The following is a 144,179-nucleotide window of genomic DNA, read 5'->3' as shown; positions in this document are numbered from 1 at the left end:
CTGGGGCTTTACAGGGCTTTCTGGGAGAACAGTAGCAGCAGGTGCTACTGGACGTTTAGTAAGATAACCCAGAACTTTCTAGGGCAAAAACTGACACAGAACAAGCAAATGGCAGAGTATTAACCATAAGCAATGTGTAGGGGGTGCACATGGGTGTACATGCACCCCCCGAGATTGGTGGAGCACCCCCTGAGAGAAGCACTGCAGACACTGCTGGTGGTGCCTGCGGGCAGTCGCAGCTCACCACCCTTCTCTGGCCCTGACTGCAGACCCTGCCAGGAGCAGCGGTGGGTGATCACCAACTGCTGGTCAGCACTCGCCATCCCCACCCCCTGCCACTGCCATAACCACCTGCAGGAGCTCCCCGCTCACCATCGCCATGCCCCTGCTGCCACCAGTGCCACTGCCACCTGTGGGTGATCACCATGCCCCATCCCCCAGCCTCTGGGGGCACGTGTCACTCATGGTATTAATTATAGCCAAACTTGCAGTTTCTCACAGCAGTTTCCTTCATTTCATTGCCTGGTTCTGCTGCTCCCAGGTGGTACTCCTTTCCCTTCTCATACATAGACTTCTACCTTAGCTTTGGCTACCACCAGTTCTTTGAATCGTCTTCTCAGGTTTCTCTAATATCAAAGTATCGTTCCCTAGGCCCAAGATTCCCGACTGTGGATCTTTCGTATCACTTCAGGGCATATTGTATACGGGGCTGGCCAACCAGTGGCTTGCAGGTGGCATGCAGCCCATGAGAAATTAAGTTGCAGCCCCAGACTCCTACCCATCCACCTCTGCCCCCATTGCTCTAGCTGCAACAGCAGCTGGAGTCTGCTCTGGCTTCTACTTTCTGCATCCACTTAGCCTGTGGCTCAACATGCAGTCCCCACTAGCATGGTCTATGGGGCATGCGGCCCCCAGCCGCTTGGAAGTTGAACAGCCTTGGTATAATGCATTGCTTCAGTAAATATTCCATCTCTTATGTACATTAGCCAGCTGTTCATGGATTGTTATACAAGAATGCAGACATGTATTTCATGTATCTGATTTGGAATGAAGCAGAGATGTAGCCCTCACAGTATATAGGTGGAAGGATGATGTCAGTAAACTTAGAAATGCAAAAGAGTTATAAAGAAAGACTAGCTTTGTCCCAGGAAGGGGAGGAAGATCATGTATTACTGCTGAAATTCACATGACCTACTTGATAAAGCCATAGCAGCCACATTCCTATAAGAGCAGCTCACACACACAAAAATGCACCAAAGAGAACTGTCAGCAGGCACACACTCCAGCTGTTGCCTGCACTCACGATTTCCCTGAAGAGTCTCAGTTTCATTCCCTCACCAAATTTCTGTCAGCTTTTGGAAAGCAAAACACGTTTTTCAAAAAAGCCCTGAAAATACCTGTTCTCCCATAGCACAGGCCTCCCTAACTTCAGGCAGCAGGTAAGGTACAGTAGCACCTAGGAGACAAATTAGCCAAACTAAGATGCCACCCTGCCCCACCTTCTGTCTGACTTCAGGCTAACGTGACTAACCATCTCTCCGCCTAACTTCCGAAAATGTGACCCTCAGTTCAGTGCCACTTCCCCTTCTATAAGACTAGCCCCATTCATGCTTTTGTGTAGTATATTTAATTCCTTTAAAAATAAAAAAAATATGATGCATGTGTTCTGTGTATACAAACAGGCATACATACACTATCCACTTGACTCTCTCAGACAATGGCCTCTTCATACCTATACTCTTTTTCTCTTTGGGAAACAACCTGCGCTTCTACGGTTTGTCCAATCCCTCTGCTGTTGTCCAAGTTTAAGAAGGTAGAAAGTCTATTCCTCAGTTAAGGGTCATTGGTTGACCCCCTGCCATCCAGGACACCAGGGCCCCTTTATCTAACCCCTTGCCCAATTATCCAAATTTCCCACACTTCCCACATCAAGCAATCAATTCAACATGCAGCTCAGTTAGCCTCCAAAAATGCTGATATCAGTGGGGCTGCAGAGGTTATAATTTATAGTCCTTCTCATGATGCTGGCGGTGCAGGAAACAAAGGGGGACTACATGCCCTCACAGTCCTGGTTCCATAGCAATGAAGAGCACAATGACATTGGTTGTCCCCTTTTCTCATGTGTAAAAAGTACCAAGTTGGAAATATTAACAATGAGTGAATCTGCTGTATGGGTAGAGGGGCACAATAATGGGTACTCTGAGATGCTGTAGTTACATATTTATTTCCAGCCAGGAAGCTAAGTAATAATTTTACTTATCTACATGATTTACACAACTTCATTGGCATTCACATCTCATATTTCCAAAACACTTTCCTGTTTACCACTTAGAGAATGGATTCCCTCTGCCCCCCCCCTCCCCCCCACTTTCTTACAGCTTGGGTTAATAGAGAATAGGTATAAAGATGAGGAAAGCATCCAGGTAGTGCTCTTTGCATTCAGAAAATAAGTTCATCATTATCAACAAAAACGTCTTTCTTAGGATTTGACTTCAGTGTGAAAGTGGCAGGGGAACAGATGTTGGGACTGAAATGCTAGCTGAAAGAATTTAATTTTGAGGAGGAATTCAGAGGGAAAATCAGATGAGTGCAAACAGTGAGATTGTTCCAGGTAAAGGGAACCCTCCATGAAAATCCAAAGGATCATTTTAAAATCCAATGTTCATATGACTAAATCTATCATTTACTAATCTATCAACCAAAAAGGCAAAAACTTGCTGTTATCTAGAGATGGGCCTGATCTGCAATGGTGTAAAATGGATCCAACTGAACTTTTCCACTGTTTAGGTGATACTTAGATCCACAGTTTTGATTTGGCCAATATAATTGTAAATGAGTCAGCTATAAAATCTGGTCCAGATCCCAATTTCCCCAAAGTTTGGGCGTCCTCAAATGCAGATGCTTGATTCAAACCCATTCTATAAACATGTATTATAATAAAATACAGTCAATAAACTTTACCGAGCATTACCACGAGAGTTCAAGTGCCTCAGCTCCCATTAATTTAATAAAAAATTAATGTCTTTTATAGACACCCAGCACCTTGCAGAATTTCACCCTGTTTGAACAAACATTACCAAGAAAATAAAGAGCCAGATCTGTAATTTCTATCAAACTATAATTAGCTGCATTTCCTTTTGTAATCTCAAAAACCTAAGAAGCGTACAACCCTATCATTGCAGCAATAGGATAATTATTATAGCACAAAACTGTTAAAAGTAAAAATGTCCTTTGATGTTGAAAGAGGAATAATTAATTCAAAGACATGCAAAAATTAGTGGAATTTAAAATACAAAACAAATGTAGTCTAGTCTTGTCAAGATACAGTGTGCTTTTCATAGACATTTCCTAGCATGCTCAACCACAATGGAGCCCCCACAGCTTTTCAAATCTACTATACAGAGTAGTTAGATTAACCTAGAGTACAGCAGCATAATTAAGCCGCGCCAATTAAAATGGGCTCTTTTCTGAAGCGCTGCTCTCAGTGAACTCGGTCACTTTCAGCAAGGCAGAATACAAGAGTTGCATTGCTCCTCAAAAAATTGTTGCCTTCATGAGCAATGGCAGTAGGCCTGTATCTTAAAATCTCAGTCCTTGTTCTAAATATGGCACATTATGTGCTTTTCCTTTGAAAGTAAGTCCAGATATAGACAGCTATGGAATTAATATTCCATTATTAACAGAGATCTCCAGCAATCTGTTCCTTACTCTCAGGTTACATCTACAGGAACCAGATGAACTGGTGCAACTTGAACAATAATGCAGCATTAGCCACATGCATCCGCAGGTAGATAGCTTTCCCTGCAGGAACCACATATACCCATCCCATATGAGCCAATACAATAACTGCAGCAAATACATAATCAGCAGATAATGAATATGTTTAATAAAGTATTATCTAGGTGTCAAGTATACCCCATGCTTGATCGTTAAAACTACAACTAAAATTATTATTATATTTGTATTATAACAATTACTTATGCAGTTTGGTTTCTAATTCAGATGTTTGACCATTAATTTCTATTCAGATGGAAATCCTGGCTGATGATCTCTGCAAGTTTCCCAGACCGCTATATCCTATACATGGCTTTATACATGGCTTTCCCTAGTATTCAGCTGATTGCATAAAATCATGGATATGTCTCCACTAAAGTCATTACAGTCCTTGCAGCTCATGTAAATGTACTCAAGCTCTTTTTAAAATAGCTAGCCCAGGTACCACTACTTCTCTCCCCACAGCAGCACAGAACTCAGGCTGGGTTACAAAACCTGCAGGAAAAGTGATATGAACTCTCAAGCAATTAGCTTGTGCTCTGTTCCATGATCCCATTCCTACACTGAAAGCAGTAACTGACCAGGCAAATTTACAGCTAACTCAAGAATATTTATCCGCACAATCCATAATGATTGTGATGTAAAAACACCTTCCCTATATGGACATTGCCACTGTAGTACCTGAGTGATTGTTAGCATGATGTGTTAGCTCAGGAATATATTCTGGAAGTGTTCATATTTTCTTACCAATTATAGTTTCATCTTTACTACTTTCCCTGTATATCAAATGGGTGTATAAAATCATGACTATATTTAAGACCTCAATACAAAAAAGCCCTATATTTTGTTGTAAGTGGCTTCCTTTAGATTTTAATTATTGTTCTACGTCAGACAATTTTTTCCATTTATTTGTGCTTTGTTCATGTAACATAGGATCCATAATTGTGGTCTTGGGGTACATGATAATCCAAACCCTCATATATAGTCCCAGATGCAAACAACCAAAGTTCAGTATGATGCTGAAATTCAATTCCAGGGGTACTATTAATATATCTCACACTCATACTCATATACCATGAGTATTATCATGGTCTTCATTACTGAGTATGTTTAAGACATAAGTATATAATCAGCTCACTTAACATTATTAAATTTCTATTCACAATACCACTGTGTGACAGAGTAGTGGATCTGCATTTTTTCCAGAGGTCCAAAATATGCCTCTAAATAATTTATCTTATAATTTATGGTATAATTTATATCCTAGGAGCCTAATAGCTTCTTCCAACTTATTTATTTATTCCTCATATTCATATTTGCTGAACTACAGACCTGGCGTGGGCTTCACTGGCGACACAGGCAGCAGTAGTGGCAGTGGACAGTGCCACTGTGCGGACAATGGAGTTCCCTCTCCTTAAACCTGCTCCAAGGGGACTGGGGTACCACCCCCTCACCACCACTGCTGTCACTGTCTGTAGATGAACCCAGCCCCCAGAAGTGGCTCTGGAGCTCACCCTCCTCCTATGATAGCAGGGAAAACAGCAGTGGCAGATGGAGCAGGGAAGGAAAAGGGAGGGCAGTGGTGATGCGTAGGGGGTGCACGTGCTCCCCTTGACTGGCCACACTTCCTGCTTAGGAGATGAACGGAGGGGCAGGTGGCAGTGCTGGTGTCCCCATTGCAAGTGCCGGCTAGGGAGTGGGAGAAGTGGATGTAATGCCATGGCCACTTCTGTGAGACTTGTGGGAAGGGAGTTTTGCCACGGGGGGGTGGGGGGGCCTCCTGGTCTGTGAGTTTTGCTGTGGGGGACCCCTTCCCCTGGTCGGTGAAATTGGCAATGGGGGGACCCCCTGCTCTGGTTCCTGACAGGTTGCTGGGGGAACACATGTCCCCCCTGACTAAGGTGGCACCAGTCACCCATGAGGGACATGCCTTTGAGCACAGAGAAGAGATGGATTCTTAGCTGATTTGTGGACTTAATAAAGTCCCCAGAAGCTCCTATGGTACAATCCAGTCTGAAAGAGGGGAGCAGCCACACCACTGCACCCTGGCACCCCACCTTGGATCCACCCCCGCCTATCATACTGTCAATTTCAATTAAAAGAAACTTTATAGAATCATAGAAAATTAGGTTTGGAAGGGACCACAGGAGGTCATCCAGTCCAACCCCCCTGCTCAAAGCAGAACCATCCCCACCTAGATCATCCTAGCCAAAGCTTTGTCTATCTGAGGCTTAAAAACCTCCAGCAATGGAGATTCCACAACCTCTCTGAGTAACCTGTTCCAGTGTTTTACTACCCTTCTAGTAAGAAAATTCTTCCTAATATCTAACCTAAACTTCCCTTGCTGCAACTTGAGAACATTGCTTCTTGTTCTGTCATCTGCCACAACTCGGAACAGTCTAGCTCCATCCATTTTTGACCCCCGCACCCTCTCCCCCGGTAGTTGAAGGCTGCTAATAAATTCCCTCTCAGTCTTCTCTTCTCTAAACTAAATAAGCCCAATTCTCTCAGTCTGTCCTCACAAGTCATGTGCCCCCTCACCATTTTCATTGCCCTCCACTGGACTGTCTCCAATTTCTCTCCAACCCTTCTCTAGTGGGGCCCCAAAACTGAACACAGTACTCCAGATGTGGCCTCACCAGTGCTGAATAGAAGGGAATAGTCACTTCCCTTGACCTACTGGCAACATACCTACCAATGCAGCCCAGTATGACATTAGCCTTGTTGGCAACAGGGGCACACCATTGGCTCATATTCAGCTTATTGTCCACTGTAACCCCCCAGGTCCTTTTGTGCAGGGCTGATGCCCAGCCAGTCATCCCCCAACCTGTACCAGTGCATGGAATTGTTTCATCCTAAGTGCAGGACTTGTTGAACCTCATGAGATTTATTTTGGCCCAATTTTCCAATTTGTCTAGGTCACACTGAATCCTAGGCCTGCCCTCCAACATATGTGCTACTCCCCCCAGCTTGGTGTCATCTGCAAACTTGCTGAGGGTGCACTATATGCCATCTTCCAGATTGATGAAAACATTGGACAAAACTGGCCCCAGGACTGACCCCTGGGGCACTCCACTTGATACTGACTATCAACTAGACATCAAGCCATTGATTATCTGACAGTCTGTCAGAGGCTCCACAATTGAGAACAGCAGAACACACATTGCTGGGCTGAGCCATGTTTCCTGCTATGTGGGCTGGGTGAGTGGGGTCAGAGCCTGGGCAGCTTGTCTGGGAGGCAGGGGCGTAGGGCGGGGGCAGGGCAAAGTAGGGCAGCGCAGGGGGTGGTAGATCCCAGGGTGCCCTTTACTTACAAAAAGTGATCTTCACCATAAAAATGTTGGAGACCACTGCTCTCCAACCTAATGCTCCAGCCAGTTTTCCATCCACCTTACAGTCCATACATCCAGCCTGTACTTCCTTAGCTTGCCTGAGAGAATGTTGTGGAAGACCATATCAAAAGCCTTGCTAAAATCAAGGTATTTGATCATCCACTGGTCTCCCCAAATCCACAGAGCCAGTTAATCTCATCACAGAAAGCAATCAGGTTGGTTAGGCATGACTTGCCCTTGGTGAATCCATGTTGGCTGTTCCTAACCACCTTCTAAGTGCTTAGAAATGGATTCCTTGAAGATCTGCTCTATGATTTTTCCAGGGTCTGAGTTGAGGCTGACTGGTCTGTAATTCTTTGGATCCTCCTTTTTCCCTCCCTTAGATATGGATACCATGTTTGCTCTTTTCCAATCATCTGGACCCTGTCCTGATCACCATGAGTTTTCAAGGATGATGGCCAGTGGCTCTGCAATCTCATCAGCCAACTCCCTCAGCACCCTTGGGTACATCCCATCTGGCCACATGTCTAACTTTTCTAAATAGTTCTTAACCTGAGCACTTTGGCTATTTCTGCATCCTGTCACAAGGTTGCCTATATATTTACATTTAACTTGAATTTTGTACATGGTGTTTTCCATGCAGAAAACTTCCATATTCCTACACTGAGTAAGGTAGATGTAATTTCTTTTTCAAAAACAAATAAATAAACGGAAGCACAACTGTGTTCCAAAGTGTTATTCCGAGTAATGAAAGATATAACTGTTACACTCTCAGTAAGGTACAGGGACCACACGTTTACTGTACAGTAGTTGTCTCTATTGGCTCTATCTTGATCTGTACCACATTACCGTTTTAAATCCCCTCCGCAGTATGCAGTGGATATGTGTGGCTGTTGTCATGCTTGTTAAGGACCTATATGTTCTGGATTACTAAAATATGGAATCTTCAGACAGAGTGGCAATGGAGATGGGGGAGGGTTATACCCCCGATGGCTTACTGATTAATATTCCCAAATATTAATGTTATTAATTCTTTGTGAAGTGGTGGTGTGCTTCACTAAGACCTACATACCAGGTAAAGATGCCCCCTGCTCAAAAACTTGTATCTTAGGGGCAAAATCTTTTTTAGTACTCATTTACCCAATTAGTCTCAATTAACTCAATCTGATTACCCTATGCCATTTATTTCTATTAGAATTCATTCATCATTTCCAAGGTCATGTCTTATATCAGTTGTAAATGCACTCTTCTCATAATGCAAATACACTTTCTGCATATCTAGTGAATGACTGTCAGGCAAACCGTATTTCAGGATTTACTATAATGTTTTATTCCACCTGGAGCAAATCAGGTAAGTTCTCCACACACCTGTGAAATAAGGATAGTGGCTACTTTCAGCTCAGGGAGATGCAAGGCATAATTTACTTACAGACAATGAAGGGTACAAAGTATTAATTAAAAGCAATGGCAAAATGGTGGTTTTACTGTAAACCTGTAACAGATCTGAATTTTGCCAAGGATACACCCAAAAATGGTGGGGGAGGGAGTGTGGGGGAATAAACAAAATTAAAAAAATCACAAAAACTAAAAACTGTCCATTTCTCTTTTGCTCATTTAGCCAGGGCATGTCCTAGTCTGATGGGAGTCACCACAGGTCCATTAACTTCAGCAGAGCCAGTTTACACCAGTTGGTGAAACAGCATGTTGAACATCTCTGATTCCAAGTGTATGGGTTACTGCACTTAGGGAAGCTCTGGAATGTACTCTCCTTGGTTTTGCTCTGCATTATTTTGCAATTAAATTCTGCAGGCCTCCATAAACAGAACAACATGGCTAGAATAGAAGGACATATGATGTATATTATGAGCATATACAGTATAGCAGATTTCTCTTTGACAGATATCATTGAATAAAAAACACATTAATAATTTTAAACATTAATTTGCCTTAATAGCATTTTTGTTTGAGGGACTTTTACATTAAAGTCTCATTGCTTAACAAGCATCAGGCATCTTAATGCAGCTGACATTCATTATACTAGACTTTATTTTTATTATGTTAATGGTCATTCAGGGACTGATCCTGATAATCCTTAGTCATGCAGTTGGTCCTACCTATATAAATGGTCCCCCTGAAGAAAACAGAACCCTCATACATAAATAAAAGACTACCTGCAGTCCTTGTAGAAATATCTATTTCACTTGCATCACATTAAGGCCTGATAGTAAAAAGTATTAAAGTGTCCCCCAAACTTAGATATCCTGGGGGTGAATATAGCATAAATAGATGTTAAGTCAGTCAGAGCTGGGAGCCAATTTAGGATCCATTCAGAGAATCCATTCAGGATCAAGTCCATGGCTGCCATCTAGTGAAACAGTCTCACCGGAGAGATCTGGGCTTGATTTCTCTATTAAAGGTTTGAATGCACAAACAAATTCTTGAAAAATAAAAAGGATGGGACTGCACCACAGTAACTGCCCATTTGCATGCCATTATTCCATGGTAAGTGTAAATTAGACCACAGTAACTTATCCCACTTTCACTGAAGAATACATTAGTAACAGGTCAGCTTCCACTTACTACAGGATAAGAGTGTACACAATGGCTGGAAACAGACGTTCTCTTTGGAGCATGATCAGCTGTGTCTCAGTATATCATGGCATAGCTGGCCTACTTCATGGACATCTAAGAGATGTTGCTGGAGCTGCCATTCCCCCAGAGTCAGTCCCTTGCACCTCTCAGGGCTTCAGGAGTCTAATCCTAACAAAAAAGAGCCCTGGGTGCCCTGCCCTGAGTTGGGGAGTGTGTTTGCAAGGAGGGAAACCCCTCTTGGAGCCATGCCCCTGTGTTGGGCCATAGGTGAAACCCTAGCAGGGGATTGCCCCCGCTCCTCCACCCTGCACGTGGCAGTAAAACACAGATGAGGAAACTTGCCTAGGTGTTCCTCCTTCTGATCACCCCCTCTGACCCAGGAGCAGCAGCATGATAGGCAAGCTGGCATCTATCATGCTGGCACTTTTGTCACTGCTGCCCCTGGTTTAGGGTCCATGTGCAAGTGAAGGAGGAACCCCTACGGGAGTTCACCTACTGCGCCTTGCAGGCACATGCTGAGGAGAATCCCCTGTTGGGAGATTTCCCTGTGCCCCAACACAGAGATGCATCTGTAAGAGGGGGTTTCCTCACTTGCAGACACATGTTCCAAGTCAGGGCATGGCACTCTAGCCCCACCACCCACAAGATTAGACCCCTGAGACCAGGGGAGTTTCAGCCTTGGGCAAGGGAAGAGTGTGGGCTGCTTGCTGGGGGCAGTCTCCCACTACAAGTAAACAGATGTCAGCCACAAAATGGTGGCACAAATTGCTAGTACATTTGGGTGTGTGTAGACCTCATGTTGTACATACACTCAAACTTACCTGCCTCTCCAGCAGCGGGGAGGAGAGGGTGAGCTGCTGGAGGGCGGAGCACGCCCTGGGCTGTGGTGGGGGGTATGGTGCTCCCTGCCGTGGCAGCAACGGGGCCCCCCCAGGCAGCACCTGCCTGCAGGCACCCAGCTCGTTCAGTCCCGGGGGGCACCACAGCCACAGAAGGAAGTGCCAGGCCCCCACACAGCTCAGGCAGGGATGCAGGCTCCAGGGGGGAAAAAAAAGATCTTGGGCAGAGCTTGCCTTCCCAGGCTGCTGCCAGGCTGCCTGCACAGGCTTCCTGCAAAGCTCCTGAGCTGCACGGAGCCCGGTGCTTTGCTCCACATCTATAGGGCAGTTTTAGTTGGCTGTGCCCCGAGTCATTTAAGGCACATTAAACTGTCAAATTTGCTACAGCAGCTGGAATTACTGCGCAATACACCGCTGATGCATGCAAACACTAGCACCGTTAAAACGGTGCAAAAGCATTTAACCCGCTTTAAAGTATCCTGCACACATGCCCCTCATTTCATCTGCACATGGGCATGGTTGGCACCCCAAAATGTAAGCACTTCTGGCACAGCAAAGGGCTATGATGTGTATTGACTCGGCTTGTGCGCGGCCATAAAAAATGTTATGGTGGCACAAAGTTGACATCTATTTGCTGCTATAGATAGTTACTCTGGAGCAGCTGATGTGTGGTCAAGCTCTACATTCTTTTACCATGCAGTACATTATTTGCATGCCCATATCCTAACTTAACTTTCACAGGGGCCTAATATTAATGGCTCCAGTGGAATTTCTCCTGATTCACATCACTGTAAATGATTAAGGAATCAGTCCCACGGTTATCAAATTCAATCATCACCCAAATGGCAATGTCTACACTTGGCTGATTATAACTTGCGTCTGTGTTCCATTTTATTTCAGAAGTTCAGTGAAGCTGGCAAATGGTGATATATAGATTAATAAATAAAAGATCCATCCTCCTGTTAACTTTAGTACATGCAAGATTGGTCACTAACATTATGTGCCAAGTACGAGGTTTAGTACACGACAGTACTAAATGTAATGCATAATCATGATTTCTTTGCAAAATTTCAGTTATTTCTGTCACTTCCATTTGCCTGGTGTAACATGGAAGGATGTGTTTTTATTTTGTGAGTTCATTTAAACTTAGACTCACTTTCAGCATTTTCTAGCATCCATACCACATATTTTCAGACTTCTTGGGTGTGATTCAACCTGTCCACTGAGAGTCAAAGAACTACACAGGTATAAGATGGGAGGAACATAGTGCTGAATCTGGCCCTTCTGTTTACTCTCAAGGCTTATTATCTGGCCTAGTGCTTATTTACCAGTTATTGAACTCTTGACAGTAAGTACTGTGCTCCACAGCTAGCATTTGGAGGATCGTGCTGTTAGTATAGGTTGCATAAAGAGGCCTTTTGTTCAAAAAAAGGAAAATGTGCAGCATTTAGAAGCCACATTCTAAATCTAGTATTGATAATGGACAGTTAAATCAACTATTGCTCAAACAGGCATTCACAGATTTTGTCTGAATTAAGCATGCCTGAATCTTTGTGCCACAATGTGTGCACTCATTTCTTTCACAGACAGGCAGTTCATGAAGTAATAGTATAGGCTGGGATTGAGTCTAGGGCAAAGCATGAGGACTTGAGGCTCCAAACGGGGAAGAAAAAAATTAGAAAAACCCAAAATAAAAAATAAACCATATGGAATCCACACTCAGATGCCTTTTAAAACAACCACAAACATTCTTGCTGCCTCAAGCTGCAAATGTCGTGAAACAATTACTGGGCTGGGGGACTTCAAAGGTTCACTGAGAGCAGCAGTTTTATTTTTCAATCAAACACAGGAATAGGGCTTTTTTTTCTGAATGAAACTGCACCCAGGCTTCCTGATTTCAAAAACCCTGTTCCGCTTCGCTTGACCACTCCATAACCTTAGGAGAAGCTCAAAAACTTCAAAATGAAACTGTGAGTCATATGGAAAGAAAAAGACATTCTTACATTTCATTAAGGTTCAAAACTGCTGCATTCCTTGTTTGTGAAATTCACATGAATGGGCTGTCAAGCTTGCTCCTGACTACTGCTGCTTAGAGGAACTTTTCCTAAGCTTGAACTTTCTCAAACTCCTGTGTAATTATGTATTTGTTTATTTATTAGAGCATATGTTTGGCAACCACTGGTAGGGTTTTGAAGATTTACTAGGCATAAAAAGGTTGTACTCATTGTTATTAACTGTTATCGATTAGTTTGTGTTTACACCTGACTCTCTGGGGTTTTTAAAAATTTTTTGGCCTATCTCTCTTAACTTATTCTTTTGCTTGCATGTGCAAAAGACTTTGGAGAAGTAACTCAGAAGTTAGAAGTTCATGTCTGACTTCTGATGGCCTCTCCCATAATGCTAGCTCTTTGGGGAAAAGAACTGTCCTATACAGCAGTTTTTCTGATGGCTGAAAACAGAGGGCATGTTTAGCAAAACTAATGCACATGCAGCACATTCAGAACGCAGCAATTTCTAAAGAAGACGGATTCCAACTGCCAGACGGATCAAGGTTTTTCCTCTGGCTGGATCCCAAGGGGTTAATGTTAGCCTTGACCCCTTTGTACCGAGTCATGCACACAAGAATCATGCAGAAATAACATGCTGCCCCCTTTGAAGAGAACTGAGTCAGACTGTTAAAAATGAAACTGACTCACTGTAGAAATAGTGGTCACTGGAATGGCATCTCCACAACTGCTGTGGTAAGAGAGGAAGCAGCCTGACCACAACTGCCTTTGTACTGTTTAAGTTCTAAAAACCACAAAACCCCATTTGAAATTCCACTGTGTAGCAAGGCTTGTGTAATGAGGTTACGATTCATAATAGGATCATTGAAAACTGAAACAAGCAGCATTAATATGTGGACTGCCTGCAAGGAGCTAGGAACGGTGTGATGATGTCATTTTTAATTAAAAGTCTACCCCTGCTTGATGCATTAAAAAAAGGAAAGAAATCAAGGAATGTGGAATGTGCATGGACCCCATCCTTAGGGAAAAGCTGTCAGCCAGAATATTGATACTACACCACATTGAGCCCTATACGGCATATGGCATGGCTTTAATGGAACTAATTCCAAAGTATTCTGCTCATCTCACGCGTATCAGAATTCTGTTCCTATGCTGAAAAGAAATTAGTCAGAAATGGGTAGAGCTCAAAGAGTACTCAGAAACGCCTCCCTGATCATGTTTAGTACTGTAAAGGCAATTGCAGAATGAGACCAAGCCCAAATAGCTTGCATTTCAGGATAATAGGTCAGATCACCTGTTTATGCAAATTGGCACAGTTCCATCACTTTGAACAAGTTACACCAAGTGAGGATCTGGTGTCTTCACTGTAGGGATCTAGCCAGTCTTGTGAAACGTAAATGAAAATGACTATTATATGTAAAACTATAGAGCACAACCATTCTAAACAGCATTACGTGAAACATGCAAAAGATAAGGCTCCTGTCCACCGAGGGCGTTTTTATACATTTTTAAATGTGGATTGGGGGGAACGGGGCACTTTAATTAGAGCAGCTCTGACAGCCACTCTAATTAAAGCGCCCACAGCATCTCACCTATCAGCATCTCTATACTTCAAAATGGCAGCAGGTGTGCTTTAACTAACACTTATTGAATGAGCTTTAGTTAAAATGCCCCCACCACCATTTTGAAGTACAGGGATGCTGATGCACAAGATGTAAAAGCTGGCTGGAATGTGTTAATTAGCATGCTCCAGCAGACTTGATTAATCGACTTGATTAATTGAGTCTGCTCTGACATGATATACTTACAGTGCATCGGAGTAGCTTCCCGGCATGTCTACAGGCACCAAAAGCTTATGCAATTAGGAGCATATCCTGCAAAATCCTGAGCACTTTCAATTCCTTTCCAAACTAGTTATGCTCTCAGTGGGCATGTCTACATAAGACACTTATTACACAGTAGCCTACTGCGCATTAATGAACATGTAGACGCACTCACTGAGGCCAATTAAAAGCCACCCATTGACTTGAATAGGAATGGGATAAGTCTCTTAGAATTTCAATAGCATTCTACCCTTCACTGATATCAGGCACTAATGGTGCTTATACAGAAGCTGGGTGGCTGTTTCATCACTCTGTAATTACAGCACCATGGAGCAGACTTGATTAATTGATTCTGGTGAAGCGTGGTACTTACCACTCTCCAACCAACCTTCATGCCATATGTATCAGCATCCCTGTGCTTTAAAATAGATAAACAGATAACACGCCCCTGCCACCATTTTCAAGTGAGGGAGCGCTGATACACAAGACACTCTGAGTGCTTTAATTAAAGCACCCCTCCCCCTCAACCACTACTGGAGCAAATGTAAAAACACCCTATGGGTCCCTTTGGGCAATGCTTACTCCTTTCACTCACCCCGTTGTTCTGTAAGTGCTGGACTTTGCTTACATACTAAAGAGGGACTTTTCCGAAGTAAATCAAGTGCAAATGTAAGTATAGAAGAATATGGGTGCAGAATGACCATCAACCCATCCTGCTATGAAGAAAATTAAAGACAACTCAATTATCTATTGTCAGCCTTACTTTTGAAGATTCATCACATAGTTGCTATTTTGGGCCTAAGACATGCAAACCATTATGTAAATAGGCTATTTAGCAAGTATAATAGCTACTTATATGTATAAGGGTTTACCTGATTAGGCCTCAACTTTGATATTACATTATGCAAAAACCATTGGTATCAACTAGGTTTCACACATGTAACCAAGGACAGAATTCGGACCTATAATTTTCTTATATAGTTAAGTACCCTCAGTAGTTCACTGACATAAATAAAATCACAAGTCTCTGTCCCAAGTACCTTACAGATAGTGTACTTCCTCATTTCCTGTTCCAAACTATTGGACAGAATTTCTGTATGTTACTAGGTAGGATTTACAAAAGGCCTCAGAATTGGCCTAATTATGCCTCCTGCCTGAAGTTGGTGGGAGTTTCATTGCTGAACACTTTTGAACAATCTCACTCCTAGTACGCAATCCTACAGAGCTCTGAGTACTTAATTCTCATTGAAGTCCCTCACCCTGGTAAAATTAACATCCATATTGAATGTCCATTGAAGAGCATTTCTTTATCAACTGTGTTGTTACCTCTGTAAGATTGGACCCCCCACGCATACCTTCTAGTTTTCTTTAAAAATTGAGACTAAGATGTGCTATAACAAACCTAAGATATTAATCTTCACATTCCTATCAACCTCAGTAATTTTAAGCATAGTATATTTTTTATTATATTCAATATGATTTCCTTCTTGCACAAGTTCAGACATTTTTAGACATAATGAGAAAATCCCAAGTCAAATAAATCACATCTGGTAAAATAGGCTGTAGAAATTGGGCTTATAAATTCATGCAAACTATTACACATACTGTCATCAGGGAAATGGCAAGAACTACATCCTCCGATGGTGCGAACTGGGATAACTCTACTGGAATCAATGGAGCTACACCAAAATGTACCGGCTGAAAATGAAGTCCAAGATATATTATAAAAAAAGAACTGCAAAAGGAATGTAACCTAACCCATAAACTTTTATCCAACGAATGCAGTTAGACACACAGTAAACAATTCTTTAAGTTGTTTTTGTTTCATTCTGTTTTGAAAATGATAGCTATGACTACACAACAAAATCCACTCAAAAAATGCTCAAGTTCCATAAAAGTTACTTCGGGCCCACACTCAGACACACATTTTCCCACCCCTGTTCGATCTTGCCTTACCTTGAGGCATATTAAGAAATGCAACTGCCAGAATGTTGCTTCACGATATACTTTTTGTCTGTTTCACAGCTAGAAAGTGAATGGCTCAGCAGGATAAATACCAGCAGAGTAAAGTATTTTATTCAGCTATCAGTTGCAAGGATCAGAGGGGAAAAATGCAGTGAGGCCTTTCAGCCTACAGTGCCATGGGAGAAGAAAAATGAGACAGCAGAAGTGTGTGGTAACACAAAAAGAATGTTATCTCAGAGGAGGGGAAAATACTTTCAAATGCATAATTGCAAACACATACCCTCATAGCTAACCCAGAGCCCTCTCAGACTGCACTGCTAAGATTTTGGAAATTGTCCAAAGTATCAGCTTTATATGAGAGATCAAAGTGATGAAAGAGAGAGAAGAGCATCAAATATGATTGATAAAAAGTACTGCTTTCTTTGATTGGTTTCTGCTGCTCCTCAGTCTTCATTCTCCTTCCAAGTTACTATGAATAATGGCAGATCTATGGTGCATCTAGTAATACACGTTTGCATGAGAGCAGTGCCTATAGGAAAACACCTGTTTACTATGCATACCTGCTTTGAATCACTACAGCAGCAAGATTCCTATTCAATGCAAGTAATTGCTGTTAGCAATGACCATACAATTTTTTAATACATTACAGTTTGCATAAATATGCATTACTTTATATTATGCTATTTTGCCAGCTTTCTGCCACCCCTTTCTAACGTGGGTCAGATCTTATTTAGATACTCCTGCCAATTTAAGTGAGATTACTACTCATAAATTAGGGTTCTCACCAATATGATTCAGGTCCATACTATTTTTATACTGAATTCAGGTTCATTATGCACATTATCCCTACTTATACCTTTATGTATATGCAGATAAATATGATTGATGAGAATAATGTAAACTGAGTTTATGGCTTCATTGCGCTAAGTACTGTATGTACATAGAGTCAAAGACATGTTCCTACCAGAAAAGATTACAATCTAAGAAATTTACATAGTACTTAACTTCAAACCATTACTAGTTGGCTAATTGCTCACAGACATTACAGTGGATGAGGCTTTCAAAGGGGTAGAATTATATCGGTTATAGTTGCATACATATATTTAGAGAAATTATGAGATCCAAGGCCTAAAAATAATATGAGCTGCTTACAGACATTAAAAACAAACAAAAAAATGGTGCTTTACATAAACTCATAATGCTCCATACCAAGCCCAGCACATGCCCAAAAGAGGCATCGTGTTAGTTGGACCCAGCTCATCTAACATCTGTATAGATCAGTCACTTTAGTGAGACTTTTTTGGTGCTTTTATCTACTAGCTGATTGAATCCAATCAGCTCATCTTTAGGATCCACTCTGCACTCCCCACATGGGGAAGGGGCTAGAAAAGGTGTCCTAAATATAGTCTGTCTACCTTTTTCCTGAAGAGATAACCACATGCAGTAGGATCACCTTTACTGCAGTCAAAATCAATGTAGACACACAACCAACTTTGGGACCTGCAGTATCAGGACCCTCATGGACAATCCTAATAGTGAATGCCCAGAGCACTGCTCTGTAATCGTGGTTCCAGAGCTCAGGCAAAGCAACAGTGATATCGTTGTACTGAGTGAGATGTGGAGAGCAGGAGGTGGGCAGCTCAAAGAACAAGGAGGTGATTTTACCCTCTTCTGGAAGGGTCAACAGGAAGGAGAACACTGACTTCATGAAGTTGGCTTTGTCATTAAGAATGAACTCATAAACCAACTCAGTGAGTTCCCTAGCAGAATTAATGAGCACCTCCTGACTCTCCATCTCAAAGTGACAGGGAGCCAACAGACCGCTGTCATCTGTATGTACTCCCTGACTCTTGTCACCACCAGTGAAACCAAGGAAGAATTATATGCCAACCTTTACCAAGTCCTCTCTGATGTTCCAGAGGGACGCAGGCTTATTTGGCTGAGTGATTTCAACACCAGAGTCAGACAGGACTCTGGAATGGAACCATCAGCAAGGAAGCAGAGGGAAGGGTGAACTCCAACGGCATCCTCTCCCTGAACAAATGTGCAGAACATGGACTCAGTGGGCGCATCTACACATGATGCTTCGTCACCATAGCAATGCGGTACAGTGACAAAGCTCATCATTGTTGCTGTAGCATTTGCAGGCACAAACCATGACGCAGGCGCTATGTCATTGTAGTGATGAGCTACCTCACTATATATAGCACATTGCTACAATGACATACCTGCTAATAAATAACCATGTGACACTGGGATGACTCAGTCATGGCTATTACTGCGCCATCATTTAGTACTTTTTTAAAGCAGGTACTAAATGATGGTGCAGTAACAACTGCACTTAGGGGGGCATGTGTAGAAACACCTACCATCACCAACACCTTGTTCTGTCAGAAAAACAAGTACAAGACGTCATAACAACACCCTCGATCTAAACATTGGTACTTGATTATCTACGTCGTTGTTCATGCCTGGGATCACAAAGATGCCTGCATCACTTGAATTATTCTAGGAGCTTGATAATTGCTGGAGCAATCACCAACTCATCCACTTGGTTGTCACTCAAACTAGCTCCCAAATGACAGCTGAAGCAATAGCAATGTTGACAGAAGGTCAAAGGACTCAAGGACCCAATCAAGCAAGACCTGTCCCAACAACGCCACAATAAAAAAACAGGTGAATGCTAATCAACAACAATGGGAGAATGTCAGCAGCATTTGGGGTGCCTTCAAGTCTACTGTCATCAGTGCCTATGAAGTGATACTTGGATTCTGTACCAGGAAACATCAATACTAGTTTGATGAGAATGACAGGGAGATCCAGGAGTTGATCGATCTCAAGCACAAGTCCTATTGTGCTTGGCAAAACAACACCAACTCCAAGCAAAATAAATTGAATCTTTAACAAGCCAAGGCAGAGATACAAAGAAGGACCCACAACATGAAGAAGAGATGGTAGGAAGACAAGGTAAAGGAGATTCAACATCTTCCTGACATCAACAATATTCATGGGGGGTTTTCAGTGCTACCAAAGCCATCTGTAGTCTGAGCACTGAGGGGCCAAACCCCCTGAGACCTAAGTATGGAGACCTGATAAAGGAAAGAGGAGCTATTTACACCCAGTAGATGGGGCATTTTGAAGACCTTCTCAACTGAGACTCTACTGTTGATGAGATTCTTCTCAATTCCATTCCACAACACCCAGTCAGAGATAATCTTGGAATCCCCCCAACCCTTAAAGAGCTGAGGACAGTCATTAAGCTGATGAAGAATGACAAGGCAGAGGGAATCCCTGCCAAAATCTTCAAGCAGGGGGCAGAGGATCTTATATCACAGCTCCATGCCCTCATCTGAAGGATCTGGAAAGAAATCCCAGATGACCTCAGGGATGCCATGATGATGACAGTCTTCAAGAAAGACAACAGGTCCAACTATGGAAATTACACAGGGATCACCTTGACCACCACAGGAAACATCATTGCAAAAACCTTCCTGAACCATCTCCTTTTACTTGCTGAAAAGTTCCTCCCAGAATATCAGTGTGGCCTTAAGGCATCAGGAGGCACAGCTTCAGGAAAAATACCAGGAACAAGATAAATCTCTCTATATGGCCTTCTTTGTCCTCATAAAAGCCTCTGACTCTGTCAACTAAGAAGCACTGTGGAAGATCCTTCTGAAGTGCAGATGCCCACCAAAAGTCATCACCATTCTTTGCCTGCTCCATGATGGTATGCAAGTGGTGATTCTCAGTAATGGATCTATCACAGATCCCTTGAGGTTAAGACTGGAATTAGGCAAGGCTGTGTCATCACTCAAGCACTCTTTTCAATATTCCTTACCGCAATGCTATATCTGACCACCAAAAGCTTACATTGGAGTGGAGCTAAACTACTAAGTGGATGGTAAACTGTTTAATCTCAGCCAACTCCAAACCAAAACCAAGACTACCCCAATCCCAATCATCAAGCTCTAATACATTGATGCTGCTGTAGTGTGTGCTCGCTCAGAAGCAGATCTTAAGGCAATTGTTGATGTCTTCACCAAGGTATATAAGAAAATGAGACTTACATTTAAAATTCAGAAGACTAAGGTCCTTCATCAACAAGCTCTTAATGAGTAGTCCCCAGCTCCACTAATTCAGGTTTACTATGAGACTTTTGGAGTGCATTATTTCCCATATCTTGGAAGTTATTTCTTACTAACTTCAACAAAGAAATTCAACATCACTTCAAATGTGCAAGTGCAGCCTTTGGGTGCCTGAGGAAATGGGTGATTGAAGACTGCAACATCAGATTAAAAAACAAGATCGTGGTTTATCAAGTAGTTGTGATCCATACCTTACTGTACAAAGCTGAGCCATAGACAATGTATAGGAGACATGTCAAGTCACTGGAGAAGTACCACAAACACTGCCTGTGGAAGATCCTTCAAATCCAGTAGGAAGACAGATGCACCAATGTTACGGTCCTCTCACAAGCAAACACCATAAGCATCAAGGCAATGATCATCCAACATCAATTTTGCTGGACCAGCCGCATCATCTGGATGTCCCACTCCAGACTCCTGAAGCAACTTTTATTCTTCCAACTCAGTCAAGGCTCAAGAGGAAGGCAGAGAAAGGACTTCAAGGACATCTTCAAGGCCAACTTGAAAAAAATGTAGAATCAATATCAACTCATGGAAAACTATTGCCCAAGATCATCCCAAGTGGAGGAAGAGTCTTCTGCAAAGATCTCAGTACTTTGAAACCTCACAATGACAACACGAGACAGAAAACCAGGGATAACAGAAACAGTAGGAGCTACAAAAACAGTGCGTTTTGGACCAAATCAAGAATCTGGAACCACCCACCACACTGGAAACACATGCCTGAGTTTCAATAGAATCTATTGATCTTGGATTGGGCTTGTTATCCATCTTCGGACCTGCAGATAAGGCAATCATGGTGTCGGGGTAAACCGAACAGAATGAATCGGGCCCCAAGGTCATGGTGGGCCGGGGTGGCAATCAGATACGGATAGGTGGGATTATTGGCATAGAGTCAGGAGATATGGACCCGGAGTGGGTTGAAATGAAGATGAATTTATTTAACTTACGCTTTAGGTGTAGGCAGCGATGTCTTCAGTTACAGTTACAACAATGAACAACGAAGGGGTCTGTTGGCCCATAAGGTTCAGTCCGAAGACCTAGTCCCAGGGCTGGTCAACAGCTCATTAAATGGGTAATATGAACAACGAGACGAAAACTGTAACATGTTGTACACGGTAAGTCGCGTGATGCCAGTCCCATAGGACAATGGTGAGAAGCGGTGATGTCGGAAGCCGAAGTCAAAACCAGGTGAGTCGAGCTGAGATTGCAAACAAAGTCCGAAAGGGTGATCCAAAAATCGTAGCCGAAAGTACGAAGTGCCAAGGTACGTTGGAAGCCAGGTGAGTCGATGCAAAGCCGTAATACAGCACAAGCAATACAAAATGCCAAGCGAAGGAGGCGAAGGAGGAGATCGATAGGCCCTAAAGCCTGAGTGAGAGACAGTCCCTGCAGCAGCAGCCTCTGTCCTCAGCTAACGCGATCTCCCACCGAGGGAGGGGTTCACTGAACTTTTATACAAATTTGGTAGCCAATCAGAACCCTCTCCGCAGAGAAATTTCTAGTCAGATTACCTCATGTCAGGTTCTGACTGAGCATGCTCTCAGTCAGAAGCTGACACAATCTGAGCATGTGTCTGCGGGGAAAGTAGGTCAACAATGATTGACAGGTCCGCAGGTCACCCGGGGGCAAGGGCTGGGTAAGCCTTGGAACTTTCCACTCACAGAGTCCAATATGCATGTCAGTCTCAATCTTCTGTGTTGGCAGCATTTAATCAAAACTTTGCTCTGATACATGGAAGACAATCATCCCTGACTGCAAGGAACTGCCAATGAGTAGACTTGGATGCCAGTCCCCACTCCAATGATTATTTAAAGATTTTTTTTTTAAAAAATTAAAAAGTGGTCATCTTCAACAGGGAAGATTAGGAGCTCTCCCAGCTTTAAGTATCCAACATCCTGGTGGTAAAGCCATGCTTGTAGCACATGCTTCCAGTGGATGACAGACTTCAGTCCCTGCCCTGAATCAGGAAGAGAGGGGTTTTGAATTCCAGCCTCCAACAGTCTGTGGGAGTGGCCTTAGAAATAGCGAGTATAAGGGAGGATTATGCTACTTCTCAATGGTTTTGTGAAAGCCTCATTGTGAATCTAGATTCTTGCTTCATTAAAAGTGCCTGAAAGTAAAATTGGATCATGAAAAAGAAAATCTGAAAAAAAATACTGGTTTCTGGTCTTTTTTTTCCCTTAAACACCAACCTGAAAAATCAATTATTCACACATCCCCTAGCTGGGAAAAAAGAAAGGGGAAGAGGGGGAGTGGGAGAAAGTGTTAGTGCTATGCAAACATATATAATAAGCTCTAACGGGAAATATTGTTTAGCAAGGAAGGCTGATGTTGTGGTTATGCAATTGTCTAGTATGCAGACCTGAATTCAATTCCTAGGTCTTCCACAGACCTTTTGTGACACCTTAGGCAAGTTATTTAACCTCTCTGTGCCTCAATTTTTCATCTGTAAAATAAGAATGATAATACTTATGTGCTTGCCTTATCTATTTAGATTGTAAGGACAGGTTTGTTTCTCACTATCTGTTTGTATAGCACCTATCACTGTGGGACCCTGTTCTGTATTATACAAAATAAACAATAACTGCTGTAGATTTTCTTGTGTCATTTTTACAGCTGGTTATTTCTGTACTCTGTCTAGGTCCATAGGTGTGCATGGAGCTTTACAGAAATATAAGAAGACAAGTTACATGCCTCACAGAATGGAAAAAAGGAAGAATCCATGTGCCAGCAAATGTGATCCAGCAGTTATGGTTGGGATGAATCCAGTGAGGTTCAGCGTTCCTTCCCTCACCCCTTCAAGTGGACTATTTATTTAAACAACACTTGGCCCTTTTCATCTTCAGATCATTTTTCGTTTACAATAACTAATTAATCCTTACAACACTCCATGGGGTACTAGGATCTTCATGTTACAGACAGGGGAACTGAAAATGAGTGGTTGAACAACCTGCCCAGACCACAAAAGGAATCAGTTGCAGAGCTGAGATTAGAAAAGATGGGCTCTTAACAGTCATAATTCATAGAACTACTAATAGCATTACATGCTCACCTGAGCATCTCAAAGCCCAAAGTAAATAGCATTCACAACATCTTTTTGATGAAAATGTTAATTAATTCATTCCATACAGATATAAAAGAAAGCCAGCTTAATGCTCTTCATCACTGGGTATGTCTACACATGCATTAATTTGCCTTTTCTAATGCACATTAAATTTAGTACTTCCAATGTGAAGGTGCCTATACATGAACATGGGGGCTGCTCCAACGCGCTGTAATTACAATGAATTGAGTCTGCTGGAGCTTGGTAATTACCACACTCCAGCAGTCTCCCACATCTTGTGTATCAGCGTCCCTGCACTTAAAAATGATGGCAGGGGCACTTGAACTAAAGTTTGTTGAATGAGCTTTAATTCAAATGCCCTGCCACCATTTCTAAGTGCAAGGCTGATACAAGAGATGCTGCAGTACTTTAATTAGAGTGGCTCTCAAAGCTGCTTTAATTAAAGTGCCTCCCTCCCACTCCCAGAGCATGTGTAAAAGTTCCCTTAGATACTAAGTTAATGTACATTGGGCTGTGCTAATGCACCGTAGTGCAAGGGCACAATTTTTTAGTGATGCTTAATGCACAGTAAACTATTTTACTGCACATTAATGTAATGTCATAGTTTTTATGTGACACTTTAATCCACAGTAAAATAGTCTACTGAGCACTAAGGCACATGTGAAGATGTACCTACTGAGACATCAGTGATGCATCTAGAGCAGAACCCAAAAAACTTATTTCTCAACCCCTGGCTTTAGTCACAAAACCTTATTGTGTCTCTAAGAAGCAGGCCAAATTTGTTCAAGCTATCAAATTAATTCTAAACTAGTGAAATATATTTAGTGACACAAACGGCACAGAATGAACTATATCAAGTGGGAGAAGGTAAGCAATGAGTGTATGGGATCTGGAGGAAGAGTTCAACTTATTCCAGAGACTGATATAAAAAGTTCAAGAAAGGAAATATAGGGAACTGGTGTGAGAGAAATCATATGATGAAAGAGCAAGTCAGAAGCTAAGAGTTGCAGGAAAAACAGATGTAGAGTGTATAGGGTGACCACACACATCCCAGGTTGGCTGGGAGAATCCCAGATTTCATAGGCCATCCCAGCCTCCCAACCAGTTGACTAAAATTGAAGCAAAAGTCCTGGATTGGTGGTGCCACCCCTCCTGCATAGCCTGGCTCCTCCTGAGCAGTAGCTAGAGGTGGGGGGCAGGCTGGGCTGAGCACCTGTGTGGACACCTGTGCGAGGTGAGCCAGGATGGCCACCTCCAACTGGCATCCTCATGATTTGCTGCTGCAGCCCCTGGTCAGGCCCGGGCTGTGCATGGCAGCCTTGGGTGGCGGTAGGGAGGGAGGTGCCATGAGGCTGCACAGCAGCCAAGGAAGCACAGGAGCCAAGGATGCACCGCAAAGGGGTCAGTCCCAGCCAGGTCCAGTCTTGGCAACCAGGGGATGAATCCTGGCTATGGGCCTCTGTGTTGCCTCACCCCACCCTGCTCCACCATCAGGGCTCCTGAGAGCTGCAGGGTCAGCAGGGGTGTGCGCGCGAGTGAACTCAAGGTCAGGGGTGAGATGTGTGTGCGTGAGTGTGTCAGACAAAACCCTTGTGCTACAGGCAGTATCTTTTACACATACATGTGTATGTGGCACGTCTTGCCCCAGATTTTCTTGCTCCATCCTGGATTTCTTTCACAATAATATGGTAACCCTAAGAATGTAGTACATGTGCACATGAGAACACTAAGGTGACAAGATAGGTGACAAGTTGAACTAAAGTGACAACAGTAAGGTGACAAGACACCTGTTAGGGTAAGGTTTCCTAGGGAAGTTAGTTAACCTACACCAGTGACAGGATTTACAGTATTTACCCACTGAAGTTACCAGGAGATAATGCAGTAGTGCCTGCAAAGCCAGTTCTAGGGTAGTTATGCTGTAGTCACTTCCACATAGTTTCATGTAAAGAGCAAGTGGTACACACTAGCAGCTATTTGGAAGTCAGACCAGTACTGTGCATGCAGTCAATTAGCACTGGATTATAACCACCTGCTACTTTATGTCATAGAACAGGATTTAGTTAAAAGGTGATCGCTTTCATAATCCATAATAAAAATTCCTAGCATTTCTATCACACTTTTCAAACATGCACTGCATTTCATGACACCTTTGCAATATAGGTGTGTAAAAATTATTATGGACATGCTAGATGTGGGGGAAATGAGGCAGAGAGGGGAAGTGGTCTGCTCAAAGAATTTTGTAGTTTTTATTCCTCATGCTCTGCCCTCTAGTCCCTTCAAAATCAGTGGGAGAAGTTGGACCCCTTATTCATGTCACTCATACAAATAGCCCCAACAGATACTGCCAAAGCTGAATGCATAAGTAAACAGTCTTTGAGCCAGGAAGGTTTTGAATTGTGTTGTTTTTCCTAGATGCTAAACCAGTGGTGCCCAACTCATTTGGCCTCAGACCAAAGAGTGGTGTGGGGATGGTCTGTGGACCTGCTCCAGCTCACAGAACCATGTCATCTGACCAAGAGGGGTTCCTCATAAACCTCCCTCCACCAATTTTCAGTACCCCTGGGGAACCCTTGTACTAGACATATAAGAGCGATAAGGTGCTGCTATACTAACTCTCCGCTCTTCTGTCCTAAAGAGTGGTTTTAGTAAAGAGGGGGAAATGGCATAGATGGAAGCATTAGATAACCCACTTGGAGATGGCACTTAGAAGTCTCAAATACATTTTTAAATATGCCTTTTATAAATATGATTCAATTGTCATGGTACTGTATTTCCTCAGACACAAGATGACCCTGAATGTAAGATGACCCCCCGCAATAATCAGACTCTACATACAGAAAATTTAAAATTGATTATAATTTTCCAAGTATGTAATCTAATTATTGGAGGATCATCTTAAATTAATCTCCCCCACTACTGCTGGTGATAGAGAAAGATTGGTGTCGAGGGGAGCAGTAATGGGAAAGGCAGTGTTGGGTATTGAGGGCGCAGGTGGTAGGGGGCAGGCAGTGTGGGGGCAGACAGTGAGACAGGCACTTCCCATTGTGCCTGCCCCCCCCACCCCCAGCCTCAGATTTCTCCAGTACCCCCTTCCCCTATTTCCCCCTCCTTCCCTCTCCATACCGCTTCTGCCACCTGCAGCCTTAGGTCCCTGTCCCCATTCCACCCATTTCTACCCTCTCCCAAAGTCTCTCCCCCACCGCCTGCCACTCAACCCCTCAACCTTTACTCCACACTAACAGGCTGCATCCTTGCTGCAGCCAAGGGCATAAAGCATGGCTCCTGTGTGCCCTGTAGCAGTGGTGCAGAGCTGGAACTGGTCTTCCAGCTCATCCCTGTATCAGCAGCAGCAGCAGCGAGACAGCACTGCTGCTATGGGATTGGACTGGAAGAGCAGTGCTGGCTCCACACCACTGCTATGGGGCCAGGCTGGAGTCATTTTTCATGCCCCAGGCTGCAGCACATAACAAAGGTAAGGAGGAGTGCAGCAGAGGGGGGGAGAGGAAGAGAAACAACATTAATGGACTGGCCAACACCAACATCCTAAGGGATAGCCAGCACGGGTTTGTTGCAGGTAGGTCTTGCTTGACCAATCTCATTTCCTTCTACGACCAGGTGACCTATAACCTGGACAAGGGAGAAGAGATTGATGTCATATATCTTGACTTCAAAAAAGCCTTCGATCTGGTATCCTATGATCACCTCTTGGCAAAACTGGCCAGTTGTGGCCTTGGGTCCACCACGATCCGCTGGCTAGGGAATTGGCTCCGTGGTCAGACCCAGAGAGTAGTACTTGATGGAAGTCAATCATTATGGTGTCCTGTGACCAGTGGGATCCCCCAAGGCTCTGTCCTTGAACCCATATTGTTCAACATCTGCATTAATGATGTGGACATTGGAGTCAGAAGCCGACTGGCCAAGTTCATGATGACACCAAACTTTGGGGCAAAGCATCCACACCAGAAGACAGGCAGGTGATCCAGGCTGACATGGGCGGACAAGAACCTGATGGTGTTTAACACCGAAAAATGCAAGGTTCTCCACCTTGGGAGGAAAAACCTGCAACATCCTTATAGGCTTAGCAGTGCTACGCTGGTTAGCGCTACAGAAGAAAGAGACTTGGGGGTCATCATTGACCACAAGATGAACATGAGCCTGCAATGTGATGCTGTGGCTAGTAAAGCAACCAAAACGCTGGCTTGCATCCATAGATGCTTCTCAAGCAAATCCCAGGACGTCATTCTCCCCTTGTACTTGGCCTTGTGGTAAGGCTGCAGCTGCAGTACTGCATCTAGTTTTGGGCTCCACAATTCAAAAAGGATGTGAAGAAGCTTGAGAGAGATCAGAGAAGAGCCACACACATAATCAGAGGTCAGAAAAACAGACCTTACGACAAAAGGCTGAGAGCCACGGGGTTCTTTAGCCTGGAAAAGCGTAGGCTCAGGGGTGATCTGATGGCCACCTATAAGTTTATCAGGGTGACCACCAGTATCTGGGGGAACGTTTGTTCACCAGAGCGCCCCAAGGGATGGCAAGGTCAAATGGTTATAAACTACTGCAAGACCATTTCAGGCTGGACATAAGGAAGAATTTCTTTACTGTCCGAGTCCCCAAGGTCTGGAACAGCCTGCCAGCGGAGGTGGTTCAAGCACCTACACTGAACACCTTCAAGAGCAAATTGGATGCTTATCTTGCTGGGATCCTATGACCCCAGCTGACTTCCTGCTCTTCGGGTGGGGAGCTGGACTCGATGATCTTCTGAGGTCCCTTCCACCCCTAATGTCTATGAAATCTATGAACATGCAAGGGAGGGCTGGAGGCTACAGGGGAGGAGTGGCAGGGTGTGCAGAGGCAGTGGTGGGGGAAGGCAGGGGGCAAGTGGCAGCTGTGGCTCCAGGTACAGCTCCAGAGTCTCAGCTGCTGCCTTCCTCCAGGGTAAATGGGGGAAAAACCTCATCTTATAATCAAGCAAATACGGTAGGCAATTCCTTTTAATGGCAAGCCATCCTATCTTATAATACCTGGAGAAATGGGGATGGCAAAGTATCTGAATTATTCAGAAATAGCTGATAATCTGGGTTATTGGTTCCTGTGGGATATTTCCTTGGATAAAACAAAAACAATTATAACAGGGGAGAAAGTAGTACTCAAGTTGTTTCTGGGAGGTTTCTCTGTCTCTTTCATTAAGTACATATGCACATGATCACAGGGTAGTAATTGCCCATAAAAAAGTGCTAGAGGGCCTTAAGACTTTTCATGTTCTTTGGTAAAATAAAGTTACCCACTTGCTTTATAAACATAATCAGGAAGTTGCTTTGTGCACTTAAAAAAAAAGAGTCTATATGAGTCTCAGACATTATTTTTGGACAGGACTTTGGATACATAAGATCCCATAAAGTTAATCCCAAACCAAAATTCTTGATCTATGCGCCTTGTGAACAATGGGGAGGAATGGTGAAACAAAAAGTCAAGTCCAGATTTTAACTGGCCTTGTTTTCTGTAAGGGGTCGAACCAAACCACTAGATCACAGCAATTCCAGCATTTGGGGTACTTCATCTCTGGGTTCTTTTCAAGCTTGGACCCTGATTTGTCTGATAGGCATATATTTGGTAGAGCTGACTTTAAGTACTTATGGCACTTATTTCATGAAGCCTGTTCTTACCCTTTTCTGGACACTGTTAATTAACTTTAGCACCATCTAAGTTGTGTTGAAAGTCAGCAGTTGTGGAAAGTAAATTTCAGACCATTTGCAGAAATTAATTTATTCAACAAATTAAATTTGTTTGGGCCAAAGTGGAAGTATTTTATAAAGAAGAAGTAACCTCATCAGGGAACAGAGAGATTACCATGTAGTTTATCTAATCATGCCATATTAGAGGCAGTGGAAATGCTGTTGTGGGCTACACTAATTATACTGTTAAGCCCACTGTGAATTAATTCTATATAAATAGATACATTATCCACACACCTTGTAGCAGAAGGACTCTAAAGCTCAGGTATATTTGCAAAAATGATTTCTTAAACAATTTCACATAAATTAACACATACTATGACCTCTACGTGAATAAAATCACAGACAGAAGAAAAGCTTTAGTACAGCAAAACTTTAGCATGGATAGAGTTCCATCAGTGGTGCAATAATCTAGATAATTTAGCAATGAGATCCATGCAATCGCCCAAGCTGATAGCTCTGTATTTCCTGAATATGCTGAAAAGAAAGGTATTTTTGTGTCTAAATTGTTTATTTAAGGCACATTTTTCAAAAGCCTGTGATTAAGGATTTTAAAAATAGTGATTATTTTAGTGATTATTTCAAAAATAATGTAGGCACTCAGAGCCAGTTGTTTTATGGCACTAAGATGCCTGGCAGAAATTTCGTAGGTGCCTTGGCTTTGCAGGAACTCCAGCCTTTCAGGATGTACTTGAATTTCATGCTAATTAATTTTAATATACCATGTAGAAAATTAGAGGGTCTAAACAGGAATGACTGTTAGTGGCACTGAATGCCACTGTTTGATCCTCGAATGCAGCCATTGAGTGTGTCCAGATGAGTGAGCACATACTGTGGTGTGCATTCGCTGTGGCAAAAATAGCAGTGCCACAAATTTGTGCCACTGCTTTTTGCTGCTGTGCATGCCCCTGAACATGGGGTTTGGTGTACGACAAAAGATCCCACTTTGGGGAAACAGACATTTCCCCACTCCTCCCAGCTACTGCCATGCTGGAGGAGCCAAGGAGACAACAAGAGGAGGGGAGACACTTTGGCCAGCAGCCACAGCATCTCCCTGGAGGACCCAGCCTCCATGTCTGCCAGCACATGCTCCTGGATCATGCGCCGCACCACCTTTTTGTTGTTGCTGCCTTTTTTTCTTTTTTCTTTTTTTGGGGGGGGAGGGGGGGGGGGGGTTATACCAGGAGTTCCCAGTATCAAATTTTGGCACCATGCTACAAATTTGCAGTGCAATGAATGATTGCACATGCACCACATGCAATTTCTGATGCCTCAAACAACTTTGAGGTGCCACAAACTGCACATGCATGCTCGTCTTGATGTGCCCATTGTTTTCAACTAAAATATTTAACTCCTTGTCACTTAGACTACACAAAATCCGAGAAAACTCCAGACTCGGAGGTTTCCTGGCAGCGTGCTTTGGAAACAGCAGCAAGGAGTCCCAGACATCATCCCTAACAAGAAAGGAGCTCCTAGGAATAAGCAAGCTGTGAATGGGAATGAACAAGTGTCTTGGACAGAGAGAGAACAACATTGGCTGAGTTAGAACTAATGTCTTATGTGAAACAGAAAAAAAAGAGAGATGGGGGAAGGGCAGACAGACAACTTCAAATTGCTCACTCTTTCCAGGCTTTGTATTTATTTCTGTCATGGATCTGAAAAGGCAGGCAGCAGGCTCTGTAGAAACGCCTTATGAAATAGGGTAAATAATGGACCCCAGATGCCCTGTTTGTTTCCTTCATTATTCAGTCTAGGCCTTCAAAGCTGTTTGTCAGTGTGAGGTATTGGAGGGAGGTAGCGTGTTTTGTTAACGATATTTTCAACGAGCTCTGGAAGTAGGTCAATGGAAGCTGTTTGAAATGTTTCAGAGACACAGTTCCATGTGTTTTTTATACCTGTGCACTGTGGCAAAAAGTAAGATGTTGGACTCCTTGATTTTTACAGGGGGAAAAAATCTCTTAACAACATTTAAATGCCATCAATAATTTGAATATATGTGGTACCTTTAATCCAGTTTCTTCAAAATACATTGTCTGCTAATACTCATGAAGGATAAGCTAGGACACAAATGGGTTAAATTACTTGCCAAAGGTCATATAGTAAGCTAATAACCAATCCAGGAAATGAACCCAGGAGTCCTGAGCCTTCAACTTTTTTGCCTTACCAGTAGACAACACTGCCTACCTAGAAATGAGACTGTCCTAAGTCTGTCGAGCATTGGAAGTTGTTTATTTTATGTTTGCTTTGAAGATAGCCTAGAAAAATTCTCCAGCCAAATTTCTGAGCTGGGTCTGATTCAAACCTTTATATTTGCATATAGTCAAACTTTTGCTTTTTACATGAATTCAGAACTGGATCTGGATTCACACTTTCAGTCCTGTCAATAATAACAACAACATTATTTTCTTTTCCTGCTCACTCATATGAACTTTTCTGAACTCAAAATCTGACCTTTAAAAAGGTTTCATATGGTTATCCCTGGATGGTTGCAGATGAGATTTGATCTACTATTCTTTGCTTTGCTTTGGCTTTCTTGATTTGTTTAACACTGGCTGTTCTATATTTACCTCTAGAAACATTGCTAGAGGAAGGCTGCTGTACAAGTTCATTACATCCTGTACAGTGAGGTGCCTCTCCACACTCAGATGTTTCCGAGTCATTTGGGGTACAAGGAAATATTGTGTATTGCATCCTTTTTGTTACTGTATCCTTGCACCTTCTTGTATGATTCTACAGCCTTATCTCAGAAGACACAATGGCACCACCTAAAGGATATATTATGTACATGAAAGTAGCACTAACGTATGTGAAGCAGACTTGTGTAGTCTTTTATGTGGATGCACATGCAATGCTGACAGAATGAATCACACTGAATAGTTCTCTTGATTTTCTCAGAACTGATACAGCATTAAACAATCAGCAGGTAAAATATGCATACAGAAAAAAATATCAATAACTGAGACTTAGCAGGGAGAACGATTGTAAAAACCCCTTTTCACTCAACTTGAATGAAGTGTGTGCATCTAAGATAACAGTTTTAAAGAAGATAAGATATTCCAAGAAATAATCTCTCTCACAAAATTGTGAGGAGTAGAAACAAATCTCCCTATACACAGTTTGGTGGTAGTGTGTGAGAGGCACATGTTGAAAATGGAGGAAGGGAGAGTGATGAAATTTCATCACTCAATTATACCTGTGCATTACAGTAGTATGGCTATATCCTCAGTGCTGAACAATAAGTTACATCAAAAGTTGGAGTACAACCCAAAATTCCTCATTTCTACACCTATATTTTAACTATAAATAGCATTGTAGCAGCACTAGAAGTAGTAGACATTTTTACATCATGGTAATTTCTGCAGGCCTCACCCAAGATCACGGCCCTTCCGACACTGGCTCATATACCAGCTAAAAGGCTATCTCTTTCCTCGCAAGAGTCTGAAACTCCACCGTCATTCCACAGTGAGACTTTGGGTCACAGGAAATTCTTCTGTAAACAGTCTCCTCCATACTTCGTTTTAAGCCAGGGTTCAACTGCAGGCACATTTTCTCAGCCACGCTCAACTTCCCCACACCCCAACAAATAAAAAGAGATCTTAAATAAAGCTGATGCACTCTTATTGATAGACCCACTATCTGACAAAACTATAATGCAGGTAGAAAAAGAGAAAGAGCTGTGTGTTATGAAGTACTGGACAACGGCAAAATACACAGTATTGTTATTCAAAGAAATGTTTCAACCTTTTGTTTTGAAGCTGGTTCAGTGGTACAGCCCATAAAAAAGGAACTTTGCTACATCACACTCTTAGAGTTCCCCAAAACACTGTTTTCATAAAGGTAAAAGGTGGCCAGTCATTTTACAGGAAGTCTTAAAAAGGAATGATAGAACTGCTCTTTTCACTTCAATTAGAAATGAGGCAAAAAGGTACATAAAAAACTGGATTCCTCAAGATGTAGGCACAGCTGCCAACCTATGTCTGAAATGGACATTTTAGTACCAGTGCACTACTCACTGGATGCCTATAAAGAACCATTGGTTCAAATTGCCTTGTGATGAATTTATTTCATTGTAGGTTAAGAGTTCCTTGTGAGTCAGTCATTGCGTACCTTTAACTCTTTCAGATGGCAGGGTAGAGATGCTTACACTTTCATGAGCAAAAGCTCACCCACTACCTCTTACTTATTTCTGTAACTGTTAATTCAGCACCCGTTAATATCCCTTTTCGAAATCAACATTTCTTCAAAGCTCATAGGCTTCTGTTCTAAGCAAGGACTTCAGGGTTTGGGTCCTAATGCATGTCTGGAGTACAATATGTGCAATACTGACTTTGCACTCTAGACTAGCAAAGCAAATTCAAAAAAACTATAAATGGAGCCTTCTAAAATACAGAAAGCTTTGCCAAAATTTATTCTAAGAGATCTTGACTTCGAAATGAAGTTTAAATGGCATTGGGAGGGAAACAAGGAGGAGTTTGCTCTTATTCTCTCTTTCTATTTCCAGCCTTGTTCTAAAGGTTCCAACTGGCTATGCTGCAGCATAGAGAGAAGTCTTGCCACTGTCTTTTGCTTCTTTTTGTTCATATGTGACAACCAGTGACAGGCATGGGTCTTATACCTAGCATACACAGGCCAGAGGGTAAATTCTGAAATATGTTGCAGCCCACATTCTGGATTCCGTACAAACCAGACCTTTTTTTTCAAATAGGTCTTTGTGAACTAAATTATATTGTTTTGTCATTCAAAAATCTGTTCTCAAACATGCATAATAAATTGAGGGTCGAATTTTGTATTTAATACACTACATGTCCCATTGCTAAGTTTTAAGTAATGTATTTGCAAGATACGATTTTTTACCGTTGTTAAAAGATATTGGTGGGATAGGTAGCTGAAAGAATTAGTCATGGTTTATGGAGTCTTTACATCTAGATTAACAATTCAAATAATTGCAAATTTTGATTGCATAACAATTGCAGAGTGGATTTTATAGCTTAAACTTTCAAAAGCCTGGCCTCCCCTTTTGTGAGTACAATTTGCATCCCTATCTTTTTGGACCATTAAATAAACAACAGGCACACATTTCAGGACTTAGTTTGCTAACAACTAGATGTGTGAAAACTTACCCTTGCAGTTAATTTGTGGCTATAAAAAGTACAAAAGGAAGGTCAGGATAAGCCACAGTTGAAAATTTAGTCCTAGCTCTCCCTTACATCACCAACTGTTGTGTGCAGATCATATCACACAGCTTGGAGGGTGTACCTTAAGCTCAATAGGTGCTCCCATTCATCATTCACGATTTCATTTAGCCAGGAAAATGGCTATATACCTTTACTACAAACCATACTTTCTTTGTCCTGAAGGAAGATCTAGGCACTGAAAAATGGATTTTTCTTTGTTTTGTTTCTGTTTTATTGATCCAGCATCATCACCTACAGTAACTCCAATAGCTTAAACAGCAAGAAGCACCTAAGTAGAAATTATTTAATCATCTTTCATTTTTGAGTTAAAGGTGAGGTAAAATAGCTAGGTCTTCAGCAGTGATTCCATCTTTTACTATCTTTTTGTTAGCTGCATCCATTAATGTTTTGGTAACTATTTTCATGCCATCACTTACACATGGAAGGGACTTTCTGAATTCATTCACAAATATTCTAGTCTCCCCACATGCAAGTTCCTCTTAGAGACAATCTGAATCATGGTGTTTACCATATAAGAACCTCACTAACTGCAACTGGAGTAACTTGGTATAATTTTCATGATCTACTTACACATATTCATTAGTACATCCATATGGAGATTTTGCTTTAGTACACTTAAATACATGGATGCTTTGATTCTTGACAACACATTGCTTGGATCAGGGAACATATCTTCTCCATTTAGAAAGCCCCTAGCCCACTGTGGGAACTAACATAATACATAAGAAAATACAAGGATTACAAACACATCAATACATCTAAGGTTTCCATTTCATGAGTAGAATAATAGAATCATAGGAAATGAAGGTTGGAAGGGACCTCAGGAGGTGATCTAGGCCATCTGCTCCTCCACAAAGCAGGACCAATCTAATTATATCATGCCAATCAGGGCTTTGTAGAGCCAGCTCTTAAAAACCTCCAAGGATGGAGATTCTACCACCTCTCTACATAACCTGTTCCAGTGCTTCACCACCATCCTAATGAGAATATTTTTCCTAATATCCAAGGTAAACTTCCCTTGCTGCAACTTGAGACCATTGCCCCTTGTCCTGTCATCTGCCCCCACTGAGAAAAAGTCTAGCCCCAACTTCTCTGAAACCCCTCTTCAGGTAGTTGAAGGCTGCTATCAAATCCCCTCTCAGTCTTCTCTGCAGAATATATAAATCCAGTTCCCTCAGCCTATTCTCATAAGTCATGTACCCTAGCCCACGAACCATTCCCGTTGCCCTCCTCTGGACTGTCTACAGTGGGAGACCCAAAACTGGACACCTTGCATAGGAATATATATATTAGGGAGGGGGTAAAAGTGTGTTTCCAGAAGCACGGGAAAATGTGCACATATAGACAGGATGCATGGAGGAGGTGTGAAGAAAAAAACTAGTGAGGTGAAAAAAGCTGTGAGGAAGATGAAGGAGAGATTACTTAAAGGTATTATTTTAAGCAGTGGTGTCAAACATACAGCCTGTGAAGCCATATGATCCAGTCCACAGGCTGCTGGATCAGTGTCATGAGCTGGCCTTGGCCCTGTGCACTGCATGGGATGTGCACTGCATGGGCTGTGCTCACTGCATGCTCATTGAAGGCGGCACGAAGGTTTGGTCTGGGACATCACATGCTGCCTGCATGCCAGAGTCTGGAAACTTAAACTGAACATGTGTCAGGATAGCGACAAACAAGCCAGTTGCAGACTCTTGTACAATCCCAAGCCTGGAACCAACAATGAGCTGACTGGTGTTCCCAGTCCAATGATCACACCGGCTCAATTTGTCACTGCCTTGCCACATGTTCAATTTAAGGTGCAATGGAAACCAGCCATAAAAATATTACAAGTCTTTTGTGGAATATTTTTGTGGCTGGTTCCCATTTTGTCACACCATTAATTCCTTGAACATGTGGCAGTGTGACTATTTACAGCACAATTAACAGTTTAATCATGTTTTAAATGTGACATCTGCCAGGGGCCTCAGAATACATGGTTAGAATAGTTCTAAGAAATATGTGTATTGCCTGGACATTGGACATAGATTTCACCTCCCTACATTTCACAAGCCACTTCTGACAACCAAGATAAGAAACATCAACAGTTTTGCCAGAAGCATTTTTTTACTCTTTTAGCACATCACATACATTTTATATCCTTCCAACAAAAATGTATCTTTCCAACCTTCTACTAACATAGATGCTACCAGTCCATTCTTTTTAATAAAGTCAATCTGAAATGATATCATATACAATGAAAGAAAAAAAAGAAAAAAATATGAGGGCTAGCATCAAGCTAGAGAGATCCATTTGCTTTCTGTGGTACATATAGATTATTCCAATTCATGAACCAAACCAAAGTAGAACAGGAGTGTGTTGTTTTCCTGGCTAGCATCACTTGGTTACTGTCCATCCAAAGAACAGTTCCTGCAAAGCATCATAGTGTCAGAGCTAAGTGGTAGCTTGAGAAAACCAGTCACACATACTACAATACTGTATAATATCAACAGTATCTCCTCTTATCTATCCTCTCCTTTCCTGTACCACTGAACAAACCATTAAGGCACTCAAAGCAATAAGAGGGATAATAGCTTCAGGGTACCTACCTCATATACTCTTTGTCAGATGCTGCCCAGAAGACATTGACTAGAGTGGATGTAAGAAGTAAAGAGTTCCCTATCCATTGCCTGGACTCAATATGTGTATGTCCTGCGCATTTCTACAATTTGTACATGCCTGCAGGCATTTCTGTACAACATTAAGGAGTACTAGGGAGGGCCACTGAAAACACTTCCATTCCCATTCTGCATGCAGAAAAAAGGTCATGCATAAAAGCTTTTTTAGGAACTCTTGAAAGTAAAGGTCAAGTTTCATGGCAACATCAGACATTTGTGAACAGGTGGGATTAGAATTATTTTACAGTAACTTTTCCCTTAACATGTGACAAATACATGATAATTTTTCTTCCCTTGTAATGAGTTTCTCACATTGGTTGCTATATTTCCAGAAATTAATAAAATAAGCTATTCACATCCAGGAACCCTCCAGACTAAAACTATCAAACTTTATTCACAGTATTGACAAGCCATATCTGAGTTAAGCTGGAAAATCCATATTGTTTTCTTATGGCTATTGTAATTAGCTACAGCTCACTTCTGATATCAAATTCTAAGTGCAAATCACTTTAAGAACAAACGGCGCATCTACATGTGGCAGTACATCACCATAGCAACACGCTATGGCAACATAGCTTTGATGGGCACAAACCGTGACACCACAGCTACACCGCTGTAGCAGCGAGCACATTGCCATGGTGACATAATAGCTAAAAATAACCGTGCACCACTAGTGTGGCTCAGTATAAGGTTTTACTGCCCCAATAGGAAGTACTAAATGATGGTCCAGCCACAAAGGCGCCATAGAGGTACATGTAGATGTGCCCACTGAAAACTACAAATATTCTATATTTAGCATACAAATGCCCTGCTTTTCTATATATATTTGCATTATAAAATTTGGAGCACCTATATACACACATTTGTCTAACAGGAACTTGGCTGTGTCTGCAGAGTGGGTGAGAGTTTGTATTCACATGTAAGTTTCTTGAATCTATATTTGTGTTTCATCATGCATTTGGCATCAGTATAGGACTGAACTAATTTTGGGAATCAAAGGCAAGAAGAACTGTGAACAGGAATATAGGTAAAGTTTTAAAAGATGCAGTACATTAAGGATGAAATTCACTACTGCAGAAAGGGCAGAACAAAGATTATCAGCCAATTAAGACTTACTCCACCTCATATTCGTGCATGAAGTTTTATAAACCAAGACTTAAAACAAGGAGTTTTCAATTTAACTTAGAGGCAATACAATGGTATAAGGTATGGAGATCAGAAATCCTGAATCATAGTGATGGAGAAATAAGAGAAAGAGTATTGTGTAATTCGTTTCAAACAGTGGTGACATCCCAAACAAAATGTCAGCTTCACAGGGGCTAGGTTTTAGTGTTCAAATAACAAATATTTGAAATGTCATCTTCTAGTTTATTATATAATGATGATGAATAAAAGTTGAAAGAGGTATGAAAGAAAATAGTTTAGAATAGCAGAATGAGGATCTGAAATTCACAGTCCAGATGTTATATGGGTAACAGTAAAATCTGGAGTCATGTCAACAGAGATGGTGCAAGCTGAGGAAACTCAAATTCAAACAGAAATGTGATAAAGGCATACTCAAGACACATTCTTATTTTTTTTCTTGAGCAAATAGTTATCAAAAAGTGAATCTAGCATACTTAAATATTTGCCACAAAATGAATTTGCAATTATTCGTATCATTCCACTATCAGAAAATGAAAATCCATGTTTTGGTCACCTGAGTCACCCACTATGGAAACAATGCCACACCAGTGCTGAAGTCTTATTATTGATGCATTATTTCTGAATTTGTTACACAGGCAAAAATAATGCAAAGAGATCAATAAATTAGTTGGAAGGACACACTGAGGTATTTTGACATCAAACATTTTTCAAACAATTTTTTTCAAAGATAAATTCATTTCAAAGGCATGTTGAGGAATGAGCAATACAACTTGTATAAGAAAAACACTGTGGGCATGTCCAGACGAGCACACATGGGAGGTCTGCAATGCCACAAACTGCATGCGCTGTACATGGAGGCATTTGCTGTACTGCTAATAGAGAGAAGATAACACAATGCCAAAACACCTGTGCCAAAAAAAGTTGGGCAGCATATGTTGTAGCAGTATGAGTTGCCCAAAACCAGAGCCTGGCCAGACAGAGCCACACTCCAGCTACCTGCCAGGCTCCACATGCCCAGATTGCTGCCACTGGAGCCCCAGAAATTTGCCAGGACTCCCAGTAGGCTGCTGGGGCCAGCCCAAATGCTGGTCCCAGCCGCCCCTACCCCACGCAGGGAAACTTGCTGCAGGTATTCCCTGGGGACAAGTAGACTACAAGTAGACTATTTGTCCCCAGAGAAACATCTGTGTGCACTTGTATGGATGCACCCTGTGTGTGCTTCTTTAATGACCATGGGCAACATTTTCATCACCATTGGTTGTCTTTGGTATATTTGCTACAAGATTGATGATTGTTCAAAATGAAATGGTTTGAAACGTTTTCAGATTTTCAGTCTAGAACTATGCACTTAAAACCTTATTTTAGAGAACTGAGGGCAAGTGTGCACGTTACACTACATCACCACAGTGAAGCAATATGGCAACATAGCATCCACAGGGGTCTACACATGACCAACAGCTAGTTTGCCGTAGTGGAGAACTCCCCTGTTACAGTGCACTGGTACAGCAAAGTAGCTGCTAAAAATAACTGTGCACTGCATATATAGGAAGTATTAAAGCATGGCACTGTAACAGTGTTGCCATAGGGCAACATGTAGACGTACCCTGAGTTCACTAAATAAATATCTAAGGGTCCAATTGTCTTAATAAGTAATAGAGATCTGAATAAAGATATAGACACCTAGTGAGATTTTGCATAAAGTCAAAGGGACCTAGGCACCTATACACCACTGACAATATTATTAAGCACAAATCTGCATCTTAAATGGCCTATATACCTTCAAAATCAAGGAAATTGAGTGCCCATCATTCCAACTCCCTTGAAGAGGAGACACCAAGAGGATTGATTCATCCTTGGAATCTTTCAATCTGAAAAACATTATATATCTTTCAGTTATCACCTTTAATCATGCTGCATTCTTAATAGTAAAAGAACTCACCTTGACATAAAAGCTTCATATGTATCATGCATGCTAAATATTCTGGTTTTAATTAAGGATCTCAAAGTGTTTTACAAATGTTAATGAATTTAGCATTACCAAGTTAGGCACATTAAATGAGTAATAAAACAAGGTACTTTTAATTTCATCTGAAGAGGTAATACTATGGCACCATGGTGCGGAGGTTGGAAACAAACACAGAATAATTGAACACCGGGAAAACATAATAGCTAGAGACCCGACTAAACCTCTGTTTCATGGATTTCATGGAAACCATGAAAAACAGCATAGTCTACAATCACCATGATCTCTGGGAAATCCAGCATCAACCAAAGAAAAAGCGGTAGTGAGGCAGACCAAGTGAAGACACCCTCTCCATCAGCAGCAAGGGGCGAAACCCCCACAAAATGTCTACAAAATGTCCAGTTCTGCACACCATGACCAGGCCATGCAAGACCCGTTGTCTCACCACAACTTAGGTAGGTCCCTGGTAATAACATATAATGACAGCCAAATTCTGGTTATGTTGCAGTCAAAACATTGCACTGATTTCACTAGGTGTAGAATATGACCTTTAAAATAGCGACTACTTGAACTGTCTTGTTACAGCAACTTTTGGATTAGCATATACCAGCATATAACAACCAAGAGAGGAGAGAAATATAATTGTGTCACGAGCAGGGATCCTGGTTTCCTCTGATAAAAAACAAATCCCCTATTTTCAGATTTAAAAAAGTAACCAAAAATCCACATTTTTCCGTGATTAAAATGAAACACCGCTAATATATATGGTGATGTTTCATCATAATCACAGAAAAATGTGGATTTGGGGTTACTTTTTTAAATCCGAAAATTGGGGATTTGTTTTTATCAAAGAAAACCAGGATCCCTGGTCATGAGGAGCAAGCAAACCCCTGAAACCCATAGTGTGGATTTGAAGGGGGAAAAATTGCCCTGCATGTGTGATACATAACATCTCTGTGGCATAAGCACAACCTTGGCAATACTTCACTGTATTAATTTTGCTTCTGTTTTCCTGAAGGAGTGAAACACACAGGAAGAAGGAAGAAAGTCAGTATGTTTTGTGTGTGAAGTCAGGTAATTATACTTCTGAGTGGTTGTAGAAACACAGTCAAATAATAGTACCTGTGGTAAATAACAGGTACAACCTTGAATCTACAGTTTTGGAGACTGCCTTAAAACAGAGTCCATATTTTGTGCAAGTTTTCTCTTCTGACAGAAACCCATCTGCCAGCTCGTATCTTAAGTTACAAGGTACAAGAATTAAGACACTTCCATTTGAAAATTAGGCCCTTACATTCATCCAGCTCTAAAACTTTGAACTTCCACTGCTTGCAAAAGGAAAGGGTCAGAGCCCTTCTCTCCCTCAGGAAGGGCAAGTATGAGACACTGTGTGTGCCTAGAGTTGATTTCCCAGAAATTCTTGGTATTGAAGCTGTTTATTTTCTTTTATTATACTACTTGATAAGGTCGTTGTGCAATCAACCTTCATTTCCTGGGCCTGGAAACTCTTTATCCCTGTCTCCAGTTGCTGCTCTATTGTGTCCACATGGATTTCCAAATTATGAAATTGTGCTGCCAGTAATTCAAACCACCCAACTAATACCTTTTCTGTTTCTTTAAAGCTGAGAAATAATGCTGTCTTACTTATTAAGCAATTCTATATAGAAGTTTACACTCTATTCCAAGCAAAGAAGGATTCTGTTCGAGAAGCCAAATCATCTAAACGGCTCCTTTCTTAAAACTTTTTTATATATTAAACTATTTTTATTCAGTGCCATTGTGAGGAATAAGATGCGAGAAACAAATCAGCAAAGAAGTCAGAACCAAACTGAAAAGTTTGGTAGATTGCAAATGTAGTGTAAACAAGTACATACTCTCTTGTATGGCTCCCAGTTGTATGCTCAAGATTTGTGTCCAGTCATTTCATAGATTTCATAGACATTAGGGCTGGAAGGAACCTCGCAAGATCTTCGGGTCCAGCCCCCTGCCCAAAGGGCAGGCAGTCAGCACGGGTCAGATGATCCCAGCAAGATAGGCATCCAAGTGTTTCTTAAAGGAATCCACAGTAAGCACCTGCACTGCCTCTGGGGAGAATTTATTCCAGGCCCTGGGAACTCAGACAGTAAAGAAGTTTTTCCTTACGTCCAGCTTAAAATGGTCTTCCAAAAGTTTGTTACCATTAGACCTAGTATTCCCATGGGGTGCTCTGGTGAACAGTAGTTCTCCCAGTTCCTGCTACACACCTTTTACATACTTATAGGCTGCCACCAAGTCACTCCTGAGCCTATGTTTTTCCAAGCTGAAGAGTCCCATGTCGCACAGTCTCTCCTCATAAGGCCTGCCCTCTTGTCCTCTAATCATTTGTGTGGCTCTTCTTGGGACTTCCTCGAGCTTCTCCACATCCTTTCTGAATTGCAGAGCCCAGAACCGGACACAGTACTCAAACTGTGGTCTCACCAAAGCCAAGTCAAGTGGGAGGACGACTTCCCGGGTCTTATTTGAGATGCACTGGAAGATGCAGGAAAGAGTTTTGTTTGCTTTGCCAGCTGGGTTGTTGCATTGGTGGCTCATGTTCATCTTGGGGTGGCTCTGACAAATTAAGAGTTTGGAAGTTAGGGCTCGTAGACTTTCTTTCTGAATGCCATGATCTTCTGACCATGGACAAATAACTTAACATTCTTATACCTGAAAGCTGTAATAATCTTATTCATTAGCAAATTGTGAGGGTAAGTCAATTAGAATGAAGGATTTAAGGTCCTGCAGTGAAAGGTAATTAGATAAGTCAAAAATCTGTATAACAAACACAGTATGCTTGGCATAACTGTTGGGGTTTTTCCGTTTTAGAAGTAAATTGTTTTTATCACTCTTTTTCTTGTATAAATATATGTAGATATTAAAGGAAAGGTTTAAAAGTATAATTAAGAAATGCATGACATGGTTTGTTGAAACAAGCCAGCTATGCAGTATTTTAAGCTCTATGGAGCTATACAGAGATGCATATAGACAGACAGAAGTACTACTGATGAAAGAAGTGTAAAGATGGTTTTGAATTTATATCTCTGTTCTGATGACCAGTTTCCTATGGCCCCAGCCAAGAATCAATAGTACACAGGAACACACAGTCAGATCCCTGTTCTGAAACCACTACCCTTGCATGGGCAGGTAATAGGATCTACTATAGTGTCTCCACCCCTACATAGAGGGAATTATCCAATAGTTGAAAATGCTTTGGTCTGATTCTGTGGTGCAGAGCAACTGAAATGCTTCACAGAATCAGAACATATAGTATTTTACTGTTTAGCTAATTGCATACGCTTTCAGACACTTTATACAAACTATTAGGTACTTTTAGGACAAAGAAAAAATAGTAAACACTTTAGAAAAATTAGCAGGAATTGTTTAATGGAACAAAATTTTTAAGTTCTGCATTTTTTGCGATATCAAAGTCATTCATTTTCCCACTTTTGCCTTGCCAAATCACTTTAATGGTAATTCACTGTAAATCAAGGAACAAGGTCATATAATGCTTTTGAATATTTATCTGTCAGGCTTAGTTATCTGTGCACCAACTCCACTGTTTTACCTGTGCTCTGCATGCAGCACAGATTTCACTATTTGAGTTCAAGGGTTTCAGAAGCAGAATTTTTAGTTTCTGGAAATTATATCACGTGATCAAAAGTACCACTGCAACGTATTCACTGCTTTAGTAAATAGATTATAATACAGGCTGTGAATAAGTTATTGTAGGAATCAAAGTTCATGGTTAAAATGTTCCAGTAAGTACAAGTCTAAACTGTAAACTGATCAAGTAAGAGGGGTTAATAAACCTTTTCAGTTCGCTGTAAAGTGGAGACAAGTAGTTATTGGCTAGGTGCTCCACACAGCTGTAAAGTATGAAGGACTTGGAGGCCATTGTGACTTAGACACTAAGGAATTGAATGTGACTGCATAGTACTGAATAACTTGTTTGTCGTTCATGTGAATAAAATGTGGAAGTAGATCGATGCTTTTCTCCATAATATGGGTTCTCTACTAAGCACAGTAAATCTCCGTCTTACTACAATAGTGTGAGATCATTCATGCCATTAGTTTCAATGAGACTGAATCTATACTGCATGCAGTTTGCTGTTCTCTTTCCTCAATATAACAAAGCCCAAGAGTGCCAGCTGCCTCTTGAGTCTTAAAAAGAGAGAAAGAGAGAGAGACTTTTATTTACCATGATTTTGATTGGTTAATTTCACTCTATTATTTTGTTGCTTCCTCCCATATGAAAAAATGCATTGTCGTTTGAACTAATACATACTAGAAAGGCAGTTCAGTTAGCATGCAAAACATAAATTACCAGTTTGTAATGACAGTTAGAACATTTACCATAATATTACCATCATTTTTACTCAAAATACCTCAAATTTAGTTCTTTTGAGTCTGAGTGATAAATATATTTCCATCTGCTGAGCTCTAGCATGTACTTGCAGCAATTTGATTTTATGAGCTTACTATTATATTTATTGTAGTATGTGGCTGGCACATGAAAGAAATTCATAGTTTCATCATCCATAGATAGGGTTTAGTTATCTTTATAACTCTGCAATGCAAGACTTTTCAAACCAATTTAATGACATATTCAGCTTAATGCTATATAATTTAATATAACCATCCCGTTGGCACTGCTCTGAAGAAAGCTGTATCAGCATATCTATCATGGATCCTTTTTTTCCCTAGATGTTGTAATGTGTCCATAAATTTTTTGCTGCAGAATGAAACTTAATGAGCAAGTCAAGATAGGATTTATGTTTTGTTAGAAAATTAGAGGCATAGCAGATACTATTCAATTTAGGGCTGTGAAACAGCACCGTTTTGTTTTGACTTCCATTTCACCATTTCAAAGGGACAGTGTTTCATTTTGATGTTTCATTTCATTTTGAAGCACTGTTCCATTTCATTTTGTCAAAACTGTTTCACTGTTTCAACGTTTTGACATTTTCGCCCATAGGCTATAATGGGGAATCATGAAACTGCCTATAACTTTGTCATTTCTTGCCTGATTCAAATGACAAACAGCAGGGATGGTAGCCCCTTCTGAGGCCATGAAAGCCTGCCAAGTTTCAAGGAGATAGGTGCAGGGGTTTCTGGGAAACTGCACCTCAAGTCTTGAAAGCAAAACTCATGTCACTTGTAAGTGTGAAGGCACAGGGGGGTGAAAACAGCAGGGATGAGCCCCTGCTGAGGCCATGAAGCCTGACAAGTTTCAAGGAGATAGGTGCAGGGGTTTCTGGAACTGCACCTCAAGCTGCTGACAAGCAGAACTCGGGACATGTGTATGTGTTAAGGCATGCACCCTCACTGGCACCGGGGCCTCTACATGACACAGTAGTGTGCCCCAATGAGGTCTCCTCCTCCCCTACAGCCTCATTCCATCCACCACTTTAAATAACAACAGGTAAGTAAGCAGCACAGTAGCACTAGCAGCATCTCAGGCAGCCAAACTGTCACAGAGCCTTTCTTTCCTTTCCTGCAGGAGCTTCTTCTCAGCAGCTGCCAGAGAACTCTCCCTGCCAGCCCCAGCCCTGGGGCTTAGATGTGCCCAGGGCCCTGCCTCCTTCCAGTCAGCTGACTGGGAGGTGCTAGGGGTGTTGGTCTAAGGACATGGCACTGGCAGACAAGGTTCTTTGGGTCAATCTGGTATCTTTTAGTAGACCAACTGAATAGTTAGAAGAAATATATCTTAGCAAGCTTTCAGGTTGAAAAACCCTTCATCAGGCTGAGGAAGCACCTGCAGTTGGTGTGTGTGCTGTTCCTGGATGGAAGGAATAGTAAAGAAGCCAGAGGCTGGCATGCAATGCAGGCAAGAAAGCCAGTCAGTGAAAATGGAAATGGAGGTGTCAGGGGGTGAGGGACAGGCTGGGGTGGGAGGGGGAAGGGGGATGTAGCAGCACAGGTAAAAGTGGAGAGGTACCTGGGGAGTCAGATGTCCGGCAGGTTGTAGTGTGTCAGAATTCCAATGTCTATATTGAGTCCATGAGTTTCTGTACCTAGGAGGTTGATGAAGTGCAGTTCATAGGCTTGTCTGTGAAAAGTGGTTTGTAAATTCAAACAAGCACTGAACCTCGCTAACCTCATCACCAGAAGCCAACTTCCTACAGCCCAAAACACACCAAATGGATCCAGGCCATGCCATGACAAGACATGCAAAACCTGCCAACAATATCTCCAGTATGGAGATATCTTCACAATACAATACATATCTCCATCAGGGCACCAAGTGCCTGATGGAAAATACATAGGAGACACCAAGCAACAACTGCACACCAGAATGAGCGCACACTGAAAATCTATCAAAGACAACAACAGAACACCACCTGTCTCCAATCTCTCAGGCCTGATCCTCAAAGGGAATTTACAAACCACTTTTCACAGACAAGCCTATGAACTGCACTTCATCAACCTCCTAGGTACAGAAACTCATGGACTCAATATAGACAGTGGAATTCTGACACACTACAACCTGCCAGACATCTGACTCCCCAGGTACCTCTCCACTTTTACCTGTGCTGCTACATCCCCCTTCCCCCCACCCCAGCCTGTCCCTCACCCCCTGACACCTCCATTTCCATTTTCACTGACTGGCTTTCTTGCCTGCATTGCATGCCAGCCTCTGGCTTCTTTACTATTCCTTCCATCCAGGAACAGCACACACACCAACTGCAGGTGCTTCCTCAGCCTGACAAAGGGTTTTTCAACCCAAAAGCTGGCATCCCAGGCAGCTAAGCTGAGCTCACCTGGAGCCTCACAACTCCACTGCAACCAGCAAGCCTCAGGCCTGTCAAAGACATGACAGGTCTGGGCTTTCCCCAGCCAGGACTGTGTGCATGCATGTGGTGCTGGAGGTTATGGTGCCTCCTACCCACCTTTCACCAGGGAGATCCTTGGTCCTGGCATTTCCTGGGGCTGCTGCACTGCCAGCAGTCCCACCAGGCCTCCCAACCCTGGCAGAGTGCAGTTTTAGTGGTCATGCCCAGGACCTGGGGCCTCCTCCTTCCCCATAGCCCCAGCCCATACCTCCAAGTTCATCCTGGCATGGGAGCTCAGCAGGGACATGTTCTTCCCCTGCTGGCTGGTGATGCAGTGAGTGCCCCCTCCAGCTCTGAGAGTGGGGCATTAAATGGTTTTTAAAAATGAAAAAAGGAAATAGGTGTGGATGGAGTGAGGAGGGTGGCATTCACTCCATCTGCACCTGGAGCTTGGGGAACCCCAGCAGCGGAGGTTCACCTTGAGGAACACCAGCTGCTCCACCAAACCAGGATCCAAGGAGGTGCAGTGGGGTGTCACTACATCCCCAGCAATGCTGAACACCCTCTCACTTGGAACACTGGTCAGTGGACAGGACAGGTGTTCCTGGGCAACTGTGGCCAGATCTGGCCACATCTGGCTGCAGCTTGCCCAGTAGGCCAAGGGGTCACACAGCAGTGGCTCCACATCCTCAGTGAGATAGGCAGCCACCAAGGCCTGAGCACTACCTGCCTGATGGTGGGGTCTGGTGCCTCTGGACCCCACCATGGAAGCCATGCCCTTGGCCCACATTGGCAGCACCTGTGGTGGAGGAGGAGACTGGCTGGTGGATGGCATGCTGGCATGGGACAGTGGATCCCCCTCTTCCATGTCCCCCCACCTCTGCCACCATTCTGCCTCCCTGACTCTCTTCACCAGCACCTCCATCCACTGATTCAGGCTTTGGCTGCTGCATACACTGCCCTTCACCCTTGGGTCACATGGCAGCCAGCACATGGACTGTACTGGACCACAAGGGATCAAGCCATTTCCTGATGCCCTCCTTCAGCCACCTCACCAGTGCCTGCACATGTCTGGTGACAGTGGCTTGCCCCAGCCAGGAACATTGATCCCCTGGAAGCTCTCCATTTGGCTCTGAAGTTCCCTCACTACAGGGATCACCTGGCTAAGGAGGGCATCACCAGCACTGAGGGTCTCAGTGGCCTCAAGGAAGGGCTTGAGGACCACCAAGATCTGGGAGATGGTATCCCACTCAGCTCTGTTAAGGGGGCCACTGATCCCAATCTCCCCGAGCAAGGCCATCTCATGGATGGCCTTCTGTTGCTCCACCAGCCTCTTGAGCATCAGGTATGTGGAGTTCCACTGAGTCTCCACATCCTGCATGATTTTGTGCTGCAGGGATGTTCAGCTCTGCCTGTTTGTCCCACAGCATCTTGCCCCCCTTGATGCTCCGGTGGAAGTAGCCTGCCACCTTCCTGCATTTGGAAATGAGCTTGCTGGTGGTGCTGGTGCCATCACTGGCAGCCCTGTCCCCCTCCAAGGCATCCCTGACAATGAGGTGGAACTTGTGTGCCACACAGCAGATGCCAACAAAGTTGGCATCATGGACCACCTTGACCATATTGGCCCCATTGTCAGTGACCATGAACCCACGGGTGAGCTCGCCCTGCCCAATGAGCCACCCCTGCACCAAGCAGTTCATGGCCCCCATGATCTCTGTTGCCATGTGGGACTCATCCATCACCTTGGCTTGAAGGAGAGCCCACCAATGGCCTGACTGGTCACACCAGTGCCCTGTGAGGGAGAGGTATGCATGATCTCCACCCTGGCTGCTCCAGATGTCCAAGGTGAAGTGTAAGGCCACCTGTGGACCTGCCTTGTGCAGCTCCTCCCTCAAGTACTCCCTGCATGCCTCATACAGGGAGGGCACCACCATCCTGCTGAAGGTGGTGCATGCAGGGCACTTGGTATGATGGGGCCATGAGCACCATGAGCCACCTGAACCCTGGCCACTCAACTAAGGAGAAGGGCTGGCCATCCACAGCAAGCATCTCCCCAATGCTCTGGGTGATCTCACTCACCTTTGCAATGTGCCCCTGCTTTCTGTCTGCCTTTCCCCCACTGTTCCAGGGTGGCCTGCCTCTGCTTTGGGGGGACAGGGGGCTTTGGAGTGAGAGGGGGACTTCTTTTTGGGCATGCTCCCACTGGTGCCAGGCTGAGGAGGAGCAAGGGCAAGGGGGTGGTGCCTGCAGAGATGCATCAGCATCCCCATGGTGCTCATGTGTTTTGTTCCCTTGCCCCAGCTGGTTTTGGCTCAGCAGTGCAGGCAGATAGCATATGTGGGATCATCTGCCAGCTCAAAATGATCCCAGACCACACTACCCACTCACTTCTGGGGTGCAGGTGCATGTGTGGATGCTGCCTTTTCCCCCTCCTCAGCAGGCAGAGGCACAGCAACAGGAGGAGCAGACTCAGCTGAGCCACTTGCCTCTGCAACCTCTACCTCAACCTCCTCTGAAGTGCCTTCTGGGGAAGGAGACCTGGCTCTAGGGGAAACTTGAGGGGTGTGGAGCACAAACTCAGATGATTCCCCCTCCTTCCCCAGAATTTCCCTTGCTATGGCACTCAGATCCAGCTCCAGCTCTTCCTCTTCCTCTGGCACTGGAAGGCTCAGCATGGGAAGTGAAATGGGGGTGGAGGAGACTGTCATGCTGGTGCTGCTGCTTGTTGTCATGGTGGTGGGGGGTGGGGGGTTATGGCTGGTGCTCTTGGAGGGGATGCAGACTCAGGCACAGGCAGTGCAGTGGCACTGCTCCCCTCTCCTTGCTGCCTGTAGAACTGGAAGCCTCATGCCTGCTAGTTGTAGGAAAGAGGCTGCATCTCAGTTTGGGAGTGGGGGAGGGAACTTACAGCTCTCCCTCTACCCCTCTTCCACCCTCCCTGAAGGCTTGCCAGCTGCCTTTCCAGCCACACTTCATGGTGTGTTTCATAGTGTCTTTGCCTTGGTGTGCTGGAAAATCTGTGTGTTCTTCTGTAATGTAATCTGATTTATGTAATATATGTAGATAATTGATAATATGTATGTGTGTATATTTTATGTAATGTATGTCTGTATTTATGCATTTATGTAATAAATAAAATATATAAATGTATGTAGTACGTGTTCCTGAATAAATTCTATATTATAATATGCAATATATGCTGTGCTTCCCTGCACAGTGAATGGAATGCACACTGTGAGAGAAAGCACAGATTTTCTGGGGGAAAAGAATCAAAATAGACTAACAAAAACAAAAAGAGGATTTTGGGGGAGGAATAAATTGAAAGGAATCAATGAATATAATAATAAAATAAAAGGGTATAGAAAGCAAAAGGTATTGATGAATCCCACTTGCTAGGAACAGGCTAGCAAGTAGGAAATGAATGGTAGCCTTTGTTGTCTGACGCTGCTGAGCTGCTGGAAGACACAGCTCAGTAACTGACCCCAAGGCAGAAAGCAGCTCAGTTCAAACAATGCTGCTTTTTATGCTGTTTTTCCATCCCTCCCCCAGAGCACTGGGATTGGAAGGGACCTCAGGGAAGGATCACAGTCACTGGCCAGCTACACAGTCAATATCAGAGCAGTCCTTCCCCCTCTTTCCCCCTCCCTCTCCTTACTTTCTGTTTCCTGCAGGCAAGCCCAGCTTCAGCTTCAGAAACTTGAAACATTTCAAAACTTTTGAAAACATTTTTCGACTGCCCTCATTTCATTTCAAGGCTGTTTTGAAGCCTTTCATTTCATTTCAATTTCACTGTTTTGAGCTCAAAATGAGTCAAACAGCATCAAAATGAAACAGCCAGTGAAATTTTGCACAGCCCTAGTGACAGCTATAGACATTCTTGGAGAGAGATCAGCTGTCCCACAACATGTTGCGGCACCACTGATTGCACTATACTTAAGTCATTGGTTTTTAGCCTTAGTGCTTCCAATGCTTCCATTGTAAAAGATGCCTAATACAACCCATTCTGTGAAGATGCTGAAGTACTTAATGTTTCTAAATAACTTCATTTACATTAATTTTTATGTATGGATTCTGTTTAAAATCTCTCAACACAAATGTCATAAGGTTTTGCAACATTAAGGAATTAACATGGAGACCTGGCACTAGACTTATAACCCATATGGCTTCTGACTGAGCAACAACAATCCATCTGTTCAAGAACTAGCAAAATAAAGCCAATATTACATCAGACTACAGTAATATATTGTCTTATTAGGAACCTGGTTTCAAGGGTTGTTACATGCATTATGGTGCTATATAAATGTACATTAATAACACCATACAGTTTAGCAGTCTGGTACATGCTAGTTTTGCAAAATATTCATACTTTTCCAATAAATGATACTTTTTCCTTCAGAGGTGCTATACATTATTCAGGCAAAAAAAAATATCAGCTGTTTAAAAAAATACATAGATACACATTTGACTAGCACACTGGAACAGCATCTCTTGAGTAAATAATTCATGTTTTTTGAAATTAGTGCACATTCCAAAATATGTATTTACCTGATGGACCATAACAGCCATGAAGGAGCCCTTCTAGTCTATTGGGTAATATCTGATGCATTTTTTGTAAATTAGTATGCATGCCACTAAACATCCTACGTTACATAAATAGTGTGCCTTTAATAATGGATAAAGTGTATATTCAGACAATCCACAACACAGGCTTAGGCCACAATACATGGTAATCTAAATGGTTCTTGGTTCATGAAATTAGAAAATATATATATACAGTATTTATATTCTTAGCTTGACTACAAATTAACTGGCATTTTGAAAACCGGGAGCTGAATTCTACAGTGGTGCCAAAAACATAACTACCAAAACTATTACACAGTATTTTCTGTAACTTCATGGTAACTGCTCAGTTAATCCATCGGAAAGAATGATACTGAAAAGTGATTGCACAGAAACTCATAATCCTGCTACATGGGGTACTGTGGAAAAAAAGACCCCTGTTATAGTCATTGTATCATATCAGCTATTTAAGTGGCCCCGCATCAGAAGCTGAGAAGGTAAGGCATTTGCAGTGAATTCACCTCATTACATATTGGCATGGGGATGAATTTCACTTTTGAGTAACACAGGGAACTGCAGGAAGAGGCCCAGGTACCCTACCTGACTTCTTCTCTTTATAGTGAGTGGATCGAAAGAGAGGAAACAAGCAATCACTGTTTGTATTTCATATGGAAAGTCTTCCTCATTGTAAATATCTTTGAAGGGTGTAACTCCTTCCTTTAATAAAACTATTGATTCATATCCTTGTTGTGTCTCATGCACTGCTTTGCAGCTGTCACTTGAACACACTGGTCTGTTGAAAGTAATAAATGAACTTTATTTTTATAAGGGTAAAATAAAATTACTGAGGAATAATTTCTCCTAGTGGTTCTAAGGAACTGGTTGAAAACCTCATGGGGAGACTTGCCTATCCACTTTTCAAGCAGTTACTTGTCTCCCTGTCTGAAGCAGCTATACTCAGAACTCTTATATTCCCAGGACTTTCAAGTAAGCACTATACCAAACTCAGCTGGCACCTCAGGTAATGAACCCAGACCACCTCAAATTGCTCTTAAGACTATAAAATACTGTCAGAACTTTGATCAAATTTATTAGCAGGAGTATAATTCACAGAGGGTCAGCACATAATTTGTGTTCTACTTAAGTTTTACTTATGCCCTACTTTGAGGGCATTTATATATGTGCAGCTCTGACAGCCACTCTAATTAAAGTACCTAGAGTATCATGTGTATCAGCCTCCCCACTGAAAAATGTCGACAGGAGAGCTTTAACTAAAGCTTGCTTAGTTAAAGCACCCCTGCCACCATTTTTCAGTGCAGGGATGCTGATATGCATGTTGCTGGCGTCTGCTGGAGTGCAGTAATTACCACAGTCAAACAGACTCAATTAATCGAGTCTTCTCAGACTCGCTGTAATTACAGCTCATCAGAGCAGGCTCAATGCATGTGTACAGGGGACCTGAGAGTTTAGGATGGATTAATGTGGTGCTTAGGCCTTGCTTGGTGTTCTACATAGGAATGAATTTTATCATAGGAATATAGAAATTCCAAACTTAAGATACCTTAATTATCAGGAACCATAATGTTACCTGCATCTCTGCTGTCAAATAACTTGATTTTAATTAAATGGGAATCATTGTAGATACCACAAATAAATTATCAGAGCACGATGTGATGTACTGATATGAAATAGAAGACTGTATTACAGCCTTTATTCTAGTCTGCATCTCTGAGGTTGTGGCTTCTGAGGCTGTTTCAGCTGTACTGAAAACTTTCTGATAAGTGCAATTCCAAAAAAAAATCAGGAGTATTTAAAGATGGCCCCTAACAAAAGAGACTGAGGAAGTTGGTAATTAGGAGGTGGTCCCTCAGATATGCAGTATTTAGTAAGAGACAAAGGACTGCAGAGGCTTGCCTGCTGCTCCACAATAAAAGTTCTTTTTTTCTTCTCATTTATGTAAGTCTATGTTTATTGAACCCAATGATCACTCTATGGTGTCAGCAGCAGTGAATGAGAGGGAGTTTGAAAGATTTTGAGAGTCAAACTGAAGAAGGTGAAAACTGAGAGCAAATGGAGTAATGCAGTCATGTGAGCAGACAAACACACCTGTGAGTGATCTGCCTACACAGCCACAGTTAATGTAAAACCCCAACTTTCCCCATTTACCTAGACATTCCCTGGAGATCCCAGGGGTGCATCTCAGTGGGTGCATCTACACATTCATTAATGTGACTTTGCTACTGCACATTAAGTTTTGTACCTCTGATTTGAGGTACTGCAAAGGTGCATTAGCCCATGCTAATGCACAGTAGTAAAGGTGAATGGGTTTTTTGTGATACTTAATGCACAGTAAACTAATTCTACTGTGCATTAATGCATTAGCATGGTTTTTGCCATGACATGCTAATGTGCAGTAGAACTGGGTACTGAGCATTACAGCATCTCATGTAGACGCACCCAGTAAGTAGGGAAAGCCAAGCAGATTCTGCGAGGGCTTGAGGGGCCAATCCTATGCAAGGATTTCTGGAGTGCACAGGATCAGGTCCCTCAAGTCCCTGAATCCCTGCCCAGGACAGCCCGGGCTGCCTGCACTCTTCTGCCAGAAAGCAAATAGGCATCTGTCTCAATAAAGGAGCAGAAATTATTACAACCTTAATCTGTCCCAACAACAAAAGGGATGAATATTGCTTTCACTTTATGCCAACCTAAAAAATTTATATTGCAGCCCTAAGGTGAGGAAAGGCAACATCTGTTTCCACCTACAGAGACTTGCTAAGGAAGCTGCAGAACAGGAGGAATAGGAAAGTAAGTGGTAAAGACTCACTCAAAAATAATGTGTTAGACTCTCCCCTCTGCAGATGTGTATAATATGTGAATTGGTTTTTGGTCTCATGGGAAGTATGTTGTTAAGAGGACAAATATAGTGATAGAAGTTATAATTTAGAAATCTTCCTTGACTAAGAAGACTTAGGAAGTTGGTAATTGGAAGATAGTCCCTCAGTTAGGTAATAGTTAATTAGAGGGAAAAGGATTACAAAGCCTCTGCTTGTCCAAATTAAAATTGTTGTTTAGCTTTTCTCATTCGTGTATGCCTGCATTTATTGAACCAAAAGATCACTACAAAGGAAACTAACCAGCAACCTTGCAAAAATGTGAATTCAAGATTTTTCAAGTTCAAAGTACAATGAGATGGTTACCATCCAGTTTGCAAGGCCAGCTAAAACCTTTTGGCTATACTCAAAACGTGGGGTAATCTATAGAGTACATTTTTCCAGGGGTACAGACTAAATTTCAGCTAATAGTGTTTCTTTCAATTAATAAGGATTCCACTTATATGCTTTTTCTGTATGAGTACATTATTGAGAAAGGTCTTCTTCTTGAACTCCCTTTCCCCATGCCTCTTTTCAGTACATACATATAGCTAGACTTTCATAAGTGCTCAGCTCCCAGGACCTACCACCAATTTCAATGGCATTTGGTGGGTTGCCTAAATGGGACCTGGGTTTTTTTGAAAATCTAACCCATAACACATCCTATCTGTATCCTCTCCAAATCTCTGAACAGGATTTTGGAATAACTAAAGAAGCTGGTCGTTGCTCATGGTAAAGCTGGAAGCTAGAATATTAGTAGGGTAATGAAGAAGGATAAAAGTCTCACCTCATAGGCAACGCTTTGCCACAGTGTCTACCATTGTCAGAAAAGTCATGTTGCCAATCTGACAAGTAGTATGTGGAGCTGCCATATTGGAATCCAAGATGGCTCCCATGAATTCATGTTTTGGTCAATATTTCAGCCCCCACCAGGGTTAGAAAATTAATTCTGATGATGAAACCAACATTGTATGAACTGAAGAAATCAATCATAACTTTTCCTTCAAGGTAGCCATATTGGATTCTAAGATAGCTGCTGCAAATTTACAGTTTTGTTCATTTTTAGATGCCCAAAAGATTTCAAAATTGCTTCATCAACTCTGTTCTGTTTCAGATTACTTTAACATAAAAACCTCTGATGGGGCTTATCAACAAGAGACTTACCCTTATCACCCTTAAGCAAATGTTACAATGGAGCCGATAGCATCACTGAGTCCAGTGAAGTGTGGAAGGTATGACTCGGAATCTCAAAGTATGTTCACAGTCAATGATTAGCCAGAGTACACCACTGGGATTTCATGAATAAGTTAGACACATTCAGTGTAGGACAGTTGCTGAATTCAACACTTGTTATAGTCTGTCAAGAATACCGCTATCACGATGTATTGATCTTGCACTGCAACATTCCAAAAGCCTCAACTGGCACTGTTCTTGCTATAGTTCTTTTATATACAAAGGACATATTGAGAGACTTAAGAAAGTTGTGCAAGGTAGAAAATGAAAGGGAAACCCTGCCAACAACATCAAATGAAGAACATACTAGAGCATTAAGCAGATCGTCTACTCTAGAATTTCACTGGAGGATGTGCATATTCAGCCATAAACATTCTAATAAGAGGAGGCTGAGTTAAGGGCTGTCATCTGAAGCAGCCAATGCAATGCACAAACTGGCAGAGAAAAATGAAGTGTTGTGTGGCCAAATTGACGTTGAAGATCTAATAACTGCTAAGGCACATTACCATCCTGAATACAGGCAAGAGGAATAATGGAAGCAACAAGTCTCTCATGTGGAAATTGTGCAAGATAATATTTTTCTTTTTCCTGAAGCAAGAGTATGGCATCAAGTGACTGATGAACTAGATGCTGGTTTTGCTCTGGAAAATGTGTACAGTATGAAAGATATACTTGAAAGTTATTACAATTTAGTAGATTAAGGTGGTGAACATCCTCTGACCACACTGAAGCAAAAGCCATACAAGAAGTTGTAACTTCACATATAATTGATGAAGAAGCTGTTGGTCTGCAGTTCAAAGAAACTCTTATTTGGATACACGAAGCTTGTACTATGCTGCTCTCATGATCAAAGAAGATTTGAAAGTATAGTCAGCATGAAGGAATACAGCAACTTGAATGAAAAACGTGTTCCTGACAGCCTTTACCCATTGATCCATTTGCTTTTGAAAGATAACAGTGATGACTCAAATGTTGAAAGTCATGCAAAAAGATAAGATGCTGGTACAAAGTCTCCATGCTACTGGATGCAGCATATGTATGACACAGTTCATTGTATCAAGACTACCATTGCTGAGAAAAACTTAAAAGAATTTCAGGAAAATGGAGCTGTTAGCAAGGAATCTTATTCTCAGTCATTTTTTTCAGTTTTCCTCGTACAACGTTGAATGGAAAACAAATAGGGCTGTGCGAAGCATCAGTCCCTGATTCAATTTGGCAGAGATTTTGGCTGATTCAGTGGCTGAATTGCCAAATCCAAATCAAATCAGAGGACCCTTTAATCTCTCTGAATCAAATCAGAACCCTCCAAATTGATTCAGAGAGATTCGGAAAGATTCGGAGATTTGGACATAGAGTCGGCTTTAAATGTTTTTTCTACATACTTCTAGGTAGCAAGGGCTCGTGATTTCTGCAGTGCTGGGGCACATGGAGTGTCCCACAGAAGCATGGGGGGCTACCCAGTGTGCTCAGCAGTAGACCCGGGAGTGGACCAGAAGCACTTCTGGTCCACTTCTGGGTCTGCTGGGGAGCGTGCTGGGGCCATCCCCACCACCTCCCCAGTTCAGTGACTGGTGCCTCCTGGACCTTGGGGGGGGACACCCAGGGTCCCCCTGCGGCCGATCACCACGCTGGGGAGGTGCAGTGGGGGAAAAACCCAGTGCACTCCCCAGCAGACCCAGAAGTACTTCCAATTCACTTCTGAATTCACCCCTGAGCACATGGAAGACCCCCCCACACACACACACACACACTCCTGTGGGACACTTTATGAGCCCCAGCATCACAGCAATCACAAGTCGTGCATACTACCTCAAGGTATGTAGAAAAAACTTTTAAAGCTGTGTCTATGTCTGAATTGTTGATTCTTTGAATCAGCATCGAATCTTCAGATTCAGATTCGACCGAATTGAATCAGGGTCCCCGAATTGAATCACTGTCCCCGATTCAGGCCAAATCCAAATTGAATAGGGTCCACTTTACACGCCCCTAAAAACAAACATTTCATGCAATGCAAATTGTAGCATGTCAAAGAGGACCATTGAAACCAGTTGAGATTCAAGGAAGCACTGAAGTAATAGGAAGAAAAAGATATACCACCTGGATTTAATAAAGTAATTCCAGCAGGAATCACTGCCTGCCTGGCACAGCCCCACCCTATCCCAAATTGTGAGAGTCTGGAGGCAGGAGGGCAGTGTGCCAGATTTCCCAGATCATGTCTCAGATTTCTAGAATTTCCATATGATCAGCCTATACTTAGAAGATTTTACTTCCATATATCCTTCTGTGTCATTTCTTTAAGTCTCAGATTGTCATCAATTCTTTCCTTTTCTTTTCCCTTTATTTCTTCCCTCTTCTAGTTTTGGTATAAGAGATATGCGGGTTCATTAGCAGCAGGTCCTGTCAGACCAACCTGGTGGCCTTCTACGACCAAGTCACCAAATCCTTAGAAGCAGGGATAGCAGTGGACATAGTGTTCCTGGACTTTTGGAAGGCCTTCCACACTGTCTCTCACCCCGTTCTCATTAAGAAACGGGGGGACTGTGGTGTCAACACCCACACAGTCAAATGGGTCGCCAACTGGCTGGAGGGTCACACCCAGAAAGTGGTGGTGGATGGGTCATTTTCAGCCTGGAGGGATGTGGGCAGTGGGGTTCTGCAGGGCTTGGTCCTTGGGCCCGCACTGTTCAACATCTTCATCAGTGACTTGGACGAGGGGGTAAAAAGCACCCTGTTCAAATTTGCTGATGACGCTAAGATGTGCGGGGATGTGGGCATGCTAGAAGGGAGCAATAGTCTGCAATCAGACCTAGACAGGTTACAGGGGTGGGTGGCTGAGAATAGGATGGGATTCAACACCGACAAGTGCAAGGTGATGCACCTGGGGAGGAACAATCGGCACCATACCTACAGGTTGGGGAACTCCCTTCTCATCAGTACAGAGGCAGAAAAGGATATTGGAGTCATCATTGACTCCAAGATGAATGTGGGCTGGCAGTATGGGGATGCAGTCAGGAAGGCCAACTGCACCTTGTCATGCATCCACAGATGCATCTCAAGCTGATCCTCCCCCTCTATGCAGCACTGTTCAGGCTGCAGCTGGAGAACTGCGTCCAGTTCTGGGTGCCACACTTCAAGAGGGATGTGGACAACATGGAGAGGGTCCAGAGGAGGGCCACTTGCATGATCAGGGGACAGCAGGGCAGGCCCTACGAGGAGAGGCTATGGGACCTGAACCTGTTCAGCCTCCACAAGAGAAGGCTGAGGGGGGATCTAGTGGCCTGTTACAAACTAGTCAGAGGGGACCAGCAGGCACTGGGGGAGTCCCTGTTCCCCTTCCCCCCATGACTAGAAATAACAGTCACAAGCTGGCAGAGGGTAGATTCAGGCTAGATATCAGGAGGCGCTACTGCACGTTCAGGGCGACTAGGGTCTGGAGCCAGCTTCCAAGAGAAGTGGTGCTGGCTCCTACCCTGGGGATCTATAAGAGGAGGCTAGATGAACACCTTGCTGGGGTCGTTTGACCCCAGTACTCTTTCCTGCCATGGCAGGGGGTCGGACTCAATGATCTGCTCAGGTCTCTTCCAACCCTAGAAACTATGAAACTATGTTTTGAAAGTGCTGAGTCAAAATATACAATAATAAAATACCACTAAATTAGTATTTCTTGGCCTGAAAATTAGAGTGCTGAAAGGAATGAATAATGATCATGATGAAAACAATTGTGAATGTAGAGCCATATTTTCAGAATGTGTATAAAATACACATACATAATTTATGCATGCCATGACTGGGACTGCCTTGGTAAATACAGACGTCCATGCTGCTACCATAGCTGTGTACATATTATTTACACATATTTTTCCATATAAAATTCATAAAAAGAAGTTAAAGTCTGGATTATTTAATCTTTGGCATTTTGAATATCTCTTTGGAAATCCAAAGATTTCCAACTATATTACTGTGCGTTTTATGACTTTGCATCAGTGTAGGAATTTGTAAAGCTTTTCAATCAATAGAGGACAGAGGGAAATTATGTAGGAAAACATTGCTTTGTTTTTCCAGTGACCCCATTGCAAAATTTATATCAAAACCAAAAAAATTAGTAAAAAATATGGAACTGTTGTGAAACATTTACTTACACATATCTAATTCCTCAGGGTGCCCAAAGAACAGCACAAATAAATGTCATTTATCATAATGCAGAGTAGAAAAATTAATTTGAATGTAAGGCTCCTTTATGACTGGAAGTTAACATCTTTAGGTTTCACTTAAATAAGACCCTAAAGGCAGGCAAGGGTCAGTTTCCATATATGTGGAATTCATTGGACAAAGCCTAGCTAGACTGGCCATTTAATGCAGCCTGTCATTTATGACTAAGTACTTCCTCCAGGATGCTGAGGAGAAGAGATGTTTGTCAGTTTGCCACTGGCCCCAGACAGTTGATTTTCACCATGCTCATTGCTCACCCCTCCAACAAGCATCTGTAGACAAATATATTATCAAGGTTTTCCAACAGCATTGGAAAGAAAATAAACTGGATTGTGAGGTTAGAATGTGGTTTTTTATATTCATGAACCTTGCTTTTGCACTTGTATAAAAATGCTAGTTAGGTTGATGACTGCAAGGAACCCCCAGAACTTGTAAGCTTTATTCCTATGACTTCAGTAGCAACAGGGTATGACAGGCACTGAATGGATAGCTCTTGGTTTGCAGCTGCAAACAGGCTTTTTCTAGAGCTTATGTTGCAAATATATTTCTAATCATGTATAGGTGTCTAAGTTGTATGAAGCTTCCCTATTTTATTTTAGCAATATTTGGAGACAAATTTTAGATTATGTTTTAATCTGCTTGATTCCTCTACTTCCCCTCACTGCCTACAAAATATGGTATTTGAATGAACTCCAAAACTTAAAGTGAAAGTCCTCCCAAACCAACAGTGTATAACCTTATTTTGCAATAAAACCGCATGACACTACATTTTTTTCTATGCTTGCAACTTGTGAGAAAGTGCTCAAGCCACAAAGTTTGTATTCTGATCCAAACATTTTCAAAGTTCAAGGCTATACAGATTAGGGTGCTGGTTCAAACTCTATTCTGGTTTCAAAGCAAAACCATGAATTAGCCCATGTTAGTTCAAAACTTAGTGCAGGTTACCTCAGTACTGGCCTCATGTTAATTTTAAGACTGGATAGGTTTATTTTAATATGGGGGTGCAACATTCTGGGACTTTTCTGCAATAGATTTTATAAGAGGCAGTACTCTGAGATACAGTGTAATACTGTGTATATAGAATAGAGGAGAATTGCTTTCTTCGTTTATTTATTACATTTATTACATCACATTTATTATTTGCTCATATTGTGAAAAATTACTGTTTAAAACCAAAGTCCTCTTTTAATCTGTTAAGAAGTAAAATTTTTGTAGCTCCTAGTAGAGGAAGAGTATCTTGTGGCTATTAAACAGAACTGGGAGTCAGGCACTTTAGGTTCTGTTCCCAGTTTGTGATAGACTTCCTGAGTATCCTTCATTAAGTCACGTAAACTTTCCTCCTATAGAAGATGTGAAAACTAATGTTTGAATAGACCTTGATCCTCAGTTGGAAGCCATTTAAAGTACCTGCCATTCAAAAGTCAAGACTTACTTTGTAATAGTGCATAAGATATGCATTATCCCCACAACTCGGCAAAAAAAAGAACTAGCATATCCTAGCATATATAGATTTTCCACAGGTTACCATATTATTAATATATCCCAACTGATTTAGTCATTAACAGTCAACTACATCTGGAGAAATTTTAACGAAGACAAGAATCATTTTGGGTCCAAGTGCATAGAACATAAATAATTGACATTCAATTATATATGTAATGTTCATTGAAGGAAAAGGAATGGGTATTTAAAGGTCTTGCTTTCCAGGCCAGTGAAAACCAATGTCTGGAAAGTTTGCCTTACATACACACAGTGAATCTTGTTCTAGAAAGCCCACTTTAAAACAGAATGAGAGGAAGCTGAGAAGTACACAAGTTTATGCAACGCAGACTTCTGCTGGCGAGATTGCCAACTCAACTCTGTCACATGTCTAGTGAGTTCAAAAGCCAATTGCTGTGCAGTTGGAACTCATTGAAGGTTCTCAGCACTTACTTAACAGCTGATCCCCTTTTGCACATATTCATTCCATAGAAAAACATAACAGGAGGGGGAGAAAAAATCAAGATGTCCTGTGCTTTCCCCTCACCCTCCTTCCCATCTCCCATTAATAGCCTCCATTGTTTATCTTAATCTACAGTAATATGTGAACTCATTTGAAAGACAGGTATGGAAGAAAGCAGTAATTTACTTGTAACTCAACCAGCTGCCTGCAGCAAAATCACATAACTACATTTCAGAGAACAATCCAGTTTTATAGCAGAAGAGAAAGGAGTGAGTGTGTGTGTTAAGGTAACACTCTCTCTCCTCCTTGTGGTACTGAAATGCTTTTACCTTCTGCATGCACAAACATATTGCATTGATACAAATATCATGAAGTTCCCCAAAGATTTGTCCTCAAAGAGCTGGAAATATATTAGAAGTGCAATTCTGAAGCAAAATGAGTACAGTAAGTGATGTGCCTAAGCCGGATTCATACACAAAAACAGACACAATACACACAGCATGGGCATTCCTGTAAGAGATCGCAAAAGAAATCCATTCATACACATGGTTATTTACTAGGAGTGTTAATTTCTGACAAATAACCTATATTTAAGAATAAATATTTTCCCTTTAGATTTGTAAGGGCCATAAAGCCTCTGACCTTTAGGCCGTTGATTCAAGTCAAGGCCATCACAGTAGTTATAACTCATCAGTGACTTATATGAAATTATTTTTGCTACTCACATAACAAAACAAAAAAATCACAGTGGCCACTGGTACTAAATGCAGCCCTAATTATCAATCTAAGAAAACAAACCCAAGGAATGAATGGGCAAATAGATTTAGAGATTTACCAATGTTCTTGCTCCTTCAGGTAGCCAACCCAAAGTGGGAAAGCTGCCAATACTAATACCTGTGCTGTCCAGGAAGTAAATAAAGCACTTGAACCTCCAGGGACATTAATAGAGCATCTTGATGAAAAAATAATTGAATCTTTTTTTAATAATTTGCCATTTCTTATTTTTCATTTGTATATATTTGATAATATGTTCATCTGTGCAATGGGTTTTGCAGGCAAAGGAGGAATCATAATGCCCTGGTCTGAGAAAAGTACATGGAATCATACAAAAGGGTATTAAAAGGGACCCTTGTGACAGGATCAAATATGTAAGAAAGTGGAAAGAATGCAAAAAAAAGCAATGGAATTCCTATCCGTTTGATTTGCAGTGTATAGTTCATGTGTTTTTGTGAAGGGTTTATTTTGGTGAAGGGTTTATTTTGGTGTTTCAGTTTTTATGTTTTTAGCTCACAATAAGGAACAATCACATTTATATGCAGCATGGAAAAAGTGCTTTTGAAGTTAGCCTGTCTGAGGTAAAGGTATATGGGTGAGATTACAGGATGTGGAATGAAGAGTATGAAATGGAGATGAACAAGGTCATTTAAGCATATGGCTTAAATATGTAAACTACATGGATCTGCAAGTCCATTTTAATAGAAAAAAGATGCACATGTTCTTAAAAATGAATCACAGTATGTTTTATTAATTTGATAGGATCAGCATTTGTGGGAAGCCTTCAAAATGTAACAGTTCTAACTGATGCCTCAGACCCATACAGAGATGCATTCTTAAAGTTGAAAAAATAATAATTGAATAAGCCTTTACAGTCTAATGATGTCACAAAAACAGCTGTGTGAATAACTGGTTTTTTATTCTGACTGCTGAACAAAAAATTGTAAAATAAAATTCAGCTTGAGTCCAACAAATATTTTTTAATGTTTGCTTTTCCTCATCAAAATAAGATGCTGATGTTTTGTTCCATTTCAAATGAAATCTTCAATTTAATATGAAACATTCTGTTTTCAGGATCTTGGGAGCAATGGGCTGGATTTTTTTTAAATTCCCCCGAAAGGTACAGCCAGCAGTTCAGTGGTTAGGGCATTTATCCAGAAAATGAGACCCAGGTTCATTTCTCTGCTCTGCCTGAGGCAAATTGTACCCACATCTCCCAGAATTGTGTCCTAGCCATTATTCTATAAGGTTTGGAGGGTAGGAAGTAAAATTTCTCCTAATGATGCTGTTACATTTTGTACAGATAATTTACTAGAGCGGACACTCATAACCACAGCTCCCATGTGAGGTCTTTAACCACCAAGCTAGAGAGCCACACATACAACCTCTCTCTCTGAATATTTCACGTAAAGTGGAACAACCCCAACAGCAGGGACTGAATGAACCCTATCTCTTCACACCAGAGACTGGGGGTTGGAACACGTACCTGAGAAGTGGGAGACCTAAGTTCACATTCACTCTTTACTCAATTTAGGGAGGATCTGAACCATGATATCATATTTCCCCTTGCCAAAAAGATTTGCCCAGCTCCCATCAGGAATATTCAGTTTCATTTATAAATGACCTTTTTGTTAGGTAGACAAGTCTTTCAACTTCTTCAAGTTTACTAGAGATAAAACCTATTGGCCTATTCTTTGTACATCTTGATATAATAAACCTCAGCTTTTTATAAAACCAGGAAACTTAATGCACATTCTAAAGTATTACTATTCCAGTTTAGCAGCTTCAGATACATCCTTGGACTCTTAAACAACCTGGTCCTTACGTTGTTTCATTTATGGAACTCCTGTTGTTCTTAGCCACTATCTTAGTGGCCACTGTTTGGATAAGAGGGACCTCTCAGCTGACCTGGTATAATGATGCTGAGGTTTTGTCATAAAGGAGATGGATAGCTAGAAAAGTACATTTAAATTATATTTTTGTCCCTGACCCAGCCTAGCTAGTATGTTTCTGCTAAGACTAGTGGCATTAGGCTACTGAGGACTGGGAAGAACCAACTGGATGAGAGGAGAGCAAGGCTGCTGCCTTGTCCCAAGTATTCAATACATTGATCAGAATTTCACAAAAATTCAGTTGACTACTGATGATTTTAAAGGTGAGAGAACTTGACTGTACGTTATAGCAAGTGTGTTCTCAGCTGTGGAGAATCTGTATGAGAAGTCTTCTGTATCTCCATGTACAGTGGAGCTACAGAGGCTCTTTGAATTTCACCAAGCAAGGAAGAGTTTGAGCAGACTGAAGGAAAGGGCATAGGAAGAGCTATCATGCACAGTTCCCTATAAAAATAAAACATGTGTGTTCAGAAAACAGTATAGCAGTGGAGTATCTATGCTAAATGCTCTATAGGGGCAAAGTGAGATAGGAAGGATTCCATCCCTATCCATGATACCGGTTGTAAGGAATACCGCTTCCCAGGGTGTTACTTAATAAGGATTTGCCTAGGAGAGAACACTGGGTCTTGCTTTATTGTGATGAGCTGGCTATGATATTAGAGACTGCAGGATGATGAAGTATTTGGAATATTAGTTTTTGTATTGGAATACACTGAGCTTTTCTTTCTGCAGGCGACATGGAAGCATTTATCTGAGTTCCCACCACACCTCTGCCTGGGAATGGTTTGCTTTCCCTGAGGGTCATTTGATATGGAGCCCCTGATTTGTATACACAAACACCACACCTTTATTGTATTTTGCTGCTGTTTTTCTTCCAAGTTTTCAGCTTATGCTATCCCTGTGATAAGGGCAAGAAACAAGAATGCCTTGGTCTTGCTCTGAAGTCAGAGATCAGTGGTAATGAGACCCTCACCCACAGGACCAGGCATTTTACCCCTCCAGTCAAATTGGAGGAAAGGAAGATATAAAAACAGAATACCTCAACCTACCCAAGACACCACAACTGATCCTTCCCTGAAAATCTTCCTATGAACCAATATATCTGTTAAACAAGTATGGTTACAAAATGGATCCTAGTAGAACTTCACCCAACATCACTGTCAGATGAGAGACTAATGGGGCTCAACATAACACCTTAGACTGCTTAACAATTTGAAAACAGAGCCACCCCAAAACAGGCCTTCTATCCCCTCTTTGGTTAGCAAAGAATCAGCAACACTTCTACAATGATGATATCAAGATGTCATTACAACTGCTCTCTGCCCACAGGAATATTTGTTCAAGAATTGTCAGGAAAAAATCAGTCGCAAAGACCATCTGAAGTGACTATGCCATGCTCTGATGGGTGCCTGATGACTGGAAAAAGGCCAACGTGGTCCCTATTTTCAGAAAAGGGAGGAAAGAAGGCCCAGCAAACTACAGGCCCATTAGTCTTACTTTGGTCCTTGGGAAGCTCTTTGAGAAAATTATCCAAGAGCACATTTGCAAGGGGCCAGCAGGGGAGTTTATGCTTAGGGACAACCAACGTGGGTTCATTAGAGGCAGGTCCTGTCAGACCAACCTGATGGCCTTCTATGACCAGGTCACAAAAGCCTTGGATGTAGGTGTTGCGGTAGACATAGTCTTCCTGGACTTTCGGAAGACCTCCGACGCTGTCTCTCACCCCAACCTCATTGAAAAATTAGGCATCTGTGGTATTGATGCCTACACAGTCAGATGGGTCTCAAATTGGCTGGAGAGCCACACCCAGAAAGTAGTGGTGGATGGGTCATTTTCAACCAGCAGTGGGGTTCCTCAGGACTCGGTCCTCGGGCACGCACTGTTTCATAGATTTCATAGATTTCATAGACATTAGGGCTGGAAGCGACCTCGGGAAATCATCGAGTCCAGCCCCCTGCCCAAAGGGCAGGAAGTCAGCTGGGGTCATAGGATCCCAGCAAGATAAGCATCCAATTTACTCTTGAAGGTGTTCAATGTAGGTGCTTGAACCACCTCCACTGGCAGACTGTTCCATACCTTGGGGGCTCGGACAGTAAAGAAATTCTTCCTTATATCCAGCCTGAAACGGACTTGCAGGAGTTTGTGACCGTTCGACCTTGTCATCCCTTGGGGTGCTCTGGTGAACAAACGATCCCCCAGATCCTGGTGGTCACCCCGATAAACTTATAGGTGGCCATCAGATCACCCCTGAGCCTGCGCTTTTCCAGGCTAAAGAGTCCCATGGCTCTCAGCCTGTCATCATAAGATCTGTTTTCCTGACCTCTGATCATGCGCGTGGCTCTCCTCTGGACTCTCTCAAGCTTCTCCACATCCTTTTTTAATTGTGGAGCACAAAACTGGACGCAGTACTCCAGCTGCGGCCTCACCAAGGCCAAGTACAAGGGGAGAATGACGTCCCAGGATTTGCTCGAGAAGCATCTATGGATGCACGCCAGTATTTTGGTCGCTTTACTAGCCGCAGCATCGCATTGCAGGCTCATGTTCATCTTGTGGTCAATGATGACCCCCAAGTCTCTTTCTTCTGTAGTGCTATCCAACGTAGCACTGCCGAGCCTATAAGGGTGCTGCAGGTTTTTCCTCCCAAAGTGGAGAACCTTGCATTTTTCGGTGTTAAACACCATGAGGTTCTCGTCTGCCCATTTGCTGAGCTTGTCCAGGTCAGCCTGGATCACCCGCCTATCTTCTGGCGTGGATGCTTTGCCCCAAAGTTTGGTGTCATCGGCAAACTTGGCCAGTCCACTCCTGACTCCAATGTCCACATTGTTAATGAAGATGTTGAACAGTATGGGTCCCAGGACAGAGCCTTGAGGGACCCCACTGGTCACAGGGCACCATGATGAGTGACTGCCATCAATCACAACCCTCTGGGTCTGACCACGAAGCCAATTTCCCAGCCAGCGGATCGTGGTGGAGCCAAGGCCACAACTGGGCAGTTTGGCCAAGAGGTGATCATGGGATACCAGATCAAAAGCTTTTTTGAAGTCAAGATATATGACATCAATCTCTTCTCCCTTGTCCAGGTGATAGGTCACCTAGTCATAGAAGGAAACGAGATTGGTCAAACAAGACCTACCCACCAAGGCTGCAACTGAACTCCAACTAGCTTCAGGCATCAAGGACAACAAAAAGTCCTTTTTCAGATATGTGGGGAGCCGGAGGAAAAGCAAGGGCAATGCTGGACCCCTGCTAAACCAGATGGGGCAACTGACAACTGACGCCCAGGAAAAAGCCAACCTATTAAATAGGTACTTTGCGTCAGTCTTTCATCAGTCACACGGGATGCCCATGCCTGCTATGGGACAGGGAAATCTGGGTGAGGGGGATCCCCTACCCTCCATCAATGCTGACCTCGTGAAGGAACACCTTGAGAAGCTGGATACCTTCAAGTCAGCTGGCCCTGACAATCTGCACCCCAGGGTACTCAAGGAGCTGGCGAGCGTCATAGCCCAGCCCCTGGCACAGATCTTTGAAAACTCCTGGCACTCTGGTGTAGTGCCCGAAGACTGGAAGAAGGCCAATGTGGTGCCGATCTTCAAGAAAGGGAGGAGAGTGGATCCGGCTAACTACAGGCCCATTAGCCTGACTTCTATCCTGGGGAAGATCTTAGAAAAGTTTATTAAGGAGGCCATCCTTGAGGGACTGGCCCAGGCTAACATTCTAAGGGACAGCCAGCACAGGTTTGTTCAACATCTTCATCAGCAATTTGGACAAAGGGGTGAAAAGCACATTGTTCAAGTTCACAGATAACACTAAGATGTAGAGAGAAGTGAGCATGCTAGAAGAGAGGGACAGGCTACAACTAGATCTTGACAAGTTACAGATGTGGGCAGATGAGAATAGGATGGGTTTCAATACGGACAAGTGCAACGTGTTGCACCTGAGGAGGAAGAACCAGCAGCATACCTGCAGGCTGGGGAACTCCCTTCTCATCAGCACAGAGGCAGAGAAGGATCTTGGAGTCACTATTGATTCCAAGATGAACATGGGCCACCAATGTGGGGACGCGGTTAGGAAAGCTAACTGCACCTTGTCATGTATCCATAGATGAATCACGAGCAGGTCCAAGGAGGTGATCCTCCCCCTCTATGCAACACTGGTCAGGCCGCAGTTGGAGTACTGCATCCAGTTCTGGGCGCCGCACTTCAGGAGGGATGTGGACAGAATCGAGAAGGTCCAGAGGAGGGCCACCGCATGATTAGGGGGCAGCAGGGCAGGCCCTATGAGGAGAGGCTATGGGACCTGAACCTGTTCAGCCTCCACAAAAGAAGGTTGAGTGGGAATCTGGTGGAGCCTATAAACTTGCCAAGGGGAACCAGCAGGCAATGGGAGAGTCCCTGTTCCCCCGAGCGCTACTGGGGGTAACAAGGAACAATGGCCATAAGTTGACTGAGAGTCGATTCAGGCTAGATATCAGGAGGTACTACTTCACTGTCAGGGTGGCTAGGGTCTGGAACCAACTTCCAAGGGAAGTGGTGCTTGCCCCTACCCTGTGGGTCTTCAAAAGGAAGCTAGACAGCCACCTAGCTGGAGTCATTTGACCCCAGCATCCTTTCCTGCCCATGGCAGGGGCTCAGATTAGATGATCCGCTTAGGTCCCTTCCAACCCTATCAACTATGAAACTATGAAACTATACCTGCCCATTAACCAGATAAACAAGGGGTCAGTTATGAAGACAGTACATATTATGAGTGTTGTTTCACCACAGTCTTTTAAATAAACTTTAAAATATTTTGTGCAAGTCAAGATTGTCAAAAATACAAAAGGAATAGGTTCCTTGAGCATGGGTCATGAATTGGCTTTTTTCAGAGAAGTAGTCAGTCTGCACTCCCTCATGAAGGCAATGATGCTCTCTAGCAACAAAGGATCAAACACTTTCCCATGGACCTTTACCGGGCAAGGAGAGCATAAGTCTTAACACAAGCTGACAGGTAACTTGTTCCAGTGCTTTCAGTACGTCAGAAAATAACTGTGGCCAAAAGTCAGGCAGAAAACACAGGAGTTTATTCTCTCAGGAATGGATCCTGCTCCTGTGGAATAAGACTGTTGCAGCTAAAGAGAATGATTTTGTGCATGAAATATGAAATTTCCTTGCAACTGGAGGCACAGTCGGGCCTCAGTTAACATTGTGGTTAAGTTTTTGAAAAAACACTGTGCAAATAGAAATCGCATGAAAAGATATCAAGGGCCTATGGAAAATAAGGGTTTAGGTTCCAGATGTGGCCAATAATTTGGCTGATAAATTTGGCGTGCACACAGGTACAGCACAACACAGCACAGCACACAGGCAGCAAGGAGCAGAGCCTGGCAGCTTGGAGAGCTGTGTACAGCTGGTAAGTCTGGTGTGGTGGAAGGACAGGGGAAGGGAAGAGTTATGGGGGGGCAGATCAAACCCCCCACAGCAGTGAGGGAGGAGTGGGGCAGGGACAGATGCAGACACTGCCCAGTTGGGGCAAGGAGGGCGCAGGATGAAGCTGCAGCTCATCTAAGGGGTGCAAGGGGGATGGATCCCACCACTGCACACACCCTGGGAGGGCACAGAGCAGGGGCTTGTGCCACTGGATCTGCACAGGGCAAGGCAGGCAGGCTGGCTGCAGCTGCAGGCCAGATCTGGGGCTACACTGGCTGCAGCCACCCCAAATTTCACTGTAGCACCCCCATAGCTTCCTTCCAGCACTGCCGCCACCCTCCCTGAGCCCAGCCCAGCTCAGCTCCCACTGAAAAGAGCCCCACATAGCCCTGACTCCAGCCCACATCTACAGCCCGCTACACCCCACGCAGATCTGGGGGGCACATGCCCCCCCCGTGTCTTCCCGGGGTGTGCACAGAGGAGGGAGCTGCCCCCCCCCGTGCCCTCTGCACAAGCCATGACACTGTCCCACACCCACTCCACCCCAGCTGGGCAGTGCCTACCCCAGCCCCTACCCCACTGCCTCCCTTACCACAGGGTGTGTTGATCTGCCTCCACATGCCCCTTCCCTCCCCTTCTACCACAACACAACACACTTACCAGCTACACTGACAGCAGCATGGTGGAGGCGGGGGTGGGAAGCGACCAGCTGATTCTAGACCTATCTGCACATCTCAGCGATTGGGCTGCACCATGTAAAAGTGAATCCATACCATGTACAAAAATAAAGGTCACAATTAATTAACCATGCATAACTGAAACCATGCAAAAAAATACCATGTATATCAAGGCCCAACGGTATTTGAATCAACAACCAAGTGGAGATAACCCATACAACCCGTCACCCAAGACAAATTCATTCCTCGTTCTACTGATGTGGTGCAACAATTCAGGGAAATGTCAAATGTACAAAAGCAATGCAGTGCGCTAATACTGTAAACAAAAATGAGTTTGTCATACTGGTTCCCAAGTGCTTCCCCATGACAAAGTGTCTGTCAGCCAAACCATGAGGGTCTGGTTTTGGAACTGGCAGCATGAGAACTGTTCTGCTTGAGGGTTTTTTCTCATTTGCATTGGTATTATATTGTTAGGCAATACGTGATCTGTAGCCTTTGTGCAGCATTTTCTTAAGGTAGGAGGTGTATCTGCCATGTTTATTTTTGTTTCCTCAAAGTAATGGTTTATATTTGCCCTGACGTTGTAACTGATGGTGAAGTTCCTGTTCCCACTCCCTCCACTGAGCAATGCAACAGCTGGCTGTTTTCCTAGCTCCCTTCCAAGTCATCATCACACTGGATGTGAAAACATCAACATTTACAAAAGGGAACAAGGAGATACTTCCTTAAACTTTTGAAATCTGTGTACCTCTTCACTTCCACTCAAGCATCCTTTTGGTGGCAGCTTAATTTTATAGGCAATTAATACAATATCTTTTCCAACAAAGCTGATCATCAGAATCATTAGGTGAAAAAAAGATATGCTCAGAATTGACAGTAGTTCCAGTACGGATTATTGATTAAACAGGCTTCTATCTCCAATTATCAGGTGTTGATGCAACAAGTGATTCTGCACAAATACATACTCATCTGTAGCTCCTGCACCTAAAGCAGTATAAGCAAATTAGATCTTTGATCATCTGCCTACCCAACTAGTGTACAAGAAAAGTGTACAACATTTTACAACTTTGGCTGTAAAAATATCACATCCTTAATCTTGAAATACTTGTGTAGCAGCTTTCATCTATTCTATTAATCTTCATTCAAAGTCATCATAAAATGCTTTAAATCTTGACCCCAGTTTCTCAGGCAGTCCAAAAAACCATATATGTCCTAATAGGATAGAAAAGTATTGCTCTTACACTAGAAAACCCTGGAGTGGTGCAAAAACCAACACAGCTGGCTCAGTGCTACATCTTCCCATGTCCATTTACTGCAGGAGGCATGTGAACAGTGGGGCATGATATCACCAGATATTCAGGCACTACACATCCTCTCACCGAAACCAAAACTTAGCGGAAACCTGATGTTAATATAAAATAATGTCTGGGGCTATTTAAAACCAATTTGCCCCTATCGCCACTCTCTCTTCAGTGACATCAAGTATGAATTCAGAGCAGTTCCATAAGCCTGACAGCCCCTGTGGGACAGGATCATTTATTGTGTAAAACATATTAGGCATGACTGGAAACCAATTAATTAAACACTGGACAGTGATTATCATGTGGCTACATTATATGAACAATCAAAGTATTCATCTAAGTTTGTGTCAAAACCATTTGTTAGTTTTCTATGAACATAAGTACATGTAATCTTCCAATTAATTTTCAGTCTTAAAACTTCCGTGACCTTGAAATGTACATGCACCTGACTGAAACTGACAGGGACAGTATAGGTTTGATATTGTTGTAAATGAGGTTGAGGGACATTATATTCATATATAATTTTGACATAGACATTGCTTGTCTATGAATGGAAGAAGTGAATACAGAAAATGTATTAAAGGTAAATCACTGTTCCTTTTATCCTTTTAAAGACTCATGTCAGAACCTAAGGAGAAAGAAAGGACACCAGCAACAGCAAAAAGAAAAGGTTAACAATTTCATGGGTCATCAAGAAATCAAAGCTCAGTCCACAGTAGTGTGCATAAAAATCTCTGGAGCTTTTGTACTAAAGAGATAAAGTAACAGGTAACCACTGTCTATTAACAAAGAGTTTGGCAAACTCTAGTCCTGTCTTTACACTATTCTTTGCATACCTTACATTTGTTGAATGGTTTCCAAAACTGAAGCTTTCCCATGGGAAGGCAAAGAAACAATGGCAAATTTCTTCTGAATGAAACTCTCCCAAAGCCAAAGAGTAAATATACAGTGTACAACTTGAGAGTTTGCTTTTAACTGTACAAGTGGCTAATTATATAACTAATCAAAATGCCTTCAAAAGGAACTCCTAAAGAAAATGAAAGAAAAGTGCAGAACAAAGCAATGGTGACTGATAAACAGTTTAACTACTACATATTTATACATTTATATTGTTTGATGTTAATGAAATTTGGAGATTTGTTATTGTTCTATACAGCTATATATACACACAAATGCAATACACAAGGAAATCTGTGTGTGCTTACCTGGGAATTCAGTGCAGGGTTAAGAGAATATTTAAAACAAGGAGAAAAGAATCCATGACAGGCCAAGCATGGAATGTCATTAGAACATATTCTAGATTTACTTATCAACATCAAACAGTGAAATAGGTTGAGATCCCATGAGTAAGGTGGAAAGGAGATGGTGAAACACCTTTGTGAAATTTTAATTCTCCTTTGAAATTAGTAGGAAAGATCAGTTTCTTACCTGGAAGGCAATAAAAATCCAGGCACTTGAATCTGGAAACAAATCTTGTATCTTCCAGGGACATGGCATGGACTACCGGGACACCCTCATCTGGACAGCTATACTCAAGGCTGTACTATAACTTTGTTGAAAAAATGCAGACTTCCTTTTGCACTGATTTTAAAGAACAGTGATGGTAAGAGTGGGCTTAGATATTTTTTATCACTTTTTTAGGTATATCTAGATAGTTGTATGGTATTCAGAAATTAAAACCAATGTTTACTCACAGAAAACTGAATGCTTTAAAAGACTATGTTTTCGTGAATATTTACCACACGGCTGTGTCCACAAGAGCATAGATGTTTGGTTCCCCGTTGACAACTAGCAGCAGGACACCTTGTGCCACAGCTAGTTGTCCCTGGGGAATGCCTGTGCCATGTGCCCTCTGGCACGTGGCAGGTTACCCTGAATGGGGTAGGGGAGGCTAGGGCCAGCACTGGGCTGGCCTCAGTAGCTTTACCTAGTCCTGGGGGCCTCCTGGGGCTGCAGCAGCAGTAATCCTGTCACTCAGAGCCTGGCAACAGCCAGAGTGTGACTCTGGCTGGCCAGGCTCTGGGTTTGCTCAGCACATGCTGCCCCCAAGTGCACCACTCCACTTTTTTTTTACCCCTGGATATCTGGGGGTCAAAAAAAACCCGCACTATTCCCTTGCAGTGCAGAGGATAGCTGAATGTGTGGTATGTGGTGCTGCAAATGTGTCTGTGGCACCACATACCACACATCCATGCTTGTCTGGATACAGACCAAATGTGCAAAACTCCATGGAAAAATTGGCACTTTGATAGACATTTGGACATCTCGCTACCTATTTGTATGTAAATTTGTGAAAACTAAATTTGTAATGGTGCCAAATACCTCCCATGACAATGTTTATGAGCCTTATCCTGCCTCCACACTGTAGGTATTAACCCCTTGACATGCCCGTCCATTGGAAAATAGAATAAAAACACTAAAGCCAAGCCACCAGCAAGACTTATGGCCAGATCCAAATTCAACTTCATTTATATAAGTGACTTCATTTATACACTACAATATCTAAATATTATGTGTTCTGCCATAAGATAGAAATCCCATATGACAAGGTTAAGTGCCAAGGATCTTCAGACAGTCAAGGGAGAGTTAGCTACCTCCAAAGGTCAATTCAGAGGGCCAAAGTCTTCAGCAGGAAGATGCCTACAGGTAACAGGAAGTTCTAGGCACATGAATGTGTCTGAACTTCCTCCCTTCTTTGGCATTTAGATGTCTGCTCAAGGCTGCACATTAAGTGCCACTGTCATCTCAGAGCAACAAGAAGGATGATGACCAAGTCAGCATTCAGTTCAGTGAAATGAGAACACTTCCACTCTCAAAAATACCCAGTGAAGGTAGGCTCTCTGGGGGATATTGATGATTTAATACACACAGAAAAGAAACTCTTTAGTCCAAACTCCACATCCTGGCTAGAACTGGACCTTCATTCAAAGCTCTGTAACAAAGCAGGTACTACCAGCTGATATTTGTTTACTAGCTTTCAGGCATGGAGAGCTGAGTTGTAAGTCTATTTATTGGTTAACCGTTTAAAGGCTGATGCCAAGCTCATGGAAGGAGTCATTCTGTTCCAGGCAGGCTACCATGCACACAAATGTAATTGTATAAATAAGCATGCATTTTTGCTCAAAATATATATGTAGGGATGTGGCAGATTCTTCATTACTTGCAGACTTTAAATCACAACATAATATCTCTCTAAAAGAAATGTTAAAGCTAAAAAAGAAGTTACAGGATTGAAGCAGAAGTTATTGGGTAAGATTCTTTGTTATACAGGAGATCACACTAAAGGATCTAATGGTTTCTTCTGGTTTACATCACAATGCTCCCTTTGGGCCTTTGAATCTAGTTATTTGAGAAGTTCTGAAAGAAATTATCCCCAGTAATTGATCTAAAAACCCATCTGTTTTGCACAATGGTGTGAAAGATAGTCAGTATTTAGCTAAGCCCACCTACTTTCAATGCAAGCAATCCTATTCTACCACAAATATAGACAATATGTAGCTCTAGAGACTAGCAGTTTCTGAGGGGACAGCATACCAACAAATAAATTGTTTACTATGAAGGCTACTAGAACAGCCCTTATAAAAGCTAATACAGAGGTCTAGTTACAAAATAAAATTTCAATTTTGATATTTTTTCATCAAAATTTCAGTGGAACGTGAGTGAAAATTTGAAATATTTCATCATGTTTTCTAATCAGCTATGGTTCTGATATTAAATTTACTTTATTGTTTTGAGAAAAATAGATATCTTTTTTTTTTGCAAAAGTGTACTCCATTTTCAACCTATTCTAATTTTATATTCTTTGGAGATAAGCAACAGATATTTAGGTGGTAGTTTTAAGACATAAATTAATCCTTATGCAGGTATTAACAAAAATAGAAAAAATATTTTCACAAACCATATTTCATATGTATATTTGAAATCCTATAATTTAACAGTGTTTAGAATATTTTTTCCATCTGATCAGCTTTGGATTCATCAAGTAGGTGGTCGTGATGTTTTTGCTGGAAACAAAGATTTTTTAAAAATATAGCAGGAACCTGGGATATATAGGATAAATATGAAGGAAGACTTTCCAATGCCTCCCATATCATGTACTAATATGAACTATATTTTCCCCATGTCTCTTTTTATTAGGAGCAAGTATACTAAATCAATCTATAGCCCTAGTGTCAGCTTCTAAAATCATCCGTCAAGCCAACACAGTCTTTTTTATCTCTGTCTGTCTACATATGAATCAATCTCAGCACTCAGGGTTAACTAGCAGACATTCCACATTTTCTGAGATCATTCTGATTTTCTGTATTGACTATGTGTCCTGCCAATAAAAATTCATTTGGGAAATGTGTTTGTTGTCAAGACAACGTGTGAATCCAACAGCCAAAATGCAAAAGATCAGAACTTATGAAGATCTGTTTTCTCCAACAATAAAGAGGATAGTTTGTGGTACTTCCAACATGTTCTTCTTGAATGATTCTTTTTCCCTTGTAGCTAATGTTCCCTAAATCAAATCTGAATGAGGACCTGAATGTTAAATCTATAAAACCATAAATGTTGACTGCCTGCATGTGGCAAAGACCACCCGCAAAACCGTTAAAAGACTTCCATTGACTTGAGCATGGCCAGGATTTCATTTTATTACCTTAGTTCCTACGGTGACACTTAATCTGAACTAACTTGCCATTTGTTTTTAAGTGGGATCACAAGTTCTGAGCATTTAGCTTAAAAGACTTGTTTTACCAGTTGGTTTTGTACTACACTGTGATAATAATCTTCATGTATGTCTTGGCTGTGAGAAATATGTCCTCACCAGGACATAGGAGCTAAAAAAAACTGAAAACAAGAATCGAGAAATGAAAGAACATCTTGTCTGGAATGATGCTTTTTATACATCTGCCCTTCACTAGGGTACAGATATCAATCCTATTTTTGATAATCTATTTCCCTTTAACTGATCATGCAAGGATTACTGTATGATTAAAAGTATCTAATTTAATTTCCCTCCTCAGCCCATAAACTTATTGACAGGAGTTGACAAGCTTTATTAAAATCCAGGTTGACCTTCCTCTCTTTTGAACAGAGGAACATTGATTAATTTATATGTTATATACTAATGGCTGACTTTCTGGTACTCTGTTTCCTGCTGATTGGTTATTTCAACATCTGCAATCCTTAAAATTAGCCCATGCAAAGCTGGGAGGAAAATAAGAATTTTAGTTGAGATTATTTCTCCTTTTTTAACTCATGAAAGTAAAAAATCTTATTTGATAGAAGGAAAAGAGCAATTCCTATCTTCAACTTGATCTAAAGTTAATCTGTCGACAGCTTCCTGACAATTGACTGACATTAGCTACAAGCCACCCCAGCTGTGGCAAATGTAAGTAGTTCTAGCCATACCTAGTCCGTGGGAAATGAGGTAGCCTAAGTCATTCTTTTGTAGACAAGACCTTCAATAGAATCCTTGGGTTAACTTCAGGAATGTGGCCTGTTAAGGTGGGCTGGTAGCAAATCATAATCTTTTTGCACAAATCTCAAAACTTTGCTCAGATACATGGTAACTGAGTCCTTAGGAGAATACAAAGTATACAGGCGGCATTAGCTGAATTAGAAATTCCCAACAAACAAATTTAACTAATTTTAAGTTTTATCTCTGTCTGTCTACATATGAATCAATCTCAGCATTCAGGGTTAACTAGCAGACATTCTACACTGGCTACCACCTCCCCTGCAAGGCCCACATGCCCCACCTCAGCCCCCCAACTGTTGCCCCACCTGGCCCCATCCCCCATCAGCTGCTACAGCCCCCCCAATGGCTTCCCCACCCAGCCCCACCCCCCAACTTGCACCCCCAGGCCCCCAAGGATACCTCCTTGGCACCATCATTTAAAAAAAAAACAAAAACAGAAAAAGAACAGGAAAAAAAGCCTCTGCTTACCTGAGAAGCAGGGAAGGGGGGGCTCCAGGGCCTCCTGGTAGAGCCCCCGGGCAGCAAAGGACAGCCCAGGGGCAGGAAGGCTCTGGCTGGGACCACTGGGGCTGTCAGCTTGCCCTGAACTGTGCGGGCAGGGCCCCAGTCAGCTGGACGGCAGCTCCAACTGCCAGTAAGTGCTGGGGTTTTTGTTTTGTTTTTTAAGTATAGAGTGGGGGAGCAGGGGTGGGGGGGTTGGGAGGATGCGGCCAGACAGGGCAGGGGTTGGGGGCCTGAGGGGACTGGCAGGGGGAGGGTCCATCCCCAGCAGGGGGAGGGGGACTCAGGGGGGACTGGGGAAGTGGGCAGCACCATTGGGGGTCCCCCTCCACAGTCTCTTTCCCCCCCCCCAACCCCTTACTTACCGGCACCAAAGCCCTGGTTTCAGCACCAGGGTGAGGGGCAACCATAGAGATGCTCTGGCAGCCAGAGCATCTGTTTGGAGGACCCAACCTCCAGTTGCATTGCTTTTTTATACTTCTTTTTTTTAGACCCCTGGATATCCAGGGGTCTAATTTTCTCCCTGCACTGCAAGTTTACAGCTTGGGGAACATTTTTTTGTTCCAGCATGTGCCTGTTGCCCTATTTCAAATGGGTTTGAGGTGGGGCAAGAGGTACGTGCGCGCTCATGTGGACATGCCCATAATGTTTAACAACTTTGAGGCTCATTTGTATCACACCTTAAATTAAACATGTAGCCTATTGGGGCTGGCCCATGACAGATCCTGACACTTATCTGAGTGTCAAGATACAGCATGGGGCAGCCCAAAATACAGGAAACGTCTGTCCCCTATCCAACAGGGCTGGGGGAAGAACCAACCACCCCTAACCCCTGAAACCTGTAAAAAATATTGTGTGCTACCCAGCTGGGCAGTACATGGAATTGTTACTCAACTTCAGGCACTGGGAACCTGGGATCAGGCTGCAGCAGCCCAATCCTAGCATCCCTGTGCACCAGGACCTGTTAAATCCATGTGGCCCCAGCTAGAATTTTGACAATTAGCTGATTGTCAGCTTGGGCCAGTTCCAGATCTTGATTCAGTCCCCAGACCCAGCTAATAATCAGCTGATTGTGGGCACTCAGGTTTCAACTTTCTGGTGCAGCGAGATCTCAGGATCTTGATCCCGAGCTCTCACTGTACTGGCAAGTAAAGCATGATTTGGATCTAATCCCTGATCTCAGAATTATGAATCCCACCATGGCAGGAGGCAGGATTGTGGGGATTGCAGATTAGATTCTGTTGTGTCTTAAAAAAAAATGTTTAGAACCAGACTGAGACAGAGAGATAGTTTGTCTCTGATCTTATTCAACCTGGCACTGGGAAAAGTTGTCAAAAACATAAACACAAGGGAAGGAGTTCATAAGGTCCTTGTATCATTTAAAAGGAATACTTTATGGTAAATCTTTGGTGCACCATATAATCCCAAAACACAAAAATGGCATAAGTACTAATAATGAGTTATATCAGTTGTATAGTGACCTATCCCTGACATGGGAAATCAAAGCACAACAATTAAAGTAGCAGGGCCACACAGAAAAATAGAAGAGAACTGGATACCAAAGAAAGGGCTTGTCAGGGTACCAGTGGGGAGAAGGCCCCCTGGAAGATCAAGATGGTTAGATGATGTAGTGTCAGACCTACCGAAATTAAAGGGAGATTGACTGGAGGATGAAGGCACAGAGCAGACAGGAATAGATGAAGATAGTGGAGGCAGTGAAGGGCTTCCACAGCCTATACTTCTAAATTGTTGTTGTTGTTGTTGTTGTTGTTGTTGTTGTTGTTGTTGTTAAAATGAATAGAGCGAGAGTTTATCTTTCTGGTGGAAGAGGATCCAGATAGTTTAATCAGCATGACTTCATGATAAAATAATCTTCCACTAATCCAGAACCCAAGTGAAATCTTAACAACTAATATATATGAATTCTATAACTATTAAGTTTTCATTACACTTACTTTTTCCGAGTCATAGATTTTATTCATCAAGTGCCTTGATTTCCTTTAAACAGCCACATATAATAACAACAATAACAATTCTTAGAAAATTCCTTTATTTTTGCCTACTCCAGCCACAGTTTGCCTATTTTTGTGAAATACTAATCTAAAGCATGAAATGTTAGGCCTCCACAGATCAGACAACCTGAGGTGTAACCAGCTGAAACTTGTACAGGTAATATAGGTAAGCTTAATACCTCACCCCTTCAAATATGGGACATGGTTCTTTAATTACCATAGTTGCTCAAGATCAGATCTCATCCAAAAGAAAGATAGCATAATAACCTGTAACAGAGCATTGTTCCATTACTGTGAAGCAAAAGCAGCACTGTACTGAGTCAACAGCATTACTTCCTGTAGTGCCTATTTTGGCAATCTCTTGCCTGAGCAGCAGCACAGTCTTTGATAGGAAAGCTAACAGGATCAAAGACACAATCTGGCAAAGCTGCAGGTATAAAATGCCTCAGAAATATTACATGCAAATTACTAATGCATTAATATTCCCCTTGCCTGGGACTACTGCACTTTGTATTTCCAGTTTCAGGCTGGGGCGTGGTGGGGGGGAGGGGGAAGAAGGGGTTCTCCAAGTTTATTTTTAAAGAATGATCATTTATTCTTAAAGTCCAGCAATTCTTTCCTTTTGCCTTTGGATCTCTCTAATTTCAGAGCTGACTAAATAAAGGGGACTTTCTTTGCTGAGGAAGAGGGTCTGAATACTGTTACTGTCATTTACACATGGATAATGCATTCCATGAATTTTTCTAAGATATTTATTTCAAAATATTGTTGTGATATGACTGTTTCTCTAATGAGCAGTGTCTTGAGATTGTAATTAAAATGTAAAAGAGCAAATCACATACAGAAGCTTTTATAATGTCAAGAGAAATAGCTATTTGAAAATAATACAAAAGAATTCTTTTTTCTGACATATTTTTAGAGGAGTCCAATGACCCTTCTTATATAGCAGGAACCAAATGCCTCATGCTTAATAATATATCAGAGCATTCTCAACTCCCACAAATATTTTTCATGAGCTATGCCACTTGCTAACAGAATCAGTACCCAGCTGAGAGTTAACCAAATCCTGATAGTATGGACACCTCAGTCATAAATTAGTGAACACTAGCTGGCACAAGAGGCATCTGCCAGTAACCAGCCGTCACCTCCCCCTGCCTAGCAGCTGTTGGAGTCACCATGGCAGAGTTAGGTCTGAATGAGCACTACCAGAATGAAGTGATCAACTACATGTGCTTTACTTGTTCAAAGCATGGCCTGCAACTCAAGACAGTAGATTCTTGTTTTCAGGACCGTAATAACAGCAGGCTGGTGGAAGAGACCTTCACAATAGATGAGGTGACAGAAATGCTGAATGGGTTGCAGACTGTGGTACACAGCGAAGTGGAATAAGAACTCATTAACACAACATACACCAATGTGTTACTTCTGCGCCAACCTTTTTTCACAGGCTGAGAAATGGCACCCTAAGCTACAGACCGGCATCTCTAGGTTGGAGAATTGTTAGAAAAAGTTGATGACTTTGAAAAGTCAGAATTTAAGTATTCAAACAAGAAGTTCAGTGAAGAACTCATTAAACCTAAACTTGCTTCATTAAATGAAGGTGGCTCAGAGCTGCCAAACAAGGAAATTGCAAGAGTCCAAGAAGAAAATGAAACATTGAAACCAGATTCAGTGCAATAGAAACACAGGCATCAAGTGCATAGGAAGAAAAATCAAAACTAGAGTCATTGAAAGATTTACAGATGATTCAGAGACATCAAAAGGATAATGTAACCCAGGATATCAGTGAACTGGAAAATACAGCAGTTGCTCTTAAATGCCCGTTTGAGAAGACACTGAAAACAAACCAAAAGTCCTTGAAAGAGAACTTGATGATGACAAAGCATGACCTACTCAAGGTTCAGGACCAATTATCTACAGCTGAAAAGGAGCCAGAGAAGAAATATCAGCAAACAGCTGCCTACCACAACATTTAAGAGATGCTCACCAAAAAGAATGAGCAGGTAAACGAGCTTTGAAAAAAGACTTTCAAAGTATGACCCAGAGGATTAAGAGTTGAAGTACATTTGATTTGTCATGAAGCTGCCACACAAAGAAAATGTGGACTGCTGTGTTACTTTCTAAAAGTTTGTTTTAAATGGTTTATTTTCTGCTGTTGCCATTAAAATTAACGTTTTGTTAGAACACTAAAAACCGTGCTTGAGTTACTTGAGAATAATTTATAGTGCACTTGATTTTCTGGATTTATGCCTTTTTTAATAGTTCATTTTTTTTATTTCCTGGGAAATAGCAATTGCTGAATTAAGAAAGTTCTTTACAAATAAATGTTTACTTTTGTTTTAAAAAAAACCAAAATAAAATGCTTTAGTATTTCTGTAGATTGCGGTAAGATGCATATTCAAAGGATTGTTTCCCTGTAATATACATGCCCAAGAGGTGGCATTTCCTAGGACCTCCTAGGACTAGGCACCAGATACTTAGGTCAAAGTGGAGGTACTTGAGAGAGAAATCTTGATCTGCCTTTAGTCCATATTATCTAACCTTTCTGCTCTAATTTCCCTACCTATACAATAACAAAATAATATGTAATAGTTACTGATTGAAAATGTATATAGGTATACAAATGTAAATATTGTGTAACAGTTGTAATAGGGCCACTGAAGCACCAAGATAGAAAGAGCACTTTATTTATTTACTTTCACTGCAATAGTACCAAAAGTCCTGACTCTAGCTAAGCCCCCCATTCTGTTCAGTTGTACACAAAGACAGGGAATTGTCTTTACCCCAAAGGTCTTGCAACCTCAAAGAAGAGCTGCAAATATTGAGGTCATTTTTCTTCCATCTACATATACAGTTTTACATTTGGTCCTGTCTATTTAAAATTATTACCAAAGGGGAAATTGAGGAAATGCCGTATCTTTTCTTTGCTGGACATACTATTAAAACACCCAGCCCAAGATCTTTCTCTCAACACAGTCCAGGCTCCCACGTCCTAATCCAGTGGGAAGTCAATGATTTTTAATGGCCCATTAAATTAGATATTTTTTAATTGAGATCATTAATAGAGGGGGACAATATTTTTTCAAAACCATAATAGATATTAATTGATATTCTACTTATCAGTCTCAGCAATAAAAGCCAAGGCTAGGCAATGAGTTTCTTATCACCTATGTAAGGACTGGGATATATTGACTAAGCACTGTGGAAAAAATTCTGAATTCATCACTTAATTTTTACTCATTCTTTCAAGATTTGAATCATCTGTTTTGGTAACAAATTATTAATATAGTTAGTCTCCATGATGAAGGGGCAAAATTTTTGTTCGGCAAATCATAATCTTCCAAGAAATGTATGCCATGGGCTCCTACTTCAATTGCCTATTGCAACAAAAAATAGACTACTATAGTCACAGACTTGCTGTACGAACTCAGCACTCGCTGTTAGCTAGGATATGTAATACAAACATCATGAAAGAAGAGCATCCATAGTAAACGTAAGTGGAACAATGATCTTGACAAAGATAAGCGACTTCGTTTCCACTTAACTCTTAATCCTGGAATGTCCAAGAAGTACTTTATGCACCAGCAGGTAAAACCAACAGTCCAATATCCTGTGTGTTTTACATCTTTATGGCTGGCACTGCACTTTGTTTGCTTAAAGGCACCAGGTGTATTTAACATGAATTTGTAGAGTTCACATTAAATATTTGTGCATGACTAGATTTTATTCTGGTATCTTGATCTACGCCAGCATGAATCATCCATTCATAAGCTTCTATTCTTTGAAAAGGTAGGAAAGTGATTGGTGCATCATTCCAAGGACTAGAACATTAATTCTACTTTTATGAATTAAATGCTGTGTCGTTTGATATTGCCACCCAGGTGTTCAGGGTGTTAACCACAATAAACTCATCGACATTCTAAAGATATGAAAGAAAGCAAACCTGTGTAATTTTACTAAAGGAATGTAACCAAGATCTGCTGCTGGGTGACCTGAACCAAAAATAAAAATATGGATGACTAAACATACTTGCCAAACAACTTTTAAGACCAATTTAAAGTCAAACAAAACACTGAAGAAGCTTTGAAGTAAAGGAAGCAGATGCTTTTACTGCTGTGACATGCATTTCCACCCAGCAGGTAGAAAGGCTGAAATCCGGTCTCATCAGGTCACTAATGAGGATTCGGTGCTAACAGCAGGTTGGAAGAAGCCAGCAATAACAACACTTTTACATATGATTTCCTGATACATGGAAGTTAGATGTTTCCGCTATTTCATCTTTTATTTTTCTTAAAACAAACTGCTGAAAGTTAAATTGTAATGGAATGCATGCAAATACACCAACAGTTCTGATATAGAGCAGTGTATTAAACTATACTACATAGGGAAAAAAATCTACCTTCAATTACATGCGAGTGATTAGCATCAACATACAGGTGAAAGCACAATATTTTGCTTAATAAATTTTCATTGATTTGACTTTTTATCTTTTGAGTTTATTAACTGCTAAAATTAGAGTCTCTACAAATTCCATTTAGAAATAACTTTTTTCCTCAACATAATGCATATTGTTGATTTTACCCAGTAGTTTCAGTTGTTCCACAACAAATATAACTTCACTAAGTGCTTCTCCATAAAGAGTTGAAGATTTGGCCTATATTAAAGGGAAAATCCTACTTTAATTCTTTCAAACCATTTGGTTTGTACTAAGAAGTGACATTTCCAAAGTCTGAAGTCTAGTTAGTAATATTCAATCAACACTCTTGCTCACTATCTGTTTCACCAAGAATTGTTCATGCTATTCACAGTTTTCATTCCCCTTTTATCCAGAAGTCCACCTTGTCAACTACAGGCATTTTAGGCATTTTCCCAAGGGAAAGCTCTGAGGCTGGAAAGGCACAAATTGGGAACATCAAAACAGAAGCAGTAGCATATTTTAAACTGCTGCAGTTCTTCAGTATATTAGCTCAGCAGCTCAGCTGAGGCATGCTAAACCAAAAGAAAGCTCACATCAATGTGTCATTAATATGATGCAAAAATAGAAGACACTCTTTGGTTAAAACTTCTTTTCTCATTACATATGCAATATAATTGGGATTTCCTAGATGGAACTGAATGACTTATGCTGCCTATTTTTTAGTTTCAACTAGTTAAGAAACCAGGCAAAATATTACAAAGTTACAGAAGAGGGAAATACAATATGTCCCTTTCCCAACACAGATGGAGAGAGGGGGAGCTCAGCACATTGATTACATAAAAAAATGGCTAAAGGATCATAGGTAGACACACAACATGCCTCTATAAAATGTTTAGACACTCATGTAAAGTCCCACTCAGATACTCTTATGCTGATACTGAAAAAGGAATTGAACGGGGATATAACAGATACTGGTTTCTACATTTACTTCCACAATTTATCTGAGTAAAACTATATTGGAGGAAAAAATATCTCTTATTTAGTCATATGCATATTCATATGAACATGCAATTTTAGCTGGACTGTTGGAACATTTGGTGCTATGTGACAAGATTATTAATCACCTAACCTTAATGGGATGGGATTAATTTTAGTATTGGCTAGCGCTTTCATTAGCACTCAACAGCATGTACCAATCCAGAACCAAATCCAATCCAACCTAAATCTGAATAAATTTACATCTGGGTCTGAACTTCATGGCTTACACTCATCTCTAGAAACAACCGATGAGACCCAATCTACAAATGGCTCATTTTTGTTGCCATGCTCCTATTTACCCATTAATTAAACATAATTCCCTTTGATTAGAGCATCATCTAATCAAAGGGAATTATATTGTTAGAATGTCATTAGAATGTATTAATGCATGTTTGAACTATGGTTAACTTTCTTTGTTCAGTGACAAGGCCTAATTTTCTATGCAATGATCACCACCTGGGCTAGGGACAAACATTACACATAAACTAGTTTAAGTGATCAGAAACTGGTTTAAACCTGTAACAAAACATAAGTTCAGTGCACATAAACCAGCTTGAAAATGGCTGAAACTAGTTTAAGATAAACCTGGTTAAATGTAATATCACACTGAACTGATTTAGGTCAAACCAGCTTATGCAATGTCTGTCCCAGACCCCTTCCTGGTTTAAGTTAAACCAAAGTCCCCCAGCATCCCAGATGCTTTGCAGCCCTGGGCTATGCTGTCTGCTCCAGAGAACAGAACTGGCCCCGGCACCCTGCTCCCTAGCCAGAGCTCTGGTGAAGACTGCAGGCACAGCAGGGTTTGCTTGGTTTTCCCTGCCCCCCCTTCCGCCCCCCACTGCTCAAGCAGAGATTCCCCCCGTCTTTGCATCTACCACAGCATGGACCCCGGGTATGTGGTATGCTAGTTAATGCTGAGAGGTGTCTGTGTGTGTGTCTCCAATTTCACTGGGGCAGGCAGACAGAACCATATCTGCTTAGGGTTTTTTGGAGCTAATCAACGGGTCAGCTATTAAAGTGCCTCCATTTCTTCCTTGGAAAAAGCTGTTTAGGAAGAGCTCGAACTAATAACAGAGGTTTCTGTTTCATTGATGGGCTCATAAATGCTGTGTTATCAGCTCCCTGCTGGCTCCCTGACCTGTCAGGTTTGCAGACAGTATGAAGAAGCAGGGAGAGGGAGATCAAGAAGCTCAGTATCATCAACAGATGCATGCACTGCACAATCCCCCTTTGCCTCAGAGTGGTAGCAGGGGGCTGGCGACATTCCTGCCATAAGCAGCTAGTGGGGAAAAGCCTGGTACTGTGCATGCCAGGGAGGGGGTTTAAACCCCTCCCCAGTCAGAGGTCCTGCCAGGGCCTGGCCATCCCTCCCCACCCCCCAGCTCAGCATTGTGGAAGGAAAGGTAGGGCTGCTGTAGCACCCCCTAGCTTCTAGCCTGAGCCATGTCAGACATGTGCCTGCATTTCTTACTAAAGGGAGTATCTGTACAGGTGCAAACTGATTCAATCTAGGCAAGTTAGACTAACCTGCAAAGACTGAATCAATTCAGGCTCTGGCTTTTTGAATGCCTGTCCCTAGCCCTGAAGTCCAACTAAAATTATTTGGAGCAACAGAGCCTTCTTATTGCTTCTAAAAAAACTGGCTAATATAGCTAATATTCACTGAAATAGTAAATACCAGACAAGTTTCTTCACTTAGATTCTTGATGTCCTCAACTTTTCATGCCACTTTCAAAAGGGACTCTCATTTTTATACACAGCTTTAGTCAAAAAACTGTAGACTTATCTTTAGGAAATATTAAATATGTTTTAGATGCTAGAATTGAGAGATACCTGAACATGTTTGCAGATGACATGAAACTAGGAAAGACAGAGGACACACTGGAGGACAGGAGCACAATTCAAAAGGATCTTGATACACTGGAAAGCTGGGCTAGAGATAATAGGAGGAAGTTCAATGCTAACAAATACAAGCAGCTACAACTCAGGAAGAATAATCAAAAATACAGATACAAAATAGGTGGCACCTTACTGTATGGCAGCACTAGGGCAAAATATTCAGGAGTCATGATAGATTGCAAACTGAACATAAGTCTGCAGTATGATGCAACTGCACAAAAGGTGAATTCAGTTTGGGGGTGCCTTTAGGTGCAAGACATGGGAGGTAATAGTGCCTCTCTACTCAACACTGGTTAGGCCTTATCTAGAATACTGTGTGCAGTTTTGGGCTCCGCATTCTAAAAAGGACATGCAGAAGTTAGTGAGGTTAGAGAAAGTTAACCATAGTTCAAACGTGCATCAATACATTTTTTTCTTTTTCTGCAGAAACTAAGACACAGACCAGCTGAAGCTACAACAAAGTAGGTTTAGATGGGATATAAGGAAAAACTACTTCAGTGTTAGAAGACTAAGGCAGTGGATAGACTTCCTAGGGTAGCTGTGAACTCTCCATCACTGGAGGTGTTGAAGAAGAGGTTAGACAGGTATTGGATAAGGATGATATAGGAGTAGCTATACCTCTATTCTACTATACATATTTCCTGTACTTTTGGGCTCTTCCGGTTGCCACCTGGAGCTGGGAGATAATTTTTTCTTGCCCTGCTACTCCATGTGTCAGAAGGGTTTTTAAGACTTCCTCAGAAGTGTTGGATATTGACTGCCAAGGGTAGGGATTTTGACAGGGTTTTGCCAAGGCTGCTGCTGGGACTTACACCCAGAGGTTCCTGGCTACAGGGTCTTGCCCCTCTGCTCAGGGTCAAACTGATCACCATATTTGGGGTCAGGAAGAAATTTTACCCCACAATTAGATTGGTATGAACTGTTGGGGTTTCTGCCTTCCTCTATAGCAGGGACATGGACCTCTTCCTTGGATGTCTCAAGTTTATTTTAACAACTTTTGTAGCAGCAGGACGTTAGCCACTGTGGTCTCTCTGCTTTACCTGTGGCCTGTTAGGGTGTTATGTTGTGTGGCAGTGTCAGGGTTGAATGTGTAGCTGTGCTAATAAGTTAGACAATGGATTTGTATAGGATGGTTTGGGTAGGGATGGGGGTTGAACTAAATGACATCTGGAGGTCCCTTCCAGCCCCAATTCTCTATGATTCTATGAGAGGTACATTCAATCAAGTTTAGCTTTTATTTAAGCTGATGCATAGACAAGGCAGAATATAAATACTACAGGTTAGTACCCTTGTTATTTAATTTGCATGTAAGCATTGATTTCAGCAATAAAGACCAAAGGAAGGAAAAGTACACTACAGATCATTTTTATTTTTCTTTAGAATTGGATAGGTAATGCAAATAGACAAGAGCTAATTAATAAGTGCAAGGAGGCCTTAAATTGGAAGAAATAATAAACTAGACATTACTCCCTCAGGTTATTCTGCCTCAATCCAAACATCTTCTGCACTGGTGATTTAAAAAGACCTTTTCAGTTTTTCCTTTTACAATACAGTACTGTTGTTCCAATCACTTATAGCTTAATGACTGAATAAGAAACTAAGTCTATTCCATGCTTTTGCTATAGATATGTCACATAGGCAGAATGAAAATGAGCCGATTCAGAAGTTGCCAGGAAGCTAGGTCACAGTGGTACAGAGTCAGGGTTTAAGCCAATACAATGATGCCCACAACATTTGTGTAATAGGTCTTTCTCATCTCAATACATGGGAACTTACATTTATTGTGTCTCCACACAACATTCCTTATAGATCCCAAGTGTCTCATTAAAGAAGAAATATGAATAGCAATCTCTGTAGACACCAAGTATTTCTCACTGGCTGCTGAAATTGCTGGGATGGGGAAACAAGGAGGTAGGAGCTGTACCAGAATGTAGAGCATAACACTTCATGTTCCAGTGCCTGCATGACTGCTGACCAGCAAAACAATAATTTTTCTTATTTGAAGTTTAAGAAACAGTTTGAACAGCATGTGCATTTGCCTAATATTCTGGGGGAGACGTTGCAGTCTTCAGCTGATGTTCACTCATGAGGCATGTTAACACAAGCAGACATCAGTGGGAGGCAGGGGGGTTGGCCCCTCAATATGTATTCGCTTACGGCTTTACCTTCAGAAAAACAAAGAAACATTCAGTGAGTAGAAAAAGCATCAATGTTCCACCATTTAAGACATTGAAAAAGGAAGTGTAAGCACCTTACTGAGCATTTCCTATGAAATTCTAAACAGTCAAGTGAAATTGTGTCAGGGGAAAAAATAGCAGCAAAATACCAGAAGATGCCATCATATCCAGAACTGCAAGTATTTCCTTGTATTCACTGTCCCCAGAGCTAGACAGACTCCTCCATTCAGTGGGACTGTAACTCCCCTTATAGAAATATGAAGCACACTAAGAAATGTAGCTGATCCTGATCTCAAATGCAGCGCCAATGATTCAAGTGAGAAGTGACACTCGAACAGTTGAGCTCTTGGGTGCTTCATTTTGCAGTTGCAAATGGAAGCCAGACATATTGGGAGCTGATCTCCCCCTTTGTTAAATCAATGGAAAGACCCTCCTTTGTGCATTTAAATCTGGAGCCATTACTCAGCTCCTTCTCTGCCCATCCAAAGGAAGTGCCTTCTCAGAGTCTGCACATTCAGTTTCAGTTCATTATAACTGAGCAGAAGAATGCTGCCCTTACAATAAGATGTGCATACTTATTGAAATGATGGGGAAGTCACTGCCAATATGTGTTTCTAATTCTTGTGAAGCAGATAGTGGCCTTTCCGCCTAACAGTTTGTTCAGTGAGGAATGTAGACAGTGAAATGGACTGTTAATTCAAGGGATGGAGATGCTCCATGGCTTTAGTCATAATTGGTTATTTTTTCATTACATAACAGACAATTTTTTCCACATGACTCTGGCCTCATTTACTGTACAGGATGAATGATGCTCACTTAATGAGCAGTTATTTAATATTTTGTTTTATTCGCATTGTTCAAAGTGCCCATGCCTTATTTCCTTCACATTGTTCAACCCCTGCTACGAAGACAGATTTATGATTTTCCTCATGGGCTGATCTTTGGCACTTATCACAACAGCTACTCAATGCTTCATAAACATTATTTTATTTCTACAATACTGCTGTGAGATTCTGACATATTGTTGTCCCCATTTCACAGGTGTGACGTGAAGTTCAGAAAGGATTAAGGACTGAGTTATGCACTCAGCTTGCCCAAGATACTTACAGACTAATTTTTTTTCAGAGTAATTGCCATTATGTGGCATTTCATGTCTTCTGAACACAGCTCTTCCAGACATTATGTATAGTCAAGTGCTCAACAATTCTTCAAATCAAACTGGTCCTCCAAAACATGAAGAATACTTTTTACCCCCTCGTTCAAGTCACTGATGAAGATGTTGAAAAGTGCAGGCCCAAGGACCGAGCCTTGCGGAGCCCCACTGCCCACATCTCTCCAGGTCGAAAATGACCTGTCCACTGCCACTCTCTGGGTGCGGCCCTCCAGCCAGTTGGCGATCCATTTGACTGTATAGGTGTTGACACCACAGTCCCCCAGTTTCTTAATGAGAACAGGGTGAGAGACAGTGTCAAAGGCCTTCCGAAAGTCCAGGAAGACTATGTCCACTGTACCCCTGCATCTAAGGATTTGGTGACCTGGTCGTAGAAGGCGAGAATAATTCTCTCAAAAAGCTTACCTAGCATTGAGATAAGACTAACTGGCCTATAGTTTCCCAGGTCCTCCTTCCTCCCCTTTTTGAAGATGGGAACCAGGTTGGCCCTCTTCCAGTCCTCTGGCACCACACCAGAGCATCACAAGTGCTCGTAAAGCCGTGCCAGGGGTCCTGCAATGACCTCAGCTAATTCCCTCAGTACTCTGGGGTGGAGATCATCTGGACCAGCTGATTTGAATACATCCAGTCCCTCCAGAAGTTCCCTGACTAGTTCCTCACTAACCCTTGGTCTAGGTGCACCTCCCCTGGGCTCTAAGAGGGGCCCAGAGGAGGAGTGGCTGTTCCAGTCCCTGCTCAGAAAAATGGAGGCAAAGAAATCATTAAATAGGTTAGCTTTGTCGTCTGGTGTGACAACCAAATTTCCTAGCGTGTCTTGCAGGGGCCCCACGTTACCCAGAACCTTCTTTTTGCCCCCTATGTATTTAAAAAAGGACTCTAGACCCAGTTTTATCCCATGTCCACACACACACACACACACACACACACACACACACACCCCCAGGCTCCACAGGTTTTTCAGTCCTTCTGTATTCAGACCAATCAGTTTTCTCCTCCACAAAGTCAGGAATGGGGTCACTGAAAATACAGGTGGGTGGGGAGGGAGTCTTGTTCTCAGTGAAGGTGTCTATATATGACAGGGGCCACAGAAGCCATGAGCTACAATGTAACCAGTGCAGATGAAATATTCTGGGAATTTAGTTTTAAAATTTAAGGGCAAGTTCCTATTCAACCAATTAGGTGCATAAGTGCAATTCCATTCCACCTTGCTCAAGTCCCCAAAAAAATGTAAATACAAAAGGTGGGTGGGTCTTCTCCTGCTGCACTGCACTTTTGTCACTCAATCTTAACAGTAAGAGCACTGTGTATTAAAGAAGTAGATGCCTTAATAGATTTTCTTGCACTCTCTTTCTCCGACTCAGTGGATCCCAAATTTCTTTACATAATGTAACCCTTCTGCTGAGCACCTATCAGCAGCAACAAAGATCAGGTTCAATTTTGGTGGTATTAAAATATATTTTATGTTGGCTCAAGCCTGCACCCAGTCTACCTGGGAAACACTAAATGAATCACTAGAGTGTCCAATAAAACCAACAACCTTTCCCTTGCAAGCAATATGAACACAAACCCCTGATTTATTACAGAGACAAACACCAGAACACAACACACGGTCAAGCAAAACAAAAACACTGTCCTGGTTCATAGTATACCCAGTATCACCCCTAACCCTACTGGGGAGCCTTCAACCTCAAGCTTTTCAGTCCAAGAGTTGGGGAGTCTCGACCCAAAAAAGATTAGTCCCTGAGAATTTGGGTGCTTCATCTCCCTCACCATCACTGTCCACTGGGGACACCAGTTCCCTCTGGTATGTAAAGGGCCCTATGGTGAGTTGATGTAGCTCCGCCAAGCCAGTAGGGAGCTGCTGCTTCTACGTGAGTGGCTGCGGGGGTGATCTACAAGCTCCTGCCTTGGACTCCCAGCCCAAACCCCACACGGCTACTGGACTTGAAACCCTGGCTCTCTGTAGTACCTGGCCTCAGGCCCCAGCAAGCATTCCAGCATTCGTCCTCCCCTCCACAGGGGACCCAGGGGGAAAACAGAGATAGAGATCCCCAGCCCAGGTGGCCTGAGCCTTAAATAACTTTTCTGACCTCATCACAGTGCCCCAGTCAAGAAGCAGCCTCCTTGGAACACTGCTAATGCAGACCAATGGCTTTAAAGGGGGTCGGCATTCCAGGATTTGTCCAGAGTCATTAAACTGGTTTTACAGGTTCTCTTAAGGAATCGTAAGGCAGTGGTCTGGGGGAGACGGTGGGGGAAGTGGTCCTCTCCAGTGCAAGAGGAGGCACAATATACAACAATCTCATGACCTCAGAAAACATGATCACGCTTTACAGCCAAACGAGATGCACAGTGATATGAAACACTTTATAACACAAAATGACTTGTATATTTTCGGTGTGCTACACAATGAGAAACAGCTTTAACAGGAATGGTGAAATCCTGGGCTATCCTCTAGCCAGGTGATTAGGTCATTCAACACAGAATTGAGTGAGGTCATTTTGAACTTCCTCAGGCAGCAGAGAGAATTGAACATGGGCCCCCAAATCACAACCAGTTTTAGACCCCAAACTTCAAGGAAGTTATGGACAAAGGCATCGACATCATGGGTGCTCCCAGGCTCAAGCACCCACCAAAAAAAATTAGCAGGTGCTCAGGGATGTATTTGGTATCTGTGTTGGTCTGAAACAAAAAGAAATGCAAAACTCTAGAGCTCCTGGTTCAGAGACGATACCTTTTATTAGACCAATTAAGAAATCACACCAAAAAAAAACTTTTTCTGCAAGCTTTAAGGCACACGCCCTTCCTCAGGCTCAGGGGAAATTAAAGATGGTAAAAAGTCCCTGTAAGTAGAAAATAAAATTATTAGAAAATTATTATTTTCTCCCTATGGGGACTTTTTACCATCTTTAATTTTCCCTGAGCCTGAGAAAGGATGCGTGCACCCGACTGCTTGCAGAAAAAGATATTTTGTGTGTGTGATTTCTTGGATGATCTAATAAAAGGTATCATTTCTGAACCAAGAGTTCTAGAGTTTTGCATTTCTTTTAAGCAGGTGCTCAACACCCACAAACCACATTGGGTGAGCTGGGTTGAAGTAATATGCTGCCTCCTTGGGTGCGCACAGGGCTTGGCGCAGGAACACCAAAAAAAAAATGTTTAAAGTGCCCATCGGCAAAAAACAAAGTCAGCGCCTATGGATGTGGACAGTTTGGAAAGAATTGAACACAGAGAAACAAAAATGATTACAGACCTGAGAGGCAAGTCTTACAAGAAAAAGCTAAATGAATAAGGGTTATTTAGTCTGGAGAAAAGATGACAGCGGGGATTTGATAGCAGTCTTCAAATACCTGAAAGGCGATTACAGAGAGGATGGAGGTGGATTTTTCTCTGTGACCCTTGGGTACAGGACTAGGAACAATGGCCTCAAGCTGCAGGAGGAGAAATTCAGGTGGGAGATTAGGAGGACTTCTGACTAGGTGAGTGGTCATGCATTAGAACAGGCTACCTAAAAAAATTGTCGACTCTCTCCTTAGAAGTTTTCAAGAGCAAGTTAGACAGGCACTTAGCTGGATTGGTTTAGTTAGGGATGCTCCTGCCTAAAGTAGGGGGATAAGCTAGACGACCTCATAAGGTCCCTTCCAGTCTTACTTCCCTAAGATCCTACGAGTGAATGAAGGAAACACAGAACTATTTTATAAATGAGCAGAAGGGGAACCACTGTTAACACCATTTCAATTCAATTAAATAGGCCAAACAAAAATTATGATAGCATATTACATACACCGTAAGTGTTAACAGTAATTGCTTCCTATAACTATATTTGCCTTATCATTGTACATACGGAAGGGTGTAACCTTTGAATGGGTCCTTATCAGCTAGTTATATAGAAATAAGAAACAGTTGTGGAGTTTTAAATGTATTGACCCAGCAGTTTACTACTGGAGATGACTTGGCTATGCTATCTGAAAAACATGAAAAGAAAAAAATCTGTGTTGGCAGCTGGCTTCCACTTGCACACTTTTTAGAGTATAAATAAAAAATATAAGTGTGTTGTAAGAAAAATTCCGGTAAAACTGCTGCCCCCTCATAATTCTGCAATAGCAAATGATGTGTATCTGCTCTCCAGATTGCTGAATATCAGCAAGAAGTTTTGCCAAAAGACTCTCAAAACATTGCTGTTTTTTATTGGCCAAAGCATACGTGATTCTGTAATAAATAAGTCTAATCATCAGCATGCCTGATCTTGCAAATGCACACACCAGTATTTCCATTGTGTTCATTGAGACTCCTCATTTGACTAATTGCTCATGCCTGTTTGCAGAAGTGAGCCTTAAGTTTTTCCATCCAAAATTCAGATGAGTGCATCAAAGTAAGCCAATATAAATGAAATGGCCATCTCACTGATTATAGTAAAAACACAGCATATTGTCTATCCATCCTTCACGAAAACTAATGGTAATTCATTGCTTATTCTTTTATACTTGGAAGAGCCTCACTGAACATTTCAGAAATCAACATTCAGAAATACAGAAATAGAAAGGAACAAACTCATTTCACTTACAACAGTTGGGATTTCCATGATGGCTCTTGTTTTTGCCAGGGTCTCTAAGCTACTATCTATAGATAGCACCAACAAACAAATGTAGAAACACCTAATATTCTCATTAGGCTCCAGTACTCGTGGATTTGATGTTTAATTATTTTTTAAACTCCATTTACTCTAGCACCTCATATGTGCCAGCTGCTCTGTGGTTATAATGTCATATATGATCTCATTCTTTCACACTAAGGGATCATTTTACAGTACTATAGGAAGGGGGTTTGCCCAGATTTGGCTGCAACAAACTCATGTTTTTCCACATTGTACAGCCCTATATGAATGTAATTCTTCTGAAGCCAGTGGAGTTGCACTGAGGCAGAACTTGGCTTCTACTCTGCTTAGAGACTTTCCCCTGCATTTCATGACCCACTCTAATCTCCATTAGTTTGGACTACATCTTGACCCTTTCTATTGGTTTAGTACCTAATCTGTTTTAACCTCTACTTGAAAAGCTATTTCACACCCTCTCACACCTTTCTGAACTCCTTCTTCTATACTGACTACTAACTTTATCATGTTTTCTGGTATTCCACATCTATTTTCTTTCCTGTTGAAATACTTATACCATTCATAGTTCTCCTGTCTTTCTGTACTAATCCTATTTACAGATAAACTTTATAGACAATTCTTAGAGAGGGCCAGAGTTGACCCTCTACAATAACTCCCTTTTTACGATCGGAATTTTTTGGGGTACATATACTTTAAACAGATTTGTGCACAATCATTGAGCTTTCGTCACAGCCTGTTTTATGATCCTTTAGTTTGCGTTTATTGAACTTCTAACCCATTATTTTGACATTTGAATTACAGGCACAGTGCAAAACACAGCTGAATTCCCAGGGGTTTGCTTATTTGTAGATCAAAATCTTGCAAAATCAATAAGTTACGGAAAGTTTTCACACAAAACCACGAGGAGTCTAAATTTTGACTGAAACTGGTCTCAATTTCAGCAAATCTTTCCAATATTGTATTCCAACATAGCATCTTTCATGATTGTTACATTTACACATGGTACATCTACATGAGGCACTTTACTGCACATAGATTAATCTAATGCACAGTAAAGCATCATCATCTTAATGCACTCTAAGTCCAGTGCACATACCATTAGTCTAATGCACCATTTGCTAGTACCAACACATACAGGTACTAGATAAATAGCAAATTAGGTAATGCACAGTAACACATGTATAGATGCTGACTGGGAACAAAATTGTTCCCTGTTAGCCCAGGCAGCAGAGGACCACTGCTGCCAGCCTAAGCCCCTATGCGGGGGAAGCTGTGCCAGCTGCAGGGACAGCTGTCTCTGGGCCCATGTATAGCTTTATCATTAAGTTATATTTCAAATGTAGAACTCAAGCCATATATACTTAAAGGCTGCACAACATTTTGGCCAGATTTTGATTCTCATAGTAAAATCAGTAGAATAACTCTAAATGAAAATAGTACTATGGGCTAGTATAAATGAGATCAGTACCTGATACTCTGTGGGTGCAGCCACATGTGCAATTAATGCATGGTAAGGTTAATAAGCAGTAAAATAAAGCACAGCAAGATGTGGTCGGGAACATGTCTATGTGCATGCCCTGTCAGGTGCAGATATACACCCAATGGGAGCAGCCTGGTCCAAAGCTGCTCCTGCCCTGCTCTGCCCCACCTGCAGCAGCCAGGGGCAGGGGGTCCCTGCAGCCAGCACAACTCTCCTGGCTCCATGCACATCAATCCTGATGTGCATGAGGCCGGAAGACAGCTGCCCCTGCAGCTGGCACAGCTCTCCTGGCCCCATGGACATCAGGCCATGCCCCCTGCCAGCCCCCAGGCTGGCATCCAGAGGAGCCTGGAGCTCCCCCTGGCTGCAGTAGGGGGGCAAAGCAAGGCAGAAGCAGGCTGTTCCCTTTGGGCACAAATCTGCGCCCCACAGGGAACACATTTAGGTCCCGGCCACATCTTACTGCACAGTAACCTTACTGTGCATTACTTGCACATGTAAACGTACCCAGAGACCATCAGATATACTGATCTCATTTATACCAGAGCCAATAGTAACCTTTTTGAGTTAGGGTTATTCTACTGTTTTTAGTATCAGAATCAAAATCCGGTCCAAAATGTTTTGCAGCTTTTAAGTATACATGGCTTGAGTTCTACATTTGAAATAGAAATTAATGATAAAGTTACATATGTTTCCAGATGTTCTGATGACCATTTCGCAAAGCTTCAACATCTAACATCACTAGAAAGAAACAGATGGGCCTAAAAATAAACCCTAATTAGAATTCTGAAGGTAAAGGAGAGAAGGGGCATAGGGTGACAGGAAAAAGAAGGATATCTGATGCTGCAGTAAGTGGAAAGTCTACCGATTTTTGTTGAATGTTGCTATGTAGGCACAATAAAAGGTTCCATTAGAAAACCCTGAATGCTTGGATTGATAACAACACAATTATCTACAAGCAGAAATATCTTTAAAGGATTTTGCAATGTTTATAGTCAATGTTTTGGGGGGGTTTTAATAAAAACTTTCTCATTGGTTAATGTAGACCTTAAGGTGACCTCTACATCATCACAATTTAATTAGAGTCTTTGAACCTATGCACCTTTGATCTGAACAAAGTAATAAATGTATCATGTTTTAAATGGGTTAGTATATGTTGTGTTAATTCACTGGCAGGTCTCAGCCAGTATGGTTTAGAGAAACAAGGAAATAATCTGAATGAAATAGTGATTGAAGTAGAAGGATTTAGGCTTACACAGACAGGGAACCTTCTACATATAAGTCTCAACATTAAGATCATGAGAAATAGTATGTCTATTAAAAGTAGCTGTTGGCAAATGAAAAAAAGTAATAACCACTTTGAGGATGGTTCCGATAATGTATTAATAACAAATTTAACCGAAAATAACAAAATGTTCATGTGGGAAAAATACCATTTCTGCTTTAAAACACTTTTTGTTTGAAAAATATTGACCAGCTCAAATGCTTATTAACCTCTCTGTACTCATGTAATTCAAGTGTTGCTAGCAAACTATTCCAGGCTGTATAAAAGGAGGCTAAGATAATGACTCCTGTAGGAGAACAAGAGTTCACAGTGGAGTTGCGAAACACCAGAGTCTCCCTCTTGAATGACTTTTCCAACTTGGAAGGTAGGGATAAAACTCAAATTTTGGAAACTGATTCCACCATAGGGTCATAGGAAAGTAGGGCTGGAAGGGAGCATATGAGGTCATCTAATCCAGCCCCCGATTCAAGGCAGGATCATCCCCAGCTAAACCATGCCAGTTTAGCCATTATGGGTGTGTCCAGATTAGTACATACATGCGCTTTGCAGTGCCTCAGAGGGTTTTCAGGTGCCAGAAAATGCACTCAGCTCATATAAAAAAGGTTCTCTGTGCCGCATATTTGCATCACAGAGTCAAAATTAGTTACCGGGAAATCCCAATATTTAAAACAAAATTTTAAAAATAGAGTAACACATGTCTGCAGCATGCAGTGCCCAAAACTGGAGCTTGGCCAGCCAGAGCCATGCTCCAGCTGTGAGCCAGGCTCCACATACCCAGATTCTCACTACAGCAGCCCTAGGAGGCCTCCAGAAGCCCAGGCAAGACTGCTGAGGCCAGCCCAGGTGCTGGCTCCAGCCTCTCCTTCCACACCTGGGGCAATTTGCCACTCAGCAGAGCATGCATGCAGAGGCATTCCCCAGGGACAAGTAGCAGCAGCATGACTATGTGCTGCTGCTATTTGTCTCCAGGGAAATGCACATGCATGCTCCTCTGGACACACCCTATAGCTTTGGTTCCAGCTTCAGTCCCCAACAAATAGGATCTTAAACATTTTGTCTTGAGATTGCATACACAACTCTCCATTTGAATCCTAACTTTCACCCTGAATAGAAAGAGAGAGATAGTCATTTTAGTCTGAAGTCAGAAGGCAAAGCAATGTGACCAACTCTCTTAGAAAGGCATGATTTTTTCTAAGCTACAGCTAACTTGGTCACATGTTATGAATCCTGAAAATAGCATCAAATGCAAACTCCAGCCAAATCCTAATCTAGATTTGTATTAGAATCAAAACATTGTCATCCAACTGGTATTTTTTTAAGCCTAAAGTTCTCACAAATATTGTAGCTTTCATTTTACCCAGCGAGGAAACATTTTGCTTTTTTTTTATTTTTAAAGGAAATAATTTTATGACCGTACCACAGTGAAGTTTAAGCATTTCTTTTTTAATCTACTTTTTTGCTCTTTTATTTGCAAATTCTACTGTTAGCCATACCATATTAAAATATTATCATTAAAATAATCTTCTGTCTTCTCTGTCAACTGGAAGACTTTTATGGCCTATAATAGTACCTCATATCCTAGTAAATATGGTATTCTTTTTTTTTACTTTTTATCTCTTATACCTGCCACTATAAACTATTCTGAGCTGTTAAGCTTCTTTGACCTGTTTCACAGTATCAGAGTTTTTTATAACATTCAACCATAGTAAATTTCTCCACCTAAAAGCTGACAAGCAAATTATAAGAGTGATAATAAAAGTTCACGAATATAAAATAATTATCCACAATGACATCCTAGTGGCATATGTGTGCTCTTAAGTTGATAATGGTATACAAACACCCATTTAAAACCACAAAGCTATAAAAAGAAAAAGAAGCAAACAGAAAACACTGATTATCACTAGGCCAATAAAAGATACCAGCTGCAGTGAACTATGGGAATGTGAACATTGATCATTTTAATATCTAAAATACTTGGGCTACACATCAGTTAAGTTTATACTGCTGGTAAAGTGGGCATGCACAGAGAAAATAAATAAAAAAATGTCCTGTCCACATTCAAAGAAAATCATCAGTCATGTCTTATGTTGTTATTAGTGTTTAATGGTCTAGTAAAAGCTTGGGCTGGATCAACCCGGAATATAAGGTATACTGAGCTTATAATTTGCTATGAGCTGTTTAACCATAAACTCCACTGTAGTTCCTTTTGCAGAAATTCTTCCAATTTACTAATAATTTTATTATTGTGAATTGGTGAAGACTAGAATAATCAAAGTCCTGTAGGCACAGGAGGATCTAGAATTTGAAAAAGGGGGTGCAGATGGTGAGGTGCATATGAAACAACACATATTTTTCTCCAGTTAAAATAAACTAGAAGCTTCATTAATATGCTAGGGCTGTATTATTCAGTTTGAGATTGGAGCAAAAACAAAGAGAACTTCATTGGAATTAGCTGAAAACAATCTGCAGGATTGTGAAACAGGAGCTTCGCTACCAGGAGCAGCTGACCGGCAGTACAATTTACAGAACAAAGGACAGCTTGACTAGTGAAACATCAAAACCATTAAAAAGAACAGAGTTGTTAATACCTGTGGAATGAAGAGTTTAGAAGGGATGAGGTAGATTATAATGACCCATGAAGTCAAATGACTCCCTCAGCCATGCCTGATTAGCCTGATTAGAAATGTTGCTGCTACTGCCAGGCAGTTGATCAAAGGGAGAGGCAAGTGCACCAGTGTACCCTCCCCCTCCGCTTCCCCCCCTACCAATCCATCTCTGCCTGTGGGTCTCCAGCGATCAGTGCAACCCAGCAACAGGATCCAATCCTCACTGTTCTCATTAGTATTCTGCTACACTTCCCTCCATTGGTAGAATTGCTTTGCTTCATTTTGTTTCCACTTTTCATGAAGTATTTCTAATTGGCTAATATACTTTTTAAAGAGACATTTATCCTAAACATGCTAATCTGCAATCTAATTTATGACAAAATTGCAATGGGGAGGGATTATGGCAGAACACAGTGGTTTTATGTTATAAAAGGATTAAATGTAGCTTGTTTATATTTCTAAAAGAGATTCACCATTAACAAAAGTTTAGTTAGTTGAGTGTATTCATGGGCAAGAAAGAGCACAGATGGAAAAGATTACGGGAGTATTCATATATTGATTTTCATACCTACAAACCAGTGTCAGCACTTTGATCTCTTCCAGTAAAATGGACTTTGTAAGTAGTAATTGTGTACATTTTCTATCTTAATTAATACAATAAATTCTGCAGATGTGAATCCTTTGTATTGTATATTAAGAATAGTATGTGAAAGATGAAACACAACTGTTATTCTTCCACTGCTATCAATTTGAATTTAATTCTACACTAAATTTTCAAAGGCTTTATTCTCAGTCAGAGGGAACTCATATTGTTTCCTTATAATTTAATGTAATTACTATTAAACATTTAACATTCATGTTTCCTAAGAAAAAAGCATTTTGATATGCTAGGGCCCCAATCCTACACTAAGGGTACAACAAGGAAGCTCTGAATTGTCAAATGGTACTATGCTTGCATTATTGTCACGGAAGTTTAACATTTTCTTTTTTGCCCTGATTGAACAGCTATGCTCACCAACAGATAAAGCATTCTTAAGTTCTGACATGACCGAGTGAGATCTTCCCTACGGATGGATTAATGGGTTCTGGAAATAAATTTCCTCCTTCTATGCCCTACTTAGAATAAGAGGGTCTGATCTTGTCAGGTGCTAAGCACTGGCCTTAATTCTCCACTACTGAGGACCTGCACAGAATGAGCACAAGGTGCGTGTAGAATGCTATCAACTCAGTTTTCTTCACTCACATCATTCCAGTCAAGCAAACATGGGTTTATCCAATAAAACCAGCCAGGTGAAGGTTCCCCAGATAGGTACCCTGCTCTTGCAGAGGTCTGCCAGCACCTCCATGAAAGTGGGAACAACTATGGCAAGGATGAGAAGAAGCATGGCCAAACCGCACTGTACCCTACCTATGTTGGGTACTATTGCAGATAAGTTGTAAATTCAATTAGTCTCTGGGGTTCCTCTAAGTCATCCTGAAAAAACAAACAACCTCCCACCAGCATCCAAAAGCTGGATATGCAAAAGCACCTTTGGCTACAATTGCCTATCTGAGGGATGCCATTTAGGGCCATTTGTAGTTTCTCTATGTTTACAGTCTCCTTATTGAAAGCTGATCTCAATCATTCTTTGCAGTATGTATATGTGTTTTTAGTCTATAAAGTGTTCAGTAACAATGTTTGGACATTGCTGTACTGAATATGCAGCTGGCTTGCATCCATAGATGCTTCTCGAGCAAATCCCAGGACGTTATTCTCTCCTTGTACTCAGCCTTGGTGAGGCCGCAGCTGGAGTACTGCGTCCAGTTTTGGGCTCCACAATTCAAAAAGGATGTGGAGAAGCTTGAGAGAGTCCAGAGGAGAGACACGCGCATGATCAGAGGTCAGGAAAACAGACCTTACGATGACAGGCTGAGAGACATGGGACTCTATAGCCTGGAAAAGCGTAGGCTCAGGGGTGATTTGATGGCCACCTATAAGTTTATCAAGGGTGACCACCAGGATCTGGGGGAACATCTGTTCACCAGAGCGCCCCAAGGGATGACTAGGTCGAATGGTCACAAACTCCTGCAAGACCGTTTCAGGCTGGACATAAGGAAGAATTTCTTTACTGTCCGAGCCCCCAAGGTCTGGAACAGTCTGCCAGCGGAGGTGGTTCAAGCACCTACATTGAACACCTTCAAGAGTAAATTGGATGCTTATCTTGCTGGGATCCTATGACCCCAGCTGACTTCCTGCCCTTTGGGCAGGGGGCTGGACTCGATGATCGCCCGAGGTCCCTTCCAGCCCTGATGTCTATGAAATCTATGAAATATAGTGGTCCAACTCCTAATATTGGTGCAGAATCAACTTAAAAATAAGACCATTTTTTCTTGCATAATATTTTACATTTATGAATTTATATTACATTCCATACGGAAATCTGGCATAGACTAGTCATAACTAGATTTCCATTAATTGATTTGGACCTGTATTATACCCCTTTCACCAGTAATAATGAAATGGAATGCTCTGTATTAATCATAATCAGCTCAGCACAGTCATTACTTAACCCACAGACAACATATAGCAGTAAAGTTTAAATTTTCAGCCTTGAAGAGGCAACAGTCTTTGCTAACTGACCCCACCACAGGCAAGGAGAAATCTGAGAAGGTCTTTGTAGACTAGAAATGACAGGCAAAGTTAATCTTCTAATAAGAGAAAATTCAATAAATCTGAACTTACATGCTAAAGCCAAAAAGAAATAAAAATACCAGGCTGCATCTTAATTTTCAGAGGACTGCACAGCATCCCTCCAAAGGATTTAAGGGTTCCAAATAAGGGTTTAAGACAGGGATGCCAAAGATGTGGCCCCATGGAGCTATGCCATCTGCCCTTCTAGGCTATCACAAGCTACCAGAAGTATTGGGGGTGGGGATGAAGGGAGACATGGCGTGCGGCAGAATTCAGGGTCCCCAGCCCCAATAAACATGACTTTTGTGGGTGGTTGGAGGTGGGGGGCAGGGAACAAGGGTTGTATCTGCCATGTAGCCACTTGGTCTTCACTGCTGTCATAGTTTCATAGTTTCTAGGGTTGGAAGGGACCTGAGCAGATCATCTAGTCCGACCCCCTGCCATGGCAAGAAAGAATACTGGGGTCAAACGACCCCAGCAAGATGTTCATCCAACCTCCTCTTAAACACGCCCAGGGTAGAAGCCTGCACCACTTCTCTTGGAAGTTGGTTCCCGACCCTAGCCGCCCTGACCGTGAAGTAGCGCCTCCTGATGTCTAACCTAAACCTACCCTCTGCCAGCTTGTGACCATTATTCCTGGTCACTCCTGGCGGTGCTCGGGGGAACAGTGACTCCCCCAATGCCTGCTGATCCCCCCTGACTAGTTTATAACAGGCCACAAGATCCCCCCTCAGCCTTCTCTTTTGGAGGCTGAACGGGTTCAGGTCCCGTAGCCTCTCCTCATAGGGCCTGCCCTGTTGTCCCCTGATCATGCAAGTGGCCCTCCTCTGGACCCTCTCCATGCTGTCGACATCCCTCTTGAAGTGTGGTGCCCAGAACTGGACACAGTACTCTAACTGTGGCCTGACCAGTGCCGCATAGAGGGGGAGGATCACCTCCTTGGACCTGCTCGAGATGCATCTGTGGATGCATGACAAGGTGCAGTTGGCCTTCCTAACTGCCTCCCCACACTGCTGGCCCATGTTCATCTTGGAGTCAATGATGACCCCCAGATCCTTTTCCGCCTCCGTGCTGACAAGAGGGGAGTTCCCTAACCTGTAGGTACGGTGCCGGTTGTTCCTCCCTAGGTGCATCACCTTGCACTTGTCTGTGTTGAAACCCATCCTATTCTCGTCCGCCCACCCTTGTAACCTGTCTAGGTCTGATTGTAGCCTGTTGCTTCCTTCTAGTGTGCCCACGTCCCCCCACATCTTAGTGTCATCAGCAAATTTGAACAGGGTGTTTTTTACCCCCTCGTCCAAATCACTGATGAAGATGTTGAACAGTGCGGGCCCGAGGACCGAGCCCTGCGGAAGCCCACTGCCCACGTCCTTCCAGGTTGAGAAGGACCCATCCACTACCACCCTCTGGGTGCGGCCCTCCAGCCAGTTGGCAACCCATTTGACTGTGTGGGTGTCTATACCACAGCCCCCCAGTTTCTTAATGAGAACGGGGTGAGAGACAGTGTCGAAAGCCTTCCGGAAGTCCAGGAAGACTATATCCACTGCTACCCCTGCATCTAATGATCTGGTGATCTGATCGTAAAAGGCCACCAGGTTGGTCTGACAGGACCTGCCACTGATGAACCCGTGTTGGTTGCCCCTAAGCATGCAGTCCCCTGCTGGCCCCTCCTGGATGTGTGTCAGCATAATTTTCTGCAACAGCTTGCCTAGGATCGAGGTAAGACTAACCGGCCTGTAGTTTCCCGGGTCCTCCTTCCTGCCTTTTTTGAAGATGGGGACCACGTTGGCCCTCTTCCAGTCCTCCGGTACCTCACCAGAGCACCACGAGTGCTCGTAAAGCCGTGCCAGGGGACTTGCAATGACCTCGGTCAGTTCCTTTAGTACTCTAGGGTGGAGATCATCCGGACTGGCTGACTTGAATACGTCCAACCCCTCCAGAAGCTCCCTAACTAAATCCTAAGTCCCCAACCCACTGCCACTACCCCCAAACTCACGACTCTCATTACACCCAGACCCCCACCACCATTGCTAGAGGAGCCCTAAAGATTGCCCAGGGACCAGAGTGAGTTCAACATGCCTTGTTTAAGACATCTTTAAATTCTTCCAGTATTGGGGCAGGCTGGAGCCTTGAAATCAGAGCATGACAGGATACTAGAGCTGTAGTCACCCTCCTTTTTCTCCAGACATGCCCCGAGCACTAACCACCAGGAAGTGCATTAACACAAGAGGCAGTTTAAGACAGCTTTAGGCCACAAGGGGTACAGACAGACATAACACTTGAACCATTACAAAAATGTCACTGATTGTGAACTCAGTGTCCAGAGTTTCCCCAGGTTTCCCCTAGAGGTGGAGGAAGACCCATGTTGGCTGAACACCAAGAAAGACCACAACATCAGTGCCCACAATGGTAATTTTCTGCTCCCCTTCTTAAAAAAATTGACTGGGTTTAATAAAAATCATTGTTACCCTTTACAAAATATCTGTGGTTGTCTAGGGGTACAGGTGTGTGTTCAGTGTATTGCATCACAGGAAATGGGCCCCAGTCAGCAGGATGCCAGGCTCATTTGGGGTAGGAGTGTGGTGGTGAGCAGAAGGGGTGCCAGATATGCAGTGGGGCTCTGTGGCCCCCTGCTTGCAGTGCCTGGAGGGCTGGGTGCTCCAGGGCCCCTCAAGGACTCTGTATTTTGTAAGACCTGCACTGGAAAGCATTTTGCCAGTTTCACCATCCTGCTGCAGACCCTGGGCAGCAGAGTCCCTGGTTCAACTGGGGTTGGGGGTTTGAGTGGAGGGGTAGCTTGCTTATGATTCCCAGGGGGCTGGGTGCTCTGCTCCCCAGCCCCCGAACTCCATGGCTTCCATTCCATGTTCCTGCTACAGATCCTGTAGCTCCAGGGTCCCCGGTTCACTTGGGTCAGGGGACTGGAGTGGAGTGGAGGGGTTGCCAGGTGCTGGCAGGTGGGGAAAGAGGGTATGTGAAAAGCTAGGGAGTTCTTGGGTGGAGGTGGAGGAGAGGGACTCAGAGCACCCAACCTCAGGCCCCACAAGCAGGAGGTTACCCAGCCCTTCTAGCACCTGACAACACCTCCACTGACACTGCCTTCCCCAAATGAGCCTGGGACCCCCTCCGCCCCACCGATTCACATTTCCTAGTGGGAAGAGGGATGGACACAGAGGCTTTCTGCTTCCCCACCATGTGGTGGCTGTAGGCAGTAGATCTTTGGCCAGCAGAGTCCTGGCTGCATCCCAGAGCAGCCCTGTTGTTCTGCAAGGAGCTGCAGTGGGGTGATAAGAGGTGCAGGTTGGGTGCCTGGAGAATTGACCAGACACTAGGCACAGAATAATCCATGTCAGCACATAGCATTGAACCAGTTCACAGAAGACCTGCTCAAAATAGTCCTTGATTTTCCTGGCATTCATCGGAAAAATTCCAGGAAGTTTAAATCATTACGTGGCATGCACATCAAAACTCAGGGTTTGAAGTGCTAAGCATTAAACTTCTGCACACCCAGGCAGATCCCTCTGTGCTGTAACGATACTCTGATGACATTTTCAAAGGCACAAATGTGAATTAGGTATCCAAACTGCACTTTCAGTGGAGATGGATGCCCTTGGTATTTTTAACATTCTCTTCTGTTATCCCATCTATATATAGTGCCTGCTGCATACAATTACAAACAATTTTGTGTACATTTAGCAATATCATCATTAGGAGACATTTTGTCTGACATTTGCCAAACGACATCAAGCAAAATTACAAATGTTTCCATTACAGTTAGAGAGATTGGAACAAGCACCTGTATCAGCATGTTCAAAGACAGTATCTATATTCTATGTTCACCTAAATTAATTTCTAAAAAACATTTCAGTCTGCATATATAGTATTGCAACAGAGGCTATTAACTCGCATATTTATCATTTGCATGCTAACAAAGTGCTTCAAGAAAGGTATGAAAAATGGAGTATGAATTAGATTTTGAGGAGTCTGGATCTAGCTGCAAAATGATTTCATCCAGCCTATGAAGCCAGAATGTCAGCGTCAATTCAGCAGCCAGTTGCACAAATATCAGAACAGTGGCGGCAATCCAACACTGGGGAAAATTAAAGAGCAGAGCAGTAGCCAAGTCAGAAGCACAGAAGCAAGAGTTCGGTGGCAGAGGTAAGTGTGGCCAGGTTAGAACAGGCACCTTATGCACCTAATGCAGCCACCTGCATTAATTTAGCCCACGCACCACCCCTAAAAGCTTGCCAACCCCCAAATTATTTTACTTCATTTCAACAGAGAAAGTTCCCTTCCTTCTATGTAAACAGAGCAGGTTGGGCATGCCTTCTTTGAGATATCAACATAGACTGAAGAGCCATTCCTATCTGAATGTTAGTGTATACTTTGTAACAGAAAAAGAGGCTGTTATAATTATGTTTAGCCCTAGATGCAAGAAAAAGGATGTCCAGTCAGAATATTAATGAGTGTTTTTAACCAATGTAAAATGAACTGACACATGACTTTCTTTCAATCCTCATTCAACAAAGACTCATGCACCTGCTTAGTCCTAAACACAAATAATACATTTGGATAAGAAAGTATTGGGAACTCAAGAAAGATTCACATGTATAATAGATAATAGATTTATTCTGAAATGTAAAATTCAAAAGGGTCATTTGCAGTATTTCCAAAATTTGGATACATAGACTAACAATAGCCTTGACTTCTGTTTGTCTCCTGTACCATAGAGGATGTGTACATGAAATGGGGGCCCTAAACTGAAGCGGTGGGTTTTAAAAAATCCTTGAAGGATTTTTAGTTTGCTGCGCCCCAAGTCATTTAAAGGCAATCAAGACTTATAGTAGAAATGATATCCTTTTATTAGACCAACAAGATTTTTGCAAAAAAAATTCTTTAATTGGAAGCTTACTGGCACAAACACCCTGCATCAGGCATTGGAGAAAAAAATGTAAAAGTCCTCCTGGGTAGAAATGAAAGTTCATATTTCATAGGATTTCACAGAGGAATCAATAGATGGGAAAATCTTCTGGGCAGTCAGTTCATAGCTGGTATACAGCCTCTCACCTCCTGTGAGGATCTGTGATTATGTAAATTACCATGATGCAAATTACTTTGCGCAGCACCATGGGAGTCCTGCCACTGGGCGGGCTGGGCAGCGAAGCACATGGTGCCACACCTCTTTGAAAGGCTTGGAGCAAGTAGAGTGCAACTCACGGCTGTAGCCTGCTCATGCCCCATGCAAAGATCGGGGGTCCACCAGCCCTCCCTGGCTGCCTGGCACTGCGCCTCTGGAGGAGGCACCAGGCTCCGATTGTCCCATGACTTGACCCTGCTGGGGCCCCATTCACTGCTAATGGAGCCCCGGCTGGGCCAGGTCATGGGACAATCAGAGCCCAGTGGGTCATCCAGGGGCATAGCACAGGGAAGCCAAAGGAGATAAACATGCCCCATTTCCCCCACGGTGTGCGCAGCAGCAGGGAGCCAGCCTTGAAGGACCCGTGCAGCCGTGGGGAATCTGGCCACCTGTGACCCCATCCTGCTCCCTGCTGGGGCCCTGCAGCTGCCCATTGCAGCCCTTGCCCCAAACCCTACCTGGCTGGGCAGCAGCCCCAGCCCTGCCCAGCTCCCCTGCTACAAGAGGGATCAGGTTGTAAGAGAAAGAGGCACCCTTTCTATGTGAATAGGCTGCCATAGGAATCTGTACATGAATATGGGATTTCTTTTTAAAGTCACATAGTGCTTTCAGCTTTTAATGCCAGCGCTAGAGATCATATTGCATTTGTCACATGTACCCCAAAGAGTACCATACACTATCTGTTAGCAGTATCAGCTTTTCACTTATTTTCACCCCATGTTTGCAATCGGAGTAAGTGCAATGGCTGGATACACTTGTTAATAAACAAACTCTCACTCTGAGTACACTTTCAGTTTCCTTCCACAGAGCTCACTAACTACAAAGAATAAATTAGTTTAGGGTTTCAGAGCTGGCCTTGGAAGATTGTTCACAAATACATGATTCATATCCGATTCTTAACATTAACACTTTCCTTATGACTCATACAGAAAACTAAACAATAAAAGAGTGCTTATTTATTGAAGCTTTGTTTAATGTGTATGAAGAACCTATTAATAATGTTTTTCATTTTAATTGTTTAACAATGTCACTCCTATTATTAGCTGAAAAGAGGTGGTGTTCCATTTCCATCCCGAAAGGAATTCATGCTTTCGATGACTGATGCTAAGGTTACTTAAGCAGTAGCTTAAAAATAAAGTCACCGCTAAGTACATATCAGGCACAGTACCAATAGGATTGATATGTTTATGTCAATTCTCAGAAAAAAATGAAAGAGGTGGGCCTTTGGCTTTCTATAAAGCAAAGTCAGCAACATGTTGGTCACCACACTGCTTCCTCATATTGTTATTTCCTTGCAAAGCAAAAGCTATTATTCAAAGGATGCAGTAGATCTACATCTCATACAATAAAACTTTTTACCTATTATATTTGTTCCCTATATACCATGCTGTTAGACTAAAAATAGAAAGAGAAAAAGAAGGATAATATAACATAAATCTCTCTTAAGGCTTTCAAACTGCTCAACCAAAATACAAAAAAATTTAAAACCCGTTAGAGGATAAATTAAGGAGAAGCCATCAAGTGCACAAGAGCCTGCCCTGTGACTCTGCAGATGTTTGTTACAGTTTTGTTCTATTCAGCAATAGCCAAAAATCATTTCATGGGCCCAAATCTAGTCCCACTTACGTTACCAGCAAAAATAAGATTTAGGCCAAGCTTACCCAAATGGACTTGCCCCAGTAGAGGGAAACTTCAAGCTCTGAGGTATTTGCCATAGAGCAACTGTGTGCAAATGAACAGCTGTGCTAGAAAAAAAACACCTTACACCAAGAAGAAAATGTGGTGGATTGGAATAATCAAGCAAATATTTCCAAGGTTAGAACAGAGTTACCTCAGTTCAAGGGCTTGCATCATGTGGCCACTTTGTTTTATTTTTAAGGTGTAGCAAGAAACTTTTTTGTCTGCCCCACCTCATCCCCCCACCCCCAATGTGAAGCTCCTCCATATGGCAAAAGTCCCTCTTTTAGTATTTGCCCCCTTTGGGGGATGCTTTCTCTTTTCTACCTTTTCTTCCTTCCTCTCTCTTTTTCTTTTATTACATAATTATTATTTTGATGTAAGGTGTATTTGTAGTGAAAATAGAGCTTGTAGATGCTTTTACAAATATTCCTTAAGTTTAAAACTAAGTTATACCATGTAAAAATGTTAACAAGGGCAGGAATCTCTGTATGGAGCAGGTCCCTGAATGAATTATGGTTGACTGGGTAACACAGTAGCTAGTCTGGATAAGCATGTTAATGAGCAGCAGTTAACACCTACAAAATCAGAGACCAAGGAGAAGAAAGAATCAATAAAGAGCCAGGAATTCCTGGAAACTTCATTGTTAAAGGAAGCCCCCGTTTGAACTAATTAATGCTGGAAACAGACCCTTGGGGCTGAAATACCCCCTGCTCAACCACTTCCAGAGCTCTATTTATCATGGCAATGAATCAATCAAAATTCATCAACGGACTCCTGAGACTGCACATACATGCAGATGTGACCCCTGGGGCTGACAGCTGCCATCCAGCAGCTACCAAGAGGGACATCCCTCGAGGTCAACGACCCCTGGATTGGGTAATCCTGAGAATAATCCCGAGAATTGGCTGCCAGAGAGGGATAAAAGGTAGTGAAGAGTGACCCCCAAGGGTGCGCTCTTTGACCGGACCAGCACCCTGCCTGTCCAGCCAGAAGGACCAGCCAGCAACCCCCTTCTGCAGCACCTTCATACTGAAAGAAGCCTCGATTGGCCATCGACAGCAGACCCCAGGCCTTGGGGATTGGGTATATCTTGACACTAGTGCTTAGTGTTCAGAGCTAGCTACTGTGTGTGTGTGTGTGTGTGTGTGTGTGTGTGTGTGTTTGAGGGGATCAGCACCAAGGTTTATGGTCTGACTTTTGCATCCATCCAATAAACTAGAATTTTATGATGATCCTGTGAGTTGGGGCTTTATAGCCAACAAAGGCAGCATCTGGGGTTTTCTTGGAAAACACTGTTCATGTGACCTATCACCTTGGGTCCACCACAATCTGCTGGCTGGGAAATTGGCTCCATGGTTGGACCCAGAGGGTAGTAATTGACGGCAGTCAATCATCATGATGCCCTGTGACCAGTGGGGTCCCCCAAGGCTCTGTCCTTGGACCCATATTGTTCAACATCTTCATTAATGATGTGGACATTGGAGTCAGGAGCAGACTGGCCAAGTTAGCCGATGACACCAAACTTTGGGGTAAAGCATCCACACCAGAAAACAGGCGGGTGATCCAGGCTGACCTGGACAGGCTCAGCAAATGGGCGGATGAGAACTTGATGGTGTTTAACACCAAAAAATGCAAAGTTCTCCACCTTGGGAGGAAAAACCTGCAGCATCCTTATAAGCTCGGCAGTGCTACACTGGCTAGCACTACAGAAGATACTTGGGGGTCATCACTGATCACAAGATGAACATGAGCCTGCAATGCGATGCTGCGGCTAGTAAAGCAACCAAAACGCTGGCTTGCATCCATAGATGCTTCTCAAGCAAATCCCTAGACGTCATTCTCCCCTTGTACTCGGCCTTGGTGAGGCTGCAGCTGGAGTATTTCATCCAGTTTTGTGCTCCACAATTCAAAAAGGATGTGGAGAAGCTTGAGAGAGTCCAGAGAAGAGACACGCGCATGATCAGAGGTCAGGAAAACAGACCTTACGATGACAGGCTGAGAGCCATGGGGCTCTTTAGCCTGGAGAAGCGCAGGCTCAGGGGTCACCTGATGGCCACCTATAAGTTTATCAGGGGTGACCACCAGTTACTGGGAGAATGTTTGTTCACCAGAGCACCCCAAGGGATGATGAGGTCAAATGGTCATAAACTACTACAAGACCATTTCAGGCTGGACATAAGGAAGAATTTCTTTACTATCTGAGCCCCCAAGATCTGGAACAGCCTGCCATCGGAGGTGGTTCAAGCACCTACATTGAACACCTTCAAGAGCAAATTGGATGGTAATCTTGCTGGGATCCTATGACCCCAGCTGACTTCCTGCCCTTAGGGCAGAAGTCTGGACTCGATGATCTTCTGAGGTCCCTTCCAGCCCTAATGTCTATGAAATCTATGAAATCTAGGTGTCCACTGTCTTTCTTCAGCAGGAGCATGGCTGGACCTGAAATTCACGTACAAGCACTTTCATAAAGATGTTGCATGTCTGTCAATCCATGTAGGTTCTAAATTCCTCTTAAAAATTTTACGATCCTCACTATTTCAGGAGCTTTGGCCTCCAACAGGTTTCCTTCTGAAGCTGACCTTGCAATAGTGGAAGTAACGATTTGCTGGTGTTGACACAGTCCCTGCCACCACAACATTTGCTTGGTCTCACAACTATGATACTGTTTCAGCATGGCTGAACACGGACAGAAAATATGGGGGAGTGATCTATGAGCAGATACAAGCCCCTGTCATTACCCACACATGGCTAATATTTCAATCAGAGAAACAAAAATCACTCTATGTTGAAATAAGATTAACAAAACAGAAAGTAACAGAAAAGGGGCACTAGATTTCCAGTGCAGGAAGAATCATCCTTAAGTCTTATCTTCAATACTGGGTCCCAAAAAAAAAAGTGACAGAGTAATTCTGTCCTTCGGCTTTGCTGTCCTTTTCACTTCAGTGGGGTACAGCTAAAGTACATGGATAGTTTAATATCTAAATGCTTGCATAAAGTTCCTTCTCTCTTCAAAAGTCATCACCTATCTTCAATGAAATCTTTACATTTACAAACTGGAAAACCTTTTAAAGCCTTTGGCAACTCAACGGTAGTCTCAGATTAACACAATACATGCAACCATCTAATATGACACATTTTATGCTACTGCACTATCTTTGAAGGCTAGAAACAATTCTGAGGACTTCCCATTTATATCCTGGTCTTGAACTTTCTGTGTCAGAATTATCTTCTGGCTGCAGACAACTGAATGCGTCTCGGTGTAAACCTTTCATCCACCAAGTCACTCTTTAATTGACCAGAGGGGACTCAGCTGTGCAAAATGAGGCTCTCCCTCTCCTCAAACTGACACACCCTACCACACGCAGATTCTCTCAGCTTTGGAAGCCAAAATCATTACAGTTCTTTTCACATAGCTCTCAGGAAAAAAAAGACCTACAAACTTCAGGACAAAATAGGTTTAATTTTATTCCCGGGTTTGGGATAACCTATTGGCTAGCATGTTATTATCATTAACAATATAAGCAATTTGCTGTTAAAAGATGTATCAACAGCTAAGAGTCAGACCTGTGACAGCATGAAGGAAAGAATCAAGGTTAGCACTCCTAAAACTTACTCATTTCTAAAGATAAACATAGATATCAAAAGACACTAGAAAGACAAGCAGTGAAAACATAACAGACACTAGGAATACAACCAGCTGGAAGACACAAAAATATGAAAAGCAACAAGGAGTAATAAAATTAGGACGCTAGGACTACAGCTGCTTGCTCTGCCAAAATTAAAAAGCCCATCCTTTTTCCCAAAGGATCCTGAGAGAAAGTTCCAAAAAGAGTTTGGCTTGTGTTTCCAGCAAGAATAGGAAACCTGAGCTGTTTCTACTTACAAGGTATTGTCTCGCGTGGAACTATGGTCATGTGGTTACAACACTTAATTGGTGCTCAGGCTGTCCAAGTTCAATACCTAGTTTTGGACATGTCACTTAGAACCAGGCTTTTAAAGATATTTAGGTTCAAGTTGCTGGGGGGCATGTACTGGGGATTTCAAAAGTGCTCGTTGAAAGGACGTGGTCATGCACAGTCAGACTGTTGCTTTAACTCAGAGCTCCATTGCCTGCAAAGTAGAAAAAAAAGGATGGGGGAGGAAGTAGAATTATATTTTAGGCTATGGACAGACATTACACATAAACTGGTTTAAGTGATCAGAAACTGATTTAAACCTGTAACAGAAGAGATGTTCAGTGCATATAAACCAGTTTGAAAATGGCTGAAACTGGTTTCAGATAAACTTGGTTGAATGTAGCATCAGACTTAACTGATTTGGCTCAAACCAGTTTATGTAATGTCTGTCCCAGACCCCTTGCTGGCTTAAGTTAAATCAGACTCCCCCAGCATCCCAGCATGCTCTCTGGGCTGGGTGAGGCTCTCTGCTCCACAGCAGGGTTGGTCCCTCCTCTCTGCTCCCTGGCTGGAGCTCAACACACACTTGCAGGCACAGCAGGGTCTGCCGGCTTCCCCATTCACCCCTTTGTCCCCCCACTCCTCCATCACCACTTCCTCCTCTCTGCCACAGCAGGGACCATAGCCAGCATGAGGTGTGCTAGCTAATGCAGAGGTGTTCGTGTGTGCATCTCTCTCTCCAATTTCACTGGGATAAGCAGACAGAACAGTGACCGCTTAGGGCTTTTGGCGCTAATCAACAGGTCAGCCAGTAAGCTTTTTAGTTTGAAGTAATGTGGAGAGAAGCTATTGTTTTGCTCATTGGCTGATAAAGACTATCAGCTCACCCTCCCCTCCCCCCCCAGCTCGCTTGCTCACCTGTCAGTTTGCTGGAGACAGTATAACAAAGCAGGGAGGGAGACTGAAAAGCTCCTTATCATCAACAGATGTATGCACTGTATACCCCATCCTTTCCTCAAAGTGCTAGCCTGGGGCTGAGGGCTGGCAACACTCCCTCCTCTTGAGCAGCCAGCAGGGAAAAGCTTAAAACCATGCAGGCAGACCTCCCTAATAAGAGAGTCCTGCAGGGGCCTGTCTATGCTCCCCTCAGCTCAGCTCCCTACAGAAAAGTGGAGAGAGCTCTTCTTTCCCCCGCCATCCTCAGCTTCTATCTTGAGCCACTGCAGGCATGTGCCTTAATTTCTTCAGTCCAATTACAAACTGGTTCAGCCTAGCCAGGTTAGACTAACCTGCAAAGATTGAATCAATTCAGGCTCAGGCTTTTGGAACGTCTGTCCCTAGCCTTACTAATTAATATTTTGTTAACACTGAGCTTAGGATCCAAGGATGTAAACACTATTCCTCTCACTCATAGTATGAGACTGCCCATATTTCTTTATTATTTCAGGCTTTGTATGAGCTCTCTTACATCATCTTAAGAAAGCGTCTTATGTCAACGTCGGTAAAGTTAGGACAGAGTGGATTTATAATAATGTAAAGCAGTTTTAAAGCAAATTAAGAGTGGCCACACAATGAACCAATTCAGTTTCAAAAGCAAGACAGTTGAATTCATGCAACTTTGATGCACAAAGAAAGCATTAGACTCCAGTCTTTCCCACTGGATATTTGGACTGTAAGCCTTTTGGGGTTCGGACTGTATATTACTATATGCCTGAACAGTGCCCAACACAGCTAAGCTCTGATCAGAATGCCCTGCATTAATGAATAAAGATTTTACATTTTCCTCTCTTTTCCAGATTGCCCAATTCTTATCTCAGTGCCAGATGACTAAAAAAATGAAAGGAAATATGAGCAGGGCAAGCATTTCTTCATGATTTCATGTGCTGCTTGTTACTAGGAAAAATATTTCCTTAGTGTTTCTCTGAGCTCTGCAAGTCAGCTTCAGTGGAACTCTGCTGCTTGCCAGAGAATATAAAACACAGCAAATATTAGAAAAATAGGAGGAAAAAGTGAAGTTTTAAAAATGTGAATATTTGTCCACATTTTCATTAATGTTTCTGTTTTATGCATATTATTTCTTCAGTGGTTTGGCAGGAATGAATAAGATGGAAGACAAGTCATTATTTTCCCATTCAGTCTAAAATTAGTGCAATTCTTTCTCTTCTGTATTTTAGCAAAGTGAATGTAGTTATTTGTACTATGGTAGGGGCTAAAGTCCCTAACAAATATCAGAGCACCATTGTACAAGGCACTGAACAAACACATCGTAAGAGACAGTCCATGTCTGAGAGAACTTGCAAGTTAAATAGACCAAAGAAAAAGGATGCAAGGAGGATGGAAAATAATAAAGGACTGGGGAGGTGAAATGACTTGGTCAGAGTTAGACAACAGCTCAGTGTCAGAACTCCCCTAATGTACAGGCCCTTATTCTTTCCACTAGATTATACTGGCCCTAAGCATAAGAGATACTCAAGGAGGAGGACTGAACCAAAACTCAAAGCTGATAGTTTTCTATGCTCTCAATTTCAACTGGATATTAACATTCTTTATACATACAGCTAAAGCATACTCATTGTCACTGTCCTCCAGCCCTGCCCTACACAGCCCTCCACACAGGAAAGAGTAGCTTGTTCTCTACACCCATGTAATCCGTGGCCTTTCTTCAAGGATGCCAGCATTGAGACTCATATCAATGGTGAAGGTTTGAAGGATTCTTATGAACTGGAAACTATGCTGCAATCCACACCCACTTCACATAGCCACAGAACAATCATTGAATGGTTCAGTATGGGCTGAAAACTGATCCCATTAGAGATGATAAATTCTAAATCATCCAGTCTTTTCTCATGGTATGGCACTGTTTGATGGTTGGAATGGAGCATAACAGCATTTCTTATGACAAAGCTACCTTAAGTATCTTGCTCCAATTTCTTTACGTTGTTTCATAAAGTCTCTCTGAATTTCCTTTTTTCTCTCTGCTCATGAACAGAAAGAGAGAACAAGGCTTTGTTTTAATAACATACGGTCAAGCAGCATGCTGGTATTTACATATAGAGATCCGCTTTCCAATTTAGTCTATTGGGTTTTATAGTTCAGTGGAAAGTTTGGATTATTCCATCTGACCAGCTTTGAACAACTCTGTATCAGAAATAGCCTGAAAAACTGGAAATACTTCTCCAAACAGTCAAGGAAATGTCAGGGTTGGTCTTTTCTTTTTTTAATCAGGAAACTTTAGTACCCATAAAAAGTGTGTGTGATTGATAAGAAGTGACTGAACTGTAGTGCCAACAGGTGGTTGTTGTGAAGGCTTCCCCACATGGATACACTAACAAGGGCATAACCTGGTCTAACCTCAAATATTTCAGTGTTCAGTCTTTCTAGCCCAGAGTCTGACAATCACAGCATATCGTATGGTGCATATACAAGAATAGTAAGGTCCACCAAAGGCCACATTCACATTGGTAATTCAAACATATCAAATTGTCATCCAACCAAAATGGGTTTTGCACCAGAACTTATGGAGATAAAAGAACAGAGCATTAACCCACAGCGCCATCTACCACCCATGAAAGGAATATATTTCAAAATGATCTACTCCTTCAGCATTGTGCCATTTGAACAGTATCTCACTTTTAGGTTAGAATACAAAGTGGATGATGATAAGAACAAATAAGGATCACCAGTGCTCTCCATTTATATTTTCCAGAAACTAAAAATGCTGATAACTTGAAATATTCCAGCTTGCTCTTAATGATTGGTGTCTACTCAATGCTCAAGAAAAAGGGGGAAATATTTCAAGGCTGCTACTAACTTGACCTGGAAGAAATTATTTCCTTCCCCCAAAACCAGCAATTAGCTAATTGCTGTACACGTAACAAAGAACAAAGGTCATAGATAACTGTCCCATCCATCCATTCCTCGTACAAATGATTCTGTGCCAATTTTCATGCTGTCCCTTATGCTTGGGCACCTTTTTTGTTCTGGTCCGTCATGCCACATAAGAAATATAAGAATTGCTATACTAAACCATAGCAGTGGTCCATCTAGCTCAGTATCCTATGAAGGATGTGGCTAGTACCGGCTCCATCAAAGGAAGGTGCAAGACACCTTGGAGGAAGCAGCTTTAGGATGTACTATCTTTCTAGCCTTCTAATTTTGTCACTGGCCTAAGACCAAAGGCTGGAAATTCAGATTCGTGTTGGCAAAAAATGTTTTACTGAAAACATTATGCATAATGATTTTTCATTATGCATATATTTTCCTGGAAAAAATTGTCATTTATATAAAAAATTCAGGAGTTTCAAGATAGACACCAATAAATTTAAAATAAGTTTTGTAGAAGTTTTCATGGGAAAAATGTATTTTCCTGATTTATACTAGGTTATATCCTTTCCAAACTTTCTAGTCATATATTTACTCTCAGTGTATTTATTGTTATACCTGTGGGCATTCCTACTACCTTCAGTGGGGCCAAGTTTTTGGCCTATGTCTTTTGCTGTTTTTCTGTGAAGCAGGCAGCAAATATGGATGCTATATTACAATAGCTGTCCTGAAGCGTTACTTGCAAATTTATTTTACATCTTTTCCCAAAACAGAAATAATATATCACAAATGCACAGCTCCCTCCTTAGTTGGATATGTTGGCTCTGTAAGTTGGCAAGCAACTGTACCCTATTTCTATTTCTCTGCAATGGGTGTTTTCTCTCTCTTTTCCCACCATCCCCTATCTGTGTTGTGATTTCCTCTCCTCCCACACAGCTGCCAGGCATTTGTCTATTTCTTCGCGGAGGCTAATGACTTTCATATGCTCAGCCTCTTCTCTGTAATCACTTTAATCATATGCCTCACTCATTCTCTTTATTTCTAGGGATCACTTAGCCTCTTGGGACTTCTCTTTTTCTACAGCCCCTCCCCTATGCTCAGAAAACTTTCTTTCCCAGGCAGCTACTCCACTGGTTTTGTCCCTCTACTTGAGAAGTAAGTGCTTGTCTAGTCTAGACCACATCTATCCATGCCACACAAGGAGCACATATATAGGCACCCCACACTATGGGTACCTATACACGGGCTCCGATGCACTCTAATTAAAGCAGACGGGTGCAGCATCTCATGTATTCAGTGTCACATTTCCATATGGCAGCAGGGGCACTTTAATTAAAGCTTATTGAACGAGCTTTAGTTAAAGTGCCCCCGCCACCATTTTGAAATTCAGGACGCTGAATACATGAGATGCTGAGGTATTTTAATTACTGTGGCTCCCGAGAGGCACCCTATGTCACTAGCATATATGCTCACATGCCACTTTGGTTTTAGTCCATATCCTCACCTTGTTTTCTATGTATACTTAAAGTTGTAGAGAAGTAAGGCTGGAAGGGACCTCCAAAGGTCATCCAGTCAAACCCCCTGGCCAAAGCAGGATCATCCCTATCTAAACTATCCCATACAACCATCTAAACTCTACTTAAGACTACCCTCAACCCTGGCAGAACACTGACTGAACACCCTAACCTGCCACGGGTAAAGCAGGGGAACCTCACAGTCAATGTCCTGCTTCTATAAAATGTTGTCAATACTAGCTCAAGAGGTCCCAGACAGAGGACCATGCCCCTTGCTACAAGCAAAAAATCCCACAATCCATACTAACTGGACCATGGGATAAAATTCCTTCCCAACTCCAAAAATAGCAATCAGTCTGACCCTGCGCAGAAGGGCAAAACTGACTAGCCAGGAACCTCCGGCTTTGGTCCTAGCTGGAGCATTGGCACACCCCAGTTAAAGTTCCCATCCTTGGCTATAGACAACACCCAATGGCTCTGAGAAGGCTAAAAAACACCCTGACACTTATAGCTAGGGTGACCATACGGGACCATGTGAAATCCAGGACACCGCCCCTTCCTGTTCCCCTGTTTCCCAGTCAGACCCCTACAGCCCCTGCACTGGAGCACAGGTAAGCAGTGGCATTCATGTATTAGCACACAGATACTCCAGCCTCTGCTGTGCCCAGCACAGTGCCACATACCACACTACTGATGCCATTGCACCACCTGCAACCCCCCCCTCCCACCCCCCAGAGCACTGATACCAGCAGTGCCCCTCTTCCGTAATGTGGCTCTCTAGAGAGAAGCCCCTCCATCCACAGGAGAAGCCACCCTACTAGTGGCATCACCGAGTAATGCAGCAGCCACCTAACACCGCCCCTAACATAGTTTGTGCCCCTCCACCCCACAAGTCTCTGAGCTCTGCAGAGATGTAACTGGAGAGCAGGAGCTCCCTTCCTTCTTAATGGCAAAAGGGGCTTGGAAATACAGGGCTGGTGAAAGGTGTAAAGTAAAGGCCAACTTAAGCAGTAGAATTAGTCAGGAGCTAGACACGTGTAGGTGGGGTGTCATCAATCCAGGACTTTTGCTTCAATTTTCTCCAACCAGCCAGGACACTGGGACAGCCTATAAAATACAGGACTGTCCTGGACAAACCAGGATGTATGGTCACTTTACTTATAGCCAAAAAAGTTTGGGTAAGGCAAAAGCAACCAGCAAAGCCCAGAAGCTTAGGAAATACCCATGATCAAAAATAGACATAGCTACACCTAAATCATCCCCGACCAGTGGCTGTCCAATGTCTTCTTGAACACCTCCAGTGATGGAAAGTCCACAAGTTCCCCAGGCAGCCTATTCCACTGCCTCACTATTCTCCTACTGAAGAAGTTTTTTCCAGATATTCAATCTAAACTTTGCAGGAACTTCAAGCCATTGGTCTATGTCCTCCTCTCTTCAGCAAGAGAGAAAAGTGTTTTCCCTCTTCTTTATGCCACCGCTTCAAGTATTTGAAGACTGCTATCATGTCCCCTCTTAAGTGCCTTTTCCACAAAATGAACATGTCTAGCTCCTTCAGCTTCTCCTTGTCTGACTTGCCTTCCAAGCCCCTGATCATTTTTGGTTTTACCTTACAGCTACCTGACTAGAGCAAACACAAACCATCCCTGCCATAAAAGGATTGATGACATAATTCAGATGTGAGAGGCGATGGATCTGAGACTGCTCATTGGCATCCTCATACAGATTCAAACAATATCAGCAAAGTTTTTAGCAGTAGGGGCCTACCCATCTTAACTACAAATACTTGATTCCATCCAGACAACACAAATCCCCCAAAATAATTGATCTGAATGTCCTGAAATTAATTTCTCTGTCCCTTATGTAGTGCAGCCACATCCTGCACTGGTATTTGTTAACATTTAGACTCTACTGCTTGTTAAAAAGAAAAGACTCTGCCTGGTTCCAGGGGGCCAGCTGTATGTGGAGAAAAAAGGAGATGGCCTTTGCTGTGGAATGCAGGAAATGTCGTGATGTATTTTCATTGCAGCCACTTAAAAGAAGAACTGCTGTAGAAATAAAATATCTCTGAATACACTGAACTTGCTGACTCAGTGATCCAGTAGAAAAATTACAAGTCAGCAATTTGCAGGCAATAGCAATACCAACGGTACTGTATCTACTGTCAGTGCTGATGTAATGTGTATTGCAACATTACATTTCCCTTAATACTCTTGTTAGAAGTGTGATAAAGTAGAACCTGTAGCTGAAACTGCTTTTAATACAGATACCAAAAGTAGTATCCCATTTATAATATCCATGCATGCATATTAACTTAAATGTTTGGGTCCAGCCAAATCCTTTAGGAAAAGGATCCACAGAGAGCATGCTTTATGCTATCTTTCTGCCCTCCCTCATTTTTAGTACAAGCCACATTTAGGGGAAACCAAGATTCTGCCAAGTCTCTGATTCTGCATACATAAAGAGTCATTGCAGCATTTCCTATTCAAAAAATGTTTGTGCATACCACTTCCTGTAGCCATATGCAAACACTGAATCGCTGCTTAAAACTGGTTTGAAAAGTGATAACAGTTTATGTTAATGTTCTGTTTTAGAAAGTGAATAATAAGTGGCCAATAGATGTCATAAGCATATTACAAACATAAGGAACACTAATTATAAGCACACTACTGGAAGGTAATAGAGACAAGTAAAACCTGTGGTGATAAGTAACCAACTGGAGTCTATGCCTGTACATGAGCTGGGAAGCTACTCTGATGTAAGGCATCAGATTAATCAAGTCTGCTGGAGCATGGTAATTACCACTCTCCAGCCAACCTCCACATGTCATATATTAGCATCCCCACACTTCAAACTGGCAGTGGGGGCACTTTAACTAAGGCTCATTCGACAAGTTTTAGATAAAGCACCCCTGCCACCATTCTGAAGTGCGTAGAGGCTAATACACTAGATGCTATGGGTGCTTTAATTAGAGCAGCTCTCGGAGCCGCTCTAATTAAAGTGCCCCCCATACACAAAAATTCAATATGTTGCAGAAAAGTTCTATTTCATTTTTTGTGACTTCTTGACTTTCAAGTGCATTTCATTAACATGAAAACATTGATGTTTTTGTGATCATCCCCTGTTCACTGGTCCTGTGTCACTGGCTCCTTGATACCACATTCCTGCATATCTGAAGTTCTGTGTACCTCCACTGGGAGTTTGACTTGGGAAAATATGGTCAGGCTACTCAAGACATGCATTTTCTCAATTCTACTCTATGCAGTGGAGACATGGACTTTCAAAAAGCTGACAAAAGATTGCTGTCCTTTGAAATGAAATGTTTGGTAATCAGCTGACAAGACCATATCAGGAGTGAGATCATATGAAAAAGGATCATTGTGAAAAAGACAGTTGCTAATCTGACAATTAGGATGTTTGGAAACATTTGCTGGATGAAGCATGCCCTTTGGCTGATGACTTGCAGTCTGGCCTGGTAGACCAAGAGGCAGACCGTGCAGGAAACAGTTAGATACTGTAACAGAATAACATGGCCTGGATCTGTAGACCATAAGTGTCACAACACAACTGGGCACCCAGGGAAGGAGGAACACATGGGGCCAGTGGAAACTTCCAGCTGGAGATGCAATCAGGCAGCTGCAGTGGCAGCTAGAGGTATAATAATGTCACTGCATGCCCAGAGCAGCCACAGCTGCTTTTGCATCCCTCCACCAAGGCAGTACTCCAGCTGCTGCTCCAGTCACCCTACCTTAGTTACACCACTGTTATCAACACAATATGCTAAAATACAAGACAGAGCACAAGTGAGAGTTAAGCCCAAATCCTACTTTGTTTTCTAGGATCTCCCAGTGTCAAAAAAACCCCACCATGATGCAAAATAGCAGCATGGCAACTGCGTGCATGTGCAGTTTGTGGTATCAAAGACAGGTTTGCAGTGCTTCAAACCTCATGTGCACATTCATGGGGATGTGCCCCTTGATTCCCTGGAAAACTGTTAACATATCTAGTCTGGTAATGCACCTTCACCTTAGTCTTTAGTGAATAAGTGGCTAAGCACAAGTAAGAACATCCACCCCAGCCTTCTCCCAGCAGCCTACAGTGGGGGCAATTGCTCAGGATGTAGGAAACCTGGGTTCTAAGCTCCCTGAAGCCTGAAGGAGTTTAAGTTTTCATCTTCTGCTTCCCACTCAGGTTAAAGGATAAGCAAGGTTCTGCTCCCAGCTCCTAATGTTGTACACACATTATATCCAATGATTATTTCATGCAAAATTCATAAGCAGTAGAACCCACACTTCCTGGCCTCCCAAGGGAGTCCACACCTCCATAGGCTATAGCTCCTCTTTGCTTGCTGTCCTTCTTAATCCACAACTTCTGCATTCCTTTCTAACATGGGGCTCAGCTGCAAAGGGATGGAGGTGGTCCTCAGTCCAGTCTATTACTGGTCAATAGGAAGAGTGGCTTTCTTTCTCCAAGCAAGTGCCATTACCACAAGACTGTTGGGCAAAAGGTGAGTGTTCCTCTTTCTTCCTCTACCAAGACAGAGGTGCATAATATGCAGCTCTGAGTCAGGGCATTAGTTTATGGCTAGCATTTCCTCTCGTCTGCCAGCCTGAAAATCCTTGCTTTTTGCTGATACATTCTGAAGCAACACTAAACTTATTGTGATCGTAAGAAAGCTATGCATCTCATGAACAGATTATAAGGACCACTCTCTTGAGGCAATACTCATTGAGAGATGTAGTTAGCCATGTTTTGCCTGAAGTTAGGCAAAAAGTCAGGGTAGATTTATACCTTACAGACTATCTAAATCAGAGGCATAGCATAAGCTTTTGTAAGCAGTGGCTTACTTTATTAGATACTTTCAATGATCTTAGGGCTGCTTTTCACTACGTTGGCTATGTAGAAGAGGCTTAGAGTTGGTCTAAATGAAATTTTAAAAATGGCAAGAGGTCCAAGTGAATACTACAAAATATCTTCAGAAAAAGTACTTCAAATTAATATTTGTGAATTTTCTCACTGGAAGTCTCTCACCAAATTATTATAATTAGGGTCCTTCCTTAGAGGTTCAGAACCATACTTCTAATCACAACAAGATATATACAACAGGCTTTATGATACCACTCATGACCATGGTACATACACATAGTGTTACATGCAGTTTATTTGACAAAACAGAGAGACTCAATAAGTCATGCCTTATTTACAGGCTATCCAATCAAAAAAAACCCCGAAACAACCAAATGAAAATCACCAATTCAATTATTCTATACAAACAATGCATCCATCTTTAATTATGACTCACACAACTTTCTTTAGGAAGCATGGTTCTTTATTCCCCACCCCACTGAAGAATGTTTCACTGACTATAAATATTAGCATTATTATTATTGTCTCTTTTAGCTTAGGGAAACCATGTTAAAACTTGTTTCTGTTAAAATGCTGAAACTGAACTTGGAATATCCCACACTCCTAATTCTTTAGATGGGTGTGACCCTGTCTCCAAACCCTGAAAGACAATTTAACTTAAGCTAGAATTGGCTCAAAGGGGAAAATGAAGGCTGAAATAAGAAGACATCTGCTCAAATAGCCTTCAGACCATTCTTTGCTGCCCTCAAAAACATTCGCTTTGAAGACCAAATAAGCAATGAACTTGAGAGGCAAATAACAAGTTTCACTATGAGAGAGAAAAATAATTTCAATACAGCTTTGATTTCCTCTAACTTTATGTGATAGATGGAAGATGTACCACCCACCTCTTTTTCTTTCTTCCTTTCCTGCACAATAAACACCTAATTGTGGTGTCATTTATTGGACCTTGGGCCCAATTTTATCTCGTTTTTAATCCTCTTTTTGTGTGCCCTTAAACAGTCCAGATGCAGTTATCTGTTGATAACGACAGGTTATGTTTATTTTACAGCATTAGGCTTACATGCTCATTTTCATAGGCAAAATCCAAAACCTGTTCACTTGCAATTTGCTTTGTTTTTTTCCAGACACGTGTTCAGCTGGAGACAGTATGGTGGTACCTGCATGAATTGAAAGTAATGAATGAATTCCTGCTGTCTGGATCAGTCAGTAAAACAAAAAAGGCCTTCTGGTGACTGTGGTTTACTAAATGAACCATATGCAGTCTGTCCGCAGTGCGTCCTTCAATAGCACAGACCTTAGCTAAGGTTTACGCATTCATAGAACACCTCAGTATTTAACCAAAACATACTGCATTGTAGCTACAGGATATTTAGACCAGGTACTTTTAATGGACTGTAATTTTGAAGCTGTCAGGCACAATTATTTCTGGCAATGCGTGTGTACAATAACCACACCTGTAACTTTCTCCAGTTCCTGTATGGATGAAAGCTTCCAGAAACTCCTCTGGTCAGGTAATGTTACCCAGAGATCAGTGACCTGAGAAAACTGCAGAAGAGAGTTATACCTATTTGCATTTCATACACTAGAAATGATTGTATTTGCCTAATACAGGTAAGGGTGTTGTTCACACATTCCAAAGATTTTATACATTCCAGGTACCGATTATTTCATAAGAATAACTAAGTTATTTTCCTGGCCGTTAGTCCTGAAAGTTTTTTCTTTTTCAGAATCAAAATGTAACCATATTCTGTGTTGCACCTCTGCATCCACTAATGTCAGGCAATAGTCAGCCAAAAATGGAAGCACAAATTGAGCTAAAAACAGAGGGCATGTGAAACAGAAAAGTTTGAAACAAATAAGTTTTCATTTCAGTGGGCTTACATTAAAACACTCAGCCCACCTAAGCATCAATAAAAGTATGTTAGATGTATCATCACTGTCATGAATCCATCATGGTCTAGGAAAACAGTGTCATAATTGGAGTGGTTAAAGAATAGCGGGTACACAGAGTAGTAAACAGGCCTATGTATTACAAGCACCATTTGTCACAAGTTTCACAATCCAACTCAACACATGAGGTGATCAACTACTAGCCTGTGACAGTGATGTTGTGGGTTAATCATGGATTGGCAGAGATACACATTCCAATAATGCCATATGCATATAGTCTAGACAGTCAGTTAAAACTGTTATCTGTCACATGGCCTCCAAGGTCAAAATTATAACTACTAGGAACCATATGCACAAATTAGGCATAGGACTGTAGGCTAGTAGCTGGAAACCACTTTAGGAAACTACAAGGACAGTAAGATAAAGGTACTGTTGTTTGAGACGCTAGTACTCTATTCCCCTACTCCTTGAAAGCCACAATGGGATGTGTGGTGGAATAATGGTTGACGGCATCCTATCTGCCCCCATCCCTGTGACAAGTGGTAGCATACAAGAATATTTTATCAGAAATTCTGCTCTTACTGTTCTACACAGCAATGGCAAGGCAACCTGTGGTCATAAAGTAAGCATTGGGATATGTGTCCAAATTGTAAGAGGGTAATTTAACCTTTTTAGACCCTGTTTGGCAATATCCAGATAAGTGTGGCCGTGATGTATGAGGCACTGCAGACACATCTTTGGTGCCACATACTGCAGATTGCCGATGCTGCAGCCCCAGGAGGACCTCAGGACCCCAGGTAAGGCTGGTGGGGCCAGCAAAGTGTTGGCCTCAGGCTCCCCTAGTCCACCTGGAGTAACTAGCCATGCGCAAGAGCACATGTGGTACAGATGTTCCCTGGGGACAACTAGCGGCAGCACAAGGTGCATCACTGCTAGCTAGCCCTGGGAAACCAAATGTCCACATATGTGTGGATCCAACCTTTGAGTCTAAGGTTGCCAAACAGACTATACAGGAACTCATGTGTATAAATAACCACATGGTGGTGGCCCAGGGAAGACCCACCAGCTTTAGGCTACTAACATTTTACTGCCCTGGATATTTAGATTTAGACTAACTGAGTTTAAGGGGAAAATGTAAATTGCCAACCCACCCAGGAAGAGAGTAGAGTGCTTCATCTGTACTCCTCATCAGTAATGGAACTTTACATTGTTCATAAATTCAGATATCTTGAAAATGCTTTGAATGATCAGCGCTAGAGAGAGACAGTGTCTCAGAAAGCTGGTGTGGCTTTTGACAGTCCTGTGAACAGAATATAGGCCGCTTCATTTTACTAGAGTCACTTTTGTTAAAATTTGGCTCAAAACCAACAATTTCAGCTGCAGATATCTAAATTTAGGTTTCCTCAACCCATCTTTAAGCACCTACATAACAGTAGCTGGATCTTCATATCTGCTGAACACCTTCAGTTCCCAATGATTTTTGAGAAAATTTGTGGATTAAGTACCTCTGAGAATTGCATATATTTGGATATACAAGTATGTAGGAGTCTAACTTCAGGAACATGGGTTTGAACATCTTGATTTTATTAACCATTGATTTTGTGTTATCAGCAGCAATGTAAAAAACTACATAAAGCCAATTCTATAGAGGTAGGGTTTATATTTCAATATTCCAGCCATCAATTGCATCTTTCCATTGAATTAATGCTTAATATGCTTCAAATAATCATTCAGTGAAAGCTTCACAAGAGATGAATATTCTTTTCTTTAGAAAAAGAGGTGAAAAATGAGACTCTTTTGCTCAGCATAGACAAGGAAAAATGAAAATCATCATGTTGAAAGCAAAGCACACAAAGGATGCTCTATGTTGAAGGATATTAATCCATGTGCATTCTGCAATAAATGCGTAGATAATAGACGACACACTCAAATTGAAACAACTGAACCTTTGTTTCAAAAGTAGGTAAAATAAACATGAATTTGCATTTCTAATTTTTTTTTTATCCTGGATTGGGGATAGCCAAATATACCCGAATCTCACAATTACAAATGAATACTGAAGACTGTTTATGCAAAGCCCTCGGCCAAATGGCACAAACCAAAAATAAGTTAAGATTAATACCTTAATCTAAACCAACAATTAAGGACATGCTAAACTTTAAGCATGTGAACAGTCCTATTAGCCTGTATTTAAGCATGCCCTTAAATGCTTTTCTAGAGCGGGGCTGAGATTGTTCTAGAGTGGGGCAGAGCACTTATAAAACATTGCAGTAGGGGATTAGAAGAACAGACAGTACAAAAGATTTCTCAAAGTCTATATACTTTCACAAGCAATCCTTCAAATAAAGCCTTTAAGAATCTATATAGACTCTTATTCTGCTACAGTGGTTCTCAGCTACTGGTATACATGCCAGCACTGGTCATTCACACTTTTATGATTCCCTTCTTAATTTGGCCTTCCTGCTGTAGCAATGAGTCTTGAAGTTTTATTCCTATGTAGGTGCGGGGACTCACCTAAAACCCCAGTGCAGTTTTGAGCCCAGTTCCCGGTTGACTGGGAGGCAGCAGGTGCTGGGGAGTTAGCCTGAGGCAGAGGCATAACTAGCTATTCTGGCCTCCTGGACTAAGTAGAGGAGGGAAGATGCACACAACTGAAGGGAGGCAAAGGGGATAGATTTATCAGGCAGTCTTACCTCATCACCCCAGGGACTCAAAGCCCCTGCTGCTGCTGCTGCTGCTCCTATTGTGGCACCTGAATCATTTCACCCTGGCTGCAACAGCCAACCAGGCAGGGACTCATGGCTGCTGCTGTCGCACATCAGCCTCAGCAGTCCCCATAGCATGGGATTCCTGGGAGCCTCTAAACCTGCACCTGGGACTGGTGCCTCCCTGGCCCACCGCCAATTACACAACTGGGCTGAGCTATTAGGCCCTGAAAACATTCAGGAAAACATTTGAACTTGCACTTAACTTTCAAGATATTAAGGTAAAGCAGATCCATTAATGCCTTCTTGAACAGGGACAGATGAACAGGTATTTAAGTGCTTTCCGGAACTGAGACCTATGCCAGCTACGTAGATACAACTGCACCACGGTTTGTAAATCATTTTTTTATTGTACCATCACCTCTTTTTGCTTGTTCTGAGTTGGAGAAAAGGGGGGGAAAAAACGACATGACTTTTTCACACATTTGTAGGGCGCAATTTGTAAGCCCTGAAAGGTCTGACTCACCCTCAACTTTACAGGAATCGCCATATATTTTCATAGCAATGAAAAGAGTGAGATTGTTTTTGCCAATTTCCCCATGGGTATATATGGTATATTAGAGAGAAATGAAATATAAAAGGCTCAGAATGAAGCCTTTCCAAATTCAAGTGCCAGTCCAAATTTATGGATACCGAATACAGTCAAAACTGTCATTGATATATGTTGGATTTAAGGTTAAAAACATTGGTTCACAAGAGCTAAAAGATGCCTCACCAGTTACTGTGGGACTGCTCCATGGGTAAAAAATGAAAGCAAAAATCATTTCCATCTATTCTAGACAGTAATATCATTGTCAATACAGTTATTGACAATAATTCAACATAATAACCAAATATCTGAGCCATACAATGAACTTCAACCCACAGTGCTTGGAGTAGTGTGCAGCAGTAAGCCAAACCTGGTTACTTTCTTTCTCACGTACAGCTGAATGCAACATCCAGGAACAAGGTAAATGCTAGGCAGAGACTTCCATACTGAGTGGTAGTAAATCTCGAGTCTATTGCATATCTCCTCCCTAATCACTAAGAGAGTAAAGTAAAAAGGATAGGTTTTGGCTGATAAGATATTAGCACAATGAAGATGGCACTTAAGCTCATACAATGTATAGTTGTCCATTTCCATCTTAGGCGTTAAGATACAAAGACATAACAGGGTGGCTCTGCACCCTGAGCAGTGGCAGCACTAGCTGCTGCATTGCCAGCAGTGGTGGCAGAGCCAGCCACCATCTGTAGTGACAGCTATTTTTGCTCTCTGCCTCCCCAAAGGCAGCACCCAGGACTGCTATCCACACTTCCTCTCCCCAGTTACACTACTGTTTTTCTGTGCTAATAAGCAGAACTAAATTGTTTGTTGTTCTGTGTCCCACTGTAACTACTGTCCCCCTCATCACTAAGGGGTGTGATTTTTCTCTGACATAGCTCTCTGATAGTTCAAGCTTTGTTATTGCAGAATTTAAATTCCTTAGCAAAATCCACTTTCTGCCTAGGCAGAATTTGTGTAAAAATATACTTGGGGGCAGTGGGGAGGAGAAACCTATAAGATTCAGTTTTGCATTGGATTGACAAAAGGAAAATCATCTTGGGATATAGCCTCCTTTCCTTCCTGCCCCTCCTTCACTTTTTGGATGGCTTTCCTTGGGAGGTCTGCTCACTAAAAGAGCCATCCGAAGCAACGTGCTCACAAAAATTGTTTATTGCAGCACTCCCTTTGAAGCATTATACAACAATACCATCCTGCATTTCCTTAGGGTGGATTCCTTATCTCCCTGAAAGAGGAGAACAATCACATATTTGATGTGTTCAAACAGAAGTGCACACAATTCTAGGAAGTGGAATGTTTGTTAAATGGGGGCAGTTTATAGAAAATCACTTTTATAACTGCATATATGTTTAATGACAAGATTTCAAGAGCAAAGTTCTATAATCCCTGTGGCATCTTTACAGCGTGACACACACAGTGCTTCCTATTTGAAAGCTGAACAATGAAATCTGCTCAAGGTAAAGAAAGGGACTGGTGGAAAGGAATCCCTGCAATCCCTTTGCCCATAAAGCTACATTTGCCCCCACTGTTAAATGACTCTAGCATCCCAGCCCTGAATATACAAGTGCAGTCATGTGGGCTACAGGATTCCATCAGGGGAAAGAAGTTTTAGATTCAGCTTTGATTCCTGTGAAGTCCTAGGATGAAGGTATGGGAGAAAAGCATGTAGACAGTGCGTCTCCCAACCAGCCTGCTCTGGCCTTCTACAGGCAGTTAAGAAGTCAGGGCGTAGATGTAGAGTCCTCATACAGCAAAAGACCTAGCAATCTCCTGTGCTGCAAGTACACAGATTCACACAGTCAAAGCAGATTCACTAATACAAAGGACCTAGGTTATGGCTGTAAGTACTGAATGGACACTGCTGCCTAAAGGACTCAAAGAATCAAAACCCAAAGACATACCTTGCCCAAACCCAATTGTAGAGGAACATTACCTACCTCAAAGATTCACAAGGGAGTCTATGCCATTTTTTATATTTGGGCAACACTTGAACTGCTCGTTATATCAATAATATCAAACTCTCATCTGGCCCACAGTGCTACCTGTGGGTCTCAGTCAAGCCCCATGTGCCACTTGCATGCACTGGCCGGACCTCAGGCACTGTGTGTAGCACATAAAACCAGTCTAGCATATGCTACAAGTGGGACAAAGGGCGTGCATTGCATATGGTGCCTCTGCTGGAACTGCAGCCAGGATGGATTGGGCCCACAGACTAGAGCCGGTACATATGACTGGTCCAGTTGGGTGCTGCACTCAGTCCATGCCCTGGACTGGCCCTGAATGCCATACGCAGCACAGGTCCTTGAGCTAGTTTAATCTAGGTAGCCCATTATCAATAGCATTGAAGACATGGACATCAGCAGAGGTGAGCCACCTCAGTAAGCACCCAAGGTCTTAGGCAGTCTGAAGCTACTGGAGTTGAAGTCAATACTGCCATATCTTAGTTGCTTTGTTCCCAGAGCTGGGTATGACTCCTCATGCAGCAATCAAACTTCCCAGTTCTATTGCATACATAGCACAGTCAGGACTTCTGTTCTACTTCCAGCTCTGCCACTAACATCCAGTGTGCTTTTCATGTAAGTCACATACTCTGAGGTTCACTGTATCTACCTGTATAATGGGTGTAATAATAATTAACCACTTCACTACAGTGTTGTGAAGTTTAATTAATGTTAATAAATTGTTTTGAGATTTTGAAATGAATGGCACTCTAGAAATACAAAGTGCTGTTATTCTGAAAGGATCTTATCAAATAGAAGTGCAATAAAAATATGTTCTTTGAATCACTGGATGAACTTTTCTGATGACTAGATTAACTCAAGGCCACGCACAATGTGAGTGACCTGTTTATTCATTCATTCACATACATGGATCTCATGAAGAACAAAATTATATCCATAAGAACTTCTTTTCTGAGCGACTAAGAGAGGAATTTGCATGAAAATTACTCCAGTGGAAAACATATTGCACAAATTCATCAGGCAACAGGACCAGGATAATGCCATAATTGTAAAATGCATAATGTGCAATGCAGCCCTCCACAACCCTTTCATGAGACAGCCTGTGACTCTGCACCAACTCTGAAACCGACCACCTGGGAGCTGAAGTGCTTATATCATCCATATTTGTAGGTACTGAACATAAAAGTGATGCAATGCCACTCATTACTGATATAAATCTCTCTTCCTGGTAGGTATGTCAAAGGAAGAATGAAGAACCATATGGATTCTTCACCATGAAAAGGACTTTCTTGTTAGCTAACAGCAGGAAAACCTCTAAAAGTTTGGAGGTTCAGTCTGGAAAAGCACCCAAGCATTCAGATCTTTAGGCAACTACCACATTTTTATACTGTTATATTGATTATACAAAAATGTCAGGGCACCAGGTTTTAATATAAGATTTCTGATATTTACCACTTCTGAGCAGACCAGAGAAGGACAAGTTTGGTTGAGGTTTTAAGTAAAACTAATAGAAGTCTGTGAAAACAAAGCCAAACACTGTGAGAACAGTGTTCATGTCCTACTTTGTCTTTACTCAGACTTCTCCCCTCTCTCTTCCAGCAGCCTGCCCTTGGGGTGCATGGTCATTTTTGTTACATTTTGTTATCTAATGCATGGTTCATCCTAAGAAATACGGAGCATCATCCTCTACATTCTTTGGAAGTGGTGGGAGGTTAGGAAGTGAGCACTCGATATAGTACTTAACTTATCTGAACTTTAGGGCTAGGGCTACGTTACACATAAACTGGTGTAAGTGATCAGAAGCTGGTTTAAACCTGTAACAGAACAGATGTTCAGTGCACATAAACCAGTTTGAAAATGTCTGAAACCAATTTGAAAGAAACCTGGTTGAATGTAGTATCAGACTTAACTGATTTGGGTCAAACCAGTTTATACAATGTCTGTCCCAGACCCCTTGCTCATTTAAGTTAAATCAGACACTCCTAACATCCCAGCATGCTCTCTGGACTGGGCAAGGTTCTCTGCTCCACAGCAGGGCTGGCCCTGCCCCCACCTGCTCCCCAGCTCCAGCAGAGACTTGCAGGCTACTCCCTGCCTCCCCCCCCCCCGCATCACTCCAAGGTAAGCAGGAGTTTCCCCCTTCCCTCTGACTTGCTGAGAAGTATCTGTATATTACCTAGCAGACCACATGATGGCTCTGGTCCATGCTGTGGAAAAGGCAGAATCAACAGGTAGCTGGTAACCCCCCTTTGTTGTTTTCTTAGTGGGGTGATGAACACTGTTGTCAATTCCCTGCTGGACTAATCAGCATCCTGCCAGGGCCTGTCCAGGCCCCCCCTCAACTCAGTACTATGTAAGGGAAGGCTCAGTACTGTGGAGGGCTGCTCTAGCACCTGCCAGCTTCTAGCCTGAGCCACTGTAGGCATGTGCCTGCATTTCTGGAATGAAAAAGCAATCTCCATCTACCTCCTAATCAGTTCAAGTTTTGCAGGTTAGACTAACCTGCAAAGATTGAATCAATTCAGGCTCAGGCTTTTTGAATGTCTGTCCGTAGCCTAGAGTTTACCTACATAGAACAAGAATGAAACGAGGCTGAAGGTTACATTAACACTAATTCGGCTGTAGTTAGTCTATAATGAGGGAATTTATGTCTCCCAGTTGTCAACTGAGTCCCAGTGGAAGTATTCATATGATATACTGGTAAAATGCAAATAACAAGCATGCACAAAAATAAGACTGTGGATTTTATTCAAAACCCAGAGAACAAGTAAATGTTTTGATATTCTATTTGTCTGCTTCAGTAACTTAGTTTGCTTCTTTTCTTTGCTCTGCTTGCCTTTTCTTCAAATGCAGCTATACCTTTGGAAAAGGTTGTAAGAATATTTCTACAAATCACAACAAAATAAAAACTCTCTCTGTTTGTTATTCCATTACTTAAGTAGCAGAAAAAACTATTCAGGAAAAGAAGGATGCAGATATTATGAATTGTAAAAGGAAGGCCATTTTTATATAATTTGTCTCAAGAAGATTTCTGTTAAAAATAACGTTATGGAATAATTTTGAATTTAGATGCAAAAAGGCTTTTTTTCCTTTAATTCTCTAACCTACTTACCATAGTTCTGTGGGACTTCACACAAGAGTTGTCAAAACCATCATGCAATAAATAACAGCAAAGTTAAAGAGGTACATATATTCTAATGTGGTTATGATAATATAATAAATGCCTTGTACCAGTATAATTAGTCCCATCCAAAAAGAGGAAAAAAGTATACCACTATAAAGCATTGTTATGCAACTATAACCGCTTACACTTGAATGGTTTGCCAGTGTATTATTTCAGTGTAAAAATTACATCCCTATTTAAGTATTAAATTAGTGACTGCAGGCTAGTATCTGGACCTCCATACCTACATGTAGGGGAAAAAAGCAACATTGTAACCAAAAAACTATTTTGCAATTCCCCTTAACTTGCATAACATGTACTTTGTGAAATAAATTCATTTAGGATTATTTTCCCTTTGGATTCTTCTCTTTTAGCAGAATTGAAGTTTAGGAAGGAACGAAGCTTGGGCTCACAAAAGCATATGCTCTATATATGTAGCTTTCATGAGCCCAAAAGATCTCTCTCTCTCTCTGATTTAGTTAATGTATAAACACAAATCTACCCTGCTTTCTACTTGACTCCAGACTAGCATGGCTAACGACCCCTCTCTGCTTCATTTTGGCTACAAACAGATGTTCATTTTTAGCAGTAGAAATCTCTGAGAAATTTCCACCCCTACAAATGTTTCCGAGAGAGGGAGCCATATTGTCATGCTGGGTTGGAAGCAGCCAAGCCTGGAGTCCAGCTCAGGCTCAGGAGGAGCATGCTGAGTCTGAGTGTAGGGAAGCCAGGAGATGTCTGGGGAACTGAGTCAGAGATTCAGAAGGTCAGGCAGACACAAGGTCAAGAGGCTAGCCAGGTCAAGTATCCAGGAAATCAAACCAGGATCAGGTCAGGTATCCAAAGGGATCCCTGTTCAAACTCAGGGTCCATGGGAAAGCTGAGTCAGGTACCTGGAGAGTCTGTCGGGAATCCAATAGGGCCAGAAGTCAGAGAAGCAGGACCATGCCCTTGCAGTGGCACAAGCAGTAGCAGCGCAAATTTGTGCTGCTACTTTGTGCCCCTGCATGTGCACTTTGTTGAGGGACACATTGACTTGCTTTGGGCAAACTGTTCTTGCCCAGCTCCTCCTGGCTCCTGACATGCTGGAGCAGCCAGGGCACAGATGGAGAGTAGAGATGCTCTGGCCGGCAGCCAGAGCTTCTCATTGTTCCAGTGCATGCCTCCATTTGTTCCAGTGCATGCTATTTTTGCATACGCCACACTTACAGTTTGTGGAGCTGTAAAAAAGAGGTTTGCAGCACCACAAACTGCACATGACTGTATGTGGGGATGCAGCCTAACAGGACAAGCCAAGGGTGCAACAGCCTAAATACAGGATTGAACCTTGCTGCCTGGACACTTCTCATCTTCTGGGTCAGGGGTTTATATTGGAAGGGGTGAAGGCTCAGCTGACCTAGGCTGGCCACTCTGGTTCAGGGAGTAGATGTATAGGCCCAACTAGAGGATTCTGGCCCCACTATTCTAAAAAGGAGGTGGCAGACCAGGATGAGCTGCTGTACTAGGCAGGCCAGAGCCCTGGATTCAAGGCTGCAACCTAACAAGTACACGTATCTAGCCTGCAAATGCCCCCTCTCCCCTGTTCCTCCTGCCTAGGGTGATCCCAGTCTGGGGAAGGCAGTAGCTGCTCCATTCTCAGGGAGATGGATGTGGTGGGGAAAGGTTCCTCAGACCAGGGACACCTGGGAAGGGAGTGAAGCAGTAGGGAAAAGCTCTCAACCAGTTCCCCAGATCAGGTGGCTTGATGTTGCCCTGCTGCTCTGGGAAGGAGTTTCCTTGTCCTGTGGCTTTTTACATTGCTGTGTACAGCTGAGTTCACACACAGCATTTAAACCACACAGTGCTGAAAACTAGGGCTGTACAAAATTTTGATTAGCGTTTCGTTTTGAAGCTGTTTCAACACGTTTTGAGCTCAAAACAGTGAAAGTGAAATGAAACAAAAGGCTTTGACACAGTCTCCCACTGCTGAGCTGAGTTCCATGGTGCTGGCAGAGCCGGTTGAAGAGCAGCCCTGGCTCTCTCCCACCTCCCGTCACTGGACTGTACTCCAACCAGCTCTGCCAGCCCCACAGAGCTCAGCCTGGCGGCAGGAGACAGGGGAGAGCCAAGGCTGTGCTCTGCCTCCTGCCACTAAGCTAAGTTCTGTGGGGCTGGCAAAGCTGCTCAGAGCACAGCCCTGGCTCTCTCCCACCTCCCACCACCAAGCTGCACTGTGATCAGCTCCGCCAGCCCCACAGAACTGAGCCTGGTAGAGGGAGATGAGGCAGAGCCACTGGCCAGGGCTGTGCACTGAGTGGCTCCCCCACTGACTCTCCCACCGCCTCCCACTGCTCAGCTGAGCCCTGTGGGGCTGGTGGAGCCACTCAGAGTGCAGTCCAGTGGTAGGAGGTGGGAAGAGCCAGGGATGCACTCTAGGCGGCTCCACCAGCCCCATGGAGCTTAACCTTCCCTCACAGCACTGCTGGACTGCTCCCAGGGGTGTAGGCCCCTGGATCTGTGCTTGGCATGACAGGAGGCTGTCACTGTCACCTAGAACCAGTGTTGGGCACCCAGCACCAGTCCCGGGCAGCAATGGTAGCCTCCTGCCATCCCGAGTGCAGATCAGGGGGCCCGCACCTCTGGGAGGAGTCCAGCACATCCCCACAGCACTCCTGGTGGTGCAGGCCCCTAGATCTGCATGCAGGATGACAGGAGGCTGCCACTGCTGCCTGGGTCCAGTGACAGCACCAGTCTTCCTCATGCTGGGTACAGGTTGCACCCAGTACCAGTCCCAGGTGACAGCGGCAGCCTCCTGTCATCCCAAGCACAGATCCAGGGGGCTGAACCCCTGGGAAAAGTCCAGCACAACCCAACAGCCCTCCTGGGGGTGTGGGCCCTCAGATCTGTGCACAAGATGACAGGAGGCTGTCACTGCCAGCAAGTGATACAAGTTTTGCTTGTCAAAAACTTGAGGTGCAGTTTCCCAGAAACTCCTGCACCTATCTCCTTGAAACTTGACAGGTTTCATGTCCTCAGAAGGGGCTACCATCCCTGCAATTCTCATCTGAATCAGGCAAGAAATGACAAAAGTATAGGCAATTTCATGATTCTCCATTATACCCTATGGGCAAAATGTTGAAACGCGTCAAAGCACTGAACCAGTTTCAAAGAAACAAAATGGAACAGTGCTTCAAAACTAAGTGAAATGATGAAACAAAACACTGTCCCTTCAAAACAGTGAAACAGAAGTCAAAACAAAATGGTGCTGTTTCACACAGCCCTACTGAAAACTGGGGTGAGGAAAGTCTCCTTTAGCATGCTTCCTGACCCCAGCATTGTCACCCCTGCTGCCCAGCTGGCAGTCCACAGTTTGGAGAAGAGGTGGGTAGCAGTGGAACAAATCCCCCATCCTACTTCCCAAACCAGGCAGTCCCCATTCTGGGAAAAAGGCTGGGGAAATTGCCCCACTGCTCCCCTCCCAAACACTCTCATTCTTATGAGAGTGTTTCTCTTGTAAGTGAGATCTTCAAAGTGTCAACTTGGAAGATCTTTCTTCACATAGGGAGATGTTTCTCCTGGGAGAAACTAAATGAAAGCTTTCATACCTATAGCTTCTACCAGGAGAGCAGTGATTCTCCCAATAGAAATGTACCACCTGAATGTGACCTTTGTTAGCTAAAAGGGAAGTGGGGTTTACTTCCTTCCTAGCCAGAATGCATTCATACACAAGCAATTAATTAATTTAGGTATTGACAGAAGTAAACATTATATTGTCTTTAAAAAAACAGCAACAAGGCCAAGAATAATAGGCCCCAAGCCTACAAATGTATATCTGTGTACATATTTAATCATTAAGAATGGGTATAATATGGCTAGAAACAGCTATTTCAGAAATTAGCCCTCCTTTCTCTGGGAAGCTTTTCTTTTGTCTTTGGACGCAACATAAAATCGTCTTGTATGGAAATATAATTTTTGGGCTCAAACACTGCTGAAGTCACTGGCCATACATTCTTGGATTTCCAGAGTTACAAAAATGAATCTTTTTACTCACAAAGGCAAGATTTACAAAGCAATGAAGTGCTTGCCCAGATGTAATACAAGACTTCTAGTCTGTTTAAAACCATGCACAAATAATATCTGAAACAGGAAAACCTTTCTTTGCTATGTTATACAGAGTATCTAGGAAAACAGCGCCTCGAAATACACTTTTTCTTCCTGTATTTCTTTTGACTTTTGTCCTGCTTACTGGGCCTGGGGAGTTTCATCTATAGACTTTAGTGGGAGCAGGAGCAGGTCCATGTTTCACACATATGGTTCTAACAGTTCCATTTTAAAGTTCATTTTCATCTTTAAAGTTAAATATTTACTTTTCGTTTACCATAAATATGAAAGGTGTGCCTGGTTTTCCCAGAAATGCTAAAGAATTATCTTTTGTTATGCAGTAGGAGTCAGATTCTTCAGTCCAGACACACAGGCAAAGCTAACACTAAATTCAAAAGGAACCTCATTGAATCTTCTTACTAACTCTTCATATCTTCTCGCTCCCATTCCAGATCTTGAAACCTTAGATCATATTAGCCCAGGATTTTTCTTTTAAACTCAGCCCTTACTTCCCCAAACTTTCCTGGAACAGGAGCTTTTGCACTCTAAGAGTTGACAGAATAAATTCAGGGTCATTAAGTGTTATCTAGCTGACACTTGAAATAAAGAGAAAATATACTTACGGGATATGAAAGAGACTTCAATCGCTTCATAAAGTGTAGGCTAGCTGTAAACTACAATATTAGGGCAATATATGTTAATTACTTTTAGCAGATCACTGACAGCAAAAAAGTAATTGCTGAGATTTCTGCCTTACTGATATGCTACACCTATCAGAGTATTCTTTTATTAGGTTCTCATAAGCAACTGACATTCATGATAGCATACCTCTGAAAGAAAAAGCAAAGATAGAAATGCTGGAACATACCCAAGACGCTCTAGGCTCTGTTAAAAACCTGTAGCTGACAGCTGTTTCAGAATCACTTTTTTACATGCAAACCTGCTTATTTGGCCTGACTTTCTAGCACCAAAGTCACTAAGGAATTTCATCTACAGACTTCAGTGGAAGCAGGAATATGTCCATGGTTTGCATTATTTTCACACATTGTGGTTTCACAATCAGCACTGGCCACACGTACACGAGACTCTGTGCAGTTGTTACTGCACTGTCATTTAGTACTTGCATACACAAGTACTAAATGACTGCACACTCACTGGTGTTACTGCACAGTAGCATCCCTGAACACCTTCTTGGTGAAGCTGACTGCACAGTAGCTTCTTATTACTGTGCAGTAGCTCATTACTGCTGTGCAGTAAAATTACATCACAATTCATGCCACGCAACACTACAGCACAGTACTAATAAGCTACTGAGCAGTCAGCATCTTGTGTTAGATGTGGCCAGTGTTACTTTTTTAGATGATTAAAAACAAAACATTTGTAACCCCCTATCTGATAATGGGTCAGCACAGACCCCAGATTGGTTAATGCTAAATGTGGGAGAACATATTTAAACAATCAGGAGATTAGTGGAATCTGTGCCATGCCTTCCTCAGCACAAAGATTAGTCAGATGGTGCCCCTCGTGGAAGTACTAGGCTATCCCAGCATTTGCTCTTCCCCTGACCATGCTAATACTGAAGATGCAATTTACCAGAGATTAAATAAACCACTGCAAAAAAATTGCAGCTGTTTGTAATTTAATGAATAGGGGAACAACCAAGTGCATGCAAAATATAATCTTATCTCATACCTTTCTCACAGCACTAGAAAGATTGAGTTCCTGAGTATCACTACTATGTAAATAAAGAATGTGATACTATATGTCATTTGTTGGGACACAGAAAGATAGAGTGTATACTTAATCTGTGAAAATGGAAGTGCTTGGTAACAAGAACAATTCATTTTAAGTTAAAATCTCACCAACAATTGTTATCCATTAGTTACCAAGTGCAAAGTCAGATTCCTGTTGTTACAACAAATTGTCTCTTGGTTACCACCAGGTCTGGGCAATTACTGAATAGCTACTTTGAGAACATTTATTTGGGCATCTTGGCAAATTCAGTCAGATTATATTCACATTCCTTATGTTTTATTCTTTTCCACCAATATCCTAACAGTAAGGTCAGAATGAGCAGCTTAATTTTAGAAGGCAGGGTAGATATGCATCTTTATAGACTAACTAAATGATATATAGAGAGAGAGAGCACAAAGGCTAATTTTAAATAGTCTTGAGGACTATTTGTAGAACATGAATTTTGAATATGTAACAATGAGTATTCATACTGGAAATATGATTTCTAAGTGATTACCTCATCTAATGAGGCAACAGAATTCTAGCAGACAACCTATATCTGAAAACAGAATTAACCAATAGTTCAAATTTTAAATATCAAAGCTAGTGAACTGTTCACAGACACATACAGATCAAGAGTTATTTACACATAATTTTGAATTACAGAACACATGAAAGAAAATCACATCTTTTGATCACATAGAAACCCAAAAGAACCCCCACATTTTATTAAACAAATTGCTTCTGCCTAACTCTTCCTCTTGCTCTACTTGTAACCATACTTATAACCACTTATACATTTATATGTATTTTTCAGAAGGGCAAATTTTGTAACAAGGAAGTTTTCTGATGCACTTATTTAAAAAGTCTACGTCAAGCTCATTAGTATAACTCAGTTGGATCTGATCCAAAAAGGTAGTGGGGGGAAGTTGAAAAAAATCAAACTACTTGTAATCATAATGGTCATTTTTATACATACTCCAGGGGCAGGGGGAGGGGTGCTTTAATTAGAGTGGCTCTAAGAGCCACTCTAATTAAACGCCCACTGCATCTCATATATCAGCATCCCTGCACTTCAAAATGGCCATGGGGGCACTTTAACTAAAGCTCATTGAACGAGTTTTAGTTAAAGCACCCCCATCGCCGTTTTGAAGCACTGGAATATTGATACACGAGACGCGGAGGCTGCTGGAGCACAGCCTCCCTGCAAGTCTACAGGCACCCAATGTTACCAGCTATAGCAGTGTTTTAGTCAGAGTAGAGGATTTTTTGCTAAAGCAGGCTACTACCACTGTGGTACAAGTTCCAAGCTCATTAAAAAGTCTTACTTCATACTAACAGATAGTTGTTACAAAGAGAATTGGAAACTTAAAAAAAATAATCCACAATTAGTGCAATTGAAAAAAAACTGGGTTAAGATCAGATCCTTCTTGTTTCATCTTTCTTAGCAGGTTCTATACAAGACAATTTTGGGGGAGGAATACAGACTAAAATATTCCCAGATCTGGAGCAATAGGACACAAAGCAAGCAGGAAGAATCTTCCTCCATAGTCTGGGCTTGCGGGCAGTCAAATTAGCCAGAGAAGGACCTCACAGCATGCTTTGCAAACAACATAACAACATAACACAGAATTACTTTGTGTGTATCTAATACATATTGCATTTAAATAATTCATCCAACAAATAAATTTCAAATTGTCTGATTTTTCCAAGACTGATACCGCAGTCAAGTTTTATCTATAATGAAAATGCTCACCATGAATTCTTGAGGGCTTCAGAGGCTAATATTCTGGAATATTAGCCTCTGAAGCCACCCCAAGCACCAATGCTGCTATTTATTTTATATGACTTACTCCTAATTTATACCAGTATGAGAATCACATTAGTCCCATGGACTAGGTGTAACCATCAAGTGTAGAAAACAATTTGCGACAGTGATTCTCAACCTTTCTGGATACAACATACTGGAGTTGAGGCATCCCTCCATACCTTTTTTGAATTGAGTGACACCCAATTTCAAATATTAATATATATAATACAGTGCTTACCTCCTTGCAGAGGGGCTGGGTATGGGAGGGTGGGAAGATTGGCCAGGCAGGGATAAACCTGAGCAGGCATTTTCTACTTATCTCCTCACACTTAGCTTATCTCCTCATACCTTGCCACACCCTTCAAAGGATCTGGAAGCATCCCTGGCTGAGAATCACTAGTTTATGGACTTTCTACACAGTCATTACAGCCACAAAGTATGGCAGTCATCAAATATAGTTTCAGCTCCTCTTTATCTATCACTCAAAGTAAACAGCAATGCTTCTGCAGTCTATATAATAATTTTACTAGTCCAAGTGAAAGTACTAATTCCTCCAGAATGCATGTCTAATCTTATCATTCTTTTAATTTAGTGAAGGAAGTCACTATATGTTTTATCTACACTTTAAAAAAATCTATATGAAATTTTGGTCCTGTATTTTTTCTACCTCTTTAGTACGTATGTCTACATGTGCAAATGCTGCTGGAAGGGTGTACTCCAGAGTAATTTACTCTGAAGTAAGCCCACCCTGAGCAGGCATCTACACGTGCACCCATTTGGAAACAGATTTGCTGGTCCTGGCAACAGTCTGCTCCCACCCCCTCCGGCCCTGCATCGGCCCCCTGCAGCAGCCAGGAGGAGTTCTAGGCTCCCCTGGGTGCTAGTCCAGGGGTTGGCAGGGAACATGGGGCCAGGAGACACCTGTCTTCTGGTGGGGACTGGGAGATTGCTCTCTGCCCCTCCAAGCTGCCTGCTGTCAGAACGGGCTCCGATGGTGTAGCCCCAGTGGGACAATGGCCCTCTGCCCTGGTAGCAGGAACCTCCTGGACCTGGCCCCTCAATTGTGGGTAGGGGCTTGGAAAGAGCTATGTGGGAGGGACAGGTCCCAGCCCCCGCCCCAATCCACTAGTGGGGTAGCTATCACTAAGCCTCCTACTGGGTGGAGATTCCTGGGGCCTGCCCCTCCCCTGCAACTCTTTCCAAGCCCCATGCCTCAATCACCTGATCGGGGCATGGGGCTGGGAAAAAGCTGCAGGGCTGGGACACGTCTCTGACCAGAACAATTCATTCATTAATGATCTGCTTTCAGGTGTCAGATGCAGACTGGCAAATTTCATAGATGACACTAAGCTATGGGGGAAGGTGGTCACACTGGAGAACAGGTTGGGGATACAGGCTGACCTGGACAGGCTCACAAGGTGGGTGAACCAAAACCTGATGACATTTAACGTGCAGTGTGCTCCACCTTGGGAGTTAAAACCAGCATCATCCTTATAGCCTTGGCAGTGCTACATTCACTAGCACCACAACCAAAGGAGACTTGGAGGTCTTGATTGACCACAAGATGAACATGAGCCACCAATGCGATGCCACGGCCAACAAAGCAAACCAAACTTTGGCATGCATCCACCAATGCAACTCAGGCAAAACTAGGGACATCATCCTCCCACTCTACTCAACCTTAGTGAGGCCGGAGTTGGAGTACTTCATCTAGTTTTGGGCCCCCCACTTCAGGAGGAATGCGGATAAGCTTGAGAGAGTTCAGAGGAAAGCCACCTGCATGATCAAAGGCCAAGAGAGCAGGCCTTATGAGGAGAAGCTGAGGGACATGGGACTCCTCAGCCTGGAAAAGAGAAGTCTCAGGGGGGACTTGGTGGAAGCCTATAAGTACGTAAGGGGAGTGTACCAGGATCTGGGTGAAGAGTTTTTCACCAGGGATCCTGAAGGGATAACAAGGTCTAGTGGCCACAAACTTCTGGAAGACCAATTTAGACTGGACATAAGGAAAAACTTCTTTATGGTCTGAGTGTCCAGGGTCTAGGACAGACCCCCCCCTCCCCCCCGGGGTGGTGTAAGCACCTATTCTGGACTCAT

At 42.4% G+C, this 144,179-nt stretch overlaps 1 pseudogene; it reads left to right on the top strand.

Annotated features, from left to right (window-relative positions):
* Positions 1-81,046: 81,046 nt before the first annotated feature.
* Positions 81,047-81,922, top strand: LOC149871632 (leucine zipper transcription factor-like protein 1 pseudogene; annotated as a pseudogene).
* Positions 81,923-144,179: the final 62,257 nt, after the last annotated feature.

Source organism: Crocodylus siamensis, chromosome 2 (assembly GCF_052110815.1).
Source record: "Crocodylus siamensis isolate JL-2025a chromosome 2, ASM5211081v1, whole genome shotgun sequence".
NCBI classification, from domain to species: Eukaryota; Metazoa; Chordata; order Crocodylia; family Crocodylidae; genus Crocodylus; species Crocodylus siamensis.
The sequence above is the reverse complement of the archived record's forward strand: the minus strand, read 5'-3'. Positions and strand labels throughout refer to the sequence as shown.